The 128,140-nt window shown below is 48.7% G+C and overlaps 1 protein-coding gene and 1 long non-coding RNA gene across 2 annotated transcripts; one reads left to right on the top strand and one right to left on the bottom strand.

Annotated features, from left to right (window-relative positions):
- Positions 1–7,299: 7,299 nt before the first annotated feature.
- Positions 7,300–49,040, bottom strand: RGMA (repulsive guidance molecule BMP co-receptor a). The gene is made up of 4 exons (XM_010962919.3): positions 48,783–49,040; positions 30,579–30,694; positions 16,891–17,405; positions 7,300–9,721 (listed from the first exon to the last, which is right to left on the bottom strand). Exons 1-4 carry the CDS (start codon positions 48,794–48,796, stop codon positions 9,011–9,013), a joined length of 1,356 nt encoding a protein of 451 aa, XP_010961221.3. The 5' UTR covers positions 48,797–49,040; the 3' UTR covers positions 7,300–9,010.
- Positions 49,004–61,817, top strand: LOC141575192 (uncharacterized). The gene is made up of 2 exons (XR_012502574.1): positions 49,004–49,144; positions 60,706–61,817. It is a non-coding gene; the product is annotated as an uncharacterized LOC141575192 (long non-coding RNA).
- The last annotated feature ends 66,323 nt before the right edge of the window (positions 61,818–128,140 follow it).

Below are 128,140 nucleotides of genomic sequence, written 5' to 3'. Positions count from 1 at the left end.
CCCTGAGTGGGTGTGATTCTAGAACTGTCCTGCAGAGGGCAGCAGATTTCCACTACAAACAGCCAGCGTGCAACGTTGGGAAGGCTCAGCCCTCACTCCCCTGCCCCCGGGGTGCCACTCCCCTAGGCTGCGACCCCGCACCGGAGCTAGAGGCATGGAGACACCTTGCCCCTGTTGTAAGTGTGACAGGGGTGGGGAAGAGGAGGGGGCAGAGGCTACCGGGAGAGGCCAGCCTCACCTGCCTCCGCCAGCAGGAGGCCCAGAGGCAGTGCTGACCTGCCGACGCCCAGCTTGGCTGACTGTCGGCCTTGCAGCACCTCACTTCTGGCCACCCTTCAGGGATGCATAGGCTCCTCCAGGTCCAGCTTCTCCTCCCCTCTACCTCGGTGGGGCAGCGGGAGGGGCTGCCCTGAGCCACAAGGCCCAGATCACTCTGCTGCTCCTGGTGATGCTCACCTTAACACTAAGCTTGCCGGTTTGGGTCCATGCCCCTCTACCACCTGCCCTACTGGCCGCTCTGATCATCTGTCTCCTTGAGCCCCCTGACTGCAGCCAGCCCAAACTGCTCCAGCAGCCTCAGATCCTGCGGGTCTGCTTCCAGGCCACTGTCCCCTTCCTCCTGCATCACCTCTGGCTGCCTGCTGACTCGTTCATCCTCAGGATTCAATCCAAGCTCAGTTTCCTCTGAGGAGACTTCTCTGGCCCTGCTGTCCGCCCACCCCACATTCCGTTCCTGTCTGTCCCTTCCCTGTGCCCACAGATGCCATCAGGGCCCCCGGCATAGTCTGCTGCACCCATGTTGTCATAGCCACCACGCCCCCCCAAGAAAAGTGGGGCTCCCAGTGGGGACCAGTTTCCCTCCATCTCCAGCTCTGAGTTCTGCCTCCACATGGGCTATGTAGGGGCGGGGGTTGGAGCCCTCTCTTGTAAGGTGACCCAAGAGGGTACCGGGAAGAGGGAGACTGGGGTGCTCCCTTCCCCGGGGGCTGAGCCGGCTAGGGGCTCAGGCTGGAGTTCAGGTCCCAGTCGGCAGGCCTCCTGGACCAGGGGGACGTTTAAAGCAGTTAGAAGCCAGTTCTGGGCAGTGGAACAACTTCCCCAAGGCCTCCTGCCTGCCGGGTGTTAACCCTTCGTCTGTGGGAGTGTGAGAAGGTCGGGGAGCTGGCGGGAAGGGTGATGCGGCTTTAGAGGCCTGGGGCAAATACTCAGTTGAGGCAATTTCCTAACCATCGTGGTGTTATTTCAGTGCTGCAGTTCTGGGACGGCCCTGCGGGGGCACACACACGACTGCCTTCGCCAAGGAGGGAGGCAGCCCAGGCCCCGAGGCTCGCTGTACAGGGCAGGAGGGTGAAGAGGCGGCAAGGTCTGGGGGTGGCAGCCGCAGGGTGGATGGCAGAGTGGGCTCACACGGGGGCCCCGAGGCCCAGTAAGGAGACCCAGGGCCCTCGCAGCAGCTGGGCTGAGAGCATGGGGTTCGGAGAGACCGTCCATCTTCGGGTCAGGCTGCACCCCGACTGCTGTGACCTGGGACAGGTTTTAACCTCTCAGGGGGGATCCAGGGTCACCCACTTGCTGGGGGAGCCTTACCTGGCCCATGTGAAGCACATGTGGGGTGAACCATCACCACTGTGGCCGCCTCCTCAGGGCTGCTGGTCCCGAGCATGGGCCGGCCTGGGCCTGGTGACCTGTCCTGAGGTTCAGCCCACACCCTGCCCTCCCTGCTCTGGAGACGCTGGAGATGAAGGCTCTGTGGGCCTCCCTGGCTCTTTTTGGGGCCACCTCCTCCCACATCGTTCTGGGGTCCTGCAGCCCCCAACCCCCAACCAGGGGGGCCTCTCTGCCCTCCCCCCTCCCCCACCCCTCTGTCTACCAGGCACCAGGGCCTCTCCCTTCATGACTTGGGGCCCACAGATGTATGATGGGGAAGGAAGTCCTTAGAGGTCTCTAGAAGAATTTAATTTTGCTAATGTTTTCATTTTGACGAACATCTTTTTCAATCAACTGAAGCAAATCCTGGGTCCTCGGAAAGGGCGAGGAGGAGCCCAGGACTTAAGGGTTGTCCTGGGGCCGAGGTGTCAGGGCTCCTTGCCCCAGGGGGAGAGGGGATCCGGGACGAGGGGCTTCCCAGGGTCTGAGGAGTGAAAGGCAGGGGGATACAGAGTCACTGCCTGGCACAGACGACAGACAGCTGAGCCGGAGAGAGCCTGGACCCGGATGGCCCCCCCACGCCATTCAGTGTCCGCAAAGCATCACCCATGGTTTAAATTAATGCTGCTCAATTGTGGTTTATTGGTTTTATAGTTTTGTATGGGCTTAATTAATAAATGGGTCTTGATTTTATAGTTGAAGGAGCCGTAATTACAAAGATCTGTACTCATCCTCATGAATTAACTCCAGCCCTGCAGGGCCTGGGGTCCCCGGAAAGCATCTGTATATTATGAACCCCAAGCTGCTCATGGCCTAGACTTGTGAGTGAACGAAGCAGCCTGTGTGATGGGTCCACGAGCAGAAGCCACCATCCACAGAGAGTCACTGGGTGCCAGGCTCTGTGGCTGTACTGTGTTTTCTTGTTTAGTCCTCACACACACAAAATTTCTTTGAGGTTGGATTTATCCCCATTTCTCAGTTGGGGATCCTGAGGCCCAGAGACTGTAAGTGAATTGCTCAAGATCACACAGCTCAGAAGTGGTGGAGCTCAGATTGCAACCCAGCTCCTCCTGCCGCTGAAGCTTGTCCCCACCTCATTCAGTGGCCCCAGTGCCCCTGGACAGTGTTATCTTACCTCCCTGACGGTTCTGTGACCCAGTCCTACTCCTGCCCCGGGACTACGTAAGGAGGCTCAGGAGCAGTGTGTGCCAGCTTAAGGCCTGAGGACTTGTGAGTGAGCTGCGCGAGGACCAGAGCTGCCCCACGTCCCCTGGCTGTCCTCACCTCCATCCCTGCTCTGTTCCACCTCTCACCTGAACAGTCCCGGGAGGGCAGCCACACTCAACTCCTGGGATCACTGCTGTGTCCCCAACACCGAGCACAGCCCCCAACACATCACAGGGCTTCACTGAATGTGTGCAGAATAAATGAACGTGTCCCCAAAATCTAGACCGCGACCAGGGCTCACAGGGGATGCGCCTACCAGTGTTGGTGCCAGGAAGGACAGCAGAGCGAGAAGGCAGGTTAGACCCACATGATCGACATCCAGAGGGAGGGGCCTGGGCACTTCCTTGAGGGACTCACCACCAGCCCCCACCCCAATCATTAGCAGCGGGAAGGATGTGTCAACTCAGCAAGGCAAGTGCTAGCGTCCCCCTGGCTCTGCGCACCTTGGCATTTGGTCTCTGGTGGTCCAGGCCCCGTGCCTTGACTTGAGGGCCACCTGGAAGCCTTGCTCGCCACACCCCTCAGATCGAGGCCCGGCTTCCAGTCACCTGAGCTCTGGGAAGGAGGCGGCTGGAAGGGGCTCCGCCGTGATAAATCAGTCCTTGGAGCAAACACTTGGCAGGGCGCCCGGCACATGGCAGGTATCCAAAAACGGAGCTGTCATGGCATTGGCTGGGGTGACTCCAGTCTCCAGGCATTCGGGAGTGGGGTCCACACCTGCAGGATCAAGTCTGGGATTGCCAACACGGCCTCCCCCCACCTGGGACAGCTGATGGCCATCCCTGGACTGGTGACCCAGCCCAAAACCCACAGCACCCCTGGGCCATCTCCTCCTTTGACCCCAAGCCTCTCAGGCTTCAGACCAGGGGGACCCTCTCTCCTGTCCCTTCTCTTCACGGTCCACCTTCGTTTGGTGGATGAAGAACCGCCTGCAGATCACGTGGCCAGCAAGTGGTAAGGCCACAGCTTGAAGGGGACTCTTTCTAGTCTACAGAGGTTCCACTACATCATCTGGTAGCTGGGGGAGTTAACATGCCCCACCCAGGTTTCCCTGCTATTCTTTTAAGTAAAATTTTTCAAATTTAGCATCATTATCCCCATCAGAATCAAGACTTTGGTTCATGCATAATTGGATATTTATGAGCATGATATTAAGCTCAATCTTAGAGAAGCCAGCTGTCTTTTCCCAAGGGTGTGGCCCAGGCCACCTAACCCACGGGGCTGCCAAGATTCTCTGCTCGGGCACGGCCTTCAAACATCTTCACCTCCCTCACAACAGCCAGGAGACCCCTGCCAGGCCTCTTACCAACCATGGCTTCGCAATCGACTTGGGCAACTACAAATAACACTTTCCCTTTGTTTGGGAGGTTTATGTTGAACCCTTCACTCCTTACAAATTTGCTCTTGGAATTTTCACCATTTAGATTTAAAAATTAAGAACAGTCCAGCTACGTGCGGATACTGGTGTCGGTTTCCCAGAGCCACTCCCCACCTGGTCCCCTTGGTCTCAGTATGTATTACTCCGGCTTTCCCCGGAGCCCAGCCCCCACACCTGGAGGCAGCATCTTGGTTCTCTCTCAAATTCTTTCACTCCCCAAACCCTGCCAGCTCCATCTGCACATTAAACTCCAAAGCCCATCGTCCGCATCATCTCTGGCTTTGCCTCTGACATCCCACCTCTGACTGGCTTCGTGCTGCAGCCCCTGACCATCTCCCCTGATGGTCCCACTCTTTCCTGCAGTGATTCCTTTGAAACCAGAGTCAGGCCCATCTCTCCATGCTCAAAGCCTGCTGGCGGCTTCCTAGGGCAACTGGAATAACTAGGCCTTCCCTGCCCCGGCCACTTTGTGGCCTCACTCTGGACCCTGGTCTGTCCACTCACTGCTCCCCAGTCACATTGCTTCCTGCTGCCACTAAACTCTCTGGGCTGCTGCTCTCAGGGCCTTTGCACTCACCGTACTTTCCATGGAGAACACTCTCCCCAGATCTTTGCACGGCCTGTTCCCCAGATTCACGCAGGTGAACTAGTCAGAGGTCCCTGCTGACCTCACAGGAGAGGGAGGCTCCTCCCCACCCTCCCCTAGTCTGGGGTGCATCTGTCTCCGAACCTTTGCCCCATGAACCCTTTTCTTCATGTCGCTGTCACCATGGGGCACTCACTTCCAGAAGTGCTTAGTGACGGACCTGTGTCTCCAACGAGAACGCAAGCTAGCGTGCACGTGCCTCTGCTGTGCCTCCCAGCACCAGCGATCCTGAAAGCGGTATCCGATGAACCAAGGAACACAGGCAATCGCAAAGGGAGATGATGGCCGTTTCTGGCGGCCTCCCGGCGCTGCCCGGGCGCGCCAGGGCCCATGTGCGAGGCAATTTATGAGCGTTAGCTCATTGGAGTTCTGTCATGGCCTTGGGAGGCTGGTACTCATAATTCCATTTTACAAATAAGGAATCTAAGGTTCAAAAAATCCAAGGGAGACCACACAGTCAGCGACAGGCAGAGGCAGTCTGGAGGCCAAGTCGGCCTGCCGCCCAAGACCAAGTGCCACCCCTGCTCCACCCGCCGGCTGGCTGGCCCGACTCTGACGAGCCCCCCTCTGGCCTGGCTCCAGCGGGTCTCTGTCCAAGTGTTCTGGTGATCATTTTCATCCCCAGATTTGCCCCCTGCATTATAAATGACTCGCATTGATTTGTTTCTGGTAGCTCCTTGTCTCCCGTCTTCTATTCTGACAAATTCTGCTTCACCAAGCGGGATCTCCGGGAGTTCTCGCCGCTGCGTGTGCCTCCAGGCCACCCGGCCGGGCCGAGCTGCGCAGGGTCTCTGCTCCAGACCCGGCCCGCCCAGCAAGATGACCCTACTTCTTGGGGACCACGGAGCTCGAGACTCTGTTCCATATTCACGATGAATGCAAACTTCCATGTTCACCAGCAGCATAGTACTTGGAAAAGAATTCCAGCAGGTTAAGTTCAGGGTCCTGAACGAATTCCAACCCAAGACTAGTTTCTGGCAAGTGCCGTAGCATTTTCACCTGATGGTGAATGAGACATTTTTTTTTTCCCCTCCCGTGTGCCCTGGCTTCTCAATAATGTGTTCTTCTGTGCTGGCCAAGGGCCAACAGGGGTGTCAACACCTCCCCACCCCCAACCCCCAAGTGAGTAATTTATTTCATCCCAGTTGCTAGCGAGGATGAGTCTGGGCAACTAGGTAAGGTGCGTGGGGGTGGTCCAGCCTGGTTTTGTCCCTTCCAGGCTGGTTTCGTCCCTTCCAGGCTGATTTCTCCCTCCCGAAGCCCAGGTTCCCCTGTTCTCTCTGGGAGCCTGTGTAAGAAAAGGAAGTTCTCTCTTCCTATTTTTAGCTTCCTCCTCGGCTTGGGACTGGTGTACACAGTCACTCTCTGGGCTTCTCAGTTCCTCTCCCTACCAAGATTCCAGGGTCCATGTGGCCCTCTCCCCCTCCTTTCACACATCTTCCCACTCAACCCCTCTAGCTTGGGCTAAGAATGGCACCAACACTGGACATTCACTGTGTGCCAGGTTCTGTCCTAAGTACTTTACATGAATTAATTCACTGTATCTTCAAACAACTCTATGGGATGGGCAAGCCCATTTTACAGAAGAGGGAATGGAGGCTCAGAGAGGTTAAGTGACTTGCTCAAGGTCACACAGCTAGGAAAGTGGAGAAGCTGAGATGTGGTCTGGCTTAACTCTGCTGCTCATTTAGTATTCACAGCAGGGATTTGGGGGCAAAACAGACCTAAGTGTACATTGTGGCCTTGCCCTTGCTAAGTAACCCTAGGCAAATCAATCCAGCTCCCCGAGCCTCCCTTTTCTGATCTGTAAAATGGGCAGGCATTTGTTCTTGACTCACTGGTAGTTTCAAAAGATAAAATGTGAATACAGCCAGCAGTTAACCTGGCCCCAAAAAAGCTTCGGTCTCTTGCAGGCTGACAGACCCCTCCACAGTGCCATCACCCTATCCCTGGGCTGCGAGCCAGGAGGGGGACCTTTGGGAAGGAAGCAGCCACTCCCAGCTTGGGGGTCCTAGCCTGATGGTAGCAGCAAAGATGGTCTCATCCTGAATCTCAGGCCAGCCCACCCAACCTCATCCCAGAAGGCCCTTCCTTGTCCCTCCACCATGTGGCCATCTGTCTTCCAGATGGTTCCAGCTCTGCAAGGGAACCTGGACCCCTCAAGCCCTAAAGATAGCTCATTATAAGGAGAAAAAGTAATTTTAGAGAAGCATGAGGATTTGGTTGTTACACTGCTTCACCTTCTGCAGGCATTCACAACACTCAGCTCACACATGCACACGCACTGTCCCCCACCCCAGGTACACACACTGTAATGGGACACCTACCACCAAAGTCAACCCTCCACCCTCAAAGGAACCAAAGCCTGTTCAGAAAACAAACTCCAACACGTAGTCCAAAAGAAAATAACAAAACAAAACCCAAACTTTACTTGCATTTAGCCATTAATAAATAATTTACAGTATGTACATGTGGTGACACTCCACACAGGTCGCAGACACAGGACGCAGTGAGGGGTCCCCACTTCCAAGCAGAACTCGATCAAACACAACCAAAATAAAGTGCTTCACTTTTGACTTCCAACAGAGGGACCATCTAAAAACCAGCAGGGAGGGGCTGGGCCACGCCTCCCACCCACCTGCCCGCCCACCCGCCCATGCCCACGGCTTGGCAGGGAGAGAGGACCTCTTGGAGGGGGAGGCAGGGACATCCGCAGCCTCCTGGGCCAGTGTATGAGAGGTCCCGGGGGAACAGCAGAGAGGCTGCCGGGGATGTGGCGGGCGAGTGGGGACAGTGTGGGCCTGTGGGGGCTTCTGGGAGGATCGCCCTCTGGGGCCCAGCCGTACCTTTGGGAGTGGAGCCCAGCCCAGTGCTGGTCCCTGGGGTTCTCTGAAACAGCAGCAGAGGTGGGGCTGGTTCGGGGCTCCTGGGACGGGCAGCCTGGCTGACAAGAGGCTGGAGCCAGGCCCAGCGGCAAGACTCCTGGTTGTGTGGCCACTGGGCTTAAGGGAAAGGCTGAGATGGAGGAGACCCTGCCAGGGACGCTAAGGGCTAAGACCCCTTCCAGAACCTGCTCCTCTCCCCAGAATGCATACCTGGGTGGACAGGGTGGGGAGGGGGGCTCTGAGAGGCAGGTGAGGAGACAGCAGAGGATCAGGGCAGGCCAGCTGGCCCTATCCACTGGGTCTCCAGCCCACACCCTGTGGCCCCAGCCCCGCTGCCCACAGGCTCCTGCCACCTGCTGGAGAGGAAGGAACAGAAATCAAGGGAGCAGTTCTCTGTTTAGACGTTTAGAAACAAAGACTCGACTTCCTTAGAACAGTAGGGAACAGGGGACAGGAGGGTGGGGGAAGGGCCATCGCTCAGAGCACGTGCCAACATGTGTTGTCCTCCACCTGCAGGGCTGAACCCGCACCCACAGCAGCCGGGGCGCACACGGTGGTCTCTCCCTGGCTCTCAGGGAGGCCATGGGCAGAAAGGCACCGGGAGGGCACAACCTTTTGGCCTAAGGGTTCTATCAGTTTCCTAACGATGCTCAGCAAGCCCTGGGGGTGTCCTCAAGCCCAAGGGGAAAGGATGCCCTGCCTGCCCAGGGGGGTCCAGCCTTGAGGCTGCCTCAGACCCTGGCTTCATGTGTGCGAGTGTGTGTGAGTGTGTGCGTGGGCGTGGGTGTGGGCGCGGGCGCGGGCGGCCCCAGGATGCGCGTGCAGCAGTCAGCCGGGCCTGTTTCAGTGCATTGCGAGGGGTGGGGGCAGCTCGACTCTGCCCACGCCCAGTGTCTCTGGCGGGGTGGGGGCTTCGGGCGGGGGCTTGGGCCTGAGGGGCTCTGATTTGCACATTCACACGGCGGGGCGGGCGGAGAGGAGCGGCTCTCCCTCTGCACAGCTCTACTGTCACAAACATCACAGCACCGGTCACCACAACCTTGTCACAGGCCCCCGGGAGGGGAGGGGATGCCCCACGCCCCCAGCCCTTGCCAGCAGGCAGCCCCAGGCAGCTCGGAGGTAACCGTCCCATGTGGCTGGCTGGGTTCCAGACCCCTGCAGGGAGTGCGGGGCCACCAGCCCTCGCGTGCAGCCGCCGACCAGCTTGCAGACGCCTGGCTCTCCGTCCTACGCAGCCTCCAAGAGCGCAGGGAGCAGAGTCAGGAGCAGAAGGCTGCTGAAGAGGGGCTGGGGGGCCGAGGGCGGCCCCGCAGAGGCTGCCCGGCCCGGGGGCTCCCGAGTCCTCTCGTACAGGTGCAACTTGTCCTTGTTGGAGTGGAGCATCTTGACGTCCTCCAGCGCGTAGTAGGCGGCCAGGGTGAAGTTCACGTCTCCCGTGGTGAGCAGGTCGAAGACGCAGGCCTGGTAGTAGAGGTCCTCCACGGGCAGCTTCTCCTTACACTTGGCCACGGCCGTCTCGTACGGGAAGGTGTCAGGGGCCGCTGGGGCGGGGCTGGCGGCTGGCGGCCGGCGGGCACCGGGGCCCTCGGCGCGGAAGGCCTGGAAGTCGATCTGCTGGTTGAGGGGGCAGCCCCGCAGGCAGAGGTAGAGGCCCTGGCTGTCCCGGTCTTCCACGGCGTTGACCACCTCCTCGGGCATGCGGACCGCGAAAGTCAGGTAGCGGCCCACCTGGCGGACCACGATGGTGGTGCCGATGTACTTGGCCTGGATCTCCACGTGCTGGCCCGACACCTTCTCCGTGATCTTCAGGCTGTTGGCCCCGTGCTTGTCCCCGCCGTTCTTGGAGCCGTCGGCAAAGGCGGCCGGGAGCTCGTCCATCTCAGCCTGGTACACCTTCTGGTCCACACACTCCTGGAAGTTCTTGAAGATGATGGTGAGCTGCGCGGAAGGGGACAGAGAGAGGGCGTGAGGCCCAGCCCCGTTTTCATGATGCTCTGGACTCCGAGGAAGGATGGCAGGAGCCCCCAGGTGCCCCAGACTGTCCGTCCCCCATTCTGGTCACAGCTCAGTGCCACCTGCACTGTTATGCATTTCATATTTTTCTTTAAAACAATTTGCTTTTTTGCTTAAAATTTTTTTTCTGACTAGAAGGGGAACTTCATACTACTACACTAAGTGGGAACCAGTTCATTGACCATAAGCAGAGGTGAACCATAAAAAGAAAAGCCCAGCCAATTAAAAATAAAAAGGTCCTTGTCCACTGTAGTGGGCCGAATCACGGCCTCCGAGGTATCAGGCCCTAATCCCTAGAACCTGTGAACGTGTGACCTCATATGGCAAACGGGCTTGTGCAGGTGGGATTACGTTATGGTTACTGAGATGGAGAAGTGAGTCTGGATTTTCCTGGTGGGCCCTAAAAGTGATCACATGCGATCAAAAGGCGGAGGCAGAGGGAGATCTGACCACAGAATAGAAGGCTGCATTTCCATGGAGACAGAGATGATGCGGCCTCAAGCTGAAGGATGCCGGCAGCCCCCAGAGGCTGAAAGAGGTAACAAACAGATTTCCCCCTGGAGCTGCTGGAAGCATCTGCCTTGATGTTAGCCCTGTAAGACCCATTTCAGACTTTCGCCTTCAGAAGTGTAAGGGAGTAAGTTTCTGTTTGAACCACTCGGTTTGTGGTACTTGTTACAGCAGCAATAGGAAATGCATAGGCCCACAACCATCTAACATCACCTCTCACACTGCCAGGGGACCCGCAGCAGAATTCCTGGAAAAGGGCTGCAAGCCACTGGCCGAACGTAACAGCAGGTGAAATGGAAAAGGCTGATGTTCAAAGAAAGAACAAGCAAACAAAATCCATGCAGGTGACCAGAGGCCAGCAGAGGCCACCACAGCAGGGCTGCCCCGAGGGGTAACCAGCTGGGCCTTGGAGGTGAGCAGGAGGCACAGGGAGGAGAGGGAGGGGCCGGTCAGCAAAAGGGAGAAGGGGGCTCCAGACTGGGACAGCCAGGGGAGCAGGGAGGCCCTTTTCTGCTGGAGCCTGCAGCTGGGGCAAGGGGAAGCGCTGAGCTGCTAGAGAAGCAGAGGGCTGAGTGGCTCCATCAGTAACTGTCCTCCTGAGAACCACAGACACGCTCGCTACATTCATTACTTCTTGTCCTGTGCGGTACAGCAGGGCAGGTGACATCACCTCCGATTTACAGATAAGGAAATTCGGGTTCAGAGAGGGAAAGTGACTTGCCCGAGGTCACACAGCGAGCAAGAGGCAGAGGTGGGATTAGGCTCTTGGTTTCCAGTGCCTGGGCATTTCATTGGCCACAGAGCCATAGGGTGGGAGGCTTGGGAGAAGGATAAGAGACAGAAACAGCCCAGGGAATGGTGTGTTTCCCCGGCACCCAGGGTGAAACGTCCGGCTGCTCCTTCCTCCGTAATCCTAACCAGGAAGACTGTATGAGGCGGAGACATGAGGGAAACTGGGAAACGGCCCCGCTGACGTTCCTGCTGCGGGTGCCAGTGGCTTTACCACTGGTGGCTCTGGGTGCCTCTGTGGTCACAGCACCCCCGGGCCCAAGGGCCACTGGAACCTGGACTCCCAGCCCAAAGCCAGGGAGGGAGGCAGGGTGATGGGGGCAAGTCGGTGCCCAGGCTTTTTGGAACCCCCTGCTAAAAGGACCCCCCACCCCAACTTCTACACGGCCCCTGTACACCACTCCAGGCTTTGTTTGTCCCCTCACCCATGCCACCAAGCCTGGAGAAGAAAAGGCCTCGCCAGCTGGCTCACAAGGCTCCCTGAGGGGTACCATGCCTCCTCATAACATATTAGACCTGGGGGGCTCCAGCAAGGGGCAGGGAGCTGCTGATGACACGTATGGCTGGCCATGGCTGAATTCTCTGCCTGGGAAGCCCGGGGTACATGGCTGTTCAGGGGCATGAAGATGGCCTGGGGTGGCCTGGGGTGGCCTGCGGGCTGAGGGCAGCACCTCAAGGCACTAAGGCAATTTCCTGCCAGGCACCAAAGAGGAGACCCAGAGCAACTGTGATGGGGAAGGGATGGTGGGGAGAGCTGCAGACAGACCTCAGCTCAGGCAGAGGGCAGGGAGAGGCCAGCCGAGACAGGCAGGACCCAGGCCTGGAGCATGTCTGGCTGCAGTTCTGGGGTGGCTGGGGCACAGCCAGGAGGCCTAGGGGGAGGCTGGCAGGGAGTGGCCTCTGCCTGGGGCCTCAGGAACAGGTGCTGAGGACTGGAGAGAGAGGTGGCCCAGAGGCTGCAGAAATTTCAAGGCTGAGCACCCCAACAGGGTGGCAAGAGCTGGGGTGGAGGTGTCCCTGGCTCTGATTCATCACTGCACAGTGGGTCCCCCTGCCCACACCACCAGAGTAAAGCTCAGTGGTGACCAGGCAGGGAGCGTATGAGGAGCCTGAGGCCTTTAGAGGGAACTCAGAGGAGACCCTGGCCCTTCTTACCCTGCTCCTGAGAAATGCAGGGACGAGAGGGTGTTAGGGGCGCACGCAGGCCGCAGTGTGACGCCTGAGAACTCTAGGCACTTGAGGCTTTGTGGGGCCCGCCCTCCATCAGAAAGGTTGAAAGCTGCATTTCTGGACCGCGTTGGTGTGAAGGCTAATACAGTCTAGGTGGGATGACACTGACTTTTCCCTTCTGCCTTGAGAAGAAAGGAAAGCCTCCTCGTGGGCCCTAGAAGCCTCGGGGCCACCATGCTGTGCCTGTGGGGCCTGACAGATGACGGCGGGGTGGGCAGGGGGCACACTCTGGAGTCTTCCCAGGACACAAGGAGGGGCTGGGCTCGGAAGCTGAATGCCAGGGGCCCCATGCACAGCTCCCTGGGCCCGGGGCTCCCTGGAGGTCATAGGCTGTGGGATGTCCAAGGCGGCTGTAGCCTCTCCATCCCGCCTTGAGCGAGTCCTACGTATTGAACCACAGGGAATGGCTGCCCCCCTCCCGCCCAGACCTACCACTTCACCTGGATCCACCTCCTGCTCCAACCGAGGCTCCTGCCCTGATGTGGAGGCTGCCTGCGGGGGGCCGGGAGGTGGGCCAGCCGGGTGGTCTGGGCGCTGGGTGGTCCTGCCTTTGAGGGAGGGGAATGGGATGAGGGGCTCCGATGTCCCTGCCTGGTGTGCCTGGTGTGCAGGGCCACACAGACACAGAGACACTGGGGGCGGGAAGGGGGGAGCGGCTTTCCAAGGGCCATCAGCCTCCCTGGAACAGGAAAGGCTGGTTTCGCTCTAACCGCCATCTCTCGTGGAGACAGTCTCCTGGAAGGCTGACAGGCCGCTTGACTCTTCTTGGCACCAGTGCCAGGGACTCAACCACAAGTAACAGCATGAAGGGGGCCTGTCGAAAGCCGGGCGGCTCGCTGCCAATGCGGCCACGGGTGCGGCCGCCGCTCCCCTCTGCTGCCCCCCTTCCCGGAGGGGCCCGCGCCCTCTCCACCGCCGGGCAGGGGGCAGAGCCCCACTTCACTGACAGCTATTTAGGGAGCACTGACTATGTGCCAGGCCTGGGACTGGGGGCTGTGTCCCCAGGAGGGGAGGAAACAGGCCAAGTCCCAGGTTCTCATGAAGCTCACATTCCGGGGGGTGAGGGGTGGTATCACAGACAAGCCGAGCAGTGATGCTGGGTGAGGGGACGTCAGTGCTCCCGGGGGGCCTGCAAGGGGGCTGGGGGAGGGGGGAAGGCAGGGACCCCGGAGTTCCTCTCCTCCCTAAGGCTCAGTTTCCCCACCTGTAAAATGCACAGCTGGCAAGAGGGAGACAGAGCAGGGGGGGGTCAGGGATGGGGTCGGGCAGGGGAGGCAGTCCCCGGGAGCAGGAAGCTGGCTGGGAAACACTAGATCTTGACCCTCCAAAGAACAGAGGGATGGGAAGGGCTGGACCAGCCAACAGCACACTCTCGGGCGGGCACTGCGGCTGAAGGGAGTGGGTTCCTGTGAGCAGGGAGTCAGGCAGAGGGCTCTTGCAGGGGGAGGGGGTACCACAAGAGCCCCCGGCCCGAACACCTCAGAGATAAAAGCCCACATTCTGCTTGGCTCTGCTGCCACCTACTCCTGTCCATCCTTCGGGGTGCAAGCTCGGTGCAAGTACTTGCAGGAGCCCTCCCCTCAGGCGCCCCCAGGCCCTCAGCATCCTGCTGCCCAAGCACCCATTGCCAGCACCCCTTGGCCGGCTTCTTCTCCATCATTAGCCTGGGAGCTGTTGGGAGGGAAGCATCCCCAAGAACAGAGACCGTCACAAAAGAGCTGCCTGGTCAGTGTCTTCTGAATCAACGAAGGAACAAACACAGCTGAGTAATGGAGGCCCACGAGAACAGGCAGAGGCAGGCTGAGGGTGCTGGCAACCAGCCACCGACATCTCTCACCTGGGTACCATGAGGCCCCCAGTCTGCCCTGAGACCTGAGACCCGCCAGGCCACAGACACTGAGCCTGTCACTGCCTGGCCTCCAGCCAAGAGCCTTGCGCTGCCTCCTGGCTGATGGGAAGACAATAGAAGGCTGTCAGAGGGCCCTTAGCCTGCTGACAAGAGCAAGGGGGTCCCTGGTTGCAGCAGGAACGGTCTGGGTTGGTTAAGGGGCCCAGCTGCCGAGCTCCCTACTCTTCTGGAGGCTCCACACTGGGAGAGGAAGGGAGGCCTCCCCCCCCAATGTCTGCTTGGGCAGGTCTGCTGACCACAGTGTCCAGCAGTGAGTCTGGAACAGAGTGGGCATTTGAAAAATGTGGGCTGAATGAATGAATGGAACACAGGAATGAATGATTCATCCATGTGGTTTCTGGACTGCCTTGCTGAGCTCAGGGTCCTTCTGCGTGTCAGCGGAGAGCCTAGGGTGGGGTCCAGGGTCTAAGCCCAGGCGCATCACCCCAGCCTGTGGGACCCCCCAGTGTGGGACCTAAAGACTTGCTCTACCTGTCACCCCCCCCCCCCAAAGAGGGCAGCAGCTCCGCCTTGCTGGTCACCGACCACTATTCCTCCCAGGTCTGTTATCACATTTGATGCCCCACCCTGGGTCAGGAGGGGCAGGCCTCCTGAGGTCCACAGCCCTCTCACCCCCTGGACCTCCTGGGCGCCCCCTGTCAGGATGGGACAGGGAGGTGGGGTCCCCCTCCACAGTATGTTTGCTGCTAGATTTAGAAGCTGCAGCCTCAGACTCCCAGCGTTCATTTATCTTGGCTCTGGGGACGGAGGCGGGAAGGTGAAGGGGCCGCAGAGAAGGCGGCCGGGTCCTTGACTCATGCCCCCCTTGGTCTGCGGAGGGCGGGGAATAGGGATGGGGCAGAAGGACCACCAGCCACAATTTTCTGCCCACTAGGCTTCAATGGCCTGGGGCCAAGGCCGGCTTGTTTCCTACCCAGCAGTTGGTCCCAGAGAGAGACCCCTGCAGGCATGCAAGGGCCACCAGAGCAGAGGGAGGTGGCAGGAATTTTCCTGGCTGCCAGGTCACCTCACTGTCCTCCTCTGGGGTGTGGAGGGACAAGAAGGAACAGAAACGCCCTTGTGGGCCAGCCTGGCGCTGCCCCACATGCCGCCTTGCAATGTGCTCTTCCTGGGAAAACAGACCCACTGCCAAACCGGAAACCCCAGGGGCTCTGGCCAGGCCCAGGGGAGGCAGAGGTGCCCCCATCGTGGGGACTCTGATCACCCACCAGCCTCCTGGACTGGAGGCGACACCCACCCTTGCAGGAGACCCTCCTGGAAAACGGGAGGGAGAATCTAGGGTGGACAGGAATGTCCCATTGCCTGGGCCACGGGCCACATCACAGCTGCCTCTGGCTGTGGACCCATGAGCAGAGCTCAAGTCCTGCCACCCAGACACTGAGGCCTCCCTAGGTCAGAAAATGACCAGCTCTCGGTTGCCTCTGGGGCTTCAGATGGGAACCGCCTGTCCTGGCAGTGAGAACACACCATGCTCCGGCCCAGGTCAGATCCTAGCTTGGTGTTCTCAGCTGACTGCACGTTGGGTGGGGAGGCCACTTCGCCTCTTAGAGCCTCAGGTTCTGGATGTGTCAAATGGAAGTGCCTGGCTGGGCAGGGCAGGGCAGGGCTAGCCCAAGGGAGGATGGAGAGGCTGCATGGGGTGCCCAGCGGACTGAAGCTCTGTCTTCACTTGTTCTGTCTTCCCTGTACCCAGACACCATGGCCCTCTCTGCTCTGAGGCTGCGGCCTTTCGGTGTCTGTGAGGGGCAGAGACAAAGGGCAGGATGGAACCCCGCAGCCTGGACTGGCCCCAGCAGCAGCCTATAGCCCTGGCTTCCCACCAGCCTCCCCAGCGCCCACCAGGCACCAGAATCACTAGGGACTTTAAAAAAAGAACAAGTCTGACCTCACTCAGAGATTTGGAGTCAGACCGGCCTGGGGGGCTGAGAATCACTATCTTTTAAAATCTGCTTAGTTTGTAAATGTGCAGCCACAACGAGAACCTCTGGGTAGGACGGTCGCCTTCAGGAGGCTGCAGGGTCCACTTGTCCTCTCACTAGACAGGAAGCTCCGAGAGGGCAACGATGAACACGTACCACAAAGAGGTTTCCCTTTATCGGAATCGGTTTCTCTTTATTGGGATTTACCACTGGAATTCTACCGAAACATCGTTTGGGGGGTGGTGGGCAAGAAAAGAATATTCCAGAAGTTTGAAACTAGATGTACTGGGAGTGTTTCTAAACTTCCTGCACTGTAACTCCAGTAAGAAATCCATCTTACATCTAGACCCAATGCGTGTATACACAGGAACTGTTTCCTAAATCTTGACCCTTCCACCTACAAAGTATTCACAAACTGCCTTTAATGGATGCTATGTTTGGCTTGTCCAAATGAAAAAAAAATGTACGTGTGTATGCTGGTTTCTGACCCCAGAATGCTGATTTGACAGACCCCCAGTGCATGGTGTCCAGATGAGAAACATCACATTCTAGGAAAATGTGCAGAAGTGGTTCCAGGGTGGTTTTTAACCTATGCCAAAGAATCTCCAGAACATTCCTTTCTAAAGAATGTGCTCATTTACTGACAGTAACATCACAGTGGGTGCAGGAGGCGTCTGGGCCGGGCGCTGTGACCCCACCCCCACCAAGGGCGGCCCCACCTGCCCACCGCCCCTTACCTTGCTGGTGGCAGTGGCTGCGGAGCCTGGCAGCACTGGCGTGTTGGTGACCTGCACGTTCAGGTAATTGTTGTCGATGAGCGGCCAGGCGCCCTGCACCTTGCAGGTCTGGAAGCGATCTGTGAAAGTCCGGAGGTGCGGGTCCCCGAAGAGGCCGCAGTGCGTGTAGTTGGGTGCGGCCGCGTGCTTGTGGAAGCTCTTCTCGTAGTGACAGATCTCGGGGCTGTCGGAGCGCTCCTGGCTGTCCCCTGGTGGCGGCAGCGTGCGCACATGCGGCTGCGACGTGGGACCATCCTTGGAGCAGTTGTGCTGGCTCATGAGGTCCTCGATGCCATGGACGGCCGAGTGGTAGGCGAGGTCGCCCCGGCAGGTGCGGGCCGTGCGCCGTGTGCACAGGGCGTAGGTGCGCAGAGCCGCGCAGAACTCGGGGGCGTCGTCCGGGGCTGGCGCGTGGCTGCCCGCGGTGGCGCTCCAGAACTCAGAGTTACACTTGAGGATCTTGCACGGGGAGGTGGCTGTGGGGATGGGAAGGCATGCACAGTCAGGGGGGTGTGGCCAGCCCAGGCCTCCTCCACTCCTGGGGGGCTAGGGCTGAGGGCCGGGCCAGGGACCAAGGATGCCTCAACTCAGACGGCACCACCCACACGGCCCGTTTGCACACAGAGGACAGGAAAAGTTCCTGCAGGTGGCAGTTCAGTGTGGGACCTGCCCCTCCCACCTTCTGGATCCTTTCTGCAGCCTGTAATGACCCCGAAAAAACAGGCCTGCAGACTTACAGGCTGAAAGGGCTGGCGCCCCGCATTGGGGGAGTGGTTTGTGTTTCAAGGCAGCAGAACCGTGGGAGCTGACAGGCCACCCTTGGGCCTCTGACATCTGTTGGCACCTTCACAACCATTCCCAAGAATTTGGCAAAAGCAACAGAAATCTGGCAGAGAATTAAGGCCCACTATTCCGTATGTGTCCTGATCTCTGCCACTGTGTGACCTTGTACACATCCCTTAACTTCTCTGTGCCTCATTATACCTATCTGGAAAATGGAATCACATAATAATAGTATCGACTGTATGAGGTTGCAGAAAATGTTAAAGGGCTTAGCACAGCACCACTGAAGAGCAGAAGCTCAATGAATGTTGGCCAGTGTGATGATTATATTCGCCCTGCTCACTGAGGACCTGGTTCCATGACTTTGTCTGCAGAGTGAGGGTACCTTCACTCTTAGCTGCTACAGCCCCATCCCTCTCTCTCCTGCTTGAGAGAGCAAGGTGGGAAGCAACTGAGAGTGTTAACCTTGGATCTGCTCTAATTCATGTCTTTTTAAAAATGTTTACGGTCACTCACAAACTTTGAGACCTTAGAGTTAATTAGCTACGTATAACCATGCCTGAGAATGGCGGCTTTAACACACCTGATTCCTGTCCCTAGACACACGTAACCTGTCCTTTCCTGGCCTCCTGGATTCCGCCGCACAGTGACCACAGGTGGCAGCAGGAGGGAAGTTTCTACACAGGCTCCAGGTAAAGTGGTCAGAAGACCAGCTGGGAGGCCCGGCCCTGGGGGTCTCAGCCACTCCTGGCTGGGCCACCAACCTGGCTTGTGACCTTGGGAATGTCAGTTTACTTCTCTGGTGCTGGCTTTCTACCCTCGTCTGTGCTGCCAGACCCCGCACCTGGATGCCTGGACGACCTCCCTCCTGGGGCTCGCCCACCCCTGCAGGTGCAGGCACCGCACTCTCGGAGCTGAGGTGACCTGCCCAAGTCACACACCCGGGTGTAGGGGAGCCGGGGCTCGACCTAAAAGTCAGGCTTTTCCCTTAACTTGGCCTGTGTTTGTCACACTGTAGGCACAACAAGGTCGTTTCAGGTAGTATCCAGGTGAGCATTTTTCTTTTTATTTGAGACCCAGCCGGCCCTGAGGCCCTGGCTTCCGCACATCTGTCAGGCTCCCAGGGGACAGAGAGGGTCATTTTCTTTTCAACAGCCTCAGAGGGGCCAAGTCGGCACCCCCTGCAGCCTGGCCAGTCTGGAGTGTGTGAACGGAGCTTGTCCTTGTGGGCTGGAGGGGCTGGGGGGGGGCAGTCAGAGGGAGCCAGGTCTCCCAAGATGCAAACCCAGCAGGGTCGCAGCTGCCAACCCTGAGCGACCCGGGGCACTCAGGCTGCCAGCCCTCAGAGACAAGGCCTTTCATCTCTGTTCAGTGTGGCTCCTTCTCTTGCTCCCTTCCCCCTCCCAGAGCCCCCAGTTGGATCTAGGCCGCCCCCAGAGGGGGATATGGCAGCTCCGTGCACCACCCCTAGGTGGCGTGGTGACAGTGGTCACTCTCCAGCTGCCCTTGCACCCAGGAGCTGGGGGTGGGTGTGTGTGTGTGTGTGTGTGTGTGTATGTGTGTGTGTGTGTGTTTGTGAGCTCCTTTTGCCCCCCACTCCCTTGAGGTCCTGCCAATTCCATTTCTTAGCCATCTAGAGAATGTTCTCGATGCTACCACCCAGGACTGGGCCAAAAATGAAGAAGCCTGAAGGGGACACTGACTGTGCAGGATGATGGGCAAAGGAGGGGGAGAGTCTGGCCCACAGCCCTGCCCTGTCCCCTACCAGTAGTTGTGGGGAAATCTGACTCTGCCTCAGTTTCCCTGTCTATGAGGCAGGAAGTACCCGCCTCCGAGGCTGCTGAAGAGATGTACATGGCCTGCCTGGGACCAGTGAGCACTCCACTTACAAACAGGGTCCCCGAAAAAGGTCTCAGAGGGGGACAAATTCAACCCCCTGTGAGGTCAGAGGTTAAGGGTCACCAGGTAGAGTATGGAAGGGCACTGGGTGGGAGCCATCCCCTCCCTCTGCCTCTCCCCTAGTGAATCTCAGGCACTGCCCTCCCCACCCCCTCAGGTTAGGGACCTGGCCAGCACACCTTTCCACCTCGATTCAGATTGGTTCAGTCTAGGCAGCTCTTCCTGCCCACTGACCACTCACACCCCTTTGGGCGTGACTGTCCCCACAGTCCACCTGGATTGGTCCAGGACCATGATGACTGGGGGCTACACTTCTCTGCTGTCCTGGGTTTCCCCAGCTGCCCTGAACCCTTGGGCCTTGTACATCTTTCCTAAGAGTTTAAAGAAGTCCAAGCACTCCCATTATACAGGAGAAGCTGCAGATCAGGGTGGGGGAGTGGTCTGTAAGAGGCCACCGAGAGTAACACGAACTGGGCCCAGACCCGAGGGATCCCAGTCCCCTGGGCCATCTCTCCAGGCAGTAACACAGCTCTCCTGGGCCCTGCTGCCTCAGGCGGGCCTTCAGTAGCCTCCTGGGGGCCTCAGGGGAGTGTGCTGCGGATGCCAGGGCTGGACAGTCCCCACGGGTGGTGAGCCAAGGGGCCCCAACCCCCATGGAGTCATCCTGCCACCCCGTGTCCACTCTAGTAAATCACAGGCCAAACGTCCCGCAGGTCAGGGACCTGAGTGTAACCTGGCCCAGCATCAAAAGGAAAAGCCCTGGGCTGGGGCGGCACCTGCCAAAGAGACCCCAGAGGGCTGAGTTTTATGTGCTGTAAGTTAAAAAAAAAAAAAAAAAAAAAGCAGGAGATCTGAATTCCAGACAGTAAACCTGGGACTTTCTGATGTGAGTGTGCAAGGAAGGAAGGAAGGAGAAGAAAGCCTGAAGAGTCTGAAACATCTTTCTGCAACTTGCGTGAGCAGGAACAGGAAACGAGGTTTTTCTGAGTGGGCCTCCCCTGGTGCTTGCAGTGTGACGGAAGGCCGCCAGCTGCCCGGTTCCTGCCTGGCTCCTGCAGACGGCAAAACGGCCCTGTGGCCCGCCAGCCACCTCCTGACGGGGCCACGCCGGCCCCTTTGTGCAGAGCCAGGGGATTAAAGAACTTGACTGGAAGTAAGAAGTTTCCCTGGGCTTCTGTTTCCATCTCAGCCACTGTGTCCTTGGGTGGGGGTAGGGTGGGGGGTGGCTGACCCTTGGTACCTGGAGCTCCATTTCTGACACCCAGGAAAAGGCAGAGGCTGCCTCAGAAGCCTATAAGAGGTGTGTTTTGACTCAAGCCTCTTCAGACTTAGGACTTTCGGGATTTGCTACTAGGGAACAAACTGAGAAGAATCCAAAGACAGTGGCCAGCCCGGGCTCACCAACAGGAAGCCCCCGAGCTCCCTCTGGTGCCCATGAGGTGGGACCCTTGGCTCAAAGGGTGGGGGTGCAGGCAGCGCCCTCGGTGCTCAGGTTGAGCCCCTGGGCAACCATTGGACCCATATGCCCCCAACCTGTGCAATTAGGGCCAGAGCTCCCTGCTTCTCTGTGCAACTGACTTTGTCAAGATCACTTTATCTAATGATCACTTTGTGACCAAACTCCATGCTGGTTTCTCAAGGTGGGCCAAGGACCCTGGGGCCCAAAGGACGCCAGAGGTCACTGGTTTGCACCTCCAGCCAGCAGGAGATCTCCCTGCAGCATCCCTGCCCGGTGGGAGGCCAGCCTCTGGCCTCCACTGCCATCGGAATTCTGCCGGGCAGGGTTGGCCCCTCCTGCCCTGGGCAACCCCGGCTGTGGACCCACAGCGGCCTCCCAGGGAGATCCGTGAAGTCCTGGCCCATCCCTAGAGCCAGAGAGAAAGGGCTCAAATGTAACCCTCCAAACACTGGAGATGACCCCTCTGCTCCCCAGAGTCCCCTTCTTCGGTCTCCCTCTCTGGCTGCTCCTCTCTGTGGGCCTCGCTGAACTGTGTGTCAACCATGGATGCCCTAGAGAGGGTGCCCGCAAATCCCAAGAGCAGGGGGCCCCCATCTCTGTCCAAGACTCCTCTGATTCCCACCCTCCACACTCAGAGCATCTGTGCCGCAGCCCCTCACAAACGTACCCTCTCACTTGGGAGGAGGTGGACTGAGACACAGCAGGGAGAGAAATCACTGCCACACAGCTTGCCTGATTTAACTCCTTTCCTTTAAACAGCAATCCAGCGCCTCTCTCTCTGAGAAACAGAAAGACTGATAGGGGTGGGCAGGGAGCTGTGGGAGCACCAGCTGTACCAACCCAGGCAGGATGAAAATATTTATGCACCAGTGTGGCGTTCACTGCTTTCAGAGACCTCCTTTGAACTGTTAATCAAGCCCAATCTTTCAGAATAATAGCCTGATTATTACCGTCTTGTTTGCATAACAAAGAAGCCCAATCAAACTTATTTCGCCGAACGCCAAGGGGTGGGAAGGCTCGGCCCTGAGAAAGGAGTCTTAGGAATGCGGGAGCCACTCCTCAGCCTGAACCCGGGAATAAAGACAATGCAATTTGCCACCAAGAAAAGCCCAACAGACCAATAAATTACCCGCGTGCCAAGGGATTAGATCAGGTTTCAGTCGCGGCGTAGGGAGGGTGGGGTGGGCTGGGAAGAGAAAAACCTGCCTCTTCTTGAAGGAAGAAGGCTGTCACGGGGGTTCTGCCCAGCTCGGTGGATTACAGAGGAACTGCTGGGATTCGTGGACTTGCTGAAGGTTCTGGACCCCACTGTGTGCCACGCACCGTGCCTCCTGCTGTCCCCGGCACAAGCCCCAGTGGGTTTCTGTGTTCAGGTGGGGTCAGCCACACAGACTGCCAGGACGCAGGGCAGATAAGGTCCATCTGAACACTGAGGTTTGAGGACGGAGGCGGAGAGGGTATCAGGGCAGCGGCCTTTGCACGGGGGCTTGAAATGCACTGGGATTTGGTGGGTGATGCGGGGCAAAGGTCCCGAAGCCCAAGGGGCTTCCAAAACAACTGGCATTGGTCAGAGGCAAGATGCCGGATGATGAGATTGTGGCTGGGAGTTTGGGGCCAGATGTGAAAGTCCTGAGTGAAAGTCGTGATGAAGTAAAAGTCACTCAGCTTCACACCGCTCTCCCCTGCTCCGTGTAGGGCCAGGACTCCGCAAACCCCATTTCCCCAGTCACTCAGCTTCCTGTTAGATTCCACCACCAGGGGGCACTAGATGAGGCCCAAGCGGGTTTACCTTGTCCCCTGGCTGTTTCTATCACCACTGCCCAGCAGTGGTTCTTCTTTCCCTCCAGCAGCCGCTGGTGCTGCTCCGAAGCACCAAGACCAGCAGGGCAGCGGGCCCTCTACCGAGCCCTGGGTCCCCAGGTTCCTCTTCCCTTTGTCCCCCCCAGCCCAGGGGTGGAAGCTGCTCCCTGCAACTCTGTGCGCCTCTGTGGTCCCTTGCAGCCTTTTCTGTTCTCTCACGCCCGTACAGACACAGTCCCCTATATTAAGTTCCCTCCGTGGCAATACCTTGTATGGTTTCTGTTTTCCAGACTGGACCCTGGTACACCAGCCTAAGGATTTTAGACTAGGTCCAGTGGATCACGGTGAGCCCCCCAGATAATTTCCAGTAAGTGCATGGCATGACCAGAACGCTATTCTAGGAAGTGGTATAACTTAAGAGGCCATGGCTTTAATTAGGATAGAAGTAGGCAGAGCACAGGGAAAGTAGCTTCAGAGAGAAATTGCCACACAGCCTTGGTGGAAAGGGCAGGACTGAAGCCTGACACTGCCTGTCCCCTGTCTTCACCGCCCACCTGCCCAGGCAGCATGGACGCTGAGGCTGTTAGCAACATGTTGGGGTGGGGATCCCAAAGGAGGTGGGACGTCTGCCCGCGCTCAGAGGGAGACCTGTGCTGCCGCGTGGCCACTCTCCACCATCTCCCATCCCTTAGCACCGAATCTGAGAGGTGACAGCAAATGGATCTAGTGCCAGGATTTGGCAAACACTAGCCAGGGCAGTGTTCTGGCGTCTCCTTGCTTGCAAGATGCCAGAGGCTGCTGGTCCGTGTCACTCCATCGTCCTGACGTAAACATCCAGGTGTCTGGCCTCAGATACCGAGAGGAACACGCCCAGGTGAGGGACTGGAGGTTTCACCAGGTGCAGCGGACCCTACCTTACTTAACCCACAAACAGCCAGAACCGATCACCTCTCCTAAAAGGTGTCCCTCCCAGTTCAGCTTAAGAATATTCCAGGGGGCTGATCTAGCCTGTGACTCCAGTGTGTCTCTCACCCCTTGAACGCACTGGGAGTTTTCTCAAGGACTGGCCTCCAGGAGAAAGAGCGAAGCAAGAGGAGCCTCTCCGAGAATCTGGATTGACCTAGGATGGGAGGAGGGAAGGCTGGGGAGCTGGGGGTTAACTCACTGCCAAGTGTGGGCAGAGGTGGCGGAGTGCCACTCGCCGGGCTGAGGCAGGAGGCACTGCCCCTTCGTCACACCCAGCCAGGCTGCTCTGTCCCAGCCTCCACACATGCCAAGTCGCTGCAAGAAACCACGCTGAGTGCCAAGGAAAAGGGCACACCTCAGCTTTCCAAACTGGACCCGCTCCCCCAGCTCCCAAGGGGGCCACACGGAGCCAGATCAACAGCAAAGAGGACATGAAAAAGCACGTGTGCTGGCCCTCGGGCCCAAGGCCGTAAGCAGTCGGGCAGCTGTGGGCTTCTCTGGGGAAGCGGGGCCCACGGTGGGCGGGGGCCAGGCCCGAGATTCCGTGCCGAGACCAGCCTGTCTTAGGGCAGAGACCTAAGCGACCCTGGGTTCCACCAGGAAGGTGGTTACAGGCAAAGACATCATTTTTCAGGTACAAACGAAGCTTGCAGGTGAGCAATCTGGGTTTCCTGTTCTGAGGCAGACCCCTTTCTCCTGAGTCCTGGCTTTCGAGATGATAATTTTCCATTCTGGCTCTGCCTCCAGCAACCCTGGGCTCATCTGCTTGGCTGCTCTGGGCCAAAATTCATTTGAAGTGGCTTTTCTCCCCTCAGCCCTGCCATCTGCAAGCAGGCCCTCCTCCACCGTCCTGATGAGTGGGAGGGCACCCGCCCGGCCAGCACACACACGTGTGTGAGCCTGTGTTCACGGAACATTCCTTAGCACGGGGAGCAATAATGGGTTCCTTTCTGCGGGGACCTGGGCGCAGAGGGATCACTTTAATAGGCGTCTCAGTATTGGGACTGCCCGGGTGAAATGGGACGTGAAATGAATAAATAAGCAAAACCCCAAAGACATAAATCTGACTTGGGAAAATCTGCACCATGACAGCACTGCCAAAGTCGTTTTCCTAACCTATGGCTTGATGGCATCTTCTCTGGAATGCTAAGCCAGGGATGGAGAGGGAGCGGAGAGGCCTTTGGGAAGAGGCAACTACCCGAGATCCGTGGTCACTCTTCATTCTGCTATCTAATCACATCTCCCAAGTTTCTTATTTTTTCCCCACCTTGAAGCCTTATATGCTACACAGCACAGAGTCTAAAACGCTCCCTAGCAAGTTTAAGGAGTGTGTTTATCCAAAATGTGGTATATGGAAAAGGGCAGGGGTCTGGGGTCTACTGGTTCTGCCACTAACTAGCTGTGTAATGTTAGGCAGCCTCTCTGACCCTCTGTTTCCTCCTTGATACAGTGGGAATGATGACGGTCATTGGGGAGGGGTGACCATCTCATGAGGGGACATATTTATAGCATCTAGCAAAGTGCCTGGTACACTGTGGCCTCTCAATAAATGGAGGAGCTTTAAAAGATATTGTACTGCTTCAAATGATCCTATTTTGGAGAGAACAACATGAAGAAATTATGTCTCAAAGGCTGATTGTGAGTGTTAATTCGTGATGGGAGCCCGTGGAAGTTGGAACGTGGTTATTTTCATTTTCTTATTTATCCTTTTTGGCATGAGTCTTGTTTTTATGACCAGAAAACCTTTTTTTTTTTTTTTGAAAAAAAGATTAGGGTATCTGGATAAAAAAAAAAACCAAAAAACCCGTAGTCTCCGCCTACTGAGCAAAAACTTAAAAAACCCCCAGAAACACAAATAACTTGTTGAAGGTCCTGTAGGGCCGGGTACACTTGGGGTGTGTTGCAAGGAGGGGGCATAAAGAAACAGGAAATGGGGTTCCTGCCTTTATAAACAGACCTAGTGATTTAGAGGAGGACAAAACCCACAAGACCCAGGAAGCAAGAGGCAGCACAGACGCCAGCAGCCAAGATGACAGGCACCCAGGTCACTGGAGGGATGGCACTGACCTTGGACTCTAATCCAGTGGGCACTCCCATTCCAACCTGGGCAGTGGCATGAGCAAGGCCCAGGGGCTGCCCACGGATGGTACAGAGTACCAGGAGGCCAGGGGAACCTGGAGCCTGGGGATGTGACAGAAGCCATGAGGATGAGGCGGGGGAGGAGTGTGCGACCAGATGTCAGAGAGTTCTCCCTTGTGGATGCTCCAAAGAGGGCCATGGGGAGCTGCGAGTTTCCAAGCAGGAGTTTTAGAGTGAGTGATTCATCTGCCTACTTGGAGGGCAGGGTGGGGGGCACTGGGGAGGCAGGTCCTAGGGCTGGTGAGGGTCTTGAAGCAAAGTGACAGTGGGCACTGGCAGGAAAGGGCAGAGGAAGGAGCCCAGCCCCAGGTGAATGGGCAGAAGGAAGAGGCCACTTCACACCCAGGACTTCATGGTCCCGGGCCGGGGGTGGGGGTGGGGCGTCTAACAGACACAGGCCAGGCACTAGTCCAGGCGACAGGGGAAGAGTTGAGGGTGACCAGCCATCCTGGTGTGCTCAGGACGAAGAGCACTTCTAAAAACATGGGATTCTTCAGTTTTAAAGCTAGCAAACTGAGATGAGTTGGTCGCACTAGAAGAAACAGCACCATCAATTTTAGGCAGGCTGAACGTCGCCAGGGCTGTAAAACAGGGTGGCACCTAACCACTCAACCGAACGTAAAGTCGGAGCTCTCTGCCCAGTTCCGCCAAGTGCCTTGCACATTGCGCCCCAGAGGGAAATTTCAGCAGGAATCACATGCCCCCCAAAACCTGTACCGTGGTCCCCACCCCATCCTCACCTACACAGAGACCCGGGACCCCACTTCCTCATCTTACGGAGCATCCCTATCTGAGCCCATGGATCACCTCTCCCCAGTTCTCCTTTAGGCGCTGGGGTGCCTGCTCGCAATTCCTCCAACCTTGCAGAGGTTTCCCCTCTTAAACTAGCCAGAGAGCCTCTCCTTACCCCTAACCCACCCTCAAGGCCTAAGGGGCCAACCGGCTTTAGGATTTTACATCTCACCCTCCCTGAGAGCCGGGCTCTGCCCTGCAGACCCTGGGGTGTGTCACACACCAGCCGGCTGGCTGGCCCTGCTGCCATCTGGCTCTTGCAGTGGGACTTGCTTCATTCTCTCCCTCTGGGACACAAAGTCCTACCGGAAGCACAACAACAAGGGAAGCAGGCTGACCTGCTCGCACATTTTGAGCAGCATCTTTGAGATCAATATTCTCATCTCTACAATGACACAGATGTTCTTGGACACTTCAGAGGGCCTGGGTCTCTGCAAGCCTCAGTTTCCCCGCTGAGACCTAACATTTCTAAAACAGCTGTAGTTTAAAAAGGAAAGGGAAAGATGCAGGAAGGAGAAAGGCCAGGGCAATAATTTTTAGAACAGCAGTCCTCACACTCGAAGTGCATCAGAACCGCCTGGAGGGCCTGTTACGGTTACAGGCTGCGGGCGCCACCCTCAGAGCATCTGCTGCCATGGGTCTGGGGTGGGCTCAGAACTTGGGTTTCTAAGAAGTTCCCAGGGGAGGCTGGCGCTGCTGATCTGAGGACCACACTTTGAGAACCACCATTATAGCATCCATATGTAGTTGACGGGAAGCATGCCAACATGTCTGCAACATGCAACTTTGATGGCTATCTCTTAGAAATCCATTTTATTAAGTCACAGTGGTTTCAAAGTTCAAAAAGTATCTATTAATTGTGTTTTGATGCAGATGGAAGACTCTAAGAAGACTTTCATGGCCTCCCGCCATGGCCCCCACCCTTCCCAGCCAGACATGGCCACTCTGTCCATCCGCTGAAGGCGAAAGCATCGTCTGAGCAGACACCCCGAAAGCCAGAGGGACACTGAAGGGCCCCTTTCCTTTCACTAGGCCTGAAGGCAGACGCCAGCCTTGCTCAGATGAGGGCCTGGAACGCTGTCCCTGAGTCAGGACCACAGGAGGCGTGCCATGCACGTTGAGTGGGTACATGTAAACACTCCCCAAAGACACAGACCCTCTCAGTCTAGCAGAGGTTAAGGCATCTTTCTCCACATAACTACGTCCAATTTAATTTGCACTCCTCTGGGTTTACTCCTGGAAGCCATTCAAGTCTAGCACGGAACAAGCCTAAGCTTTCAGGAGGCAGCTCCAGCCAGATTCCACCTGTCCTCAGTGAGAGGCCTGCACACAGGGCCACGGACTGTCTCCAGTGCTTTCTTTTTTCCTTCTTTTCAGTGCCCATCCTGCTCCCCTGAGACCTGCAGCTTCTCGGACTTTATCCCCAAGCAGCCCTCTGCCGACAGGTCAAGAATAAAATAGTCCATCTCTTTGTGGTAGAAATTGCCCACCTCGTCTCTCAAGAAACTGTCTTTGGACCCAGGTTTCCCAAGCACACACGTTTCCAGAGGCCCCTGGTGTCTTTTCGTTTGGACGTACTGGAAGCTCAGTTTTCAGCAAGGTGGGCAATTTTGACTAAATGTAGCTGTCAAGGCCTCAAATTAGAAGAAACATCAGCCAGTTGGCATGACAGTGCAACAGCTATCTGCTCTATCTGCCAGGTTTTAGTTACCAGCCTCGAAGCCAAAAAGAAATGGGCTTCTTGGAAGCAAGTGGTGGAATTCGGGTTGTGAATTATATAACCCACCCACTTTCCTCAGACTATGGGGGACATTTTAAAGTTTTTAAGGTGAAGAATTGAGCTGAAAAACAACAAATACCCCACTAGCCCAGCCTTCGAGGCTCCCTCCTACCTCTGAATACCTCCCGCCAGCCCTTCCTTTCCTCCCTCTCCAGCCCAAGAAGTTAACAAGTGCTGTTGCTTTAAGAGCGGGAAGGTGTTGTTTTAAGGGCCTCTAAGCCCCCCTTCTCAATTTCAGCTCTGAGCTGAGATCACATCCCCCACAGCAGCCAAGGGACAAAAGCCATTTATCAACCCATCTGATAAAACTTCCAACGGGCTGGATCATTATCTGGACCAAACTGAGATGCACACATATGGGGAATTCCTTCTTCTGCAAAAGGTGGGGGTGGGGGGGTTCTTTTTTAAAGAGAGGATCATTTTAAATTTTATTTTCTTAGTTCTTGGGAGGGAACCAAATCTGCCTTTCAGCCAGGCTCTTCTGTAGGTGGAGAAACTGCCTTTAGAAAAGGAGAGCGGGGGCAGGACAGCCCGCTGCTTGACCTACTATGCAGGTTGTAAAGTTCCAGGGCTAGGGCGAATGCGTCCAAAGGCTCTTTAGGGCACTGACACTCCCCCCACCCCTCATCTTGTCTTTGGCCCGGGCCTCCTCCGTGGAATCCGGGGCTACGAGCGAGCAGGTTGAGACTCTCCCGGACGCCCTTGGGGCGCGCAGGGCCCCCTGAGAGGAGCTGAGGCGGGGAGGTAAAGGGATCCTTATTGCCCGAACGGTCCTCCCACCGGGAGCCCCAACTTGCAGCCAGGCCGAGCCCGGACTGCCCAGTTCTGCCAGTTCCTGAAACCCAGTTGGCTGAGAAGCAAAACAAAACAATCCAATCCCAGTCTTACTCAAGTCCTTTCTTGCACAGCTCGGGTGTTGCGCGGGGGCTGCCGATCCGTTTCGGCTGCGGAGCGAAACAAGCCCTCGTTTTTGCAAAAAGACACCTTGGAATCCCGCAGCACAATGGAAACAGCCGGGAAATCCCGCCTTGCATCGGGGACCATTTGGCCCGCGACACTGGGTTTATTTGTATTTTTAGTAAGGGAAAAATGGGTATAAAGGGTTTAACTGGCGTTTCCAGGCTGTGAGTAGCATATGGCAAAAATGGAATAAACTTTAATGAAACATTATAAAGAAAACAGACCGGGGATTTAAGTTTCGTGCCTTCCCCCCCTCCCCCGAAAGGGGGAGGGGGGAAGTAAAGAAACTGGAGCGTTTGGGAAGGAACAAATGCTTCTCTGTGGAGTTAGCCTCCCTTCCCCCAACAAAAACAAGAGGTCCGGGCTCGGAGGAATTTGAAAGCAGCGATCTGCCAAAAACATTGTGAAAAACTATGGGGGATTCATTGGAAACAGATGGGCTTTTTCAGCTTTAATTCTGAAATTCTCTCCCTTTCTGACACAATAAAAACAAACAGGGGGCGACGCGGAATGTTATCAAACAGGAATAAGGACCCGTTGCCTGTTGGAGCCCAGTCCGTGGGCTTCCCCGCGTGGGCCAGCGCGCGGGGGCGGAACGGGGTCCCGCAGGAGGGCGCGGTCGGGGACTTGGCTGGGACCTCAGGGGCGCCCCTGGCTCCACCCCTGGGTACCGGGCAGGTTTGCAAACTGCTGGGGGAGGACCTGGAGACTGTGCCCCTCGCTCCAAGTCAGTGCCTCTCCTTCTCTCGGCCCCCTAAGGGGCGCGTTCCCGGTAACCCCTTTCTCGGAAGCTGGGAGATCTCTCCCGCGCCTGCGACCTCCCTGCCCGGTTCCTTTTAATTGCAGCCTGTGACGGGTCCTCCCGGGTCCAGCCCCCACCCCGCCCGGGGATCTGTCGCGCCTTCGGCGAGGCGCGGGAGAAACAAAGACGCGTGGAAATGGGAGGCGAGGGCCCAAGGTGGGCCGGCGAACTTGAGCTCCGACGCGTTCGCAGACCTGTGGCCCAGCGCTGCGAGGAGACCCGGGGAGCGGGCCAGGCCGGCTGTCCCCAGGCCGGGCGCAGTTCCTTACCTGCGGGTAAGCTGCAGAGAAGGAAGGCGAAGGTCGGCCAGAATCCCAGGGCTGAACGTCCTGCCCCTCTCCCCATACCCATCCATCCAGCTCGGCCTGTTACCACTAGCCTCTCCCTGGAAGAAGAGTTCAGAAGAAAAGAAGAAAATAAATCACGCTGCGGAGAAAGGGCAGCCTCGCTCCGCCGGCGGGAGCAGCGAGCCGGGAGGCTCGGTCCACCTCGGCTGCGGGCGCCCGGCGCGTCCCCCCTCCCCGCGCGCCCCTCCCTCGCCATCCATCACCCGGTTCCCCGCCAATGTCGGCGCGGCCCCGCCGCCCCAGCCGCCGCGCGGCCCGCCCCCTCGCGCTCGGGTTTCAGCGCCGCCCGCGGGGCTGGGGGGTGAGGAGCTGGGCGGGGACCCAGGCGGCCCAGCTGCGGCGCTGGCCACGGGGACCTCGGGAACCCAGGGCCACAGGGCGCGCCCTGGCTCCCCCAACTCCGCGACAGTCCACGCAGAAAATGCGCAAATCCCCCGGGAAGACCAAGGCCTGCAGAGTGCAAGGGCGGCCGTGCCCTGCTCCCCGCCACTCCCCTCAATCTTCCCTGTACACACCCGACTCAAGTAGAAACAGATTGGAGAGAAACCCCAGGACCCCTTTACAACTAGACTGCCGTCCTGAAGACGCCACCGACACCCCGGCTCATTTCCCTCACTCAGAAACGTCCCCAGTGCAGGAGGCTGAAAAACCCGCTTCCGAGTTGTCCGGGGTTGGGCGGGATGGCCCGCTGGATCTCGGCCACTAAAGCACCTCGAGGGTCTCGCCTGCAGCAGCCCCGGGCCACCCGGGCCACCCACTCGGCCTGTGCTCTGCCGCTTCCAGCATCCCCTCCAGGCACCTCGCTGCTTTCCCAGGACTTGCCCTGGCTGCGCTCCCAAGTTGGGGGCCTGACTGATGGAGGCAGCAGGACAGCTGCCACCGGGGAGGTGGTGTGGATGGTGTGGTCTCAGCCGTGTGCGGGGCCTGGCCTTCTGGCGCTGCCAGGGCAAGGCCACCAAGGCCGCTCTGGGGAGGGCATCAGGGTGGTGACTTGCCTTAACTTGGTCACTTATTTTTCCAGGAGCAAAATGTCTCCTCCCCAAGATTCCCCAGGCCCCGCAGATCCCTGCCGCTTTTGGGATATTTAAGGGACTGGAAACTTCTCCCCGAGAAACATCTTTTGGACCGAACACAAATAGGCCAGAGCAAGTGATCTTAGTTAAATCAATTCCCCCCTCAGCCCCCCTCACCTCACCTCCAAGCCTGCTTGTCTGGTTCTTTGGGGAAAAAAATTGAGTTTTTATCCAATTTAGATTTTCTCTTAAGCACTCTCACAGTCTTCACTTGCTGAAGGCCACAGAGGCTGCATTTAGGACTGTGACTGCCAGGAGGGGAGGGGAGCTCTGGAGAAGTGGCTTTGGGCCAGGGGAAGGGGATCCTAGGTCTGTAGATACAATCCGAAGCTTAGTAATACTTGTGAATCTGGCTTCTCTGAAACAGGTTGGTAAAATGCTACAGGTTTGCCCAGTGAAAGCCCCAAACCTCAAAATTCAGGTCTCCAATCACATTCCTCTCAGGCATGACCCACAATTAACCTTCCAGAATCACAGGACAGCCCTGGCACACTGAGGCAGGCAGAGCCAGACTATACAGAGGCACCTGTCAGGCCCACCAATTAACACCGTTTGCTAGATTCTGCCTTTTCACAAGTTAATTCTAAAGCTTCTCACTAATGAGAGAGAAGGGAGCCATGAGCATTCCCAGCAGCCCAGACAGTAAATTCACCACCATCACTACTGCTGCAGCATCTCCAGGTCGGAGGACGTGGCTCAGGACCCAGCGAAGAGGCTGTGCAGGCAGCAGAAGACCTGAAAGCACCTTCCAACACCGTCCACTGGCCCAGGAGCGGACCTTTGGTGCAGGGCTTTTAGCCTCTATACCACTGTTTCTTCATCTGCAGGGGGCAGGCTGATAATATTATCACCCCCAAACTGCACCCGAATATAAGCATACCTCAGATATTGTAGGTTTGGTTCTGGACTACCACAATCCAGCAAATATTGCAATCAGGGAGGCACAAAAACTTTTTTGTTTCCCAGTGCATATCAAAATTATGTTTACACTATACCGTAGCCTATTAAGTGTGTGATAGCACATGATAGCCAAAAAAACCAATTAATACCTTAATTAAAAAAATATTTTATTGCTAAAAAATGCTAACCCTCATCTGGGCCTTCAGTGAGTCGAAATCTTTTTGCAGGAGTAACATCAAAAATCACTGCTCACAGATCACATAACAAATATAATCATAAAGAAAAAGTTTGAAATATTGAGAGAATTACCAAAATGTGACAGAGAGATGTGAAGTGAGCAAATGCTGTTAGAAAAATGGCGTCGATAGACTTATTTGACGTAGGGTGGCCACACACCTCCAATTTGTAAAAAATGCATTATCTGTGAAGCTCAGTAAAAAGAGGAGTACCTGCACAATGTGGGAGGGGCACTGGGTCGTGGGAGCTCCCCAGGGGTCCTGCCAGGGGACTGGCCGCCATTTTGGGAGGAGAGCCAACTCCTATGACGTAAGCAAGTTGTTTGGGAAAGGGACGCAAAGGGCTGTCTTCTCAAGAGAAGTGTGTGAGGCTGAATTCGGGCATCACAGAAGTGGAGACTGGGCCTTTACACAGTTTAGACTATGAGGAGAAATCCAGGCTCAAATAGAGCAGTATGGCGTTGTGTTGACCTTGAGAAATCTGTCTATAATGGCCAAACCAACCAGCCTACTGACAACTCCTAACTCTTTGCAGAAATAAGAAATTCTTGAAATATGGTGAGGAAGGGGCAGGGGGCTTCTGAAAGGCGATGTCTGCGTAAGGCTGAAGCCCTCCCAGGGGCAGGGGTGGGCAGGGACTCCAGCTTCCCCTGCCTCCTTGTATGAACAGGGTGTTCCCAAATCCAGGAACTGAGGTGTCAGTCAATAAATACATATTCAGGACCAGTGCATGCTAGTCCCTGGGGGATAAAGGAATCAATAAAATAGCTCCTATCTCAGAACTACTGGTAGAAACAGATATTAGGGGAAGGTGCGGGGTAAAGCAGAGGTGAGGAATGAACAACTAACTACCCAGGGAAAGTTTTACCAAAAAAGGTGGTGTGTCTTATGAGGTGCCTTCAAGGGTTCACTTTCAGTAAGAATGACGGTAATAACAGTTAACGTCTCAATGTGCTCTTACATTCTGTCAGATGCTGGCTAAGTGCTTGACATTTTTAGACACTTGGTAAGTTTAGGTCTGTTCTATTATTCTCCCCATTGTGCAGATGAGAAAACTGAGGCCAGGTGAGGTTAGGGACTCACCCAATGACCAGCTAATAAACTGCAGAGCCAAGCACGCCCAACCCCGTCCCTGACGTGCTGTATATGCCATTCGTTCCAGTGATGCAAGTCCACACTGTGTTTAAAGTCAAGGCGAGATAGATAAGTTAACAATCACTTTCAACAGAGCATCACCCAGACTCTGGCAGGGGCGGCACAGAACATAGGTGCCAGGGGCCTCCAGCCCAGTCTGGGGTGTGGCAAGGGGAGGGAATTTTGCCCAGTGTGGGAATGTGCCAGGGGAAGACGGTGGGCAGGGGAAGAGGAGAGGGGCAGGGATTCTAGGTAGAAGGAACACTGAGTATGTCACAAGCCAAGGTGTGGCTTGCTGGAGGAGCTGGAAAAGCTTGGGAGAGGTGGCTATAGGAGATAGAGGCTAGGCTGCAGAGAGAGCAGGAGCTTGGGAGAGCTGTAGAAGGGCCAGCATGTACTCTGCTAGGGTGTGCATTTTTAGTATTTGGGAGCCCCACCCACAGCCTCAAGAAGGGGAGGGATTTATTCTCTTGGGAGACCATTGTGATGGGTTTAACAGTAATACAGATGCCCAGGCCCCACTCAGAGCAGCTGAATCTGAGTCTTGGGAAATAGAGCCTGGGCACCGCCATCATAAAATGAGCTCTCCTGGGAGTCTCATGTGTGGGGACTCGTAGGTTTGTTAAGTTTCCTCACCTTCCATCAACCCTGGATGCACAAAAGACCCAGGCTGAGTCACAGCTTACCCTGCTGGACTTAAAGTCCGAGCAAGACGGGGAACTTTAACAATCACTTTCAATAAAGCAGTGACTGGCACATGACCCAAGCTGACCAATTAGAACCTGTCCTGAGACTGTTGCTATGGGAGAGCCCACTGATCCCGTTCTGCTCTCTGTAGTTTCTCATCCTACACAGGATGGGTCTCGGGGTAGCAATCTGATGGCAAGGCGAGTGTTTATGGGTGTTGCAGGTTGAAGCTGTGTTTGCAGAGTTGGCATACTGGTTTTTTTTTTTTTTTTTACCGAAGTTGCATTTTATCTGGTGAGCTTTTCAGGGACTGATGGCAATTTTCAGGGCCAACCTTCCCCATACCACTCCTCAGCATGGGATTCTCCATGAAGCTCCTCCTTATTAGCCCCTCTGAGCTATACCAGGATGTGTTCCAGCTATGGGAGCCAACAAAATTCTTTATTTTGCTGAAACTGGTTTGATTTCGGTTCCTCTCGCTTGCATGCACAGACTTTTGACCAATAAGGAGAAGCTAAGGTCTCAAGAACACTGGTCTCAAGAATTATTTTCACCATCCCCAAAAGCACAGGGATATATTGTCCATGGCTCTTAATCCATCATTCACTTACTGGCAAAATTTCATGAGTCTACTCCCATCCCGTCCACCCTGTACTTCTGAAACCACGTTGCCTATACCATGACTTGAGAAACTCAGCTGCTTCACTTTACAACTCAGAATGGGACCTAATCCTTCTTTGTAATTTACCCCTCAAATTCCCCTTTCAACCTTCAAGGGCTACCCTGGGTCGGGTCGTTTCAAATTTGATGAACCAGACCTGCTCATTCTCTGCACAACCTTCAAGGTCTTATAGACTTTGATCATATCACCTTTCTGGCTTCATCTTTCCACACTAAACTCCTGAAAGAACAAAGCAGCCCAGCTTCTCGGGAAAAACTTCTGCCTGGCTGATTACTTACCTTTCTGCAGTTCTGAGCTATTCTCCTCTAGCTCATAACCCTGCCAGGTTTGGGGGAAGCCCAGGGAGAGCAGTGTTTTTGGCTTCGTTTCCAATACTATTTCTGAACACTTGGTCAAACATTTTGCCAGGACCCCCAAACCCCTTTTTGTGGCTATAAACAGACTGGACCCAGTCCTTTTTCTTGTAACTTGGATTCTGTTCTCCTAAATGCATTAACTGAGGCTTGCCCCCCTGCAAAAGCTTAATATGTATGTTCTTGCTAACTCATCAGCTGGTCCTGCAGCGAATCACCATTTGTTTGCCATCTCTCTGCAGAGCCTTCATTTCAGCTGTAGGCCTGGAACCCTTCTCTCCCTTCAGATGATCTATGGACATTTAAATGAAGTCTGGGAGCACCAGCCATCCTTGGGGATCCCGACTGTTTATAATTCTTCATCCAGAAAAGCACCTGTTTATCCTATTCTGTGTTTCCTGTCTCTAAGGACAATTCCGGTCCACGGTGACTTCCCCCTAAGTTCTGGAGGAACTTAACTATTGGAGATGACCCTCAGGGAGGAACTTTGCCAGAAGGAATTCTGAGAGTCTAAACATAATTCATCCCTGGCTTTCTCTCTCTCTCGTCTCAGGCCTGTTTCTACGTCCTCAAGGACTGCAAATAGACTGGTTCAGTTTCATGTTCTCTTTTCAGAAAGCATGTGCTGCTCTGCCCAGGTAATTAGGACTTTAAAACATGTTTGCTGATATTACATTTTTAGTTATCTGTTCCGCCAAAGTGGCTAAAAGTGACTCCCTAGAGGGGTGGGCTTCCTTTGTGGACTGGGGGCCCAGCACGTCTGCCCTTGGGCTCAGGCTCGACGTGGAAGAGAGATGTATATTTTGATCACTGAGATACAACTGCCATCTTTAATCATCAATGCTCCCTTCCCTCCAGCTGGTCCTGGGACAGAGGGCCACAGGCTTTCCTTGACCCATTTGTTTCCATGACCATTTAGGAATCGCCTTGCTTCTCTTCTTCCAAAGCATTTTTGGGTCTCGCTGTCCTCACTCAGGCATTGAGGAACCTCTTCACTGTTCATGTCGGGAAGCCTTCAGCGTGTTCCTACCCTGGTCTAGCTGGTTTTTTTTTCCTTTCTCTGCACGTGTGCACGCTGTTTTCTTGGCTTACATGCTCCCTCCCTCCCCACGAGAGTGCTTATTCTCAGTAATTAAAACATGCAGATTTTATTCCAATATTCTAATGGCTTTTTTTGAAATGCATCCTTCCCTGACACTCCAATAGCTCTTCTTAGAAACTGAAGCAATATCTCACTTTCTCTTTAAATTCTCCTGATGGATTTAAACCCCTTAGCAGAGGTTATTTGCTCTCGGATCTGTCTTTAAATGCATGTGATCAGATGAGTAATGTTCCCCCCTCACCCCCAAGGCAGATTGTTTTAGTTTATTTATTGTTTTTCAGTACTGGGCTCGGAGTGAGGTTTTGGGAGTTCTCAGATGAGCAGCAGACAGGTCTGCACCCACTCCGGACAGCCCAGGGATGTAGCCAGATGTGGAGACAAATCATTCCAGCACAGTGTGGAGCACTCCGACAGGGGTGTCTGCATGGTGTCTCGGGAGCCCCATCCCTGTCCCCGCAAATCAACTCAGGACTTAAGGCTGGAGGGTCTTTCGGAGTTGGGGGCGGGAGGTCTCTGTCAGGAGCTTCTTTAATGAACTGGACCACTGACTGCAAAGCAAGCCATCGCTAGTACCCGGTCTGGCGACGTCTACACCACCATCAGACGCATACTGTCTGGAACACCGTCTGTCAAAATTCCACCTCGTGGACAATCGACATCAGACTGCCCTGTGGGACAGGATTCCTACTCAGGAGTCCACTTTCAGGAACAGAGTCTGGGGATTTTCAGGGCCTGGAGAACCAGCTTGGCATGGACATCTGTATGGAGGGCCTGTTTCAGAACCTTCCAGAAGCACACCCCCGCTGGTAGATACGGGCATAGTCACAGTGCCGGGAAGATATAAAAGGGATTTTTTAAAAAGAAAATGCTGGGAAAACAAATTTTCCGGACTTTCCGTTTCCTTCAATCTAACATCACATTTATTTCAAGAAATGGAAACAGTAATAAAGGCATATGTTAAAAAAAATCAATTTCCTGTTACATGAAATCGGGTAACTGTCCCTGGAGAGAATAACCGTGAACAGTTTCATGCACATCTTTCTAGGTATTTCCATATGCATATAAGCATGTATAAAATCAATCAATCAATTTATCTAGCCAGCTTACTATAATTTTACCAAAAACTATTAGCAACCTCCCAAATGCTCCCTATTTCCTGTTTTTATTCTGGGGATATTTCATATTTTATTCTGTCTCTCAGTTAAATAGCCCTATGAACTCGTCCATCATGGCAGGAGCGGGAGCTGAGCAGTCCGAGGAATGAGTTCCCCAGCCGAAGGGGATGTACTGATGGAAGACCAGACAGACTTGAATATAAAACAGTCCATGTGAAAAAAGAAGCAGACTCCCAGATGGAGACAACAAACTAGTGGTTACCAGTGAGGGGAGGGAAAAGGGTGGGGCCAAACTGGGGTTGGGGGTTCAGACGTACAAACTATGAAGTACAAAATTAGCTACAAGGATATACTGTGCAACATGGGGAATACAGCCAATATTTTACAATAACTATAAATGGATTATAACCTATAAAAATTGTGACTCAATATATTGTACACCTGTAACTCGTATAATATTATACATCTGCTATGTTTCACTTAATAATAACTAAAACTGACTAAATAAATAAAATAAAATAGTCTCTCTGTGAGGAATACCAAATGCCTTTTAAAAGCTATATCCTCTTCTCTTCCTGGACTTCAATCCCCATTTAAAAACACTTCATCTGTCCCTTCTCATCTGGAAGTCAGACAACCCACATTTACGCCAACTTATACTGCAGAAGGTAAGGCACCTGCCTGAGGTCACCCAGCTGGCGTGGTGGCAGAGTGGGGATGGGGCAGGTCTGGGTGACTCCCAGCTGTCACACCACCTCTGATGAGTTCCCCAACGCCTTCCCAGGCACAGAGATGTTTGGTCTTCTCTCTGCCTCTGTTCACCCTCCTCCATCTCTGTGCTCCTCCTCTTGCTCTGAACAGAAGGAAGGACTCCCTTCGAGTTCCCCCAGCCTCAGCCCAGGCTGGGCTGGAGCCCTCCTGATGACCTGCTAACAGTTTGTCCGGTCCCATTTCCATAAATGAAGCCCCTCCTGCCGTCCTTCTGCACGTCTCCTTCTTCACCTCTGAGATTCTCAGAAAAAACACCTGGAACAGCCTCATTTCTTCTTTGGACACATCTCCCCTTCCTCCCTAACTGGGATGATAAACTAATATATAATCAGAGTTTCATTTCTGAAAGTCTTCCTCCCGTCACTTTCCTCTTGAGCTCTTGTCTGAGACTCCAGTGCACACCTTTCTGGTTTACACTTGCAAATTCTTCCGTCTACAAAGCGCAGGACGAAAGTGATAGCCTTTGTGAATTGCTTAATTGTCAGTATTGAGACTGAGACATTTTAGACATTGCGGTGGAAATGGGGAAAGAGAGAGGCCAGGAATTTGGGGCGGCACTGCCCCTAGCTGGGGGACCCCGGCATGTCCTGTCCTCTCTCTGGACCCAAAGCTTCTCCACCAGCAGAATCCTGGCCTGGCTGCCCCCGGGGAGGTGGGGGTGGGCTTCCAGCTCCGCAGTCTGTTGTCTCGAGGAAGTCACTGAACTGGTGTTGGCTCTGTAACTGACTGGTTTTGCCCACACCCGACTCCGAGGAGCCATTCTGGAACACTTCTGGGTTCCCCCAACGGAAATGTTGCTGAGCAAGTAGGTAATGTTATTTGAAAAGTGACATTTTTATGTTTTAGTGTCAGTACGAGATTCTTCAGCAATAATCCCCAGCAATACTACTGCATACCTGAAACCACACCTTGAAAACATCTAGTAACCTCGTTTTAAAGCAGCTTTTGGGTACCCATACCAAGACATGCCAAGTTCCTGTGACGGAGAACAGACCCCCCAGCATCCATCTCTCCCTGTTCCAGTAAGTTCTTGGGAGAAGAACCAGCTTGGAACCATTTATCCACCAAATGGCAACTGTTTGAACTGACAGTGAGTCTGCGTCTCCCTCTCCACCAGCAGAAGGCTGCAGTATTTGGATTAATGAACAAGTTGGTGCCAAGCACAAATACCATAGACGTTTAGCAATAGGATCAGAGATAACCAAGTTATTCATCAAATTCAAAATTGTTTAGAATGGCTAATGCAAAGCTGAAATAAAGAAGATCAGGAGCTGATGGGAGGTGGGGAAGGGTGCCAATCCAGAAAGAAAAAATGTGCTGTTTTATGTGACATTTTCCTCTACCACCGTGGTCTTCTATTTTAAACTTGTTGGAAGGCTGAGGGGCTGTCTTTACTTTTACGTTAGAGACGCAATACATCACGCTAGCTGAGAACACGCAGTCTGAACCCAGACCCCTGAGAAACCTCAGTTATCTCATCAGAAAAATGGGGATATTCTTTTGCTCTCTCCGAAGATTATTGCGAGGATTAAATGAGTTATAAGAGACCATTTAGAACAGATATTTGGCGTCGAGTAAGTGTTGATAAGTAGTTGCCAATATTAGTTTTAAGAATTGTTTTCGTTGTAACAAAATATCTACTATGTGCCTGATTCTGATTTGTATGTGTGGGAATTGGGGGGAAACCTGCAGAGTTCCCCAAGAACTTTCATTTTATTTTATTTTTAAAATTAAAAAAATTAATATAATTTTTAAAGGTTACACTGCGTTTACAGTTACTACATGTTGCACAATACATCCTCATAGCCTGTCTTACACCCAATAGTTTGAACCTCCCACTTCCTCACCCCTATAAGCCCCTCTCCCCACTAGTAACTACTAGCTTGTTCTCTGTATCTGTGAGTCTGCTGCTTTTTTGTTGTTGTTATGTTTACTAGTTTGGTGTATTTTTAAAACTCCACATATAAGTGATATACAGTATTTGTCTTCCTCTGTCTGACTTATTTCACTTAGCTTAATGCCCTCCAAGTCCATCTATGTTGCTGCAAATGGCAAAATTTCATTCTTTTTTATGGTTGAGTACTACTCCACATCGTGTGTGTGTGTGTGTGTGTGTGTGTGTGTGTGTGTGTGTGTGTGTGTGTGCGCGCGTGCGCGCGAATGCATGTATCACCACTTCTTTATCCACTCATCTGTTGATGGACACCTAGGTTGCTTCCATATCTTGGCAATTGTGAATAATGTTGCTATGAAAATTGGGGTGCGTGTGTCTTTTTGAATGAGTGCCCAAGGACTCCTAGTGGGTTCTAAGTGCATTATCAGTTCAACTCAGGTTCTGTTGAGCAATCTCTATTAGACAAAATCTCCCACGTAATAGTAGAGTCATCTCAACTATGACATGGACACAGCTGTCTCCATTTCGAAATGAGAAGACTGAGACTCAGCAAGAGTAAGTGACTTGTCCCAGGTCACCAAGCATACAAATAGCAGGAAGGGGCTCAAATCCAGGCCTGATGATGCCACGTTCAGTGTTTTTCCCACCAAATCACAGCCCATTCTCATCTTCACCAGGTTTACTTTTTCCCGTTAGACAAATAACGTGCTTCATATACATAATCATGCACTTGAACTGTGAATATGTTTAGAGACACACTGCTTCCCAGAGCAAGCAAAAATACTAAAATGTTTTAAGAAAAGAGAAAATTTCCCTGAATAATCTCCCCCACCTGCCTAAAAACTTTGGAAGCTGAAATAGCAATAGTATTCTTCTTCTTCCTTTTGGATGTGAAAATGGTGTTTTGGGGTCAAGTTTTCATAGAGTGCTTACCAGAATTTAATAGCCTCTGAGTGACAAGTAAATGATACACAGGATGATGTTTAGGTAAACCTACCTACAGCAGCCATTCCCTGCGGTCCCTTCAGACCACAAGGCATTCAGAGCATGTTCAACTTCACAGCCAGATGGGCTTCTGCCCCTAGAAGTTGGTCACTGACCCAGAAAGGGAGGGCGTGGGCGCCGTCTTGGTTTGGGTGCCGTCTTGGCTTGGGTTGGTTTTGCCCTCGGTGACTCCTGGCCGTGGTGTGCGTGTGCTGGGAAGACACTACGCTCCCTGCCAGGCCTGAAGTCGACAGACTCTGCCAGGAGCATCCATTTGCGCATGAAGAAATCAGATGCTTGGAATTTAGGGATCTCTTTTCTCAAAATGCAACGTAAAACTCTCTCTGCATGGAAGAAAGCGGCACCTAGCTTTTCCTGACTGTATGATCTTGAGATACCCAAGGATACAAACCCAAGTATGCTGCAGTGACGGAAGTGAAACAACATAAATTAAACTCCCACGAGTCCCTTGTTCTGGGGCAGAACGACTTGCCAAACGTAGCAGTGAGGGTTTATGAGCAGGTCCGGGCCTGTGAGAGAACACCCTCATGAACCTCGTGACATCCACAGGTGCGCTGGCCCCTAAACTCTACATTGCTTTTTGCGTAAATGGAAGAAACCCATCTGATAAAATGCAATTGCATTAAAAAGTCGATTTATGGAGGGAGGGTACAGCTCAGTGGTAGAATGCAGGCCTACCTAGCACGCACAAGGTCCTGGGTTCAATCCCCAGGACCTCCATTACAGATAAATAAGTAAATAAAAACCTAATTCTCTCCCCCTCCCCCAAAATTTTTTTAAAAGTTGATTTATTATTTATACTCTACCTCTTTCCATAAAGGATATTAAATTAAATGTAAATGAGAGTATATTATACACCAAAATTTTCAAACAAGTATTAATTCTTATTCTTTCCAAAAAATTCTGATTCTTTTCAAGGTACTAATTGTTTCGAGGAAACCGTGTAGTTTTTTCAATTCTGTGAATGAAATGTGCATTTCCACGTGCTCTTCTGCTATGAATCTGTCAAATTCACACTTGTTCAGTGGAGCACAGGGTGCCGGCAGGTGAGCTAGGGTTTAACAGATCAGGACAGAAACTGAAATACAGTCTATGGCTCACAGGTCCTGGAGGGAGTCCCGCGCACACCTGGAGGGGCCACGTGGGAAAGTCAAGGCCGAGTGCAAACAGAGAGACAAGACCCAGGGCACGTGCCATTATCAGGGTCTGTGGTTAGAGCACGTTGGGGTTCCTGGAGCTAAGGCCAGTTTGGTTGACACAAACCAGAAGAAAGGGCTTTTGGTGAGCCTGATGGGGAACTTAGCTTAGGAGCAGTAGGCCCTGAGGAGAAGGGGAGACTGCTGATCATGATGGCTGGCTGCCATCCAGAGCAGAGCATGCACTTGTATTAAGGGCTGGTGTCAATTTAAGGTCCCCACGGGCCACGTGGTCAAACAAAATGGATGCGGAGGCAGCAATACCATGGAGTGGCTTAGCTAAACTCTCAGCAGTCCAAGGGACCTGTTCTTGTGAGAGCCTTCCATTCTGTTCTATTCTAGAGCTGAAAATGCACCCTGGCAGCAAATTTCTAAGTCACAGCGATTGCCTTGCAGATGTTTCCTGAGCATGCCTCTTTGAGAGCCAGGGAAATGGCTTCTCGGCAAGGGGTTAACCAGCAAGGTCTCGGAATCTCACAAGTGGGTCAGGCTTTGAGAGAGAGGACAAAACTTTGTGAAAGCACCTAGCACAACTCAACACTGCGGATTTTAAACAGCCAACCTGGAGGAAGAAACACACAGCGGTCCAGAACAATCGGGAAATGCATAAAAGTGTGTCAGGGGAGTGAATTCTAAGGTGGAGTGTCTGCATGTGACAGACAAGACTTATACCACGACGGATGTTTAGGACACCATCATGGGTTAAGTCTTTGTCTGCTTGTATGTTTCTAGCTAGTAGACTTTCAAGAAGCCAGCCAGGAGAGAATTCCTAACAATTCCTAAAGAGGATGAAAAATTATTTGCATGTTTCTTCAAGAACAAGGATAAGTAATGGGAGGCTTTGCAAAAAAATAAAATTAGACCCAGCAATTCCACTCCTGGGTATGTATCTGAAAAAAACAAAAACACTAATTTGAAAAGATACATGCATCCCAATATTCATAGCAGCATTATTTACAATTCACAACTGCCAAGATATGGAAGCAACCTAAGTGTCCATCAACAGATGAGTGGATAAAGAAGATGTAATCTACACACACACGTGCATACATACACACTGGAATACTACTCAGTCATAAAAAAGAATGAAAATTTTGCCATTTGCAGCAACACAGATGGACTTGGAGGCATTAAGCTAAGTGAAATAAGTCAGACAGAAAAAGACAAATACTGTATGTTATCACCTATATGTGGAATCTAAAAAATACAATGAACTAGTGAACATAACAAAAAAGAAGCAGACTCATACATATAGAGAACAAATTAGTGGTTACCAGTGGGGCGAGGGACCCAGGGAGGGGCAAGATAGGGGTAGGGGATTAAGAGGTACAAACTATAAAGTATAAAATAAGCTACAAGGATATATTGTACAACATGGAGAATACTACCAATATTTTATAATAACTATAAATAGAGTATAACCTTTAAAAATTGTAAATCACTATACTTGTACACTGTAACATATAATATTGTACATCAACTATACTTCAATTGAAAAAGAATGGACATGAATGAAGAGGGTGAAGAAAAACTCAGGAAACAGGGGACACATTTCCAGGTGAAATAGTAGTTCGGTGGGGTTTTTACCTCTTTTAATACTAACGCTGTACGTGAAGGTATTATGCATACAGTAATTGACATATTCAGAATAATAAGGGATTTAGAAAGGGTTGGTGCCATCATAATTGTGATGTTGTGATTTGTAATAAAAATATACACATTGGTTCTTCATCCCCAGCTCTGACACAAGATTCCTAAAACACTTGTAAATTCCTATGTGATAAGAGCACTTGGAGCATCTTTTGTTCCAACAGGGTGACTCTGGGGGAGCTCCTGGATGGCTCCTGGATCAGGGCTGATGGCCACTTCTCTAGGAAAGGGAGAGGGGCTGGAAATGGAGTGAGGAAGACTCCATAAAATCCAAATAGTGTGGTTTCAGGGAGCCTCCAGGTTGATGACCACATCCATATACCAGGAGGTGACACACCTCCCCCAGCTCCACAGGGACAGAAGCTCAAGGCGCTCCCGGACCTCACTCTACATTTCTCTCTCTGGCTGTTCATCCGTATCTTTTAATAAACGGGTAAATGTAAAAAAAAAAAAAAAAAAAAAGAAAAGAAAAAGAGAAAAAAAAAGAACAAGTAATGGTACCAAGGCTGTTGCTGAGGACTGAGGCCGAGTGTCTCTGTTCACAAGGGCAGATGGAGCACAGAGAATTACCAGGAAACAGGACAGACTGTTGCTGTCAGCCAGGGTGAGCTGGTGCGGAGATGTGGAGATCTGAGAGTCTCCAAAGATGAAAACATGAAACGTAAGTGGAAGCCACAATGGACGGCAGCTACTACACGTGGCCCTAATGAGACAGAAATTAGCAAGCTTTAGGGCATCTGTCCTCATATCTGCTCCTCCCTGCTATGCCCGCGGGGGACACAGGATCTACAGGAACTGGCTTTGTGTTACCAGATTACTGACAGAATCTTTTGTTTTCAAGTTTTTTTTTTTGCCAGATTTTCCTACGCTGGCAAATCCAGTTATCTTGGTTCCTGAAAGTTCTCCATCTTGCAGTGTTGCTTTAAACAAACAACTGGAAAACGAGAAGTAAACTCAGCTAGCAATTTTGTCATTATTTTCTGCGTAAACAGTGTCTGCTCTGCTTTTATTCTGTAGCATAATAATCTAGATATGAGACTTTTACAAGTCCAGGAGGCAGTAGTGCAGATTTATGTCTGTCAAGTAGCAGTGACTTTAACTCTTTTAGATGGGGCTATAAAAGAGATTTGCATTTGCCTTTTTTTTTCCCAATTTCTGCCCAGATTTCAAAATTTCTTCTTCCTCCTGCTCTTAGATTTGTCAAGTGGGCATTCTTATCTCCTGAACCCAAGGCTCCAGTGTGAGACAGCATTTGCCACTCTTAGGTCAGACCTGGCTAAGAAACTGGGCATCCTTTTAAAAGATGTTCACTTGTTCATTTGTCACCAAGGAAACTGACTTCTTCCTGACCTTGTCCGTACACTTGGGTGAGGCAATCCTTAATTTTTTCCACTGCCCTGTTCATTGATCTTCAGAGCTCTGTGGCTAAGGGAAGGGAGGCTGAAACTGCACTGTTATTCAGTCAAAATAAGAAAAAAAGAAGCCTGTCATCTGAATAGGGCTGATACCACAGATGGGAAAGCCTGGATCTCCCTGCTTCAGGTTAAATCTGTCTTAAGTTTGTTGAATGAATAAACAATGAATGTTGTTTGAAAAGCAAAGCCATTCTCCTAAGAGCCACAGGAACACTGCAGATGCTTAAAAGTTGTCTTAACTTACATTTGGGATGTCGTAAGTCAAGTTCTAGAACTTGACTTTAAGGTGTAGTGCCTTCTCTTTTCACAGGACTCACAGATTCCAGTGAGCCTGCACTGGTTTCCGATAATCCCTGTCTGTTTATGCTCAGTTTCATTTGGTTATATTCCATCTCTTTTCCTGGATGTCAGCCTTCTGGAGAGATCAGTGATCATACCTCCTAACGCAGGCCTAATTTAGGGACCGTGGCTGGTAGAAGCAAGTGCTTGAGTTTAATTCATTCGGTAGCAAGGTTGTAGGCAAAAAAGCACTTTAAATGCACAGAACCCTGGCTATACCCCTTCACATCAGTGGGCATCAGTTTCCTCTTCTGAGAAATGGGAATGCCAGCATTTCTTCCTGCCTGCTTCCTAGAAGCAGCAAGCATCACTGTGAGAGCGACCTGAAAAACTCCCTGTCCCAGCGTTAGGTGTGCACAGTACCTATTCTTTTTATTTTGCATCTCTTCATCTAAGAAGTCCTGTATTTGGCCTCCATGGGGTGGCTGAAGAGCCAAGTCGAGGGTCATATTAACTAGGGGCTTCTCATTCTCTATTCTGTATTATTACACATGCTGGGGAGGGAGGGAGTCACGCCTTGGAGAGGCTTGTAAGGAGAGAAAGACAGAGATTTCTTAGCAAAGGTCAGAGAAACCCCTCCTTGAATAAGGTTACTGCAAGATCCTTTTTGTTATAAATCTAGTTATTAATTCAATGCCTGCAAATGGTGAGACAGTTTCCAGCAGTGTCGGGGGTAAGCAGCTAAGCCACCCACCATTCCAAATGTCTATTCAGAGCATAAGCACCTGTCCGTCACCTGGGAGGGAAATGCGAGCAGGGGTGTTGAGCAAAGGAGGCTGGGATCTCCCTCACCACTAGCGCCACAGCTCAGAAGATCCCAAGAGGGCAAGTGGTCTTCGCCACAAGAACACCACCCTGCTCAACAAGAAACCAGCCTGCCCTTCAGAACAGGGAGAGCCCAGCTCACTGCTAATATCAGCTGGCCTGGAAGGTGGCAGCAAAAACCAGGCACGGAGGATGCGGAGCCCTCCTGGATGTGTGGGCGCCCCACCCACAGCCTTTGTCCGCTCTGCCTGCCATCCAGCAAAGTCCAGGCCCAGCTGCTAATTGGAGCTCATGTCCCTTACACATGTGGTAATGGAAGAGCAGGAAACCTCCTCTTTGGGTAAAAAACTGCCATTTTTGTTACATTATACCTTTCCTGTTAAGACCTGCACCTGGCTCTTTCCCAGTTCTCCTTCAGCTGCCCTTCAGAGAACACCAATCTCTTTTCTAGGGGTCACGGCTCAAGATTCGCCTGAAAAATCACTTTTTTTCTGATGCACGGGAGAAGAGAACGGGGCCGTGAACAGGTTTTTCCCATATCTCGGATAGACGCCCAAAGAACAGGCACCGCCTTACTGGCAGGTAACATTTTATGCTGTGGTTTTGCTAGAGGACCCTAAAGCCAGATGGAGAAAGTGTCGGATCTCCTTGAGGCGACGGCCTGCCACTCAGTACGGCCTGCAGTTCTGACCCTTGAGCTTGCCAGGTGGAGCCGGGGACGTGGCGACGCTCAGGCTCAGGAGGACTGTGGATACACCGAGAACTACTCGCTCCGGGTCCCAGGACCCTCCTCTGCCTCCCCACCTCGGGCCGGAGTCTCCTACTTTGAGAACACCCAACTTCGCCGCCTAAAAGAAACGCGCAGCTTAACATTTCCGCTAGATGGCGCGATTTCCCCTAATCCGCCCGCAATTCCCCCGATTTATAAAATAAATACAATCCAACGCCTTCCGAAACCACATCACATAATAGCAGCTCGCAGGCTCCCATTAAAAATCTCAATTTGGGGGAATTGATTCTACCACTGAGCAAATCTAAAGCCATTACATTTAACAGGATGCAATCAAGAAGTGCACCCGAGCGTTCCCCACACAGGCCCTCCCCCTAAATACACCTGTGCCCCTGCCCCAGCTTGTTCCCTGGGATGAGCCACGTCTTGAGCCCCGCGCGAAGCCCACCTGTACACTTAGGAACGTCAGGGCCACTCGGGAATCCTGTCCCTTAAGCACTTAACCCAAGTCCCACACCTTCCTGTGCACCTGCGCTCCCAGGCAAAGGACCGCTCGGAACCGAGCTCAGACAGTGCGCACCGCCGATGCCCCGGGGCAGGCGCTCGATCCGCTCCTCTGCAGCAGGTTAGGCAGCCTGGCAGGGAGCAGGAGGAGGGGCCCCGGGCTAGTCGGGCCAGTGAGGGTTCACGGCGGGACAGCCTGGTGGTCCGCTCCGTCCCAGGCTCCACGGGCCGGGCGGAGAGGTCGCCCGATGCGGGGGTGGCCGCTCGGGGGAGAGGGAGCTTCCAGCAAGCGCACCGTGGTAGGGACGTTCGCTGGGTCTTCCCAGCCACGCGCGCTGCCGGCTGCCCAGGGAGAGCATTTTAGGAAAAAAGAGCAAATACCAAACCACAAAAACTTTACTGCTGCCAAGAGCTAAAGCGATGGAGGCGAAGCAAAGCTCCAAATCTGGGCAGGATGGGAGCAAGATGAGACGGGGGGTTGGGGAGGACCAAAGCAGTGCCGCGGCCCGGGCAAGTGGCGGCAGCGCCTCGGGGATGTCAGAGCCGGGTCCGCCCCGTTCCCGGCCCGCGCTTACCTTGGCGGCTGCATGAGCCCCTGCAGCCCGCGGGGGGTGGCGCTGGCGGAGCTGCGGGCGAAGAGGGGGTGCCGGGGCGCCGCTCGTCAGCCCCGGGGCAAGGTGGGAGGGGCTCGGCAGGCGCTGGTCCCAGCCGCCCCGGCCGGCTCAGCAGCGGCCCGGGGCGCGCCGCCTGCTCCCGGGCTGCATGCCCACGAGCGCCTGGAGGAGCCGGCTCGGGAGCGAACGGCTAGTGCTTCCCCAGCCCAGCGGCTTGGGCGGCGCAGCCCGCGCTCGGGAGACAACTGCAGAGTCAGGCGACTCTGGCCAGCCCCCTCCCTCGCCCGGCCCCCGCCCGCCGCCGCCAAGCGCGGCGTCTCGAGGTTCGTTTGCGCGCGGAGGGGAGGGGGCGGGCCAGGCGCCCCAGGCGAGGGCGGGGGGCGAGGCGGGCGGGGACGGCGAGGCGGGGGCGGGAGACGAGCGGGGGTGCGGGCTCGGTTTGCCCCGCCCCACTGCGGCCGCACCTTCCCGCATCAGCACCAGTTGCGGGGTAGGGGGGCGGTGCGCGCGTTGCAAAGTCAAGAGTTCCCTAAACGCCTGGGTTGGGGGGCGCGGGCGGCCAGTGCGGCGACCCTCGAAGCGCTCCAACTTTCCTAACCTCCCGCTGGGATGCCGCGGAGAGCACATTTCTATCATCAGTTCCCTGATGGTCCAAGGGTGAGGGGGAGCTACTCTGAGGTTTCTAGAATTGACGGTCACATTCGGGAGAAACGCTGCTGCTCTCTGCAGAGGAGCACCTTTGTTGTTCTGAGATATTTGTTTAAGACTTCTTTTGAAAATCATACATGAAAGACGCGTTGAAATACACAAATACGTTCTTGTGTGTAATTTTACACAGCCCAGGCACATCTAGAGTAAAAGGACCGTACACATCCCCTGCCCATTGCAGCCGCTCCCCAGAGGTAACCTCGGGTCAGGGTGTGCCCGGCTGCCAGTCCTTCCCGTCCTTGCTCTGCGTTTTTACATGCGCACGCACACGCACGGATTGCAAGTGGACGCTCACCGGCTTTTCAAAAGAATGTTTCCCTATGCAGCGCATGCACACACTGGCGAGAACACCGCCACTTCAGCTGCGGTAAATTCCCCAGAGGCTTCCAGAGTCCGGGGAAAGCGCCTTGCAGGGAAACAGCAAAGAGCCACTCAATCGCCCTGTGCAAATCTGAAACCCCAGCTGGGGCATGAAGTCAGCCCGAACACGCAGCTCACGCCCAAATTAGCATTGCACGGTTAGAGAAATCTGCCAGTGCGTTTCAGACAGGGTTATGGCCTTCGCGTTCTTACAGAAAACAAGCTGTCTTGGATTTTGAGTTGATGAGAACTGTTTGGATTTACAAAATAAAAAGGTATCATCTACGTTAAGACATGATCGTTATTTATGCTTGTGGTCTTGAGGGATGTGGTTTTCACTCAATATTACGTGTTTTATTGGCATGGAGATAATCTATAGCTGGGATATAAATAAAATCCATGTGATTTAGCAGGAAGCCATTAGGTATTGAGATCGCTGGTTTCTATAATTAGCTGTGACCTTGGGCAAGACATTCAGCTCTGTTGGGCCTCAGTTTCTTTATCTATAAATAGAGGAGTTGTGCTAGATGCTGGGGTGGGGGCGGGGAGGAGAGAGAGACAGAGAGACAAAGAGAGAGACAGAGAAGTCTGGCCCTAATAGTTAGTGAACAACGGATTTCCTTTATTCACCTTTCAACTTGTCTCCAACCTCCCCTCCTTAGGGAGTGGCTCTCCCAGCACTGTACACTTCCCTTCCTAAAGCTGATCACACTTCGCAGTTATGCACTGGTTAGGGTGACCCTTCCGTAGGTGTGGGCCTCTCCTACCAGACTGCAAGTGCCTTGCGGGCAGGAACCAGGACTGCCTGAGGCCATCCTTGAGTCCCCAGCACTTAGTGGAGTGCCTGCTACACGACGGCCATGCTACAAGAATATGAATGACATCACCCAGATGGTAGATTTCTTACTGCTCTCCCAAATCCCTTGGCATTTTTCAAAGATCTGTTAAGTGGAAACATTTTCAAATGAAGCCTTTGGAAAGCACCCAGCAGTGTTTTCCCATCTTAGGGGGACAAACAGTCCACTGTCTAGATGAGGACAGACAATTCTCAGCTGAGCCACAGGCTGTGGAGGCGGCCACCAGCTATTTACCTTGATGAGCCTTGGCTCCCGGGGAGAAGACAACGAATATTAATGCTACTCATTAAGTGCTTGATTAAGTTGGAACCATGCGTAGGCAGTTGCATTGCACACATGAGCACTTAGAGTTAAATGAGGCCGTGAGGTGTGTTTAGGGTGCAAATTAACAAATGTGCAGGCTTCCAACCAACAATCTAGAAACATTCCCACTATCAAGTTTCAGGGAATGCTTGTCTTTCTTTACTGAAAAGGGCCTGAATTCCTTAAATATATGAACAGGAAATGGGCTAACCTGGGTTCAAGAGTTAAAAAAAAAAATTAAGGCCACGATGAAACAAAAGGTGTGGGGCAGTGAATATCTAATGCAGCATTAAGACTAATTTCTCTGTCTCTCTCTCATCCCATGCGCAGAGTTCCCAAGGGAGAGGTTTAAATCTGGCCTCCAATGGAAAAGAACTGAAAATATATATGTATGTATGCCTATGTATAAGTGAATTGCTTTGCTGTACACCTGAAACTAACATTGTAAATCAACTACACTTCAATAAAAAATAAGAATAAAAAAAATCTGGCCCCACAATTCATGAGGAAAACAGGAGTGCTGGAGTTTCCATCTCCTTCTCTGCCACTCTTTCCTTTTCTCTTGTTTGTGACGGGGAGATGCAGTCCCTGGTGTCCCTCCAAGCCCCTTGCGGAAGCCCTTAGTTTAGTCTGCAGGGAAGGGCGCTGTGTTGGTGAGGCAGGCAGGACTCAAACTGGTGGGAGGAGGCACCATGCCCAGCACAGGGAGAGAGGATGCTCCTGGGGTGTGGAGCAATGTACTGTCTCTGTTTCCAGTGAGGGGTGGCGCCCACTGGGCCAGAGGGCACCCTCAGAAACTGGGTTCCTGCTAAAATTGATTTAGGATTTCTTTCCAGCTGACAAAACAATGTGAAATGAATTGGCACAACTCTCCACTGGGGGCTGGCACCAGGAGCTGTCCCTTTGGATTGCGTACCACCCCACAACGTTTTTTTGGGTAAATTCAGTTTCAAAAGTAAAAATGGATCCTAAAGGAGAAGCAGGTCAGGAGCTGTGGGAGCCTGTTAAAGCGGAAGGGGCTGACTGTCCCATCCTTGGTGTCAGTGGGACACCGGGACGGAATTTGGGTGCTGGTGACTTACTTGTATTGCATAGACAGCAAAAAGCTATACAAACTGAAAACACCTGACATTCCATGCCAGCCTGTGACAGGAAACTGTCATCTCAATGACTTCTGAAAAAGGAATTGAAGCAAACTAGATGTGGTGGCTATTGTTTGAGAGACAGACTTTGCAACACAGAATTGTGCTCTTTCCACTTCAAGCCATAGACCAATTGGAAAGATTCGAAATTTAGTGCCATTAATAAAAATGTTAATCCATGCACCCTTCGACCCAGCAAATCCATTTCTGGGATTTTATATCCAAAAATGCTTCACATGGGTACAAGGATATGTGAGCAAGAATGTTCACCAAAGTAGAATAATTGGGAAAACATGTTTGCATAGAAGATTATGCAATCTTTTTAAAGAGATGTGATGGACCTCTTATTTATTCAGAAAACCAAATAAAATCTTAAGCAGGGGAAGCAAGTTGCTGGGTTAAACACAGTATGATCCCATTTACAAAACAATAACAGTTTTATTTTCTTTTAAATAAATGTTAGAAGAAAAAGCTAGAGTGATTCGCCCTTAGGGATGGAGTTGTGGATGGCTTTCACTTCCTGCATTGCCTATTTCTGAGAGATCTGAAATTTTCTACAGCAACATTTTTATCATTAGAGAAAAGTAATCAAGATTTAAAGTGTAAACATTAAAAAAAAAAAAAAAAAGCTATGCGGGCTAGATGCGGCCCAGCAGCATTGCCTGCTCTCATAAATCCAGTGTACCTTGTGTCAAGCATTTACTCCAAGGTTGGCACTGAGTGCGACCCTGGGGATGTTGGCTTGAAGAACACAGCCTCTACCCTTAGGACACTTGCAGTCCAGTGGGAGAAAGAAAAGAAGAACAAATAGGTGTCAGTAGCTGGGGTTGGGGGCAGGACCTTAGAAGCTCCATTTTTCATCTCATTAGCCTCTCTCTGCATATAATTGTAGTGAAGCATGGTGCTTGTGCAAATGCAGCTTTAAGATCAGTCTCTGGCCTTCCCTGCCCATCAGACCTCAGCTCAGAATCCCCTACAGACACGGTGGAGTTGACATTGCAAGGTAGAAGGGAAGAAGAGACAGAAGGAAAGGGCAAAGACAATGTCAAAGGATTTAGAAGGCAAGCTGACTACTAGTTGAAAGGATTGGCAGTCTTTTTTGGGGGAGGTAATTAGGTTTATTTATTTTTGTTTATTTATTTTAAAATTGGAGGTCCTGAGGAATGAACCCAGGATTGGTAAAGTCCTTATGGAAGAGGTGTTACTTTAGATGGTCTCTGATGGATAGATTATACTTTATTTGTTTTGTTGGGGTTTTTGGGGGGGGTGGTAATTAGGTTTGTTTGTTTATTGCTAGATGTACTGGAGATTGAACCCAGGACTTCATGCATGCTGAGCACAAGCTCTGCCACTGAGCCATACCCTCCTCCTGGATTTGATTTTAGGGTGCAGATATAAGGAAGGAGGGAGAGTATGCCAGGCTGGGGGATCACGTGACTAAAGCCTGAAGACGCCAAAAGGTGGGCAAATTCAATAAAAAGTGGTTAAGTCTAGTTGGAATTCATGTACTGGAATAGAGATGTGATGGAAAAGGGGGGTTAGGGCCATACTATGGAGAAGCTTGGTTGCAGAATGACTAATAGGGACCCATCAACGTTTACTGAGCAGAATAATGTAAGTGCAGCTGCACTTTAGGTAGGTCAGTGGTTTGGAGAGACAGGAGGTAGAAGACCAGCCAGAAGATTCTATTAATCTTGGCATATCATTGTCAAGAACGTGGCCCAGGGTGCCAAGAGTATACTGGGAAGCGTGGGGCTGGTGGAAGACTCAAATGCTTTGCAGAAGAGGGAGAGAGAAGCAGCCGTGTCAGGGGTGGTAAGTGCTCATTACAGAGACTGGGAAGTTTTGAGGAGAAGCTTGGAAGGAGGTGGATGGCGCCTGGACCAACCAGCACTGTCTCACCATGGGAGGGAACCCCCAGGCTATGCTGAGCAAATCCCCTGATTGTCCATAGTTGATAGTATGTACATGTGTTTAAGCTAAAACCCAGTACCTCTGCTCATCACAAGAAAAGAAGATCGAATTAATTCATTGTTTCTCTTCAGCTTTCTTTCCCACAGGCCAGTCATTTGCTGTCTAATGGTAAGAACCATAAGACCAAAAAAAAAGGTGTTTTTGTTGCTATCGTTGTTAAGTAAGCAATCAGCCAGTCTCAGGAATGGGAAGCAAACGACACATTTCTCCATTGTTGTTTTGTAAATTTGGACAGCAGAATTAGGTGACGGGAAAGCAGACTTCCCTGTGAGGCTCTGCTGGCTGGTTTAGCCAGGAGGCTAGCTGGAGGTTTTGGGCAGCCACAGTTGCAAGACAACAACTAGGATGTGGTTGGTCACCACGTCCACCCGCCCCACGACGGCCCCCGCAGAAGCCCGTCCTTGGCAATTCAGAAACCGCAGGGCCAGACCGCGGGGCCAGCTGGCATGCTGCATTCCCTCCTGGTGATGTGACCAGGAGGGCAAGGCTCGCTGAATTCTCCTGTTTGTTTGTTTTTTGGGGGGGAGTGGGTTGGGGGAGGTAATTAAGTGTATTTATTTTTAAGCGGAGGTACTGGGGATTGAACCCAGGACCAAACGCATGCTAAGCACACACTCCACCACTGAGCTGTACCCTCCCCCCTTTGCTGACTTCTTTATCTCGAGGCAAGATGGGTTTGGATTTTGTTTTGCCCTTGTTTACTGCATGCTGATCCTGCCGGAACATTCCGTCTTTGTTATCGATGCTTCCTCCGTCCTCACAGCACTCTGCATGCCAGGTGGTGGCAACTATTACCATTTAATGAAGAACTGAGATTCAAAGAGGTGAATGAGTTGATGAACACGTTGTAGAGTTAGGATTCGAATCCATAGCCATCTGAGTCCTCCAATGGTGCATTTCCTGCTAAGCACATGGCGCGTTTTCCTTACTGTCCTCCATCGGTTTAAGCCAGGAACGCCTGTGCTGACAGCTCTGGGGTGTAAGCTCATGCCTTTCTGCAGTGTTGTCAAAGCTGGTGGGGTGTGCATGCCGTGCTGTCACCCCCAGCCAAATGCACCGGATGTCCACAGAGCAAGGTCTGCTGATGGGATGTTTTTCTGGTGGGCTTTGGAAGGCTTTGTGGGTCTGTGAGCCACAGAGAAGGTCAGGGAGACACTGGGTTCCTTTTAATACTCAGATGCGCTTCCCAGGAAGTGACTGAGTCGCACCTATTTCTGGGGCTCTTGGGTTGATATTCCAATTTGGACCCTTTGTGAAGGAGCTCATTGGCTGATATAAATACATGCTCAGTGATCAGCTAGGGTTTTCATCTTGCTCCTTAACTCACCAACGTTTTTAGTAAAATGATTCACTAATATATGGAAGTCAGATCTCATGATCCCCAGAAACTCGCTTCTCTGGAATAAACTTAATTCAATTAAGAAAATCTATTCCTATTCTAGTAGAATTAACATTAGATTGCATGATTTTAAATTTCACTTTATCAATTATTAAGCATTTATTAAGAACAACAAATGTAATACTTACTCCAAATTTTTAAATAAATAAACTATAGTATGTAAAAGAAAAGAAATTCTCATCCCTCATGCAGGGAGGTCTTGTTGATTTTGTTTTCCAGCCCCAACTGGGTTTTAAAGATACTCCTGGGAGAGCACCAGGCATTGAACCTAGTCCACAAATTGGATAAATTTAGCCATGGACTGGAGAGGGGAGACACAAGGATCATACCTGTTGTCTGGAGATACTGTTTGTGGGGTTCAATTACTTTTTTAACAAAAGAGGCCACTGGTATTTAAAAATATATAGATCAGTTAGGGTAAGGCTGCTGTGCTGTAATAAAGAGACCCAACAGTAAGATGGCTTAACGGAGAACATGTATATTCTTTTTCTCTCACAAAATAGTCAAAGGTGAGCCTTCCAGGCTAGTGATCCCTGTGGTCATTCTGGGATTCAGGCTCTTTCCCAGTCATCGTTCTGCCATCCCCCAGAGCCTTATTGTGATCTGCATAATTGAAGCTGGCTTGCTGCCTGTAGGAAGGGGAAAGAGTGTGTGTGTGTGTGTGTGTGAGAAGGGGTGGGTGTGGCTTCTGCTTGCATCATCACTTCTAACATTCCACTAGAGGAAGTCATAGGTCCGCTCCTAGCTGCAAGGGAGGCTGGGAAATTAACGTAGTTAGGTAGCTGCTGTTCTGTTTCCATGGAGCCAGGGAGCTTAGACGACTAGCAGTAGTTGGAGACAACCAGACGCTGGGTGCATCATGTCCATCTAGCACATGGCTTAGAGGAGGAAGTGCTGGCTCTAGACCCCGAAGACCTGGGTATAAATCCTTGCTCTGTTGCTCTGAACTAGACAGGCTGCCTGACCTCTCTGAGCTTTGCTGGCTTCAATTCTGTGTCCCCCTAAGAGGGCCATGGCTCGATGGCCTCAGTCAATGTTGCAAGAAAGGAAAATCAGCTTGAGTCAGTTTTGAGGAAACAGGGATTTGGTTTATGGTCCAGGTAATCCCACAGACCCCAAAGGCAGGATGTATAGATGAACCTTGGTAGAGAAGGACCGGAATCAGAGCTGGGAATGGGAGGAGAGAGGGGAAATCCTAAGAGTCATGCATCCATTTGCAAACACTATTGGTACTAACTCCAAAATCAAAGCTGACTGCACCCACTTCTCTCCCTCTCCACCTCCTATCCTCATCCAAGCCACCCTCAAGCCTTGCCTGGACCAGCACAGCAGCCCCAGGGCCTGATCTCTCTGCTTCTATTCTTGTGCTTTCAAATCCATTCCTTCACACAGCAGACAAAGTGAAATTTAGTAACATTAATGAGACCATGTCTCTTGTTTGAGATCTGCAATGTCTTTCCATCACACACATAATAAAATCCCAGCTCCTTACCCTGGTTTACCAAACCCACAAGACCCAGCTTCTGCCCCGTCTCTGACCTCACCTACCACTCTGCCCCTCTTACACTTTGCTTTAGTTCCATGGCCCAGCTGTATCTAATCACATCACCTAAAGCTCACTCCTGCATCAGGGCCTTTGCACTGGCTGTTTTCTATGCCTGGGATGCTCTCATTACTTTCTCTTCTTCATTATTCAGATCTCAGTCTAAAATATCACAAAGATGTGTTAATTAAGTCACCAACTTTAATTCTCTGCAGAGCAGTTATCAAAATTTGATTGTTTTCTCACTAATTTATTCATTGTTATCCAATCCCTAGATCTTGTCATCCCAGTAAATACAATTTTGGAAGACCAAGGAACGATCTTGATCACTGATGTATTCCTCTTGTTTAGTAATATTTGCTGAATAAAACAATGAGGAAACAAAAAATGTATGCTGTTTGTAACCCTTTGAACACGACAGCTAGGACTCCGGGCATCACCCCAGGGAGCAGGCAGTGCTGCCACATTCAGGTGGGCCTCCCCTAGGCCACCGGGCCGCCATGACTGTGTGGGGGAGGGTGTGGCTCAGCCCATGGGAGATGCCGCCTTGGCACAGAGGGGGTGTCTTCTGATCACGGGCCTGAGAACGTTCTGGAAGGAAAACCCAGGAGATGAAGAGAGGGCAGTATCTCCTCAATCACTAGTTCTTTCCTCTTCCTCCCTGCCTCCTGGCTTCCTCCGACGGACTCATTTTAAGAATCTCGGGGCCTCCAGGGAAGTTATTTAAGAGGCCAGTTTATGCAGCGGAAGTTAACTAGCTTTTTGTTTTTTTTAATAACCAGGGTCTGGGCGTTGAATATTTAATTTTAGAAAACTCCAAAAATAAGGCAAAAAGATAAATATAAGTAAAAAAAAGAAGCTTCACTGTTATCTATCCCTGCTGTTGGAAAAGAAATGCGCGATGGAGTTTTGGAGAGCTGAAAGCACGCATCACCAATTAATTATGCAGACCAAGGGCAGGCAGCGGTATCTCCTTATCGCTCTCCATGTCACCATCCTCGCTAATTCTCAGGGCAGGAGACTTTGCAGGTATTATTCGGAGATAAGAGGACGGGCTCATTTTCTTGGTTGAACAATCCCCTCCCCCACCAACGACTTACAGAGAGATCTTGGATTTGACCTATGACTTCCGTGTCACTAAGGGTCAGTGATTTCCATTTGGTAACAGTGCAGGCCAAGCTCGACTGTCCCTCCCACCCCCCCTCCCCAAAATAACCTCAGTTTCTTTGGAATCAAGCAGCAACCTTATGAAACACCAGGGGCAAGCTGGAATCCACATTCACTGTGTTTTGGGGCCTGAATCCCTACCCCCAGCACCGCCCCCCCACCATATTATTAGCTACAACTCTTAGTGCTGGGTCCCCACCAAGACACCCTGGTTTGCATTTCTACCCAGCTCGGGGAGGTTAGCTTGCTTTCATATTGCTTATCTGCAGGTGGGGCTGGTGGAGGGTGTGCAGTTTTGCGCTTGGAGATCAGAAGGACCTGAGAAATGTAATTTAAAAATCTTAAAGGTTGCAAAGGAGAGCCCACAGCTGTGCTGGACCAGAGCTGCCTGGCCCTTGGAGCATGGCTGGCACTGTCTCCCGGGGAGGACCAGGGCCCAGCAGTGACCCCCTGGAGGGAGTCCAGGCACAGCTCAGAGGGGACTGGCCCTCGGGCCATTGGGTTTCTGGAGGGGGTGGGCCGAGGAGAGGGATTGTCGAGTTCAAAGAGAAGGCTTGCAGCCACCGGTTACGGAGGAGGAATTGTCAGGGAGGCCTGGGGGCGGGCGGGAAGGGCAGGGAGTCCTCTGGTAATGAAGCAGGTGGAAGATTGCCTTCAACACAAGCACACCCAGGGGGACCCGAAAGCCGGCACTTTGGAGCCATGACCCCTTGTCCCTGCAATTGGCCAGAAGTCACAGCCACTTCTAAATGATTAAACATTTTGCATGCTTCCAAGCCAGTTTCAGCACTTTTATTATCTGGTTGAAAAATATACACAATGGAAAAAAATCTATCATTAAATTTTTTAAAAATGGATTTGTGAAATTATAACTGAATCTGTATACAACTGAGAAATAACACCTAGGTGTGTGAGGCGTGTCACGTGCTGTGGAAGATGTCTGTGTGGTGATTGGTGGGCCCTCTGCAGCCGTCCCCAGGGGCCGGGCCCCATGAGGGAACCAGTAGACAAGAAGTTTAAAAAAATCAGCTCCCCCCTCTCCCTGCACCACTAATTTTAGAGACGGAAATTGTTGAGTTTCCGATTCCATATCTTCAGCCCAGATCTGACCCTGATTTTGAAAGCTCATATCCAAATGCTTTGGGCTACATGGATGGTTTGCAGACAAAACTCGACATTTCCAGACTGAATTCTTCTCCATCTGAGTTGGAAACCTGTAAGTTATACCGATTTCCTCTTCCTGTCTCCCTGGTCGCCACATTTGGCCTACTTTACTTCCTGAAGCATTTCTGGAATCTCCCACTCCATCCCTCTCTGTCCCTTCACTCTCATGGCCTGGCCCCCAATGGTCCTTAGGTTTCAATAGAAACCGCTTCCACATAGTGACCTTTCTCAAGGGCCCGTTTGCTGTACCTCTCTGGTGCTTAACAGAAAACATGCTTAACATCAGCTGTCGTCAGGGAAATGCAAATCAAAATCACCGGGATATACCACCACACACCTATCGGAAAGGCTAAAATTAAAAAAAAAAAACACACCAAATGCTGGTGAGGATTTGGATTACTCATCCACTGCTGGTGGGAATGCAAAATGGTCCAGCTCTGGAAAACAGTTTGACAGTTTCTTAAAAAAACCCAAACATGCAACTACCACAGAACCCAGCAAGTGCCCTCCTGAGCATTTACCTGGAGGAATAAAAACTAAGTTCACACAAAAACCTATACACAGATGTTCATAACAGCTTTATTGTAATAGCCAAAAACTGTCCTTCGATGGTCCAGATGTCCTTCAGTAGGTGAATGGTTCATAGATATATGCAGACCATGAAATACTATTCAGCAAGGAGCAGACTAGCAACAGATGTAACAAATTGGATAAATCTCCAGGAAAGGATGCTGAGCATAAAAAAGTCAGACCAAGAAGGTCTATTTGAATGATATGAATGTATGATTCCATTTATATAACGTTCTTCAAATGATAACACTTTGTTTCATTTTGTATCATTGTCCATGGAGGACAGGGGTTTGGGGTTTGGAGTTTGGGGTTTGGGAGGTCGAGTAGGAGGGAGGTGAGTGTGATTATAAAAGGACACCATGAGAGATCCTTGAGGTGTTGCAATTGTTGAGTAGTTTGATGGCGGCGGTCCCCCCCCCCCCCCCCCGCACCTTTGTTGATGTTATCTCCTTGTTGGGGCACTCAACTTCTTTCCGCCTCACAGATTGTTTCAAGTTCCTTCCAAGGCCCTGGGATGGGGACTAGCAATATGTTCACATGACCAGAAGTGTTTACAAAATTTGCAAAAATAAAATATCTTATCTGCAATCAAGTATCACCTTGGATGTTTTCTTTTTTGTTCCTCCTGCTGCCTCTACCCTGCCTAAAGTCCTTGACTATTTCAATACGTTGCATCGGTTCCATGTTTTCTTTCCAGGCTGGCCAAGACGGGATTATTCTTTCAAGACTTTGTGTCACGGGGAGATCTGCCCATTTTGTAGCTTTACAAGCCTTGCAACGTGGGATGCGCCAAGGACTCTCGATGCGTCAGATAGACTTCTGAAGACTTGGAAGAGGAGCCCGAACATAAACGAGAGGCAAAAAGCTTATTCAAAAAAGTTGATAAACCTTGAGTGTGCATTTTTCTTGGAATTTGGAAAAATGTTTTGGGACATTTCAGTAGAAGAAGTGAAAAATTACAGTCTCCTAATTTGGATGTAGATGAAAGAGAACTTATTTTGTCACCTTTGAATCAGTTTATTTGAGCGCAAATTCAAGGAAACTTAATGGAATATGAACGAAATGTAATCAAAATAAACAATGAAATCAATAGAAATATTCTGACGTTAAAAAATTGTAAAAAAAAATTTTTTAGATAGATTAAAGGCAGAAATTCATTAGGAGAAGGGTATTCAACTTCTAATAGAAGTGATGACCAGTGCTTTGGATTTTTTGATAATTTAGTTAATTTAGAAGAGTGAATCATATGAATACATTGAGTAAAGGCTTATATTTCTTGCTAATTTGCACCAAAATACTGACACCAACAACATAATTTAAACTTGTAATACATACTATATTGAGAAAGTCCACAACAGATGATCAAAGAGTTTCATCAATTCAAAGACTTTGAAGACTATAAGAGTAGTCACTGAATAAGAAAACTTGAAATACCTGAAATTTCATAGCTCATACATAAACCTTGAGAGGTCTTCTCAGTTTTGGCAACAATCCTACAATTTATATGACCAAACCAGAAATTCTTTCTAAGCTGATAAGAATAAAAATAAAATTTCTGTCAACCATGTCAGAGGAAGGGCTGAATGATCTATTTTCTCTGTTGAAAATATTGCATTTTCATAGGAAGATGCAATCAAGGAATGTGCAGGATAAATACGTAGGCATTGAAGTATTGTAGCGGTCCATCAGGCAGTTGATTAATAAAAATGGTTTTTTTGGATGGTGTAATGTTTATGGTAGTTGGTCAGTTTTACAAATTTGCAATTTGCTGAGTTGTTTCTTATTCTAAGTAAATATTTATTTTTGCTCCTTGTGTTGTATTGATAACTTTACATTTTAAGGGAGAACCCCCCAACTCCGTGAAATCTAGGTGTACTCCTATCCTCCTTCTCCCCTCACTTCTCTTTGTTTCATAACTCCCAGGCATATTCTAAGACTCCTATCTTCATCACCCCACCCAACATATTAAAAAAACAAAACCAAAAAACCTTTGTTGATGCTTTCATCTTCCTGACAGTAAACGGTATTGTATAATGGACAAGAACACATTCTTGGGAGCACGGCTGCCTGGGTGTGAATTCCATCAACCCGGCCTGGGAGCCTGGTGAACTCAGGCACCTCGGTGCCTCCACGTTTCCTTCTGCAAACCAGCGTTGAAAATAGTACACACCTTCAAGTATCATTGTGTGGATTAAATGAATTCATACACATACGGTGCTTTGAAAAAACCTGGCATGTGATCCCAGCACCTATCAAGGGGACTGGCAGAAAGCTTGGCATGTGATACTCAGTAGAGGTTGGAGTAACTTGAGTATGTGGTCTGGTTGGAAAGAGGGGCTGGGACATGTGACTTAACAGGGTATGACCTTCAGTCCATTGATCTTTTTGGTCCTGGATTTTTTTCCCCCCATAAAACAGTGGTCTTGGATTGAAGTCATTCCTAGTTCTGAAATCCTATGACTTAGTGGAGATACAATAATATTTAATTTTACCACTCACTAGAGTGTGAACACTCAGTGACGCTCAATAATTTTAGTTCTCTTGACAATTCTGGAGTTTTGCTCATGACTCTGATTCTTCAAATATTTTCTGTAAGCAAGGAGGATATAAATAGTAACAACATCCCAACTCCAGATTTTGTGATTACGTTGTGATCTTATTATTAACAGTTGTCAGCCTTGAACATCCTATTTCCCTTCTCTTCAGCAGTATCATAGTAACTTTTATTTTTATAAATCTCTAGATTTGGAGGTATATACTTGTGATGGCTAATTTTGTGTCAGCTTGGCTAGGTTAGGTGCCCTAGGTCAAACACTAGTCTAGATGTTGCTGTGAAAGTATTTTTCAGATATGAGTAACATTTACAATCAGTTGACTCTAGATAAAGTATTTTATTTTCCATAATATGGGTGGGCCACGTCCAATCAGTTGAAGACCTTAAGAGCAAAGACTGAGGTTTCTTTTTTTTTTTTTTTTGGTTTATCAACTTTATTTATTTATTTTTTTAACTTTTTTATTGATTTATAATCATTTTACAATGTTGTGCCAAATTCCAGTGTTCAGCACAATTTTTTAATCATACATGGACATATACACACTCATTGTCACATTTTTTTCTCTGTTAGTTACCATAACGTTTTGTGTATATTTCCCTGTGCTATACAAGACTGAGGTTTCTGAAGAGGAAGGAATTGTGCCTCAGCACTGAAAAACAGAAACTCTGCCTGAGTTTCCAGCCTACCGGCTTGCCCAACAAAGTTTTTGCCAACCTCACAATCATGTGAGTCAATTTCTCTTTATATACATAGATACATATATATAGATATTTATTTTAAGATCTCCACCTGTCATATATATGTATATCATATATATGATAACATATATATATGTTAAATATATGTTTCTCTGGAGAAGCTTGACCAATTCAGCACTCAATCAACTCAAGACATCTGAGAAGTATGCATTCATTCATTCCTTCATCTCGTCAGTAATAACTTATTGAAATAAACACGTATGTGATACAGTAAAGGCATTGGACAAGATTTGTAAAATACCCCAGGAAGTTTGATGGACTCACACTGTGACTCCCTGGTATACACCCAGTAGAATCTTGTTAAGCAGCAGGGTGGTAATTTTGACAGGAGCTTGGAGACACACCATAGTTTTGCTTAGGCAAAGGCCCCTTTTCTGGGAACTCCAGGGTCTAAACTCCAATGGCTGGAAGATGAGAAGTTTAGCAGAATGTTAACCCAAAACGAGAACCTTCTTTTTCTCCTAGATCCTCGATGGTGCCAGTCTGCAAACTCTGGGATTTTTTCTAAAACCTTTTTAATCTGTGAAATTCTTTAATGGGACTAAAAGGCCTTGGGACTGCTTTGGAGCTGGGAGGTGGGCAGTAGGAGGGAGGAAGAGGTGTGAGAGGGAGAAGATGTCACTGCCAAGACAGAGGGATCTGGTTTTCAGTCTCAGCTCTGCTGTCAGCCGAGCGTCCACTAACTCTCATTTTCTTATTTGTGAAGTGGAGAGAATCTCTCCCTGAAGAGCTGGTGTGAGGACCCGGTCAGAGCACACATATTCAATGCCAAAAACAGGATCTTGAATCACGTGGTGGGAGTGGAGCAAAAGTTGGTAAGAGTTTCTAGCTGTCCTTTCATCTCTGCATCTTTGCGTTGAAGACTGTAAGAAGCTGACCTACCATCTGAAAACCCAAACACATGCCATGCTCCCTGTTTCCAAGCTGTGGATGACTCCTTTCTAGAGGTGAAGACGCAGACCTCAGAGAGATGCTGCTTCTCACACTGACAGCCCCCTCCTGCAGCAGTCCCCCTGGGGTTCAGCCCATTCCTCTCCTGTTACTCTTATTCTGTGGTGTCGGATGATACCCAGCTTTGCCCCAGAGAGCTGCCACAGGCTTAGAGGAGTCAGAGCAGCTTAGTCCATGAGCCTAACAGCAAGGTTTTTGGATGAAAGAGATGAGCTTGAATCCTGGTACTCGAGCTGCGGTTTCCCTATGGTAAGCAGGAAGATCAGACTCCTCTTGTTCAGACTGTTGGAGCTGAGTTTACAGAATGGAAGCTGGCTTTATTTTCGCTGTTGGGGTCGGACGACAACGGAACCCATCCACTGCAAAGAGGACTCGCTGCTGGGATTAGCACAGTGTGTTTAGGGATCTAGTTCCTTGTTTCCCAAACCTCATCTGGCATTGGAATCAGTTGGGGGTCTTGTTAAACGTATAGGTTCCCAGGACTTACTCCAGAGCTAGTGAAATAAAACCTCACAAGATGAGAATTGGAGATATGTGTGTTTTTTTTAAGCTACAGATATTCGAACACACCCATACTCACAGAAGCATAATTCACAGCAGCCAAAAGGTGGAAGCAACCCAAGTGTTCATGAACAGATGAAAAGATAAACAAAATGTGGTCTATATGGTCAATGGAATACTATGCAGCGTTAAAAAGTAAGGACGTTCTGACACACCTACAATGTAGATACACCTTGAGGACATTATGCTAAGTGAAATAAGCCAGTCACAAGAAGACAAATGCTGTATAATTCTACTTATGTGAGGTGCCTAGAATAGTCAAATTCAAATGGACAGAAAGTGGAATGGCAGTTGCCAAGGGCTGGGGGAGTGGGGAATGGGGAGCTGTTTTATGGGGTCAGAATTTTAGTTTAGGTTAATGAAAAAGGTCTGGAGATGGATGGAGGTGATGGTTGCACAAAAATATGAATGCACTTAATGCCACTGAACTGTACACTTTAAAATGATTAAAATGGTAAATTTAATGTTATGTGTATTTTAACACATACACACATACACACTCAAACACACACATAAGCTGCACAGGCTTTTCTACTGCAACAAGTCTGGGAACTTAAAATTAAGACTAGTCCATGCTGAGGGGTGTGGAAGGTATATAGCTCGGTGGTAAAGCATTTGCTTAGCATGCCTAAGGTCCTGGGTTCAATCCCCAGTTCCTCCACCAGAAAAATAAATAAACTAATTACTTCCCCATCCCCCCAAAAAGACTCCTTTGCCATTCCAAGTGTGTATTTTCTATTCTCTTACCCCCAGCTTATCCTGCACCCTTCTTCCTGGCATCGCCTTGTCCAAGCATCCATTGAGTCAGGGATGTGGCTAGAAGTGGGAGGAGCCCAGCGTGGCCTGAAGGACCACACGATAGCAGCACTGGGAGACGGAAAGGTTCAGCTGGTGGAGGGATTTCCTTCCACAATGACCCCCTACTCCTGCCGTTCCATCTCCCCCACCATGTGCGTCACCTCGGAGTATGAGGACAGACCTGCCTAGGTTCCTGAGGGCACATGGGGCCCAGCCTTCTCCCCATCACTGAGCTGCCGCTTCTGACATCAAGCGGTCAGGATAACCCATCCCGGGGCATCTCACTCTCACCTCCCCGGAGGATGAGAGGAAATGGCAGCCTTCCTGCTGGGAGAAAAAGTACAGCGGCCATGGGAGTTGAAAGGTCAAGAAGGAGGAGACGGACAGATTCCCAGGGACCTGCCGCTCCCCCCGAAGCCTTCTGCTGCTGCCTGGGGTCAGAGCCACACTTTCCGCCAGGCTTCTCACTTCTCCCAACACAAATGTTGCCCTTGAATCGAGACTGTGGTTAAAGAGCTCTAAATAATTAATCGTTCTCTTGAACTGGTGTTCTCGGCCGGCTTATGCTTTTCTGGTTGCTTTTGTTTGTCTTTTTCTCTTTTTAATTCAAAAGTGGTATGAATAATTGAGGAGCACGTCGGTGGTCACATCCACCCAGGCCCGTCCGTCGCTCTGCAAGTCAAAGTCAATACCAGCGGAAGTTACAGCCTCCAACCTCAGGCTGTCTCTTTCCTGCTCTTTTTGGAACAGAAATGAGGGCCAAGTCTATGTATAGAAGACTGGCCTGGATCAAGCTCAAGAGCTTTTTATTCTGTTCAACAACTTTGACAGCCCCGGGTCCCAGCAGACTTTAAACGGAGTGACAGAGAGCATCTGGGGAGAGAAGTTAGGAAATGGAAAATGGAGCACTACTTTTTATTCAGCCAGGGCTTCCAAAGAAGGGAAGCAGGGGAATCTGATAAGCCGCTCCCAGGAGGCAGAGTTGCTGGAGCAGAAGGCTCTGGAAGGTCTGGAGTCCTCGTTACAGAAGTAGGTGGCCCCAGAAAAATGGGAAGCAAAGCAGGGCTGGACTTGGTACAGGCGACCTCTGGGGAACATTTTAGGTGGGCAGGTAAAGGATGTCTGGGAGAAAACAGGAGAGAAATTGAGCATATAAAATGCCCCATTACCAAATGTCTGCAGAGGACAGTTGAGGACATGCTACGTGGGGTCGCTCTTAGGAAGGAAACAGGGATGGGGGAAAGGGGTTGGTGGGAGATTCACTTTTACTGAATATGTTTCAGAATCTTAAGAATTCATGCCATTTGCATGTATCCTTTCTCTAGGAAACAGGTCAATACGTGAGTACACGAACTGGGGGAAGATTAAAAGAGGCTGATTTGTGCTGAACAAAAAGAAATCAGAAATACCTAGACTGGGAGAGGGGCTTTTTCCCTGGTTTGTAAATATTTTTGTTAAGTCTTAAAAAGATGTAAGACGTAGTTAAATGAGGTTGCACTACACAAAAGGACTTTGTTTGTAGGCCGGACAGGATAGACTATTGGACATTTCACATTGTTTCATGTTGTGGGGTGCTTAGCTGCATCCCTGACCTCCACTCTCTGGATGCCAGTAGCACCTGCCCTGTCGTGACCATCTTTGATGTTCTCTATGTCTCCAGCAGGAGTGCCAGTGTAATTTGTGGGGCCCAGTGCAAAAAAAAAAAAAATGTGGAGCCCCTTATACAAAAATTGTGAAGAATTTTATGATAGTGACAGCAGAGGATTAAATCAAGTGTGGGGCTGGGGCCGTTCTAAGTGTGGTGCCCCATTCAACTGCACACTTACACACCCACAACATGTCTCCAGACGCTGTTCCTGGTGCCGACCCTGGTCTCCAGACATTGCCAAACGTGAGAACCACTAGTTTAATGTAATATATTTAGGTCTGCATATATACGTGCTCAGAGTCACAGAGACAGTCCATCTTTTTTTTTTTTTTTTTTTTTCTAGTAAAGCTGCGTGAAGTCTTAAGAAATACTATAGCAGAGCATTAGATATGGGGAGGTTTGGATGGCTGCCAAATCTGGCTCGACACCTGTTTTGGTAAATAAAGTTTTATTGGAATACAGCCACGCGCGTTTGTTTACACTTGGTCAGTGGCTGCCTCCCTTTACAACAGCAGAGTTGAGAAGTTGCAACAGAGACCATGTGGCCAGCCGAGCCTGAAATCTTTATAATTTGGCCTCTTCCAGAAAAAGTTTGCTGACCCCATTCTAGATGATTGAGTTTTCAACCTGAGGTGGTAGTGGTGGTGGTGGTTGTGAAACAGAATTCGCTAGAAGCCCATGGGTTCGTGGTGCTCTAGCTCTGATTATCTACACAAGCTAAAACATTTAAGGTTTTTGTGGGGAGGAGACAGGAAAGTGCTCTAGGCTCATGGAAGTAGAGGAGAATCTGTAGGAAGGGTATTGGAGGTACCCAGAACCAGTGGGTGACTTAATCAACGCAGCGTGTGGAGTGCACAGGAGGTAACACTGGTTTCTTTTGGTTCAGCTTCCTAGTTTAGGTGATATTCTGAGTGCACGTGAAAGAAAACGGTCAGGATAGAAGCTGTTTGAGTGTTAAAGAAATTGTATATGGAGCAAAGGTAGCATCTAGGTGAGTTTTAATTTGATGCAAACAGGTTCTTTTCATCCCTAATATTCTTTCGCATTGCAGTAACTTTCTTTTTCTTTCATTTAAAAAATTTTACACTTCTGGGGAGATGCGTTTGGCCAAAGCAGTTGGAAGGAAGGCGTCTGATGGAAAGCGAAGTAGTTTTGCGGGAGCGATAATAATTATGGTGATGGTGGTTTCCTGCCTAAGCCGTCTCGGTGGATCATATTTGCAGATTAAACACACTATGAAATATTTAGCCCCTTGCCACACATCTTGGCTGATTTGCATAATCCCCCTGCACGGGCTCTGGGGTGAGCTATTCCCTAATTAATTATTAAATTCCCATCTGTACGGTGTGAACCAGATAATGAAATTCTAGCAGGCCCCAAGGAAAGCCGAGCACCGCCTTGTGGAGAAGGCTCTTGCCTTTCCTGGGCTTGGTCCTTCTCCCAGCCAAGGGTCCCTTCCCGTGCATCTCCCCTAAGGACTAATTGCAGACGTGGCCTCTGACCGAAGCAGTTTCGACCTTCTCATAACCCAGGATTCCTCGGGTCTGCTCTCAGCCCCATACCACCCACAGCTTGGCCACCGAGGAGTCACCATATGGCTTTATAAGGACATTCTCAAACCCATCATCCTAGGCTCGCTTTACGGACGGCCCCTAAGGTTCACTTCTATTCCCCTATTACTTCATTTCTGGGTGCGTTTTTCCATGTGGCAAAAGATCAGTTTTTTCTCGTCGTTCAGCAAGGAGTTTGAAAGCTGGGACACTCACCCTGCAGCGCTGTGAAAGACAGAAGCACTGGGAGGGGGGTGGGTGGGCATCGTGGGTGAAGACGCAGAGTTGCCTTGGATGACACTGATGGCTGCGTGCAGGGGGAGCTGAGGGTTCAAGTCTAATTTGGGTCTTCCCAAAGTGGGTTCCCTTAGAAACGGAGATTTCTGAGACGTTTCCTGGGGGTCCATTCAGGCTCGTCTTGCTCAGGATCTGTGCATGGGTAGCATCTTTGTGTCTAAAAACCAGCGCTCACTAGACCACGTTGTCTGGATATACCAAGAAGTCTCTGTAAAACGGCTGATAGTGGAGACGTCTTAGGGTCACACAGTCCAGTGCTTCTCCAACTTTCCTGGGCACGCAGGCCACCTGGAGTTTCTGTCAACACACAGAGTCTGAGTCAGCGAGGCTGGGGCGGGGCCTGAGACTCCACGTTCCTGGGAAACTCCCAGATGCTCCTGTTGCTGGTCCGTGGACCACACAGTAAGTGGCGAGGGATGGGAGACAAGCGCAGACTTGCAAATGGGAAAGAAATCAGACTTACAAATGAAGGAGACCATCCAATGTGCTAAACTCATGGGTACTTTTTTTTTTTTTTTAAATTTTAGCTTTTTAATTAAAGACACGATTAGCAGGGATTATGGCAAACCCAGCGTGAAACTTTTTTCTGATGCTTATTACAGTCATTTTTTTCATGTCAACTAAACTCGTGTTAAAATTGAGCAGTGGATCTAGAACAGCTCCTGGGGCTGAGCCCACTGCTGTCCTGATGCAGCTGTGAACTCGGCTGTTTTACCAGCCGGGTGTGACTTTTAGGAAGTTTCGCAATCTCCCTGAGCCTCTTTCTCCATCTGTAAAATGGGGCAAATAACAGCTCCTCTGAATGTTGCACTGCTGGGATCATGGGTGGGGGGGACTCTGGAATCGATCTGACTTGAGTTCAAATCCTAGCTCCGCTACTTGAGTGTTTTTTTTTCCTTCTCTGGTTCTTGTTCTCCTCATCGGTAGGATAGGACCAAGCTAGGACGTGTCTCAGAGGGTCATAGGGAGGATCTGATGGAGAATGGGACCTGGTGCGCGGCCGGCAATCAGTAACCGTAGGAGCGGCAGGGGTTTATCAGCCGGTGGAAACCCACCCTTCCTGCTGGTCTTGGGCAGAAATGTCCGCACAAGAGCAGAGAAGAGAGAGCGGCTGAAGGTTTGAGGTCTTTGGTTCTTCTAGTTCACATTTGTGAGATGCTCACTGTTGTGCAAACACGGTGTGAGGTTCTGCGGGGCCCTTGAGGAAGAATCTTCAAGGGATCCTGTAAGATAGTGGTCAAAAGGCTGATGGAAGCAACCTAAATGCCAAATCAGACACAAATTAAAAAATAATCACCTTCTGGGAGGCTGACGGATCTGAATGGACCATTGGTTGAGCAAAGTCACGGGGTTATTCTGGTGTAAGTTGAGAATAGTGGAAGAACAAGAAGTTAGGTTGAAGCGGGCAGCCTTGCTGCTGAAGGCCCCCACTTCTGTATCCTCAGAAACTCCAGTCATGCAAGAAAGGCAGCCACCAAAGGGACGCAGGCAGCGTGTTGGGAACTGTGCTGTGTCACCCGTTCTCTGCCCAGCAGGCTGCGCTGGGTGGAGTGACTGGTGGCCTCGGAGCTAAGTGAGAGGAGTCTGCACTGAGTGATCTGACGTCTAGGCGTTGAGTCTGCAGCAGAGCTTACAATCTGCCACATTAAGCTTCCAGATGTATTTTTTTGGTCCTCAGTGTTTTTCTTTTCTTTTTTAAACATTTGGATTAGCTGCCAGCAAAAAAATTGGAGATTTCACATTTAAAGTCCCGATTCCCAACTGTAAAAATAAAAAAAAAACCCAAAAAACCAAAAACAGGAGTAATTCTGAGTCTGTGTTCCCGTGCAGTACCAATATGTCTGCTCTGAATAAACCCTGGGAACTTTGAGTGGACACATTTCTCTGGTGGGTCATAGTCTCCACCCACCTTGTTTCAGCCATTCCCAGTCCCTGCCCAGCCTCTGTGGGCGTGTTCACGTGTGACAGTCTTGTATTTTTTTGCGCTTCTGCCCATGATTTCTCATCCGATCTTCTGTTTGAGGGTAGGGAAGCTATGTTCTGTATTTTTACCCTCCTGATATCTTCATGTCCTTAAAGCCTTGTGACCTGGAGCTGCTGGACAGTGAGAAGAGGCACTAGACTTGGGATCAGAAGATCTGGGTACACATCCAGATATTGATACTTCCCAGGGTTGGGACTTTGGCAAACACAGTCTTTCCAAGTCTCAGCTTCTTGATTTGTAGAATGTCAGCTCATCATCATAATGATTAAATGGGGGGGTGAGAGGTCTTTGTAAACTCTAAAGGGTATAGAGATAAAGTGAACCATGGGAGGGAAGGGTGAGAATGGGACATCTCCAGTCTGGTGAGGGAGATAGAATTGATGTAGACAGCTGTGTAAAATCGTAAGTGCTATGATACGGAAATGTTGGTGGCGGGGCAGGTGTTTGGTTCAACCTCAAGGTGGGAGGCAGTCAGACCAGGTCCTCATGGAGAACATGACCGGCTGAGTCTTGAAGGAATATTTGGCTTTGCAAGAGGACCAGATAATACAGTGATTAACATACAGGCTTCTAAGAGGGTCTGCTAGGGAGTGATTCTAGAGCCATAGATTTCTCCCTGGCTGTGGGGAGAAGAGGGCTCTGAGCAGACTTCCAGACACCCCTCAAATGTCCTGGTAGGAGCTGCTCTGCTGACACTGGCTTGAGAAGTTCAAACTGACAACCTGACTTTTTCCTCACCAAACCTCCTTTGTTAGTGGTGAGAAAGGAAAACGGGCATTTGGCAAGGAGGACCTTTGCAAGAAACTTTGGGTAATCACTTAGTGCGAGAATCAGCACAGAGTTAAAAACAGGATTTTGGCCATTTCCGCCTGGAACCATCTCGATGCATTGATGACTGGAGAAAATAGTGTAATTTGATGGTTCCATTGGGTCATTTCTGGGAATATGAAGACATTTTTCCAAAACTGGAAGTCCGTATGCATTGGGAGAGTATCCTGATGCTGGTCCGGCATTGCCCTTGGCTTTCCCCTCCCAGGCCCCCTGCTCCATCCACTAGCTCCCCCTAAAACTTGACTTAATTAGAGGTGACCCAGTTTTTTCCCACATTGAACTCTGTTAGGGTTGAAGATGCATTTGGCTGCTCAAGAAATCCCCAGCCTGCTTCTCCTAACTGCATCGCCTTTGGCACATGTCTTCTACAGCAGGAATGTGGAGAATTTCCCTTCTCATCATGTCAGATCATCTGGCTTGGGCCTGGCCCTGTCCCAAGAGCCCCGTGGACACAGCTGGAGCAGGGTGGGGCCCAGGCGATCGCTGAGCTGGGAGCTGTGGCCTGCCCTGGGCTTGAAGGCTACAGTGGAGCAGGGCTGACCAAGGCCAACATGTCCCACTGGGTAGGGGCAGGTGCCCGGCTGACGCACAAGTGGAAGGAGGTGGGGCACAGGGAGGCCTGTATTTGTGTCACTGATCTAAGCTTCAGTCCTGAGATTATGGCCTGTGAACTCTCCCACAGCGCCCACTGCTCGACCAGGAAGTCTCTGTCATAAAGAAGTCATTTCTGCAGGGGCGGACCCAGGTTTTGGGTGGCCTGAAGTTCCTGCAATTTTTGGAATCCTCTTTGAGAAGATAAAATTACGAATACAGAATTAAGTACAGGGCCTTATAAGGGGCCCTTGCAAGGCAGGAGCCCTGATGTCTAGGCCCCATCAGTGTCATGCTGAATCTGCCATTTCAGTTTCTTATCTAACTGAGGGGAAGTGCAGACATAAAGGCTGAGAAGATATATTGGATTGGGCTTTGGTTGTTACTTTTTTTGGTGGGGGATGTAATTAGGTTATTTATTTACCTCATGGAGGTACTGGGGATTGAACCCAGGACCTCATGCGTGCTAAGCACGCACTCTACCACTGAGCCATACCCTCGCCACTGGGCTTTGGTTGTTAACTTAAGAACATGCCGTTGCTGGGTCACTGGATGGTCAGGGCAGCCCTGATGGGTGGGAGAGGGTGGGCGTGAGGCCCAGAGGGCCCAGGCGTGTCAGGACATCCATGGGAAATAGAACACCCCAGGGACAGTCAGGGAGATTGTCCAAAGTCAGCAGACAAGGTAACAAAATGCCAAGTGCAGACTAGCAGGATATAATTCAGAAAGGCCAGAGTTTTGCTCGCTAGATTTTGCACAATAGGTTAGAGGTTGAGAGTTCCCATTTCACAGATCTGGATTGAGGCCGAATTGCCTCTGCTTGCCCCGGTGGCTAGATCATTTCTTCAGTTGCAGATACTGACTTCTAGAAGACTGATTGGTTTTAAAAGCAGACAGGGGCCAAGCCTGAGTCTGCCGGTTCCCAGCTCTGAGATTCATGTTTCTTCATCTGTAAGACTCATACCATCCATATTTTTGAAAAACTGTGATGATCAGAATCATTGATATAGGTAAAGTCTTATACTATGATTCTAAATGCAATTCTTTAGAAACCAGGTTAAGTAGACGCATTTAGTAAGTATATGCCACTAACATGCTTGATCCAATAAATACAGAGGGAACCCCATACAGAGACAGTGCGCACTTCTCGGTCCCACGGGGAACGTTTCCATAAACTGACCACATTCTGGGTCCCAAAGTCTCAAGTCCTCAGATGTCTATCATACAGACTCCATTCCTTGCAACTGCCCTTGTATTCAGGGGATAAACCCAGCAACGTTGCTGAACTCCCTTATTGATCAACACCCACAGTTCCTGAAAACTCAACGTCAAGTGAAAACACAAAGATGCAGAATATAAATATAATGTGATACCAATGACCTAAAACTTAAAAAGCACAACGTTATTTGTTTTTTATGGATAAATACTTGGGTTAGTAAAAGCACAGAGACATGGGAGGAAAGATTTATACAGCTGTAGTGAGTGTTTCAGAAGTTGCTTCAATTATATTGTGTTAAAAATGTGTTGAAAGATGAAAAGGTCCAGGGAAAGGAGTGGGAGGGGATAAATTAGGAATTTGGATTTGGAGATACACACTACTGTATAAAATAGACAACAGAGTCCTACTGTAGAGCACAGGGAACTATATTCAATACCTTGTAATAACCTATAATGAAAATGAATATATATTTTTTATATATATATATACTTATAACTGAATCACTACGCTGTACACCAGAAGCTAACAACATTGTAAATCAACAATACTTCAATTAAAAAAACAACAAAACAATACAATGCAATAACAACCACAACAAAAGGTCTGAAATGAATGTGGCAAATCTATATATGTTCAATCTAGCCTGTGTTCATCTAGAGGATTGTCATGGCCCTTATTTCATATTCCTTTATGCTCAAGATTATTGGAATTAAAAAGAAAAGTCTCTGTGTTGGGCACATGTTGGTATACAGTAGTGTTAAGTTTTGTCCGCACCAGGGTTTAAGAGAGCATTCAAAAAGCTAACATGGGTGAACGTTCCCAGGGCAGGTGCCCAGGATGGGTTTGCCCACTCCGTCCCCATCTTCCTGTTCTGGTCCAGCCTCTTAACCCACAGGCTGTATCCCACAGGGCTAGGCTGGCTTCCTGTGTTGGGACAGCAGCCACACCATCTTCCTTCACTAGTCTGTTCTCCCCCAAACCTGGGTGGCTCTGTGGGTACTAGAAACATCAGCGAGGCAGCAGCAAGCCTCAGAGGATGGGGAGACCCGGCATTAGTCCATGGCTGACCCTCACATCCCTGCATCCAACAGGACAGCATGACACTCTCCTGCACAGCCGTGCAAATCATCCCTTCATTTCATCAGGGAGAAATGGGTGCTCTTAGCTGCCCCATTCCTCCATTATCTTGCTGTATTACTCATTAATACCCACCCTGATCTCCCCTTAGGCAGTGGGTTTTCTTAGCTTTTTAGGATAATTAGCAAACCTCTTATACAATAAAACAGGGCTTGGTTTCCATGGTGATTTGCATGCTCTGTCTCATGATGCTTTCGAGGGAACCTATATTAATCTTCATCAGCCCTACCACGGCTAGTCTCCGCCGTATCTCATTACAGGGAAAGTTTCCTTAAGAAAACATTGCTCCTTTTTATGGGGCAAAAATTCAATGTACAGCATAGTGACTATAGTTAACAATACTGTATTGTATACTTGAAATTTGCTAAGAGAGCAGATCTTAAATGTTCTCAACAGACACACGAACACAATGGTGGCTATGTGCGGTGATGGATGCGTTAACTGAATTCATTGGGGTGGTCGTTTCACAATACATACGTATATCATATCATCACATCATACACCTTAAATTTATACAATTTTACTTGTCAGTTTTATCATCAGGAGGGATTAAACACTTAGCATCCATGCTGTTAAGCAGCTTAAAGACACATCGGATGTGTGCATGTGGCCACTCCACGGGATATGTGCAGAACCTTGCAGACTGCATTCGGAGACCTATAAGAAATGCATGAGGGATTTCAGTCCGCTCGAGTGGAGAGTTTGCAGATGGGCAAACACTGCCAGTATCAGGAGAAATATCAGGTTGGTGGGAACAAATCATTTGGAGTCAGACCCAGTGGGAGACAGGCAGTGCGGGCAACCCCTTAATGAATATAGACCCGTACCATCCTGTGCGTTCCTTACCCAGCTGCGCCTACTTCTGTTTCAATAATTTAAGGCAATTTGTTACAGAGGTAACTCGACTGATTGCAATCAATAAGCAAGAAGCCTAGAATCCAGTGTAAACTGCGTGAGGGTCCCGCAGGTCTTCCTGGGGCAGAACAACACCCCTCCTTTCACCCTTTCTGCCCCTGGAGCATCTCAAGAGGGGCCTTAAATGCCCGTTGAAGAGAACTCATTATGCCCTCATCCAGCTGCGGAGTGCACTTGGCAGGTGCCCTTCACCCTTGCCACTCAGAGCTTGGCCCATGGATTATCTGCTTCAGTTTTAACATCAGTATCGGCATCCTCTGGACCTTGTTAGAAATCTGAATTCTCATGCCCCACCCACCCTGACCTACTGATCCTGTAAGCTGTGTTCTGAAAAGCCCTGCAATGATTCTGGTACAACTCAAGGTTGAGAAGTTTGCCCACTGGACTAGGGCACGACCAAGTGTTAAGATACTAACGGAAAGAGTAAGTAGAGTTCAGTTTTTAATATCTCTCAAGTGTGCTGTATGGTGGTCCCCAAGATTATGAACTGCAAGGGATGTGTCTTCTCGGTCCCCATACCTGGTACGCCTCCTCTCCCTGCCTCCCACGTGTCCCTCCAGCATCCTCTCCACCGTAGCATCCTGCATCCCTCTGGCTTTGCTCCACAAAGCTCCTGCAAGCGTAGCTCTCACTTTCACACCCCACGGGAAGAGTTCTGTTTTTGCACATATTGCAACTCCCGGAATTGACAGAAGTGACATTTATTATAAAACCCGTATTTCATTTTATCACATCTCCACAACCACCAGCTATGACATTCCTTCCAACCCTCACACAGTTCAGGAAGCAGTTTTTTGAGAGCAACATTTCTTGATTAGTCTCTGCTCTTTTGTGGCAGAGGAGTGGTTCTTACTTCAATGATTGAATTAAAAGTCAGCAGTTCATCTATTATCATTGAGAACCCATCAGTATCTAGCCACCTGCCCTTTGTATGACAAGAATAAAAGCCTCAGTGCACTTAAAATATATATATATATATATAAAATAGCTTTATTGAGATATCATTCACATACCGTACAATTTACCCATTGAAAGTATACAATTCATATACAAAATAAACAAGTTCCTACTGTACAGCACAGGGACTATATTCAATGGCTTATAATAACCTATAAATGAAAAAGAATATATATTCGTATAACTGTATCACTATGCTGTACACCAGAAACTAACACAATATTGTAACTCAATTGTACTTCAATTTAAAATAAGCACACAGTTCAACGGTTTTTAGTATATTCCTAGAGTAGTGCGACCATCACAACATTCAACTTTAGAATACTTTCCTCACTCCAAAAACAAACCCTGGACCCTTTAGTCATCACCCTCCAGTTCCCTCTTCCCCTGTAGCCCTAGGTAACCACTAATCTGCTCTCTGTCTCTAAGGATTTATCTCTTCTAGACATTTCAATTATTTCATTTAAATGCACTTACACAATATACGGTCTCCTGTAACTGGCCGATTTCACTTAGCATACTGTGCATCCATGTTGTGCCACGAATCAGTACTTTATCCCTTTTTATGGTTGAATCTCAGCACAGTTTTACATCCCTACCCCTTGTCATCACCCTGTCACTTCTTCAGTTGGGTTTTATTTCCAGACTGTGTGTGTATTTCTTTTTTAACAATTGATAGTTATTTACAATTAGTTCCAACATTAGCACCCCCTCTCCTCCTCCCCCCAACCCTCCCCCGTGATGGGAACCAGATTCTTGCACTGAGTGATTACTGAGCAGTTTTTAAAAACATTTTTTAATAACATAGTTGATTTAACTCAATATATCTAAAATATTATTTTAACATGTAATCTATATTCAAAATTATTAATGAGATTTTTACATTCTTTTATTCATACAAAATCTTTGAAATCCAGTGTGTATTTTACACTTATGGCACATCTCCATTCTGATGCTAAATTTGTGCTAGAAATACTTGGTCTGCATTTAAATTTCACTAAACTTACTGTTGAATTTTTTTTTTTTTGCAGAGCAGTGTCTTCCATATTGCACGATTTATCTAAAGTTAAAAATAAGTACTTGAGATTTAAAAAATTTTGAATCAACATATCTTTGATGTTATTTGGAAGGTCTTGTATTTTAAAGTTAATGGTTTGGATCTTAGCTGAAGAGCTTTCATTTCTGTAGAATATATTTTTAATTTTTCTCTTCATAATTTTAAACAAAACTTCCATAGCTGAAGTAACAATTTCTCTTACCATCTCTCTATCTAAAAATGTTTTTTCTTTTTGTGCAGGAATCTGAATTGTTTTATAGTTGGCCAAAGTTATAAGCTCAGCTTTGTTAAAAGTTGTTTAAAAATGTTGGACACAATTCTGATTTCAGACAACTAATTTCCTTGGTTCTTTTCTGACTGTTGCAAAGAAACTTCTTATAAAATTCTCTGTGTATCTGTTGAACATGTCTCAATATTATCCACTGAATTATCTTTAAATTTATGTTTTACGTGACAGACACTCATTTTACTCTGCTGCAATAAGTTGCATTTACCATTTATTGTGAAATTTGTAGCATTCTTTCTTATAGCCTTATTGTCTTTCTGCAAAAAATACTTGTAAGCAAGTTACAATGTTATATCAGTGTGTAAAAAAAAAAATTAGAACTGAGCTAGTTCTCTGATGCCATGTAGATGGGTGACAAGCTGTAATACCGGAAACAACACAAGCAGTTTGAATCTCCTTGCCTGGTAACTAAGACCTACCCGGTAACGTTAAACGCTCTCCGCTTAGATGCGGTGGTGGTCTTGCCCACAACACAGATTGTAGCACACAAGACAGTGATCAGTGAGTGGCCCTCAGTTGTCTCCATCACAGAGATAATTTCCTTTCTTCCCAAAAAGAGAAGAGTCTGCACATTGTCAGAACAAAGTGGGTCTAAGGCTCTTGGGGCAGAAATTGAGGGGACATTGCTTTGAGATCACATACCTTCGGAGACACCTGCTATGCCCTCTGCTGTCATTCATGCTGGCTTCTCTAAGTTTCCGGATGAGTATCCTGAAGCAGGAACCTTTTCAGTACTCCTGAGCGTGGCCCCAGACCCAGCACTGCGCCGGCCCAAGGATGCAAGCCCAACAGTGAGCTGGGCTCTGAGATGAGGTGTTATAGGGACTACAGCTACATGACTGAGGCGAACTCTCTCATTTCTCAGGCGAGGACCCTGAGGCTTAAACAGTAGCGGTGACTTGTCTGAGGCCACAGGAAATGATGGCAGAGCCAAGGATGGGGGCAGGTTCTACTGGTGGATGGTTTGTCCATCTTCCCAGGTACAGGAAGGCTGAAATATGTTGCAGAGGGTGATTCCTTCCTCTCAAAACCCTTTCTTATTTTTACTCTGAAACAAGCCTGCCTCCTAAATGGAAATGCAGGGACAATTTCATTGCTCATGCTCCCTTCCGGGATAGACGATGTCATCATATTTCTGCTCTGCGGTCCTTAAGCTTCTTTCTGGTTCCAGCTCAGACCGTCCGCCACCCCTCCCCCTGGCCCCTGAACTGCAGACTTATGTCCACCTGCTTCCTTAGCACAGGTGTCTCACACTTAAAATGTCCCACACGAGACTCTGATTGTCCCCTCCCACTGATGGTTCCGCCCTGGACTCAGCCTTTTCTGTCTTATAAATGGCGCCACAGTACCCCCCACGGCTCAAGTGAAGAGTCGAGGAGGCCTCTCTGATGCTTTTCTCATCTCCCGAGTTACATTCATCGTGGACCCCAAAGGTACACCTGAAACTTGCTCCCAAATGGCCACCTCCAGAGCCACCCCAGTCTGATGCTCTTCCTCAGTTGCTGGATCTGCTACAGTAGCTCTCATCCTACGATGGTTTGATTGTACTCCAACAGTCCATTCTTTCCCCAACTGCTAGATGGCCCATTCAAAGTATGAACCAGAAGATGTTGTCATTTTCCAGCCTAAAAGCCCTCAGTGAGTTCTGACTGTCCCGAGAAGGAAATCTGGACCCCTCTGGGCTGTAAGTCACTTCCCAGCCTTTCCCACTGGCTGCCACCTCTCAGGAGAGTAAGAGCTCTTTGAGCTGGGATGATTCTGTCCCATCCGCCACTGACCCCGTGTGCCTGGCACTTAGTGGGAGCTTAGTATCTGTCTGATTGACGGACTGACTGGTTCCACTCCTGCCTCGTCTGACCACTTGACCCCAGACTCGTCGCTGGCCTTGGGATCCCGGTGTGAGGCTGGTGGCGGTGCAGTGATTTTTGCGAAGAAGGCACTCATTTGAAAATATCAACTCAAGGTATGTGTGTTATGAGACCTTGCGAGGAACTAGCCCGTGGTGGTTTGGAATTTGTTGAGAAGAGTGGATTCCTCCCTTCACCTCATGTCTCATGCTCATCAGAAAACACAGCTGTCCCCTGCTGTGAGGCCTCTGGGCTGTGAGGGCCACCTCCTGTGCTTTGTCCAGAGGGCAGGCTGAGGGTCCTGAACACGCCCCCATGTAGATCACTTCCAGGTGAACCGACCCTGGGAATGAAGAGTGCTCTTCACGGTAAGGAGGCTTACATTTTTGCATTTAAGAAGAAGAGCAGACATTAAACCATAAAAAGTCCCTGGCTAATGAAATGGAAGGAAAAAGGCCTGTGGGAGTAGCATTCGCTACACTTATAAATACCAAGCAGCGTTCCTAGGTGACCAGAGAAAAGGCATGGGGGCTGAGAGAAGTTTTCGGGGCATCAGTGGGCTCCCCGGGGGACAGAAGGGGCTGGTACCATTTTCTCCTTCCCCTCAAGGGCAGGCTCCCAGGCTGCACGTTTTGGAGTATCTTCCTTCAGCCCAGCAGTCTGACCCGCCCCCGGGTTCTTGTCCACAGATGTCTGCACCCAGGTTGGCTGCATTCAGAGGTCAGTCTAGGGGCCATCCTGGGACGTATGAAACATCACCTACGAGGCAGAAACTCTCCTTCTGATCCCTGCTCAGAGGAGATTTTCTGAAAGCTGCTTAGATGCTGGGGATTCAGCAAGGAGGTGAGACGTGGAGCTCACGCCTGAATAAGCGAGACTGACCCAGGAGTGAAGGACTGCAGGCATCCAACGAGAGTAGCATAGGAGGAAGGTTCAAGCTACAAGGGAATGGAGTCAGGCGAGGTGGCCCAGAGGAGCAGACAGCCCGAACGAAGGCCCGGAGGTGGGGAACCTCCTGGGAAGCTGTAGGCAGGTTGGTCTGGCTGGAGCATCAGGTTTGGAAGGAGAGTTTACCCTGGAAGATCAGTGCAGGGCAGGTCAGGGTTGGATCTACACTTTAGAGAAGATCACGCTTGGGTTACAGGGCGAAAAGCAGATTGGAGGGGAAATGAGGGCTCAATTAGAAGTCAGCTGTTCTATTATTTACAAAACAGAAACAGACCCACAGACACAGGAAAACAAACATACGGTTAGAAGAGGGGGAAAGGAGTGGGGAGGGATAAACTGGGAGTTTGGGATTTGCAGACACTAATTACCATGTAAAAAATAGATAAACAACTAGGTCCTACTGTACAGCACAGGGAACCGTATCCATTATCTTGTAATAACCTACAACGGAAAAAATCTGAAAAAGAATATATATATATATCACTTTGCTGTACACCAGAAATGAACATAACATTGTAAATTGACTATCCTTCAATAAAAAAAAAATTTAAAAAAGTAGTCAGTTGTTCTAGCCCAGCTAGGCTGCTGTGGGGAAGGACAGGAGTGGGTGACAAAGAGGAATCAAGCATTTAAGATCAAGAGGTGGAGGTGGTTGGTTATGGGAGGTGTTGAGAATAATTATCACGAACATGACACACAGTCCGTTGTTCAATATGGACTGGGACCCGAGATGTGGTTAGATCATCAGGTTTCGGGGGAGGATAGAGAGTTCAGTTTTGGACACACTGAGTTTGAGGTGTCTGCAGGTCGTCTGGGAACCCTCTGAAGGTCAGGAGGAGCTTCAGTTTGGGGCTCAAAGACGCTGTCCTATCAGACATACGTTCAGACCTGGTGAACATTAGCCTCAGAGCTGACAAGGATGCCGTGAGGGATGAGATTGCCCTGGGAGATTACAGGTAAACGGACACTGGGCCGGATGAGTCAACAGCACTTGCGTTTCAGGTTTCTCACATCCAGTGAGCTGGTGGCACTGAGAGGCAGCTGAATCCTCGTAACCAGGTGAGAAACTGTTTCACTGCAAGGGTCAGCTGTGGACCTACATGCAAGCCATGCTGGGATGCTTCAGGACACCTGCATTTTTCTTTTTAACTTTTGCAAATATAATCAAAATACATGATCACTTAGCCACATAGTGAACGTCCCTCCTAGGGCCGGGGAAGGGGGCCCAGCCACTGAGAAGGGTCACAGTTTCTCGGCAGAGGGACAGGGGTGTTGAGTTCAGTGTGTTTAGTATCAGAGTGGGTGTTTGTGTGATGAATGACTATCTAAGCGAGCTGACCCTTGGGCCCGTGGGACCCAGATCATTCGAGACAAATCGTTTGAAACAAAGAAAATCTGCTCCACGTGGCACGTAGCCGAGCTCTGGTTTCTTTCCCAGGGTCAGAGCAGCCCTGGTTGTGTCTGGAGGGGAGAAGGAGGCAGGTTGTTAAACACTCAGAAGGAGGCATCGATGAGCTATTGATCTAAACCCAAGGAGCCAACAGCATGTCAACAATCGATAGCTTTTCTCACCCGTTTAAAGGTCCTTGTCAGCTCTGCCTCAGACGCTCTTACTCTTCAGTGACAGCTGTCGCCCGCAGCGGGGCTGTGGTCGGTCCCTGAAAAGAGACAAGTGGAAAAAATGTTGCTCTTTCCTTCTGAGTGGATTGTTTCCTTTTCTTTTCATTCATCAAAGGCAAATGATACTGGCTTAGGGGCTAGAAGAGGTGGCATTGTGGATTTCAAGACAAGCGTGGGCAGAGGAAGGCCTGAGCTTCCTTACTCTGGAGCAGAGGGCAGAGGATGACCCAGTAGGCAGTGTCCAGGAGGCAAATGCTGGGACACAAACCCTAAAGCTGCCTGGGCAAGGATGGGCGATTGTCCAACATACATTCTAAGGGACAAAGCAAGGTCAGGGGCAGTTCAGCCTCTAAGAGGATTGTAGTCAATGCCAACTCCAGCTGGTTTAAGTAAAGGAAAGTAACGGTATTGGTTCATATTACTGAGAAGCCCGTATTACTGAGATGCTGGGCCAGCACCAGGCACGATGGGACGCGGATGCTCAGAGGTACCACATGTCTCTCTCCATCTCTTTCCTCTTTCCTTTGTGTGACTCCGTAGTTGGACAGGTTTTTCTTACACAGTGGCTGCTAGCAGCTGTGGCTTCTTTCCTATAGCTTAGCGATATCGGCTGAAAGAAAGTTCTGGCTGAAGTTCCAGAAGTGAGTCTCAGTTATGTTGGCTGGAGGGCTTGTCCGAGCCTGAACCAATCACTGTGGCCAGAAGGATGGATGCTTGGATTGACTCTGGCTTGGGTCAGCTGTTTACTTGTTGAGATGGGGAGAGACGGAGTCTACTCCTCCCACATGGCATGGAATGGGGATGAGAGTGGGGCGGGAGGCTGTTTCCCCAAGGAATATTGAGATCCTGGGTGAGTTGAATCAGTAAAACAATGGGAGTCTTGTAATGAGACGTGGAAGGGCCTGGCAGAAGAAGGCTTTGAGTCACATTGGAAATCTGGGCCATCACTCTGTTCACTATTGTATCATGAGGCGAGGAGCCTGCTGGGGGCATGTGGGCCCTCTGGGGCTCAGCTAAGTTACTGGGGCTCAGTTAGGAGACTGGCTTTAGATGGGTCTGGGACAGCAGGAAGGATGCCTGAACATTTCCAGTGGGTGACAGGATGTCAGAGCTCAAGTCCAGACTTAGGACAAAGGCAGTGGACGGTAGACCTTATGCCCAGAGCCTGGTGGAGGCGCCTCGGGGTGGGGGCAGCTACTGACATGGGGGGATCTGGGCGACTCAACCCAGCTTCAACCAGAGTCACACCTTGTATCTATTTTGCATAATAAGCTCCCAAGTGAAGAAAGGATTTCGTTGTCAAAAATTAACAACCATTTAAATAATAATATGAGAAAAACTAATAGAAATTAACTCAAATTATAATTCTAGTCTTTCACAAATAATTTCGTGTATTGCTGTATTATCAGTTGACTGTGGGCTCTGCTGGCCCTGCTAGACCCTGGATTTCAGGTCGGGTTCAGGTCTGCTCCATGTCTCCATCATCCTGGGACCAGTGACTCCCCACTAACAAGTCCAGGGGTGGCAGGCCTTGCTGTAGCCCTGAGATGCCTCCTCCTGCCCTGTCACAGCGTAACCGAAGGGACTGCCTGCCTCCCAGGGCTCTTCTGTAAAGTGCATGTAATGGGGCCCCACCACACGTGCACTGAATCAGAATTCCTGCTCGGGGGCCCAGGAACCTGCATTTTCAAGGCACTCAGGTGATTCTCAGTTTCACTAGTTCGGGGTCTGGAGCTTCAATCTCTTTACCTGCAAATTAGAACTCAGTGTTTGCTTAGAAATCTTGGGATCAGGACAGATAAATTGTTTTTCACTTTCTTCTTTTAGTTTGAAGCAGACACAGGGCACATCACAGGGTGGAAATCCCCTTGGAATTAAAAGATACACATTACTATACATAAAACAGATAAACAATCAGGACCTACTGTATAGCACAGGGAACTAGATTTAATTTCTTGTAATAACCTATAATGGAAAAGAAACTGAAAAAAATATATTTATATGTATGTGTACAACTGAATCACTTTGCTGTACACCTGAAACTAACATTGTAAGTTAACTACACTTCAATAAAAATAAAATTAAAATAAAAAAGAAATCTTGGGATCATGAAATAAGATCACACCTGGGAAACACAGTACACAGCCCAGTGCTCGGAAAGTGTAGAGAAAGTCAGCGCCTTCATCCTGGCTCCAGTCCTTGCCGTTTGCGTGGCTCAGTCGGTACTAGATCCAGGGCCCGAGAACCAGATCCGCTGGTCCTGTGTGTGCTAGGTGTGCAGGGTAAGCCGAGCCTGCCTGTCGCTTCTCCAGGCACTGCAATCTGTATTCCCTTCTATCCAGGCTGGACAGCCCCTGGGCCTCCCTTCTCCCTGAGGGTACCACCTGGCTCCGGAGGAGTGGGATGGGGCGGCATTTCCCTCTGACCCTGCTCCAGCTTTCCAACCTCATGCTGAGTTCTGAGCACAGAATCAACTCCTCTCGGCTCTGCACTCAACAGCCAGTCTGAACTGATGAGTCATTGTGTGTAGGTTACTCTTCCTTTGCCCTCTGCCCAGGCACCACACCCTAGCCCGCCCTTCTCTGCTATGCTTTAGGCTGCAGGAGGCTGGCCCCTAAGGACCACGTGGCCCTGTTGCTTTGCATGCTGGATACCAGCCGGGTACCTGGATCAGCTTGCTCAGGTACCCGGAACACATCCTGCAGACTGAGTGGCTCAGACAACAGAAATTCTTTCCTCGGTTCTGGAGGTGGGAGTGTCTGAGATCAAGGTGTCGGCAGGGTCGGTTTCTCCTGGGGACTCTCTCCTCCCCTTCCTGTGTCTTCCCTCATGCCCCTTCCCCCACGCCCGGCCTGACTTGTGTGTCTATATCCAAATCTTCTCTTCTGATAAGCACACCAGTCATGCTGAATGACAGCCTGCCCTAAAGACCCAATTTTACCTTAAAATTACCTCTTTAAAGGCCCTCTCTTCAAATACAATTACATTTTGAAGTGCTGGGTGTTAGGACTTCAACATGTGAGTTTTGGAAGGCACAAGTCAGCCCCTAATAGTGGCCAATAGGAGGCGTGGGTTGGAGACAAGAGGGAGGGGGAGAGGTGAGGACCATTTTCTCTCCTGCTCCAGCATCCTGAATGGAGGAAGGCGGCATCTTTCCCCTACCTGTGTCCTCCCGGTAACATCACTTACCCTCTTCCCCCCAGGGGTGGCAACAGCTTCCCGGGCATTCGTCTCTGGGAGCCTCAGTCTCCCTTGTTTGTCTTTGCTGGACCCTGCCACACCTCTGAAACTCCCCCTTAATTAGAGCCTCTCCCTTTGTGCCACCTGAGTTAGATTCTGTTTCCTGCTGGGAAGCCGATGGGTACAGTTTGCTCATTCATGGTTTGTTCAGTCTCATCTGTCTTCTGCCTGCTTGTCCCAGACACCCAGGCACAGCGCCCCCACCCAATGGAGAGAGATCAGAATCCATGATGATGGAACGCTGAGAACCACACAGCACTGAAGGAGAGAGAGTTCCTTCCCTCTTGGAGGGTAAGGAAGGCTTCCTGGAGGAGGAAACACCACGGTCATAAGGGGGAGAGTTTGGTGAATGAAGAAGGACATGAAAGGGGACAGAAGTTACAGCCAAAGCCAGAGCACAGGGCTCTCAAAGCAAGGATGGCCCTTGCCCCTAGAGTCACCATCGACATGGTCACCTGGCTAGAAGACTTGGCGCCAGCACCAACCCTTCCATCCCCTCCCTTCCCATGCCACTGAGGCCAGTTGAGTTCCCTTCTGGCATACTTCTCCACATCTGTCCTCTTCTCTCCATCTCTCTGCCACTTCTGTGTGGTAGCCTGAGAGGGGGCAGAAGGTGGGCGAGGGAGGGGGGTCTTCTCTGGCCATTTCGTGGCCTGAAGAAATGCAAAGAGTTGAGCCTTTTGGGGACAGCTACTTGATGCTTTGCACTAAGCTAGGTGGCTTATCTTTTTTTTTCTTTCAAAGGTGGGTAATTAGGTTTATTTATTTATTTACTTTATGTTAATGGAGGTACTGGGGATTGAACCCCTCTACCACTGAGCTCTACCCTCCCTGCTAGGTGGTTTATCTTTGATAGCTTTTATTTTTGATTTTCATAACATTCCTGGGAGGTAAGGTAGTACTGTCCCCACTAGCAGATGAAGAAACTGGACCTCAGAGGTGCTAATTAGCTGTGTTGCTTTCACTGCTTTGAAGGTGTCTTTGCCTTTTGACCTAGGGACAGAAGAGGATTGGTGGTCATCCGGCTTCCCCGGTCTCCGGGAGGCGGCCAGGCAAGTTCCCAGGGCTGAGGGGTTGCAGCATGCCCCAAAGTCAGTTGCTAAGAGACAGAGCTTGTCCGCAGGATTTAATAGGCACATTCTCCAGAGCCAGCTAGAGACAGCCTTCCAGGAGATCTGGACGGTCCTTCAAGGGAGCTTTTATTTCTCTGGGCAGCTATAGGTACATTTTCACCCAGTGGGCCCCAGAGAGGAGACTTAGACCAAACTAGGTTTTGTCCGGACTGCTTGTGAAATGGAGAATATTTTTAGCAGATCTGAAAGCTTTGGAAACAAATCCCATTACTCAGGGCCCTGCTCAGAGCAAGCACTCATAAACCTTTGTTGAATGTTGCTGAATGTTACTCATTGGCACAAATGATCGCCGGTGAATGTGCACATTAGGGGATTTGATGAAGATGTCAGCCAGCCTGACTGTAAAAAGTAATCTTTATGATGCCATAAAAAGGAACACGGACAATAGCTGAATGTCATCCGTGAGCACAATAAATATTTCCCTGAAGTTCCTTTGCCCATCAGGAAAGCACATTACGTGCACTTTCAAAACCAGTGGCTCATTTCAACTTTATGTAAAAGGCCATTTTTTAAATATGGGAAATGATTGGGTTTGCAATTAACCAAAGTGCACAATAATCATGTCCACCTTGATTGATTTATAGGGCATAGAGTTTGCTTCAGAGAATTACAAAAGAGACAGCGAGCAGTCAGGGTTTTAAGCCCTGCACACGCAGTCACTTTGGCTTTAGTATGCTGTTCCTTGCGTGGATTAAGAAACAGGGCATCGATGACGGTGTGTTTGCTTTATTCAATCAGTTAGCCAGCTCCTGCTGAGTGCCTGCTGTGTGTCAGGCAGAGTCCCAGGGTTGTAGGATTGAGAAGATCAAGGTTCTACCCCGACAGGGCCCCAGCAAGGGTACAGACTTTTGGAGGACTGGGAATGTGGAGGAATGATGGGAGGGGCTGAGGCTGGGCAGGGAGCCAGGGGCTGGTGCAGGGAGTCTCTGCTGGTCCAGGAACCTGCACACTGCCTTACCTGGCGCTTATGGGGAAATCTAGTTGTAACTCTCTAACTGGGAGACTGATCCACACTGGGCTGCCCAGTGGATAGAAAGGTTATCCTCACATGGGCCTGAGATCTGTCTCCCTGAGGTTGGAAATCAATGACCTCTGTTTCGGCACCTACAAGATCACAGAATAAGCCTATTTTTCTTCAAATATGATGATGACAATGATGATTCGTGCTTACAGTTTTAGGGAGTTGACAGTTACAAAGACTACCTCTTTAGATATATGATACCTGAATCTACCTAAATCTTCTAAATCCTCTAAATCTTCTCAAGGTTAAGTATCACAGCCTCCTTCAAACCTTCCCTAAATGGCAAATTTTCCTTTCCACACAATCCACAGCATCAGTTCCAATCTTAAAATTCTTTTCTGTTTATAAAAGTGACGTATGCTTGTTATAGGAAATCAGGAAAACACAGATGATGAAAAGAAGAAAATATAAAAAAACACACTTCTTTCCTCCTGATTCTGTCCGGATTGTCTCCACTGCTGGTTCCAGAGCATCCAGCTTCCCTATCCCGAGTGACTGACATTCAACCCCATCGAACTCTTCGATCTGTAATTCAGCGTAAATCCTGCTTCCTCGCCTCCCTCTGCAGAGGCTCAAGTGGGGCTCTCTGGCTCTTGTTGTCCTCCCCTCCCTTTCGAGTGCCCAACGGGGAGCAGGGAGAGCAAAGTGACTTTCCTTTAATTACTGGGGCTGCTCTTACCTCCCTCTGCGGCTGAGAATGTTGGTGATCTTGGGCGCGCAGAGGAGTTATTTGGGGGAAACTGTGGAGCATCGTTCCCAGATGCTGGAGACAAGGTTTTTTTGTATTCCATCAAGTCTCCCACAAACTCAGCTCTGTCCTCTCGCTGCGGGGTGGGGTAGGGAGGTCCTTGCTCCGTGGGCTGCCCTCTTGGGTGGGGCATCAGCTCCCCCATGCAGGTGTCATTTGGCCCACAGCAAATGCAAGCATCCTTGCTGTGGCACGTGGCAGGAGTGTGGGCAGCCTGCGTGTCTCCCCAGAAGCTGTCATTGGCTTTTGTTGTGTTGTCGAATTTAGTGTGCTAATATCTAATTAGGATTTAATTAGAAGCTTTGTATCTTTATTATTGAAATGAATCTATTCACTTACCCTGTTTTAGATTTTATTCTTAATGCTATGCCAGATTTATAAAATCAGTTGGAGAGTATTCCTTCTTTTTCTGTACTTTGGAATAGTTTACATAATGTGAGAATTATCTGTTCCATGAACATTTGAAAGAACACGCTGTGACAACAGTCTGACCCCAAAGCATTTTTTGGGGCGGCAGTTTTTTGAAACCGGTTTGCTTTCTTCCATGCTTGTTGCGCATTGCAGGTTTTTGTAACTTCTCTTTGAGACAAATTTAGTAATTTGTATTTTCACAGAAAATGATCCATTTCATTGAGACTTTGAAATATATTAACATAAAGTTGTCCCACCATATTTTTTACAGTTGAAAAAAAACCCTCTGCATATCTATTCTTGTCTTGTGTTCCATTCCCCCCACTTTTTTTCTTTTTTGTGATCTCCCTTTTTCCCTCTTTTTTTTTTTTTTTTTGGTATTAGAATTTTCATAGGTTTTTCTACCCAACTGCATGTTTGTAAAAACTGGTCTTGGAACAATTGGTCATTTCTCTTAGTTGTTAATTTCTTTGATTTCTGCTTTGTCTTTATCATGCCCTCTCACCTACTATCCTTGGGCTTAAAAATTCTCGTGTTGAATGCTTATTTATAATTTTTCATAATACAAATGTTTAAATCTAAGCCTTTGGTCTCAGACTACCACCTGGCCCCTTTCTCTTAGTCCCCCAACTTTCAGCCACAAAGTGTACGCCATCTTGCTGCTTTTTCCCAGACTCGGAACAGCTCCCCCCCTCGTCTCCCCTGACTCTCAGCAGCCCCTCCCTAGTGACTTCTGCGGAAGCAAATCCACCTCACTTGAACGACCTGCTTGTTTTGGAGTGGCTGCTGTTGCACTTGGCTGGAAATCCTGGGAACTCTTGAGGTGGGTTTCCTTCCTGCACGCCTCCGGTAGGCTCCTCCCGCAGGCTCCTCCCGCAAAGGTGCGTGCCTTCAATTGTCCTGAGTTCCCCAGTAATTCTTGGTGGAACCAAATTCCCATAACGTTGCACAAATTCCAGAAAATTCCACCGTGAGCTAGAAATGGCACTCGATTAAAGGCCAAACCTGGCCTATAACCTTCAGCCATCCTTGTGAAGAGGTGGCTGTCTACACACTAGCCCGAAACACGGCCTCACCTACCGCTGGACCCAAACCGATGCTCAGCAAAGGGTCCACCTATAACACTGGCCACTGACAAGTGAGCACGGGTGAAACAGCCCTCCCCGAGATGGGAAGATTCTCTGGAATGATCCACCCACTCCACTGTAATGGTGGTAAATTACTGATGACCCATGGCAGAGGAAGGTCTGCCCAACGCACTGACCTCAGATCAGGGCCCTGGCCACAAAACACACTGACCTCAAATTTATTGACATAATCCTTTATGCAGGTGCATGGATCATTGCTAATGACCTAACTATATGGTCAGGCCCCCAGACATCCAAGTACTGGACCACGAAGATCATACCCAAGGTACTTGCCTATGGAAGTGAATCCAAGTTGCTGATCATGAACTCGATCTTTGTTACCCATGTACAAGCCCATGTGAAGCAATTGTACCCAAAGGGAAGAGAGCCGTCAGCATGCGAGTCTATGGTCTCTACTCCAGCCCTCTGGATCCGTGCTTGAATCCACCACAGGAATGGTGCCCTCATCACAGGCTGGGATGGTGGAAATGAGAAGACCGCCCCTCCTTGCAAAGGTGTCTCTATGCCACTGTGCCAGCATCTCCAGTGACAACTTCCACAGGGCCTGCTGGTCTGCCTGGCTTCAGCCAGTTATGCTGCGCACAGTGTTGCTGCCCGGCCGGGCTCCTGGGCACCGGGGAGGCAGGGCTGGGGCACAAAGAAGGCACGGGGAGCGACCATATATGTGTCTCCTTTCTTTTGAACAGGACACATTAAAGAGGATCCGTACTCTTCCCCTCTTTTCCTTTTGACTTCCTTTGACGTCAGTGATTGGATGGAAATTTTTGTGATGCCATCTGATGACAGGACACCTGAATAGACATGAACTTGGACCCTGACTTTGCCTTGGGTTGTTCTACGGCCCCTTCCTCCTCCCTGAGGTGACTTGTGATGTCCAATGGTGGCATCTGTATCCCTATAGAAGTCCTCTGTTGGGAGAAAGCAGGGACCATCTGGCTCATCCCTGAACAATGGGGGAGGGAGACCACAGTTGGAAAAGCGTGAGCATATCTGTGCTCCTGTTTTCCCCAATTTTCTATCTGCACGATGTGGCAATAATGTGTGTGTCCTTTGCATTATGGTGCAAAAATTGCAGCTGCCGCCCTCTCAGGCCAGTCCTCCTCTAGCTGCTGCCCTTGAGTGACTGTGAGTTTCAGTCTGGAGTGGGTATGTCACCTCTCATAGCAACAGCTCACAACCACTGACTGTTCCTGCCGGCTGGGCACCGTGCTAAGAGCTTTATACGTATGAACTCATGTAGGTGGATAAATGCAGTGATCTTTTCTTTTTTCTTTTTCTTTTTTTTTTTAAACTGAAGTTTAGTTGATTTACAATGTTGTGTTAGTTTTTGGTGTATAGCATAGTGATTCATTTATACATATAAATATATATATTCTTTTTCATATAGATTTTTTATAAGATATTGAATGTAATTCCCTGTGCTATATAGTAGGACCTTGTTTATCTATTTCATATATAGTAGTTTGTATCTGCTAATCCCAAACTCCTAATTTATCCACCCCTTCCCACCTTCCCCTTTGGTAACCATAAATTTGTTTTCTATGTCTATGATTTTCTGTTTTGTAAATAGGTTCATTTGTATCATATTTTAAGATTCTATAGATAAGTGATAATATACAGTTGTCTTTCTCTCTCTGACTTATTTCACTTAGTATGGTGATTGCTAGGTCCATCCATGTTGCTGCAAATGGCATTATTTCATTCTTTTTAACGGCTGAGTAATATTCCATTGTTTTTATATATATACCACAACTTCTTTATCTAACCATCTGTTGATGGACATTTAGGTTGCTTCCATGTTTTGGCTATTGCAAATATCATTGCTATGAACATTGGTGTGCATGTATCTTTTTGAATTAGAGTTTTGTTCAGATACATGCCCAGGAGTGGGGTTGCTGGATCATATGGTAAATTTATTTTTAGTTTTTTGAGGAATCTTCATACTGTTTTTCATAACAGGTGCACCAAACCACATTTCCACCAGCCATGTAGGAGGGTCTCCTTTTCTCCACACCCTCTCCAGCATTTATTTTTTTGTGGACTTTTTATTGATAGCCATTCTGACTGATGTGTGGTGATACCTCATGGTAGTTTTGGTTTGCATTTCTCTGATAATTAGTGATATTGAGCATCTTTTCATGTGCCTATTGGCCACCTGGATGTCTTCTTTGGAGAAATATCTCATGATCTTTTCTTTTTTATTCATTTCTTTCCCTTCTGCCTCAGAAAAGGAAACAGAAGCACAGAGAGGTTAATAATTCATCTAAGGTTACACAGCCCTAAGTGTTGAGGCCAAGATTCAAACTCAGGCTGTCTGCCACCAGAGCCTGTGCCATTAAACTCTGTGCTGACAGTTTGCAGGTGGACTGGAAGGAGGGTTTGGGGATAAAAATAAAAAATATCTGGTCACCTTTGAAAACAGTGCCCCACCATCCAAGGTAGCTGCACTATTTTCTGACCCCCACCCAAGAGGGCTCTCCTTTCCTTCTCTTAATCCACATACTTGCTTCTTTTGCAGAACAAAGCCCACCACTGATTGTGCCCCGTGATACATGCTATCGGTTTTATATCTGATATCTTTTCTTCTAAGATTTTATTTTATTTTATTTATATTTTTTACTGTTTATTAAAAAAAAATTAAAGTATAGTCTGTTTCTTCCAAGATTTTAGTGGCAGATCAGCTATGAGCACCCCAAACTTTCAGGGGTGCTATAGTTTCCGGGTTTTTGGTTCGTTGGCTTGCTTTTCTGTGTGTTTCTGGTTACCTAAGTGGGAAGTGGGGTGGGCTGGCTCTTGTGGAGGGAACGGCTGTATCCCACCCCAGAGGCTGCCTAGCTGCGGCTCCAACACCCACAGTCTTTGCAGCTTGGCTCTGGCTGCCCCCAAACAACGCAGCCCATGAGATTCGGAAGGAGAGGGTGATGGCATGAAGCGTGTGCTGTGTCCCCTGCTTCTTCCTGACTCTGGAGGTGTTGAGTTTTCTTGTGACAGCTGCACCAGAGGTCCTGGGAGCCCCAGCAGGGTGGGAGGTGGCACCTGCAGCTAAGACAACAGTGTCCTCATTAGCTGGTCATGACCAAAGTTGTCTGGAGTCCTTCCTGGAAGCTCAGCTCCAGCCTGTTCCTCCAGCTCTGCCGTCTGTTTTGTAAGGATCTAGTTCCCTTTCTGCGTAAACTAGGTGGAGGGTTCCATGTTGTCTGCAACTTGCTGCTGATACTTTGAGACAGGTTTTTATATATTTTTTAATACAATTGGTTAAGATTGAGCCCACGATAACTAAAGCCTTCAGATTTTTTTACCCATACATTATCTCAGGACAGGCTTCCTGTGTCTGGGGGTGTGTGATCAATGTAACTTATCTGCACAGGGCCCAGCAACCCAGCAGATGAGGTCCTGGGAGTTACTGTCTCTGTGGGAAGCCTGCCACCAAGAGCCACACTGTTCCCGCTGCCAAAACCTTGTCCCCTGGCTGCGGGGTGCTGTCTCCAACTGGGTTTCTGCCAAAGATTCTCTTGGCTTTTTCTCTGCTCCCAGAAGGAACATCCTGACCTCTCTAGTGCTCTGCTCTCCAGAGGAGCCCATCAGTGCATCTACCTCTCTCTCTGTCTCTTCGGTGACCCTGGGGTTATTGACTGGCTCCCCACTCCCCTGGGGTAAGCATCCTCATTTCTTCAGAGGCTGCTTGGTAGAGCCTGGCTCGTGCTATGCAGGTGGGACCATAGGTGTAATCTGGGTGCATTTTTGCTCAAGAATTCCTTTTAGGAAGGTGTCTTTTCTAATATCCAGGCGTCCCAGTGGAATGTGTGCATGAGAAGTTTCACTATTGTGTAGATTTCTAAACTGCAACGTCTGATCCTTTAATAGGATACAAAATTGATTTAGAGGGCTGGACCAACATTAAATGCATAGAATAGAAGTTCATTGTAAATAGGAAGAATAACTAGTGTCTTGAGCATCTATTGTTTTAGACGTAGGTGTGTGTATACGTGTAGCAATCAGGGTTCCACCAGAGAAACAGAACCAGTAGGAGATGTGTATATATCTCTGTGCACATGCCTACTTATCTGTGTCTTTATATAAATACATATCTGTGTATATATCTATATCTAAGTATATGTCGAGAGGGAGAGAGAGAGAGAGATTTATTTTGAGGAATTGGCTTGCGTCACTGGGGGGCCATCTAGGCAAGTCTCAGATGCATAGGACAGGCTGGCAGGGGGAGCTGGCTGGACCCCTCAGGCACAGGCTGAAATTGCTCTCCGCAGGTGGGGTTTCCTCTACTTCAGCTCTGCCCTTAAGGCCTTTCAACTGATGGAACCAGACCACCCAGATTATCTAGGGTCATCTTTCTGATTTAAGGTAAACTGATGCAGATTTTAATCCCATCTCCAGAAAATCTTCACAGTGACATCCATCTTGTGTGTGAACCACCGGGGACGGCAGCCTGGCCAAGCTGACGCATAAAACTGACCATCAGAAGAAGACGGTGATTAAAAATGAATTTCTTACTATAAAATGTCATTTGAAGGACGCAGGGTAAAGCCAGTAGCTCCTCCTGCCCTCTGTTTTGGGGGCAGATGCAGTGTGACCTGCCCCCTTTCCTCTGTCACACACTCTGGGCTTCTCAGGCCTGAGGGGAGGAGAAGGTGGTGGATGTTTCCATTAGCTGTGTCCGATGTTTCAACTTCCTCCGAGGTCATGGGGTCGGCCATGCTGAGCGGGGGTACCTGACCCGCGGGGAACTGGCTCCCTGGACAGAGGGCAAGCCTGAAATCAACCAGGCTTCGGGAATGAGCCTCCCTGTTGTTAAAGGACAAAAGGAAGAATCTACTTCCTGTGCCTTCAGAGTGGATCTTAAGATCCCCAAATTCACCGTCTTGTATGAGGCAGTGAGAGTAGTCCCAGAGTGGGGAAGCTTGCTGTCAAGCCCAATTTCCCAACCCCGAAATGTCAGAAATCATCTAAGGAAGCAGTTGGAGGAGGATGTGAAGAAGATCGCTTCTCCTTCCTGCAGTTTCTCGCCCGCCCCTGCCGCTCAGCTCTCCTGCGCTGCTTTGTAAAAACAGCTGACTCATATTTCCCAAGCTGAAGATACCGGTGAGGAAGGAGTAAATGACATCACGGATAAACAGAGAAGTCCTAAACTGTGAATGTATACAATCGGAGAGCTTCACAAGTGGGATCCTCTTTAAATTGTGTGCGTCTTTCCTACGGAGCAATTCAGTCTTCCACGAGCACCGGTGAGCCAGGCGGCCTGCGAGGAGCTGGGGCTCAGAAGCTGACTAGGATGAGCTGATAAAGTGCCTATGAGGAGACAGACAGGGACGTGGACTCTCCCCACAGCACAGTGAGAGCCTGAGTGGGTGAGTACATGTGGTGGGGCAGAGGCTGGAATGGGGTGGGCGGCGCGGGGTGTGAAATGGTGAGCACCTGCTACATATGTGCTGGGCATTGCAGTGGGCCCTGGGGATTGGGTAGCCAGCAGGACATAGATGCACCTGGGATCGAGGTGGGGCGGTTAGCATCATAACAGATGTTAACCAGTCCCCGCAAAGTCAGTCACTGCCCCTGCCTGGGCACACTCACCATGAGGTCACATTTCAAGTTTAGGCTCAGGTATCCCATGGAATTCCCATTTTGGAGGAGCCTACTGGTCCTCCCACCCCCAACCCCAGCTACTAACCCGGATAGAATCTTATTCGAGGGAGCGACATTCCCCAAGTCAAGTCACTGGGTTAGAGAAATTCCCCAAGTTCTCCTTAATAGTCAATTAATTCCCTGTAACCAACAGAGTAAATGGATGAGATTCACGTGAACCATCCTGTTTGGCTTTAGAAGTCAGATTTTCCTTCCTTATCCCTCCCAAGAGCTTTCTTGGCCCACTGCACCCGAACATTTCTTAGATTTTGCTTCTCCATTCTCCACCCGCCCTAGCTGTCCTATTTATAACTTTCAGCTGTTGGCAGGTCTGCAGGGGCAGGCCTTTGGGGACACAGACGCAGAGCAAGATGCCTATGAGTTGTCTGGGAACACGGGCTGGGGCGCTGCAGACACCCAGGCCAGTCTTCTCTCTCAGAATTCATAGGGAAGACTTGGTTTTGTGGCAGAACAGTCCTGTGCCTATAACGCAGAGAGGCAGGGAAGGCACACCCCGCTTAGGCTGCAAGTGGTGAATTCCAGCTCTTTAACTCAGATTTGTCAGTAACTCTCTAGCAAAAATTAGAAATAGTGGTATCCATTAAAAGTTGCCTTTTCGAAAGTATCTTTTTTTTTTAAAACAGAAAGTGACAGATTTGGGACAATTTAAACAAGGGTCTTGGGCAGAGTGTTTTCTGGACAGAAGATGCAATGGAAGTTGGTCACTTTGTGGCTTGTAAATGGGTCTGGTGAGAACAGCGCCAGGAGGAGGCCGGTGGAGGTGGAGCCTGGTGGATGCTCTGGGCTGCCTGCAGGTTTGAGTCATCCATGCTAGGCCAGCCCGGTTGAGTGTAAATAACTCCAACTTGACCTCTGAGTTTTCCCTGGGCGTTCAGAAAGCTATGTTTCCCAAAGGCTTTACCTGCTGGTTGTCAACGGAATAAATACCATTTGAGAACTTGCTTCTCAAAGTCTGATTTTCCTCATTCTGAGAAGCTGTTGGTGAAGTTCTTTTGAACTCTCTCACCCACAGCTCTATCCATCAATTCTGTTTGTTCGTGAATCTTTTTTGGACCATGAATGGAAAAGATCCTGCTGTCATATTATCATCCTCACTTTCCTAAATTCTCTGTGTTTTATTTTTTTAAGTTGCTTTTCCTGGGATTTAAGCTGGTTCAATTTTTTTCACTTCATGGAGGCTCTGGTTAAAAAATGTGTTTCTGATGCTCAGTGTCTTGGCCTGAGACGGGCCCTCAGGGAGGACTTCCTCTCCTAAATTTGTCTCAGGCTTTAGTGCGTCAAACCCATTGCAGTCCAAGTTGTCAGAGCCCCAGATCTCTAGGCCAGGGCAGCGGGGTGTGGAGTGTTGTTAGCTCGTGCACTCAGAGCGGCCCTGGCTCATGGATAGACCCACAAAAAGTGCCTGAGGTCAAATATTGTACCCCCAAAGCCATGCTGAGAATCATCTGTGTTAACTGGAAGGGGAAAAGTGGTCCTTCTTTGTCTGAGATCACATAGAGTCCCTGCTGTGAACAAGACAAGCATTTATTGCTTCCTTTTCAGTGCTCTTTGTTCATACAACTGGTTAAGCTTTCAACCTGGAGAGTCACAGCTAGTTGTGCACATATTTCTCTATTCTGCTGGCTCATATTGACCCCCAGAGGGTAGGTTCTCTGTTTAAGGCCAATCCTCAGTCTCCAGGCTGGTGAAAGAGGATTAGTCAGAATTGAGAAATGGTTGTTGAATGACTGAGTGAATGTATGATGGTTGATTTTATTGTCAACTAGACTGGGCTAAGGGATGCCCAGAGAGCTGGTGATACAGTGTTTCTGGATATGTCTGTGAGGGTGTTTCCAGAACAGAAGCATTAGAATCAGTAGACTGAGTAAAGAAGATTAATCTCACCTGTGCTGGCGGGCATCCTCCAATCTGCTGAGTGCTTGAATAGAACAAAAAGGTGGTGGAAGGGTGAATCTGCTCTCTGCTTAGACTGAAACATCCAAATTCTCCTGCCCTTAGACATTGGTACTCTTGGTTCTTCTGCCTTTGGACTCTGGCCGGGACTTACACCATCAGCCCTCTGATCCTCAGGCTTTGGACTTGGATTTAGACCACTGGCTCCTCTGGTTCTCAGTCCTTTGAACTTGGGCTAGATTACACCGTGGACTTTCCCGGTTCTTTAGCTTGTAGATGGCAGGTCGTGAAACTTCTCAGCCTCTATGAATATTTTTATTGATAGCACTTGTATCAATTAATATGCTTTGGGCTACAAGTAAAGAAAATTCATTTAGAGGCAGCTTAAGCAATATGGAAATGCACGGGTACACATGGGGGGAACTGAGAGGTACGGACTGTCACTGTGAGATGCTGCAGTGAAGACAGACTCAGAAGCCAGACTAGCTGGGTTTGCATTCTAGACCCACATTTGACTAGTGAGTTGTATTGCCTTGGACAAGTCACCTAACTTTTCTCTGTCTCAGTTCTATAGTCTGTAAAATGGAGATAGAAAGGTACCTACCTCATAGGACGAAATGAATTAATACAGGTAAAAGTGCAGAACAGTGCTTGGTATCTAGTGTTAGCTATTACTATTATTGTTACTATTATTATTATCAAAGACAATTTGGCTATTTAGAATCACCTTGATTTTCACGAGGTAAGACCCTGAGCAGAGAATCCAGCTACACTGTAACCGGATCATAGAAATCAAGAGATAGATAGTGCACGTGTTGTCTGAAGCTGTAAGTTTGTGGTATCTTGTCACACAGCAATAGAAAACTCATGCAGTTGGCTTCATCCTAAGGCTGTTTCCTCGGGTGTTTGTAAGAGGGCTGCCAGGAAAAATGGGTGCCAAATATACCTCTGGGGGGAGAAAAAGGGACCCCTTCAGTATGTGGCTTTCCTGAAGGACAAAGAAACATCTCCAAAGTCCCCAGAAAACCTTCTCTCATATCTCCTTAATTGATAGAATTGGGTCAATGTACTTGCTTCTTAATTAACTGCCGACAGCAGGACTGGTGTTACCACGGTTTGTTACATGATGTCAAGTTTTAAAATGAGACAATTAAAAATATACTTGAAACGAAAAAAAAAAATTGGCAGAGAAGAGATAAGATTAAAAAAAACCCTGTCAAATATTTAAATCTTTTTGTACCTTCCATATTCCCATCAGTGGCCCACTTTCCAAGCATATACAGTATACCCAAATCCCCATGAAGTCTGGATCCTTGGATTTCATGGAATTTAAGACGTTTAGGGAGGCCTCATCGCTCACTGCCTTTAAGAAATGAAGGAAAGGGGTAGGCACCCAGGTTCCTGGCCTTAGTTTTGTGTATGTGTAAATGTCAGTGATGGACTTGGACTTGGGGGTCCCTTTGGGAGCCTCTTCTAAATGATATTCTCTTTCCCTGTAGAGCTTCCATCAGGTAAGTTCCTGGGTCAGTGTCTTCAACACTCTTGGCTAAGAGTACATCCTTCATTTGCAAGGTTGCAAAATAGCAGATTTAAAACATCTATCAGAAGTTATACATTTACCCAGGGTAAAGCCCTCCAAGAATTCTACAATAGTCAACATCGTCATCTGTTTCCTACATGCCCTGATTTTTATGAACCAGGATTTTATGTCTCACTGACTGCAGGTTTTATTTCTAAAAGAACAGGACAAAAGTAGGTGTGGCTTGCAGAAGATTCATGAGATAGGTGTGAACTGGGTATTGGTCAGGGTCCTGGCAGGGGGCAGATGGCACATACCAAAAGGTTAGTTGGAAAGCTTTAGTGGAAGCACTGTCTGTCTGTCTGTCTGTCTATCTATCTGTCTATCTATCTATCTATCTATCTATCTATTTATATATTTTTATTGAAGTATAATCAGTTTACAATGTTATGTCAACTTCTGATGTACAGCACAATACTTCTGTCATATAGGAATATACATATATTCATTTTCATATTCTTTTTCACCATAAGTTACTATAAGATATTGAGTATGGTTCCCTGTGCTCTACAGTATAAACTTGTTTATCTATTTTATATATATTAGTTAGTATCTGCAAATCTCAAGATACTTATTTTTTATTTTTTTAATTAAAAAAATTTTTAAATTTAAGTATGGTCAATTACAATGTGTCCATTTCTGGTGTACGGCACAGTGTCCCGGTCATGCATATCCATACATATATTTGTATTCGTATTTTTTTCATTAAAGTTTATTACAAGATATTGAACATAGTTCCCTGTGCTATACAAAAGAAACTTTTAAAAAATCTATTTTTATATATAGTGGCTAACTTTTGTAAATATCATACTCCCAAATTTATCCCTTCCCACCCCCTTACCCTGGTAATCATAAGGTTGTTTACTATGTCTGTGAGTCTGTTTCAGTATGAACTCATCTATAAAACAGAAATAGACTTGCAGACATAGTGGAAGCACTATTTTTATGTGAGCAGTGTCAAGGGGAACCACCTGGGGAGGGTGATGCACCCCAGAGCTAGCGGCAGAAGGGGCCGTCACCACTCAGAGGGCGTGGCCACTGGAAGCAGAGCTGGGAGAGGTAACACAGCCACGACCAGCCCCCAGCCCAGCAGGCAGGGCGCTGGAGAGCAAATGCCCTGACCTCTGTTGGATGTTTAATCTTCAGAAGGCATCTTTTCAGTCTGCAGAGTTCAGTCCCTAGGGCATAGCCCCTGGGGAAGTGGATCTGGAAGGGCTAACAGCGATTACCCGTACAGGTTATGTAAAAACACATTGTGCATAATATCCTTCTTTTGTTTTGCTTTGACACAGAAAGACATTTATGTTGTGTCTATTTATCCATCATCCAACCTTCTATCTATACCTACCTATCATTTTAAAAATAGCTTTATTAAGATACAATCACATAAAATTACTCTAAAATTGATCCTTTTGTACCATGAACTTTTACCCTTTCAAGTGTACAATCCAGTGATTTTTATTATATTTACAGTCTTTCTTGATTTTTTAAAATGTACATAATGAAGCTTTTTAAAGCCCTGTTACATGCCCCAAAGGGTGCAGGTGGGGTGGAGAAACAAATGAGGTGAGAGATACAGCCCCAAAGCAGTGGTTTTCAAAGATTCTGAGCTAAAAGACCAGTTTTCACATTTCCAGTCCTTGGAGGACAGATCTGGGGTCCCCGTGCACAAGACTAGTCCTAACCCAGGCCACGTGCGCCTCTGCACGTGAGTCCAGTGATGCCCAAACTGGTCTATACCCTGCTCGACCAGCTGGATCCACTGATCTCATGCTTGGATATCATGGTGATTTTGAATTGCTGCATTAAGTTCCTAAATGCTCATTCTCAACTTGTGGACCAGGAAGAACAGGTCTCAGGCTGGCACTGATCCATGAATCACATTTTAAGTAATACTGCCCTAGAGGAAATGTCTAGAGAATTGGTACCCATGTAAGTTTTCTTCCTGCTTCTTTATTTCTCCCTTCCTTCCTCCTTCCCTCTCTCTAGCTCTCTCGCTCTCTTTCTTTTCCTCTCTTTGTTCCTTTCTTCCTACCTTCCTACCTTTCTTCTTCCTTCCTTTCTTTCTCACACAGATTCTTTTCTCCTAAGTCTTAGTCACCTCCTGGGCTCAGCTGTGGCCTCAGAACTTCCCCACAAAGCCACGTTGCCATTGGAAGGCAAGTCCTGAACACTGCTGACAGGCGGTTTGGAACTGGAGCTGGCGGGCAGCCACGATCTCCTTCGCTGTCCGCAGGGCCAGGCCCTCCTGCATGGCCCCACGTGATCTTAGCTCCAGCTTCCTCATCTCTGTGGCTACTCCTGGATTCTCAGACGCTCAGGAGTCTGGGGACCAGAGGATCAAATAGAGCTGGAAGCTTCCAGGCCCCTCAGGCAATATTTAAAGAGAGGTTAGTGGTTAGGTGAGGATAGTGACTGAATGCAAATTCGTGATAATAGCCGAGTACTGGGAAACCTTTATTGAGATGTAGCAGTCAGACCGCATAGTTGTTAAGCAACCATAACCATGTCTTAAATAATCAGTTCAGCTGGTCTCTATTTAACATAATAGCTGCCTATTAAACATAAATTAAACACAGAGTTAAATGTCACTAGGACACAAAAACCCCAACATGACTGCCAAACCCAGAAGGGAGCCTCTGGCGGGAACGAGGTCCAGGAGAGGCCGCCTGGCCTGGGTTTGCTGGGATCTGCGTGCAGCACCAGCCCTGTCCTGCTGCCCAGTGGTCGGTGCTTGGGGAAGAATATTTCCCCGGGGCAGTGGGGGGGCATGGAGGACAGGCTATGCGGTATACTCCAGTCCCGATGATGTCTCATTGATCTTTTAGTTTCATAGACATTCCTGAAAGTGCCAGAAATAAAGAAATGCCTCCAAGAAGCCTGGTGAGGCTTCTTTGGCCTTGAAAATGCCAGAATGATTGTACCTTCTGCCCCTTCCCTCCACTCCCACTCCCCTGCCATAGACAGGCCCTTATGCCATGCTTGGACCACAGGGAGAGACTTCTGGCCCTCAAACTCCTTCCAAACCGTCCTCTACTCTGCCATCATTCCCTCCTTTCCTCCTTCCTTCCTTTCCTCCTTCCCTCCATCCCTCCTTCCTTCCTTCCTTTCTTCCTTCTTTCCTCCCTACCTCCCTCTCTTCCAGAAATACTTACTTTGCACCTAATACGTGCTAAACACTGGTAGCAATTCAGTGGCAGCAAAAACAGACCCCGGGGCTTCTACTTTGGTGGGAGAAGCAGCCACTGATCAGCGTGCTTTTTCTAAGAGGCAATCTGACCTCAGACTCTTTCGATCTTCTCTCCCCTGACGTCCGAGCCTCCAGGAACAAAGGCCCTGTTTATCTCTCCATTCTCACTTCTTGCATCTTCCTCCTTCCGCCCAACAGGCCAGCCAAATACGCCACTTAGTTATGTTTCTCAGGGTTCATAGAATGTACCTGGGATTACAGCCTAAAATGCATATTCCCAGGTCCCTCCCCAGATTGACAGAACTGGAAATTTTTGTTGTTGTTGTTGGTTAAGCTGGAGAATCAGTCTTTTTTTTTTTTCAATTCATTTTTAAAAAAACAATTCACATGCTTTTTAATTGAAGTATAGTCAATTTGTAATGTATCAATTTCTGGTGTACAGCATAATGTTTCAGTCATACATACACATATTTATATTCCTTTTCATATTCTTTTTTATTATAGATTACTACAAGAGATTGATTACAGTTCCTTGTGCTATACAGAAGAAACTTGATGTATATCTATTTGATATATAGTAGTTAGTATCTGCAAATCTTGAGCTCCCAATTTAACCCTTCCTACTCCTTTCCCCCTGGTAACCCTTCCTACTCCTTTCCCCCTGGTAACCATAAGTTTGTGTCCTATGTCTTTGAGTCTATTTCTGTTTTGTAAATAAGTTCATTTGTGTCTTTTTTTCTTTTTTTGGATTCCACATATAAGCGATATTACATGGTATTTTTCTTTCTCTTTCTCAGCCTTTAATTTTTTATCAGGTTCCCCAGGGGACTTTGTTGCCTGCTAAGATCGGTAAATCACCCCAGGTTAGCTTTTCCCCAGTGTTTGCTGCTTCCAGACCTTTGCTGCAAGCCTCCCTTTGCATGGATACAACCTCAGTCCTCTTGATCTGCCTGGGGACTCCCATCTGTCAAGGCTCAACTCAGCATCACAACCTCCGTGGCTTTTTCTGACACCCTCCCCCGCCCCCCCCCCCCCCCGAGTTGGCGGCTCCCTCCTAGCGGCCCGCCTCTCTTTTTCCAGTGCACATGACCATGGAGGTGTCTGGCAAGGGCCTTCCTCAGAGCAGAGCTCTGTTGATAGTGCTGTGCCCTCCAGAACAGGGATCTCCACCGTTCGGCTCCTCTCCAGATCCCGTTCCCTAGGTGGCCCACTGCTAACTCTCCCCAGCTCCCAGCTGAGTGAGGCAAGCACTGTAGTGTACAGTGCCTCAGAGAAGAGATGCAGATCCTGGCCCCTCCACTCGCTAGCTCTGGGACCTGTGCACTTGACCTCTTGGAGCCTGTTTGCCCAAATATAAATGGGGATAATCCACCTGACTTGTAGGGTTGTCTCCGGGAATAAAGCATAAATGCAGGTACTGCAATCTCCAAACCAATGCTTTCAGACTTGAAAGTGCCCACGAACCGCGTGGCCGTCTTTTTGAAACGTAGCTTCTGATTCAGCAGGCCTGGGTGGGGCCTGTGGTTCCACCCCTAGCCGGCTCCCAGGTCACCGAATGCTGGGGCTTGGAGATCCCATTTTGTGTAGCAATAGCTCCAAAGGTGCGTTACTAGTACTGTTATTGATAGTAAAACCAGTGGGCACATGAAAAAAGACAGTGAAGCTTTTCATTACAGCACAGCGAACTTCAGTTAGGGAAGGGAAACCCTGGCGGGGGAACCTGCCACTAGTTACCTGGGCGCGGCGTAGGGGCCAGAGAGTGGCTCCCGCTGCCTGCCAGCAAGACAGCCTCAGACGGGCTACTGCCTTGTCCTTCCCTGCCCCTCCCCCTCCCCTCCCCCACCCCTCCCCCTCCCCTTCCTCCCCCACCCCTCCCCCTCCCCTTCCTCCCCCGGATGGAGCCGGGAGGACCCCGGGGTGGGCCCCGGCCTTTCCAGCGGTGGCGCAGGGTGTCTGATGCAGAGCCTGGCCCTGCCCCGCCTCTCCTGGGAGCGCGCATGCGCAGAAACTTCATACTATGCCGCGTGTAAACGCTGTAGGATATTTGGGGCGCTCTGCTGCCCTTACATCTGCATTTTCTTACTGCCACTCTTCATCCCGCTGCAGTCTTGCCCCTGTCCCCTTCACACCACAGAAACAGCTCTTGCTGAGAGCATTAATTACCGTCTGTCACTGCAAACACTGGATATTTTGCTGTCCTCTTTCTTGACCTTACAGTGTCGAACAATGACGATCGCTCCCTCCTTCTTGAAACACTCTCGTCCTCTGACTATCCTGACGTAAGACTTTTCTGACTTCAGGATTGCAAGATTGCCCCTTTTCTGTTGGTGTTAAATGTTGCAATTCCTTAAGAACTGAATCCTGGGCTTTCTCTCTGATGTTACCCTTGGGAGGTCTCATTCACCCTAACTGTTAAGTCTGTAAGTCATGAAAATCTGTAAGTTACCCTCACGTACATGAGGATGCCCCAGTCAATGTCAACTCCACAGAACTTCTGAGCGATTGCCAGCCGCCTTCTTGTAGGTCTCTCAAACGCACCTCAAATTCAGAGTGTCCAAACCCGCACTTGTCATCTCCCTTCCTTCAATCTGCCAGTTTCCAGGTTTTCCCAAATCAGTGACTGACCCCAGGCCTGTAGGGGGAACACTTAAATATCATCCTTAACACTCCCCTTTCTGCCCACATCTTATCTTTTGATGTTACCTCCTAGAGTTTCTCTAAAATCTGTCCACTTTGCTTCATCTCCATCATCACCAACTCTGTAGGGCTGTGGTAGTTATTTTGGTTTTGAGTATCAGCTGATTCCTCTTATCCTGGAGGAGGTTAGCAAAGCCAAATATCCCACAAAGTCGAGGATAAGCAATGGATTTCATCTCTTTTCTGTAAGGATATTCTCATTCAATATGGCAGGAAACCATTCTTGGGGGATGGCGTGGACCACTGACGCAGTATGGCTTGCACCTGTCAGTCCAGGCTTGGTTTTCTTTTGTGGACTGGGTTGGAGTTCCTCTCCTGTTACCTGCCAGAAAACTCTTCCTAAGGGTGCAGACATTGCTGTTTCATGTGGGCGACCTGACTGCTAAGGATAGGAGTGAGAAATTATATCCGTGTTTGTGACACAATCAGTTTTGCTTTCCACATTTTAAGAGTGAATTCATTTGTTCTGTATAATAGACTGGACATATGTTTTCTTTGTTCATCCATTTACTCATTTGTCTGGGAAGATCTGTTTCGAGGAGTAATTTTTGCTATACTGAGAAGGCAGTGTGATCCATAATGAGAAATTTTCCACCTTCACGCTTCTGCCGAGGACTGCAGAAGGGTGAAAATCGTGGTGATGAAGGATGACAGAGCCCGCCCTGGCCCTTGACTCTGACCTGAGCCTGAAGGGCTCCCCGGGAGCGGGGTGGTCAGAGCCCCCAACTCAACTTTGTGAGCTGAAACCCTGTTGATGTGGTTGTTGCTTTTAGCATTTAGCACATGATCTTTGTCATAAATCTAGATCCAAGGCACAAGTTTTGGCTTTTAGTTTACTTTAATTCAGCTGGAAGTCAGGGTAGAGTCTTTACACTCAGACTACTTGGTTTCAGATTCTAGTTATGCCTACTACGTATTAGCTGTACATCCTTGCACAGATCACTTACCCTTTCTGTGCTGTGGTTTCCTCAAGTGTAAATTGGGGATCATGATATCACTTTGCTGTTCACGTTGTGAGGATGAAACAGGATGGTGTATATTGCACAGCACTTAGCACAAGACCTTGTCCTCGGAGGCTCTTTTTGTTATTTTTTTTGGTCATTACTCTCTATACTTTTTTTCCACTTTGTTCTTTCTTGTCATCTTTTTTCTTCCCCCGTCATCCTTTCTTGGCTTACTGTTTCCGTCTGACTCAAACATGGGCTTTCCTTAGAGTTCTATCCTTAATTTTTTTTTTTTTAATTACTCAACACATATTTTCAGGGGTGTGATTTAATTTAGTCTTGTGGTGTCAACTCTCCCTTCCTTGGTTATGACCCCCAGATCTGAGCCCTCAGCCCAGTGCCTTCACTGCAGAACTCAGACCACGTTGCCGAAGACCTGCTGGTTGCTTCCATGTGGACATTTCTTGGGCACTTTTAAGTCTGAGCTCACCTTTCTATCCCACTTTCTCTCCTTTTTTTGGGTGGGAGGAGGTAATTAGGCTTATTTATTTATTTAAATGGAGGTACTGGGGATACTGGGGATTGAACCCAGGACTTCATACATACTAGGCACGCACTCTACCACTGAGCTGTACGCTCCCCACCTCCTCTCTCCTTGACAACATCACTTCAGCCTTCTCTTCCCTTGGTGTCTAGATTCTAGTTCCTTAACATCCTGGACATTGCCTCTGAACATGTGTCAGTCATTTCAGGCTCTCTTAACAATAATGATACTATTATTATGTGACTTCAATATAATTTAAAAAAAGTAAATCAGGTGATAACACTCTTATTCTTAAAACATAGCAATACCTTTTAAATGCAAAAGCTTCTATATCCTTCTGGGCTTAGAATACATCTGACAGCAACAGTGTGGGTTTTCCACACTGAGTATTTCCCCAACTCTTCGATACCAACTGGGTGTCCTGCAATTCAATTCAATTCTGACACTATCTACCCAGGGTTAGTGCAGACCCCAGGAGTTTAAGGGCTCAGTCCCACAAGACTGCCCCCCGGCCCCCATCAGATGCCAAGTGGGTCTCCAGGTTACTCACAACTTTCGTCCAACTTGGCTACAAATGAGAAGTTCCCAAGATCCCCTCCTCAGGTCGATAATTTCTTAGAATCATTCACAGAACTCAGGGAAACAGTTGACTTCAGTAGATTCCGGATTCCACGCCCTCTCTTGGTGTACTGCTCTCCCAGCACTTTTGTGTTCTCAGCAACCTAGAAGCTCTCCAAATCTCTCTGGCCAGGTGTTATTGTTTTATTTCTGTTTTTGTTTTTGTTTTTAATGAGGCTCCATTACATAGGCACGATTGATTAAATCATTGACCATTAGTGATCAACACAACCTCTAGCCCCTCTCTTCTCCTGGGAGGTCAGGGGTGGGGCTGAAAGTTCCTACTCTCTAATCACCCAGTTGGTTCCCCTGGCAACCAGCCCCCATCTTCCAGGAGTCACTTCATTAGCATAAACTCAAGCCTGGTTGAAAGGGGCTTAATATGAATAACAAAAGATCCTCCTTTTTCCCCATCACTCAGAAATTCTGAGGGTTTTAGGAACTCTGTCCAAGAACTGGGGATGAAATCCAAATATATAATACTTATCACAATATCACATCTTTCCTTTATGTGTAAAATGAAATAAAAACTCTTCACTGTGGCCAACTGTGTGGTCTTCATTCTATGGTCTTCCACTCTACTGTTGATCCATCCCAAGTGAAATAAGCACCAGGTGGAGAAATGACTCTTCTCTCCAAAGAATAATGCCTTTCTGCCCACATCAGAGCTTCAAAATTGCTCACAACTTAGTACATGACAAGAAATCACTGGCAATCCAAAATCAAGGTTGATTTTGAAAATGGACAGAGGAGGTGATAAATAGAAAGCAGCATGGACGATGCCAGCTCATCTCATACCTTGCTGTTTACACATCCAGAGAGTGAAGGGGATTCACAGAATTTCAGCTAATTGTCCTAATCCCTGACCTGAGAGTTGAAGGGTCTGAATTTCATCTTGGCTTTCCACTGAACAAGCCCCCTTTATCATGAGGGGGATTGGACTAGATCACTGGTCCTTCTAGGGGACATGTGGGAAATTTGTGGGGACATTTCTGATTGTCATAGGGATGGGTCAGGGTTCTGCTGGCATCTGGTGGGTGGAGATCAGAGAGTGATGGTATCCTGCGCAGGACAAGGCATCCTGAGTCATGTCCCAGCAACTTTTCTCTTCCCAGAGTAGGTAAAAAAACTTGTTTATCATCACCTGGGCCTTGACCCCAACTCTGTTCTAAATATACATTCAAACCGTTGCTTCATGGTTTTAATATACCGTGAATTTTCTAGAAAGGCAAGAACCGTGTAAAGGGAAGAAAGCGTGTGCTTCGTCTTATTTGTATCTCTGCAAAGCGTTGTTCACTATTTTGAAAATCACGCCACTGATGATAACGTCATTCCAAGATTTTGAGGTATCAATAAACACTCTCTAACTCTGCAGTTGTAGACACTGAATTCTTGGTAATTCTATACCGATTGTTAACATACTTATTTAGCTCATATTTCAAAATGTCAGCTAGATAGAATAAGCATGGATAGCATATCAAAACTAGATATAACCATCTGATTTATTCATTATGTTTTCTATTCGTTCACAAGCATTTGAATGTTGAAATTCATTTTATTTTATTATAAATTGCTTTATTTCTCACTTATATTGTTTACATTGTAGGGTATTATATATATATTTTAAATTATGTACCTAGGTAGGTTATATATCTATAATTCCATTTAAGAATAGCAAAGGGGATATTGTAAAATATTTGCTATAAAAATGGGATCTTGGGTCAAATAAGATTAGGATTCTTTGGACTGGAAAATTTTCAGTTCTAATATTTTAGGAAAATAAAATGGCATCAAATAAAACAAAAAGGCCAGCCAGAACTCTGAACAAAAGGAATGAACAGCTCACTAACCAAAGGGACTGAATATGCCCTTCACAGTGGCAAGTCTCCCCGCCCCGCCCCATTCAAACAAATGCCAATTATATAGCCCTCCATAGCTTCGTCTCCACTGGGAGTTGAGTCCACCCTCATAATCTTCCCTGGCAACTGTTGCTAGGAAGATGCTGCCTCTCGAGCTGACCTTCCAAAGACTTGAGATCACAGCTGGTTGTTTCCCAGCTGCTGATGAGATCAAATTTGCCCAGCCTGAGTGATGGAGAAACACACAAACAGAGCACAAACATCCACAACATACAGAGCCTGCCAGGACGAGATAGAAGATGTATTTGATTATTGTCTTCCATTCCTGGAGGTTTGGGAGGAAAAAAAGACCATTGCGGATCTCTGCATTGCACTTTCTTGTTATCACAGTGATGGAGGGGCTACTACCAGGGAACTTGCTATTTTGGCCCCTTTCATTAAGCAGAGCTCATAATTGACAGGCAGGGAGTGGCCACGTTTCACTGCCTCAACTTCGGCTTCTCCATCCTTTTGATATAGCTGATAGTGATAATGATTCTGATGGTGATGATAAGGGCTGCCGTTCATTGATACTCGCTTTGTTCCCGGCACTGTCCTAAGTGCTTTTCATGAATTACCTTGTTTAATTCCCCATGGCAGCCCTATGAGGGAGATGTCACAAACTCCGCTATTGTACTAATGAAGAAACTGAACAGAGATTAAATCTCTCATCCAGCCCCTCTTAGCCAGTGGTGTAGGATTTTATCTTGAGTCTGAGTGGTCCCCAAGATGGACTTCTAAGTCCTGTACTCATACCGACTTTGTGTGCTATGCTTTATTCACTGAATTTCATCATTTGCTTTTGGTCTGGCAGGTGACAATGTATGTAGTAAGATTCATGCATGCATGCATGCATGCATCCATCTATCCATCCATTCTTCACCAGGTGTGACCCAAGCCTGTGCTTCCTGCCAGGCTCACTGGGAACTTGGGTGAGACCCACATCCTTCTCCAGGGAGCTGAGGGTCGGGTTCTGTGCAGAGCTGAGCTTTCATGGCAGGCTCATTTGCAGAAGCATACAGCCTCTTTTAACTTGTTGGGTCTATGAGGATGGGGCTCCGGGGAGAGTACCTGAGTGCACTCCACAGACTGCGGAGGGATGTTTGTCCACATAGGTGCTCATGAAACATTGGTTGATTGTTTCACCTTCCATCTTCAGCCAGGACGCTGGCAGGCTTAATGAAAGGGGCCATAATAGGAAGTTCCCTAGTAGCCCCTCCATCACTGTGATAACAAGAAAGTGCAATGCGGAGATGTGTAATGGTCCTTTTTTCCTCCCAGACCTCCAGGAATGGAAGACAATAATTAAACATCTTATCACTTCTATATCGCCCCTGGCATCCTCCGTCAAGGGGTGGAACAAAAGTCATGCCGACAAAAGTCAGCAGCTAACGTAGCCCTGGTGCTGCTTGGGGTCAAGCATTGTACTTTGCCTTATTTAATCTGCAGAACAGCTTTGAGCGGGGCTCAGGAAGAAAATCGCCTTTCGAAAGGGTCGGACTGGCAGAAGCACCTCTGTCTTCCCTTTACTCTCTACTTGGGATCAGCTAGGCCTATCAACTCGGGCCGCTGATTTTTTTCTTTTCCTTCCTTCCTTCCTTCCTTCCTTCCTTCCTTCCTTCCTTCCTTCCTTCCTTCCTTCCTTCCTTCCTTCCTTCCTCCTTCCTTCCTTCCTTCCTCCTTCCTTCCTTCTTCCTTCCTTCCTTCTTTCCTTTCTCTCTCTCCCTCTTTCTTTTTCTTTCTTTCTCTCTCTCTTTCTCTCCCTCTTTCTTTCTTTCTTTCTTTCTTTCTTTCTTTCTTTCTTTCTTTCTTTCTTTCTTTCTTTCTTTCTTTCTTTCTTCCTTCCTTCCTTCCTTCCTTCCTTCCTTCCTTCCTTTCTTCCTTCCTTCCTTCCTTCCTTCCTTCCTTCCTTCCTCCCTCCCTCCCTTCCTTCCTCTCTCTTTCTTTCTTCTTTCTTTCTGTCTCTCTGCCTCCCTCCTTTCCTTCCTTCCTTTCTTTCCTATTGAGATATAATTCACGTACTGTAAAACTGCCCTTTTAATGGCTATAATTAAGTGATTTTAATATATTCCCAAAACTGTGTAACCATCACTACCATCTAAATCCAGGATATTTTTATCACCCCCAAAAGTAACCCCATACCCATTAGTCACTCTCCTTTCCCCCATCCCCACCTCCTGCCAACCACAAGTCTACTTTCTGTTTCTGTTGATTTGCCCATTCTTGGTATTTCACATACATGAATTACACAATATGTGACCTTTTGTGTGTCTGACTTCTTTCACAAGAATGTTTTGAGGTTCATCCACGTTGTAGCCTGTGTCAGGACTTCATTCTCTTTTCATTGCCAAATAATATTCCATCAGATGGATATGTATACCACTTTTTGTTTAGTTATTCATCAGCTGATAGACATTTGGGTTGTTTCTGCTTTTTGGCTATTGTGAATTGTGCTGCTGTGAACATTTGTGAAAAGTTCTTGTGGGAACATATGGTTTCAATTCTCTTGGTTTTACACCTAAGAAAGGAATTGCTGGGTCATACGGTAACTCTATGCTCAAGTTTTTGTGGTACTGCCAAACTGCCTTCCAAAGTGGCCACACCATTTTATATTCCCAACAGCAGTATGTGAGGCTTCCAAAGTTCCCACATTCTCTCCAATAATTTTTATTGTCTAAATTTTGATCATTGCCATCCTAATGGCTACAAAGTGGTGTCTCATTGTGGTTTTTCCCATTTACCTAATGGCTAGTGGCACTGAACAACTTTTCATGTGCTTACTCTGGCTGCTGATTCTCACTTTCATTCACTTCTGTTCAAGAGGGTTTGGGTCTGATAGGAGAGAAACAGAAAACTCAGGTGGATGTGGTGGAACCTCTGCCTGCAGACAGGGAGGTGTTGGACCAGACTGAGCAGAGGGCCAAGAGTCAGGTGCCAGGAGATGCCTTTCGAGGGCTCCACTGAAGGTACCCATTGGACAACTCCAGTGACTTCAGGCTTCCCTCCTCCCAGCAGGTGATGCTCCGTCAGCTTCCTCACAGGGCCCTCTGCCTCCACTTACACCCATGCTGGACCCAGACAGGGGCCAGAAGCCAGGCTGGCTCTTTGGACTGAACGGGGCTGAGCTGTCCCCCTGTGTGGTCCAGGCAGTGGTGTTTGTGTTTCTTTTTTTTCCCTTCAGGTGTAGACATTAACAACTTTTTAAAGATTTTATTTTAAAATTTACATAATACGATTCATTTTTTTGGTGTCCAGCTTTATGAATTTTGACCAGTTCCACAATCAAGATAAAGACTAGTTCCACCAACACCCCAAAATATCTCTCATGCTGCCCCTTTGTAGCCAGTCCACCCCCCCCCCCACACCCAGCACCTGGCAACCACCTCTTCTCTGTTCTTACGATTTTGCCTGCTCCACCACGTAATATAAATGGTATCATAAATATGTCACCTTTTGAATCTGACTATTTTTACTTGGAAAATACATTTGAAATTCGTTGTTGTATCTCTCAAGCATTCCATTCCTTTTTATTGCTGAGAAGTAGTTCATTGTATAGATGTACCACAGTTGGTGTGTCCATGCTCCAGGTAAATGGCATTAAGGTTGTTTCCAGATTTTGGTGATTACAGATAAAGCTGCTGTAAACATTCAGGTATAAAGTTTTTCTGTAAATATAGATTTTTACTTCACTTGGGTAAATATCTGAGAGCAAGACTGTTGGGCCATACAGAAAATGTTTAACTTTAAAAGAAACTGCCAAACTTTTTCAAAGTGGCTGTGCCATTTTGTATTCCCACCAACAATGCATGAGAGTTCCAGTGGCTTCTTTTCTTCCTCAATACTCAGTACTGTCAGTTTTACATTTTAAAAACATTTAATTTACGCCATTCTAATAGGTGAGACATGGTATCTCATTGCGGTTTTAATTTGCATTTCCCTAATGGCTAATGATGTTGGCTACCTTTCCGTATGCTTATCTGCCATCCATATGTCTTCTTTGGTGAAGTATCTGTTTACATTTTTTGCTTATTAAAAGAAAATTGCATTGTTTGTTTTCTTATTATTGAGTTTTGAAAGTGTTAAAAATATGCATTTTGGATAGGAGTCAGATATGTGATTTGCAAATGTTTTCTCCCAGTCTGTGGCCTTGGAATGACATGCGTTCCTTCCACTTGAGACCCATTGGCTAGAATTAGTTATGTGGTCCCATGCGATTCCCAGGGAGCCAAGAAATTCAGTTGTACCTGTTGCCTGGAAAGGCAGAGAACTGGAGATATTTGGTGAACAGCACGAATGACCATCCCACTCACACCGTCACATCTGCTCAGACTATTTCAGAATCTGGTTGACAATAGTTCATGAATGTTCTTCCATGTTAACCAGCCTTTTTTTACAGTATAGGGGTCAGCAAATGCAGACACTGGCCAGTTCTGGCCTGCTGTCTGTTTACCTTCAGCCTCTGAGCTAAGAATTCTTGTTACAGATGAACATTGGAAATCAATTTGAGGATAAAGAAAACTGACTTTGAACCTCAATTAATCAACTGTTATCAGTCCAAAAAGAATTAGATTATTCTCACTTATTGGCCTATATTACAAAAAATATTATTCAATAATTCTTACCTTTTGAATTTGTCAATAAAAGCTTTGTGGGAGTTTGTTTTTTCCAATAGCCTTGATTTTTGCCTCTTGATCCAGAAAGCCTAAACTATTTACCGTCTGGCACTTGATAGAAAATGTTTGCTGAACCCTGTTATAAAGAATGGCTTTTCAGAGCTGCCTGGAATTCCACAATATTCCATACATGTGCATAAGGTAACATTCATATGCTCATATTGTTCAACTGCCTTGTTTTAAGATTTTCCTATTAAAACGATACAGAACTAGAGATCTTTGTACACATGTCACAAAGCCGAGCATTGATTATTTCCTTAGGATAGATTCTTAGGCGTGGAATTGCTGAGTCATAGGATGGGTGGAAAAATGTGCTTATTTTCTCGACTGCCCTTTTCCAGAGACTGTCCATTTAACTCTGTAACATCGGTAGTGATTTGATTGGGAGTAAAATGGCTCCTTATTATCATTTTAATTCATCTTTTAAAAAATTATGGCTGAAACAATACATATTTTATCTATTTTTAAGCCATTTGTACCTCTTCTTTTGTAATGGCTTCTTCAAGTCCTCTATTGAATTTTCTGTGGGGTTAATTTTTAATTTATTCAGCACCAGCAGTGCCCTGGACAAGTAGGTGAAAAGTTATTTGCAAGGCTGAGTTAAACCCAGTCCAGCTGTTTTGCAGGGGAGCCATCCAGCTAATTTCTCTGACTCAAGGCAAATTGAGTCATCTTCCTCGGCTGTGTTAATCTGTGCTGTGATTTTAAAAGAGACCTTCCCCTTTGGCTGGTGGATAGACATCTGCTTAGCAGGAAGACACTGCCCCACTGGCCTCATTGACCAAGCGTTGGGATTGAAAGTACATACATAGAGCAGTAAAAACACAGAAATATGTGTTGCAAAAAAGTCTTCTGGTTTGGGATTCAGGGGAATTTCTTGGCTTCCAACCAGACCCAGCTTCTAACAGTGGCAGACACGTGGTGGAACATGGGGAACACTACGTGGCTTACGATGTTTTCCCACATGTTAGAAATGCAATCCAACCAATGTTTTAGAGGTGGTTGAGCTACAGATGGGGGTTAGGGGTGAGTGTCCCACTGCTTCATCGAGGACCTGCTGTTCTCTCAGGAGTCAGAGATCATTAGTGGGTTGAAAGAGGATGCCAAGTGTCTTGAGCTAGCCTGGCTCAACCATAGCCAGACCACCCTGCTGCTGGGGAAGCCAGGATCACAGAAACATCTCCTATGCAGGCGCTGATTTTTAGGGGATCCTAGATTCATTTCCTCTTTTTTTTTTTTTAAATGGAGGTACTGGGGATTGAACCCAGGACCTTGTGCATGGTAGGCATGCGCTCTACTATTGAGCTATTTCTGCCACACAGCCCCCACCCAGATTCATTTCCTTTGGTGCTCATTGTGTTTAAGGCACTGCGTGGACAGAAGACCTTTCCTAACGTGTGTCCTTGACACCACTGATTTCTGGAATTGAATTAAAAAAAAATTTCCAGGCAGAATATCCACCTTTGTTTTGGCATATCTCTCCATCGACACAGGTGTCACTTGCCTTGCTGGAACCCTGAGAGGATGGATTCTAAACGAGCCCTGGACACCCATTAGCAACTTTGTTCCAGTTTCCTTGGGTCTGGAGATGTGGAGATACAAAGAAAGAAAGCACAATCTTGACTTTCAAGGAGCTCATGGTCAGGTGGAGGGAACACTGCTAAACCAGTGACTCCAGTACAGTGGGGAAAGCAGTCTAGAGATTTCTGTCTAGGTTGTTCAGGGACCATTTGGAAGGAGTGAGAGTAGAGGATGGTGGTAGCAGGTGGCTTCCCAGAAAAAGGAAACAAACTGAATTTTGGGGAAGAAAAAAAAAAGTAACAGCCAAGGCAGTGGAGAGTGTAGAGGGAAGAGGGTTGAGTGGGTGCAGACTTTCTGTTACGCAGCCATCAGCTGACCACATAGTTCTCCAATCATGACTCACCCGCACTGCCCTTCATGCTAGCTGAGAACAAGCTTCTCTAAGTGAGTCCTCACTGAAATTTTTGGTGTCACTTAGCTTACACCTTACCCCACCTCACCCCATACAAGTTTCCAGGCTGGCAGGAATGGAATTGTTGGAAAGAGGCTTAGTAGACTTATGAAAAAAAAAAGATCACCCCGTTCCCAGTTTTCCTGGGAAGTTCCCTGGGAATAGACTGCCAAACCCAGGGGGATGCACATGTTGGCAAGTTACCCTGCACAATATTTGCTGACCCCCATCCTCCGTGCACCAGAGGCTTCTGTTCATAACGCTCATCACAGACCACAAGTCAGTGCAATTCAGCTCTGACCTTCACTGATCACTGACCTCAGAACAATTTAGGTTTTCAGGAAGAGGCTTGAAAACAGAATGGGATAGGGGATAGTCCTCTGCGACAGCTGGGAGCCACAGCCCTGCCCTGAAGGATGAAAGTTGGGTGGTTCTAGAAAGATGTTCAAATGATTAGAGGGATAAAAAAGGCTCTAATCTTTGCAGCGCTCTTCACGGTTTAGAAACCAATCCCTTCTTCCAATGAAGGCCAGTTTCACGCTGATCTTTAATTTGCAACGTGGAAATTGAGGCTTGGGGGAGACTGAATGTTTAGTTACTAGAGTGCCAGGACCTGAACCTCAGTGTTTCCTGCCCTTTTTATCAGTTGTACTAAAATCTCCACAGACAACGTGTTTTCTGTGAAACTTAGTGGGACAGCATCTCTCTGCCTCTCCAGAACTTTCAGCTCACTGAAGTGTGACATACATTCTGGATCCACATTGTCTTAAAATTTGCAACTCACTTTTTTTTTTTTTATTGCAGTAGAGTCAGTTTATAACGTTGTGTCCATTTCTGGTGTACAGCATCCTGTTTCAGTCATACATATACATATATATATTCCCTTTCATATTCTTTTTCACTATAGGTTACTAGAAGATATTGAATATAGTTCCCTGTGCTCTACAGTAGGACCTTGCTGTTTATCTATTTTATATATAGTAGTTAGTATTTGCAAATCCCAACCTCCCAGTTTATCCCTTCCCACCCCACTTCCCCTGCTACTCACTTCTTTTTAAAAAATTTAAAAAAATGTTTTTATTGAAGTATAGTTAGTTTACAGTGTGTCAGTTTCTGGTGTACAGTGCAATACTCCAGTCATACTGGAACATACATACATTCTTTTTCATAGTCTTTTTTCATTATAGATTACTACAAGATATTGAATATGGTTCCCTGTGCTCTACAGTGTAAACTTGTTGTTTGTCTATTTTACATCTATTAGTTCATATCTGCAAATCTCAAACTTCCAGTTTATCCCTTCTCACTACTCACTTCTTAATGCTTCTGTTCTAAATCCAGTTTGGTTTTGCAATTATGAGGCTCTCCTAGGTGTTTAGAGCTTGTCCTCTGAATGTTGAGGAATTTCCTTACAATAACTTTGGATCCAGGCAAGAGGAAGTTCTTGGTCTGTATTGAGGGGAAAAATCTGTGTTTCTGTGGTTCACTTTGGGTTTCCCTAGTGCGAGATCTCAAGTACAACAGAAACTGAGAAATGAGGTCTTTCAGAGCAGCTAGGGAGATGGGGAGAAACTGGGGGGAGCTTGTAAGGAAGCTACACTGGGCTTGGAAAGCTGAGCACTTTGGAGGCAGGGGATGGTGAGGATGGGGCGAGAGAGTGTATCTGTCCACTCTCCCAGCGCCCAGCCCAGAGCCTGGCTCCATGCTTAGCAAGGTGAGTGACTCGTGCTCAGTGACTGTGGCAATTGGACTGAAGGAGCTGGCACGCCGACTGGTGATTCTGGAAGTCCCTCAGGGAGAAGTGAGTCTGAAAGCCTGACAGCTCTGTCAGTGACATGCCCAGTCTTCCTAAAGTGCAAGGGGGTTGTAGAAGGTAGAGGAATGAACAGGCGGATTCCACCATGACCACCTCCACCAGCACCATCTTAACCACCTCTCCCAGGCTCCCCTGAGCTGCTAACTCATGAGCAGCATCACCGTGACCGCCAGCTCTGCCGCCTTCACCACCACCCCCAGCACAGCCACTGCCACTGCCATCATCACCGGGGTCTCCGCCGTCAGCATCACCACCGCCATCTCATCAGCACAGGCACCTCCACCGCCATCATCACCACTGACTCGTTACGTGTCAGACACCCTGCTAACGGCTTTATTTACATGGGTTTAATTCTCACACATGTCTCCACAGGAGGGACTATTGGTCCTGTTTTAGAGTTGAGGGGACTGAGGCTCAGGAAGGCGAAGTAATTCGCACAAGATCACACTGCAGAAAGGTGCAGAGCCAGGGTTTCAACCCGGGCCCGAGTGTGCTTCCGGTAGGCAAGCATGGTGATTCAGGAAGCTGCACCGTGGGACACGAGACGTGTGCCGGGGGCTGGTTTTATGTGCAACTGGGCCACTCTCTTTGAGTCTGAGAGGCTTCTGTGGGCTGTGACCAGGCTGGAAAATCTGTTCTTCCTTCTTCTTTCTGGTTTCCTTTCCCACATTCTGGATCATATGGCTTTTCAGGTCAGAACAAATAAAAATGCTTTAAGTCCCCTCTTTCCTGAGCTTTGGATGTTACTGTTTGCACACAGTTCTGGAAACAGATGGAGCCTGATTGAAATCCCAGATGATAACTCAGACGTCAAAGCTCTGTGAAAACACCCACGTAGCATAAATACCCCTGAGCCTGTGAAAGGGAGAGATAGAGAGAGAGAAAGAGAGACAGCGACAGAGAGAAAGAGAGTGAGAAACAGAGAGAAAGAGAGAGAGGCAGAGACAGAGAGAGAAAGACAGAGAGAGATTTATATATGGACAGAGGCAGAGAGAGACACACAGAAAGGGACAGAGAGATAGAGAGAGAGAGAGGGACAGAGAGACAGAGAGAGAGACAGGGACAGAGGGAGTGAGAGAGCCTGATGGCACGATTCCCTGTTTATACTTCTGGGTGTAGTTGTGCCAGGACCACCCTGACCCTTCCCGTCACCCAAGCCAGTGACTTCCCAGGCGTGTCTGTTCCTTGCAGCTGAAAGAATATGATGAAAAGCGTAAAGCACTCAGCTGAGTCGGGTCCCTAGTAAGTGCTTTTCATGAAGGGGGGCATCTCTTTGCCACTCACGAGCCTGCCGCGTGTCCCTGCCGTTCCCAGCCTGCTCCCAGCCAGGAGTGAGGGTGGGGGGAGGTTGCTGCCCTCTCCCCAGAGAAGCCTGGCGCTGACGGCCCGCCCCCTCTGGGCACCTCCTCTGCACTCATCCATCTCCTGGGGTGGACGGGACGTGTCTCCCTCCCGCAGAGTCCACGGCTGGAGGTCAGAGTCAGGTGTGACCACAATAAGTCGAAGTTCGTAGCCAGATGCATGAAGTGAATTCAGGGCCATCCTGGCGTGGGTGGAAAGCACCCCGAAACTGCTATTTCAAGCTCCCCCCTGAGTTTAAAGGGGGGCTCAGAGCATCGTGCTGAAATCAGCAATGGTTCCAGTGAAACTGGAGTTGAGTTGGGTTCTGACCCACAGTCAGTCGCCTGGAAAAAGGTTCTACGAGGGCATGTTTGGCCCGAGGGGGAGGAGCTGAGCAGCCTTATATTCTGGAAGCACGTAGCTCAGAATCTGCCAGGGACTTTGCGTGGTGACCTCACTGTGGACGCTGCCCTGGAGGAGGAACTGAGGGCACAGATGTGTCGTCTGTGGTCCTCCCTCCGCGTTTTCCTTCAGGACACTTCTCTCCCCTCCTACTTGGCTCCCTCTGACTTTCATCGCTTCTCCACCCACCTAAGCCCCCTAGGGTAGCCCTGGGCGCCCAGAAGGTGGTTGTGGAGTTTAGAGGGGAAAGACTGAGTCCGCTTCAACCCCTGCCTCCACCTACGTGATCTCTGGGGAGTCACTGATTTCTTGGGGCCTCATCTGTGAAGTGGGAATGGTGGCATCCTCTCTGCTCACCTCACAGGGGTGTCTGAAGGACAGAAGAAGTAACAGTCATGCAAGTCCTCCTGAAAGGCAAAGCCCTGTTCCAAAGCCAAGGCTTAACTCTTCTACTGATGTTTTTCTTTTCCTTTTTCTTTTTTTTATTGAAGTACACAGTCAGTTTACAATGTTGTGCCAATTTCTAGTGTGCAGCATAATGCCTCAGTCACACATGTACATACATATATTCACTTTCATATTCTTTTTCATTATAGGTTACTATAAGATATTGAATACAGTCCCCTGTGCTGGGAGAAACTTGATGTTTACCTATTTTATATATATTATCTACAAATCTCAAACTCCCAATTTAACCCTTCCCACACCCCCTCCTCTTGGTAACCATTAGTTTGTTTTCTACATCTGTGAGTCTGTTTCTGTTTTGTAAATAAGAGATGACTTGGATAAAGAAGTTGTGGTGTATATATATATATAATGGAATACTACTCAGCCATAAAAAAGAATAAAATAATGCCATTTGTAGCAACATGGATGGACCTGGAGATTGTCATACTAAGTGAAGTAAGCCAGAAAGAGAAAGAAAAATACCATATGATATCACTTACATGTGGAATCTGTTGTTTTTATTTGCGGTAATTTTCCAGAAGGGGAGATGACCATCTCTGGAGAAGCTGGTGGATAAAATGCAAGTTGCTCTTTCATTTGACCTCAACCTCTATGACCTTGGCCAAGTTCTCTGGAGCCAGAATAATTTTTTCAATAGAATTGGGAAACAGTAATACCATTTCCTCACGCTTATGACCATTTAATGTCAGGCTCCAGAGTCAGGATGCAGAGCTGGGTATACAATAGGATGTCATCAACTGGTGATCAAGCTTCACAGGAGTAAGGAGGGGGGGAAGGATTTGGTCCCCCTCAGGAATGCGCTCAGTGTGGGGGCATCATCAGTTTTTACACATTTATCTTACTTCATTTGTACTTGGTAAATTTTCCATAATAGCAACCTAAATTGCCCATAAAAACGTTACCTTTAAAATTGGGAAGATTTAATGAACGTTCAAATTTGTGTCTGTAGCTTATTTCCCAGTCTCCTTCTGCTGCCCACCTGCCTCCTCCCCAATCAGCCTTCCCCGGTGCCTCTGGGAGCTGGCCTGGCCAGTTCTGCCTTGGGTTCACTGGAGGGAGGCCCGACAGGGGTGGACAGGGACAGCCTCTGGGGAAGAATCAGAGTGCCCTGCTGCCTGGGGCCCTGGCTTGCTGGAGGGCAGGGCTGGGCAGCGTCTGTCAGTTTGGGATGGGGCAGAGCACAGGGTGGGATGTTGGAGGCTACCCTCTACTCTGCTCCAACCCTGCACCAGAACCTCTCTGAGCAGCGTCTCATTGGATCTTCTCATCAGCCCCGAGAGGAGTCTGTTGCCACCAGCTCTCCTGATTTTGCAGGTGAGGATGCTGACACTCAGGGAGGTAAAGCAACTTTGCTGAATCACACAGACAGTTAGGAACTGAGCTGGGATTTGAACCTGAACTCCAAAAGTGGGGCTCGTCTCACTAGCAGGAGACTTGCTGGGAGTACTGGGGGGAGACACCTAGTGAAATGCACTGGGTTGGGGGCGTTGGGGAAGGAGGAGTTGGGGAGAGGGGAAGGAGGGACTGTTGGAGATGGGGAATACTTACATACAACCCCCTCTTGATCACGTGTCATCAACAAAATGTGGCCCCTCTTGGCTGCACAGAAGAAGTCGAAAATACCCAGTCTGGGTAGAAATTTGACTTTTATTCACACGTTGATAGATCTCTATTTCTTGTTAAAAAGAGGACCTTATTATTCAATACAAAATGTGACAACATGATTTTGTTAAGAAACAGAAATCTGGGTCCTAAGTGGTTGATGTGGAATGACGTGGGGGTCTCCTTTCTGGGGAAGCTCCCCCAAGATGGGACTCTGCTCTGGGAGTGGCAGGTCACGTAGGGGCATGAGGGATGGGGTCCTTGTGGTGGTTCAGGTCCTGAGGTGTGGTGGTTCAGGTCCTGAGGGGGAAGGCGGCTGGCATTATGGAGTGCCCTCCAGGCCCCAGGCTTTCCTACAGGCTCTGCCATTTCATCCTGACCAGAGCCCCACCAGGTCGGCTGTGCCATCCCCACCGTCCACATACAGCCTCCCCTCCTCCCAGAGGAGGAAAGTGAGGGGCAGCTAAGAAATGATGGTGCAGGATTCGAACCCACGAATATTGGGTCCCAGATCACTTGAAGGTTCTGAACTATGCTGTTTCCCCAGGCAGGGCAGGAGCCCCCAGACAGGGGAGGTAGTCTCTGTGAAATAACTGTAATGAAAGATGAGAAGTGAGCAGCCCCCCAAGCACAAAGCTTCCTTTGATTGCTGTCAGGACAGGCTGCAGCCCTCTCTCCCCACTGGGACAGGGCTGGGCAGGCCTCTGCCTTTGATTGGAAAGGACCGCGGCCCAGCAGAGACAGGACTCATACCTGTGGTCCGGGGCATCTCTCACACCCTGAGAAATGCCATTTGCAGATGGGGAAGATGGGGGAAAGTGTGAGGAGACAGGAAGGAGGAAAGTCAACAGGCCCAGGGCAGGCATCCTGGGAGGTCAGGTCGTGGCCCAGGAGAGAAAACAGGCCTGAGCCACGGGTCAGGACGTAAACACAGAGGCCCCTGGGCCTGATGTGCTGGGAGGAACCACGCTGGGCTGGCTCGGGGAGGAGCGGTTTGCCATGTGTGCGGTGGCTTCAGACGGAGCCTGGGCTTCCGAGCCGAGAGGAAAGAAGAACGGGTCTTTCAGAGTGGCCGGACCGCGGCCTGCGTCTCCCCGAGAGGCTCCCACCCCTCCGCCTGGGCCAACCCAGGCCTAGCTGTGTGTGTGTGTCGAGGGGACCTGTGACACTGTCAGGGAGGAAATTTCTAGCCAGGAGAGACCCAGGGAGGAGACTCATGGGGTCCCGGCTCACGCAGGGGAGTGAGTGCCTCAGACCATCCATCTCTTTGCTTTCTGCTTTTTGTAGTTAAAAACAATACTGTGGACCTGCTCAGGCTTTGAGCTCCTTGTCTGGGTGTGGAGATGGCTTCCAGTGGCTTTCTCTACAGCCCGGGGACTGGCTAGCTTTCACGGGGCATTGCAGGCCTGCTCTGTTCCAGGGCCTCAGCGGGTGCTGTGGGGGGAACGGGAGCCCCTACTGGGGGCAGGCAGGCCCAGCACTTAGCCCTGGGGTGATCCTCTCCTGGGAAGCAGGGGTCAGCTGTGCTTTGCAGGTGGAGACGGGGTAGAGGGACATTCCCTGACATGGCCTGTGCTGGGTTGCAAAACGTCGCCAGGACGCTGTGAAGCTGTGACTGGAGAGACCCCTCCTGGCTTCCCCTGTGAGACCTGGCGTTACAGCCCAGAGGTAAGGACACGTCGGGGCCTGCCTGTGCTAACTTGTAGCCTAGTGGAGGCACCAGCAAGGCCGTTCTGTTCCCATGCCGTGCAGGGAGGAGGGGACAGGGGTCAAGAGGCCTGGACTTCAGCCCCAACTCAGCCGATTATTCCCTGGGTGAAGCTGGAATGTTCACATTGGGAGGTGCAAGCGGGTAAAAAAAATTAAGTAAAAAATTACTTTTTTAATTGAAGTATAGTCAGTTTACAATGCTGTGTCAATTTCTGGTGTACCGGATAATGTTTCAACCATTCATATACATACATATATTCCTTTTCATATTTTTTTCACTATAGGTTACTTCAAGATATTGAATATAGTTCCATGTGCTATACAGCAGAAATTTGTTTATCTATTTTATGTATAGTCGAATACTATATACAGTGTCTGCAAATCTCAAAGTCCCAATTTATCCTTTCCCATCCCCTTTCACCTCTGGTAACCATAAGTTTGTTTTTTATGTCTGTGAGCCTCTTTCTGTTTTGTAAATAAGTTCATTTGTGTCTTTTTTTTTTTTTTTTAGATTCCACATATAAATGATGTCATATGGTATTTTTCTTTCTCTTTCTGACTTACTTCACTTAGAACAACAATCTCCAGGTCCACCCATGTTGCTGAAAATGGCATTATTTTATTCTTTTTTATGGCTGAGTAGTATTCTATTGTATACATATACCATGCTTTTTTATCCAGTCATCTGTTGATGGACGTTTAGGCTGTTTCCATGTCTTGGCTATTGTAAATAGTGCTGCTATGAACACTGGAGTGCAGGTGTCTTTACAAATTAGACTTCCCTCTGGATATATGCCCAGGAGTGGGATTGCTGGATCATAGGGTAAATGTATTTTTAGTTTTTTAAGGAACCTCCATACTGTTTTCCACAATGGCTGCACCAAACGACATTCCTATCAACAGTGTAGGAGGGTTCCTTTTTCTCCACACCCTCTCCAGCATTTATCATTTGTAGACTTTTTAATGACGGCCATTCTAACTGGTGTGAGATGATATCTCATTACAGTTTTGATTTGCATTTCTCTGATAATTCATGATATTATCTCAAAGGTCCTTAACCGGAGTTGAGTTCTTGCCCTGGGGACATATGAAAATATCTAGAGATGTTTTTGATTGTCACAGCTGGTGAGGGCTGGGGCTGCTGCTGGCTTCTGGGTAGAGGTGAGAGATGCTGTGGAACTGCCTAGTGCTCAGGACAGTCCCCCCCACTGGGATGATCTGGTGCCACATGTCAGCAGTGCTGCATTTGAGAAACTCTGCCACCTCAAGGGGAGAGGAGGTAGTATTTAATGCAGAAAAGATGCAGGCTTCAGAGCCCACGAGACAAGGTTCTCCTTCTGACTCTTCCTGTGTCTGATGCGTGGCCTGGAACAAGTCCCCAGACCCTGCAGACACTGTTATCCCTGTGAAACCATGGAGATTAATAAAGCTGACTTTGAAGGGTTACTGAGCGTCATTTGAGATAATGTACCTAAAATGCCAAACACAGTGCCCAGCACAAGGTGAATACTGAAGAAATATTAATTCCTCATTCCTGCCTCCAATGGAAAATGATTTTTTTCACTCTCCCTTCAGCCTTTTGCATCAGCAGGAAGGTTCCCGGTGTGTTTAACTTGCCACTGTTAGTCTCACTTTTTAATTCTTTATTCATATCTGTGGTGTCCTGCTGAATTCTGTCCAATTTCTTCAGGTCTTTCTGTTGCAGTACCAGACTCCCCAGGGCCGAGGAAAGGGAGAATTATTACAGAATTCCTGCACTGACACTCCCACTTGTACACGTGCGTGTCTTCTGGATGGCGATCTTACCCTGCTGGTATATCCTAATCTGGCCAGAGCCTTGGGCCTTTCATCTGCCTCTTTATACATATGCATTCTTTCTAGTTATACAAGTTTTATCTGCCACGTTTTGTAATGAAGAATTATCAACGATAATTAAGGAGATAGAAATTTAAAAAAGATTTTGGGAGATACATGTGAACAGGCACAAGAAAGTGATAGTTAAAAAAAAAGCCCTAGGGAGGAGAGAGAAGAGAAGTAAATGAAGAGAGAATTATGTAGTCAGTTGAGGGACAACTTGGGGTGTTACTGACCAGCTTCCTGGTGCTCTGGGGCAGAGAGGTGATGTAATGGGGAGCGAGCATGGTCGTGTAGTTTGACTGGAACACCAGGCCACCCTTTTGGACTCATGGCCAGTTGGTCCCTTGGAATTGACAGTGTGGAGCCCTCCCTCACATGAAGCCGGGAGAGGCAGTCATCAGAACCCCGGCTCTGGAATCAGATGAACCTGGATTTGATCTTGGCTTCACCACTTACTGCACTGATTGACCAAGGGCAAATGACTTCCCTCTCCAAGACTGCGCTTTTGCCAGGATGAACATGTGAAATTGGCGGGAGTAATGATATCTCGTCCTAGGAGGGTGCTGTAAAGCAATGCCTATGAAACATGGAACGCAGGGCTGGGCACACTGAAGATGCTCAGTTAATGATACTGATGTGGAGGAAGATGGCGACGATGACTTGGTTGCCTACTCATAAAAATCTGCTCTGCTTGTCTAGTTTGGTTGTCTGTACATCTGCTGACACCCATACATATATGTGTATATACACACATGTAGATTACACTCATACATACATATGCATACGTATGGATGTATTTTAGTTTTCCATGCATGTGCAGTTGTGTCTGGAGTTGGCTTATGTGCAGCTGTCTCTTCCCACCTCTGAGCTCAGTAACATCGTGTTGGTAGCTTGGCCATAGTGGAAATATTTTATAGGATGGAAGTTGGCAAACCTACACATCAAGGTTCCCCACTCCTGGAGAGCCAATTTCCTGGCATACCAGTGTCTGTGGCCCTTGCACCTCCAATTAGACTTGGAATTCCTCTGGGGCTCAGGATGTGCTATATTCACCCTTGATCCCCATAGGGCTTCGCCTCTGTCTTTGTTCAATAGGCTTCAAAGGATGGTCTGAGTCCATAGGACAAAAGGTGAGTGGATGAAAGCCAAAATGAGCATATAGCAGAAATGGAGTTAATAAAAAAGAAAACGTTGTTTCAGAAAAGCTGGCAGATGAGTAGCCATGAAGGGAGTGAAGAATCCAGGGAGGGAGGGATGGAGGGTTTGGAGGGGTAAAATGGTTTGGTGATCAGAAAGAAGGACTCTAGAAATAAAAAATCCAGAGAGGAAATGAAGTTCAGGATAAGAGTGGGCTACATACAATTTCAGACCACCACTGGTAGTGTAGTTTTTGAGTTCCATTCTTTTAGATGAGTGGCAATTGTTCAAAATGTTGGGACAGTTCAGGAACTGTTTATAAGAGCAAAAAATTGGAATCAATTTAGTGTCCAAGAGGAGGGGATTGGTAAGGTAAATTCATTTTATAGAATACTTAGAGATCATAAAAAATGATAGAAAGGTCCCATAAAGGGCAGTTAGAACAATGATAAAAAGCATGGAAGAAGAAGACAAGTGAACTTAAATATAAAACAGAAACAGACTCATAGACGTAGAACACAGACTTGTGGTTGCCAGGGGGGAGGGGGTGGGAAGGGACAGACTGGGAGTTTGAAATCTGTAGATACTGACAGGCATATATAGAATAGATAAAGAAGTTTATACTGTATAGCACAGGGAACTATATACAAGATCTGTGGTAGCACACTGTGAAAAAGAATGTGACAATGAATATATGTATGTTCATGTATGACTGAAAAATTGTGCTCTACACTGGAATTTGACACAACATTGTAAACTGACTATAACTCAATAAAATAAAATTAAAAAAATAAAAAAAGCATGGAAAACCTGAATAATGTTATTCATAATGTTAAGGAAAAAAGCAGGTTAAAAACAGCATGTATAATCACACTTTTGAATAAATACATCTGTATAGAGAAATATCTGAAAGAGTATACGTTAAAACACTAAAGGTAGTTACTTCTGGCAGGGTAAGTTTTTTCTTCTCTTTTTTGCTTACTGTACTTTCTATTTTTTATACTTATAATACGTCTGTAATTAAAAAGAAAACACTTAGAATGTGTTTTCCACCCCTGCTCTTTCTGTCCTGCCTCTCTCTCTCTCTCTGCCTCTCTCTCCATGTATGTGTGTGTGTGTGTGTATATATATATGTAAACTGACTGCCAAGGTCATGGCTTCTTGAAGATTGTTAGCAAAGTGGCTAAGAAAAGATCTGTGGACTAACAAAGAATTTTCTCTTGCAAATTTATCTACATATAAATTTGATACTGATCTAACAAATCACAGTTATAACTCTTAAACACTTAGGAAATTGCTTTGATTGAGAAAAAATCAGCTTCATGAAATAGCGGCTGTCCTAAGGCATTACGGAGTGTGCACCAGTACTGGGGGCAAGCATGTTGCACCGTTGAATGGTGACTCCCCAAAGCAGCTGGGAAAGCTAGAGGGTTCCATCAGAATGACAAGACAATTCCAAACATACCAGCCTCCCAGAAATGCAGTGCTGGTGATCTAAAGACCTCCAGATCCCATAACAGCTCCACTGGATTCAGTGTCTAATGGATGGCAGGTGTTAGGATGCAGGCAGGAGTTTCTTGTGGCAAATTCTGATTCACAGATGGAAGATGCATTTCTACCCACAGGGAAGTAGTTTAGCAGAAAGTAGTTTAGCAGGATGTAGATCAATGAACTGAGATTTCCAATAATGTACCATTAGAGCCATGAATGAGCAGGCACCAGAGACAGAGCCTTGCTGGGGACTCAGTTCATCTTCTAGCAGAACAATGGAAGAACTGGGAGTTTTCTCCATGTTACATTTTTCTGAGAAGCAGAGTGGTGCAGTAGCAAAGAGCCTGGACTCAGGAGCTGGAGTGAAGGGGTTTAAATTCTGGCTCTGTGTGCATCTTGGGTAGGTTACTTAACTACTCTGTATGTCAATT

This window comes from Camelus bactrianus, chromosome 27, assembly GCF_048773025.1.
Source record: "Camelus bactrianus isolate YW-2024 breed Bactrian camel chromosome 27, ASM4877302v1, whole genome shotgun sequence".
In the NCBI taxonomy this organism is placed as follows: Eukaryota; Metazoa; Chordata; class Mammalia; order Artiodactyla; family Camelidae; genus Camelus; species Camelus bactrianus.
Note: the sequence above shows the minus strand (reverse complement) of the source record. Positions and strands in the feature narration are given on the sequence as shown.

Excerpts from the sequence above, each read along its gene's own strand:
- RGMA (XM_010962919.3), bottom strand. Across the intron at positions 17,406-30,578 it reads TCTCTGCAGCTTACCCGCAG|CCACCTCCCCGTGCAAGATC; the intron begins GTAAGGAACTGC and ends CCATCCCCACAG. Across the intron at positions 9,722-16,890 it reads CAGCCACTGCCACCAGCAAG|CTCACCATCATCTTCAAGAA; the intron begins GTAAGGGGCGGT and ends CCTTCCGCGCAG.